Raw genomic sequence first — 144179 nt, 5'->3', positions numbered from 1 at the left:
CCTCTGGATGATCTATATGGAAGGTATTTGGAAATTAAGGAGATAAATGATGCAAATTATGTTTCGAATCAAGCACTAATACCAAGAGATCATAACAAAAATTTTACTAGCGGAACCGTTATTATCCCATCAAATGAAGATATGCAGAATCCAAATTGTGTACATTTGCCACTGAGTGCAGCAAAAAAAAAAGAATTGTTATCTCCTGGTTATTCTCAGTTTTCTTTACCAATGCAAGAAAAAGTTATGAGTACACCACTCTCTGAATCAAACACATTGAACTCATTTTCTAAGATAAGAAAGGAAATACTTCAGACACCAGATTCTAATAAGGGAAAAATAAATCTACAAAGATTCAAAGAAGCATTGAATTCAACTTTTGATTATTCAGAATTTTCTCTAGAAAAGTCTAAAAGCAGTGGTCAAATGTGTCTGCATAAATCCTGTCATTCTGTTGAAGGTAAGATTCCATCTTTATAAAGTCTATAACTCTTTCTAGAATAATTACTCTAGAAATACTTTGGTAATTTTTCCAAATGTAATTTTTTAATACATGCTATAATATAAATATTGAATTAGATAATTGTTGTGTTATATTTTTCTTAAGGTGATATTACTAATATTAGATTTATTTTGTTTACGTATACTTACGGCATGCATGGTATGGAAAAGGTTATTCTTGCTAGACATTATGAAATACACGAAGATGTGTAAGATCTGGCTGTGTCTTGGTTGTAAAACATAAATTATGTGACATATTTATATGTATTTGAAAAGATGCCAGTAAAATGTGGAAATAACTACCAAATGAATAATAAGATAGTGACTGTTTAGGAGGTTCAGAGGATGATGAAATTTTGAGTTTGATTAGATTGGAAATTTTTTTTTTTTTTTTTTTGAGATGGAGTTTTGCTCTTGTTGCCCAGGCTGGAGTGCATGGTGTGGTCTCGGCTTACTGCAACCTCCGCCTCCCGGGTTCAAGTGATTTTCCTGTCTCAGCCTCCCAAGTAGCTGGGATTATAGGCACCCACCATCATGCCCGGCTAAGTTTTGTATTTTTAATAGAGACGGGGTTTCACCATGTTGGACCAGCTGATCCGGAACTCCTGACCTCAGGTGATCTACCCGCCTCACCCTCCCAAAGTGCTGGGATTACAGGTGTGAGCCACTGCGCCTGGCCAAGGTTTTATATATAGTGTAGATTTTCATTTTGGTTCCTTGGGAGTATTTATGCTTTTGGTATGTTGAAGATACTAAAGACATAATTTAGGTATTATAAAATGATAAAAGCGAAGGGAAAGAAGGAAAGTATGATTTTGAGAGATAGTTTGAAGTAATAGTTTTATGTAGCAAAATATTTGAGAAATAAAAACTGTATTCAGATGATTAAGACCAGACCACAAAAAAAACAGAGAAATCTCTGGGTTTCTGTAATCTAACCATTACACTTACAGGAAAACTAGAAGATATAGTGATAGATGTTTGATATGAAGTCCTGCTGTATAATACAACTCTATAGGTTATTATATCAAGTCATTTATGAATTTTACTCCTTATGTTAAAAGCTGAATAAAAAGTAGCTGTAGGATAAAAGGAAAGTTTCCTCTGTAAATCTTTTCCTTACATTATTCTCGTTAGCATAGAGGACATGGTTCGTGAATGTTCTATTTAAGATGAAAGCATGTTGGACGTAAGTTCTGGAAATACGCTTAATTTTCAAAACCTGACTATTCTATATAGTCTGGGGTTGTGCCATGACATATATATTTTTACAAAGTATATGATGCCTCTGAGCCTTCAATATTTGCTTTAATACCTCTATTGAAGTCCATGTTAATGAGTGAGATAATTTTTCTGGTTTTGTGTCAGATTTGCACAAAAACATTTTTTCTGGGATTGTACTTAACTACAAATCGTGGGCAAAATAATTACAAATACAAATACAAATCAGGAAATTATTTATTAGAGAACATTTAGTTATTTTTTATTCTACTTATTTCAAAGAGAGAATTTAAGCTCATTTTTCTGTATTATATATGAAAAACATAGTTGATTAAAACATCATGAAAGCACTGAAAAGGAAAGCTTCCTAGAATGAGTTGATTACTGTAGCTGAGTCCTGCATTTAACTTTGGCTTTCTTAGAAGGTAATGAAAAAAGAAAAACTAGTTGATTTATATATTGCTCATCTGCAAAAAGGAAATCACTCAAGTTTGTCTGTCTGGGTAGATGTTTTAGTAGCAGAATATGAGGAGAAATTTACTGAGTAGTTTTGTATTTGTTATCTATTGCTGTTTAACAAAGTACCCCCAAAAAACTCAGTGGCCTGAAATAATCAGTAAAATAAAATAAGCTTCTTAGAAGGCCTGTTGTTTGAGAGGATCTGTGAGGAGCTTCTTTAAAATCCTTAATGGGCCTGGTGCAGTGACTCATGCCTGTAATCCCAGCACTTTGGAAGGCTGAGGCGGGTGAATCACCTGAGGTCAGGAGTTTGAGACCAGCCTGGCCAACATGATGACACTTCATCTCTACTAAAAAGACAAAAATTAGCCAGGCATTGTGGCGCATTCCTGTAGTCCCAGCTACTCAGGAGGCTGAGGCAGGAGGATCGCTTGAACCTGGGAGGCAGAGGTTTCAGTGAGCCGAGATCGCGCCACTGCACTCCAGCCTAGGCAACAAAGTAAGACTATCTATAAATAAATAAATAAATAAATAAATAAATAAATAAATAAATAAATCCTTACTCTCTGACTAAATGGTACTGTAAGGCACAATCTTTGATTTTTTTTTTTTTTTTTGAGACGTAGTCTCGCTCTGTCGCCCAGACTGGAGTGTGGTGGTGCCATCTCAGCTCACTGCAAGCTCTACCTCCCGGGTTCACGCCATTCTCCTGCCTCAGCCTCCTGAGTAGCTGGGACTACAGGCGCCTGCCACCGTGCCCGGCTAATTTTTTGTATTTTTAAATTAGAGATGGGATTTCACCATGTTAGCCAAGATGGTCTCGATCTCCTGACCTCACGATCCGCCCTCCTCGGCCTCCCAAAGTGCTGGGATTACAGGCATGAGCCACCATGCCCGGCAATCTTTGATTTTTAAGGAGGTCTTAACAAAGGATTTAAACTACACCCTCAGCTTCATAATATATTCCTGGCTGTCCTTTGGGTTTAATCTTTGCCTAGAAAATTTCTTTCTTCTTTTTTTTTCCTGGAGACAGAGTCTCACTCTGTCACCCAGGCTGGAGTGCAGTGGCCAGATCTCAGCTCACTGCAAGCTCCGCCTCCCAGGTTTATGCAATATTCTCCTGCCTCAGCCTCCCGAGTAGCTGGGACTACAGGTGCCTGCCACCTCACCTGGCTAGTTTTTTGTATTTTTTAGTAGAGACAGGGTTTCACCGTGTTAGCCAGGATGGTCTTGATCTCTTGACCTCGTGATCCGCCCGCCTCGGCTTCCCAAAGTGCTGGGATTACAGACTTGAGCCACCGCGCCCGGCCGAAAATTTCTTTATTTTAGCATTGTTTGCCATCAGGAGAGGCTGGGAGTTTTCACAATCAACAAATTCTAATTATGTTTGTCCTTATGTCTTTCTTTTTGCATTTTGGTCTTATAGCAAAAAGCAACATTTTATCTGGAAGTCTTAGCTAGATTACCTCTCATAGATTAGGTACATTTTTCCTTTTTTTTTTTTTTGAGACAGTCTCACTCTGTCGCCCAGGCTGGAGTGCAATGGCACGATCTCGGCTTACCTCAAACTCTGCCTCCCAGGTTCAAGCAATTCTCTTGCCTCAGCCTCTCAAGCAGCTGGGTCTACAGTTGCCTGCCACCACACCTGACTAATTTTTGTATTTTTAGTAGAGATGGGGTTTCACCATATTGGCCAAGCTGGTCTCGGACTCCTGACCATGTGATCTGCCTGCCTCGTCCTCCCAAAGTGCTGGGATTACAGATGTGAGCCACTGCACCTGGCCCATTTTTTCCTTTTCGTGCTAACTGCAATGATGCCAAATTTTCTGGTACTACATTAAAGGATTTAAGATTTTTCCTACTTTTCTTTAAGCCCTCACCCACCATTTCCTCAATGGCCAACTAACTTTCCTACAATTTCTTTGAGGCTCTTCACTAAAACTCTCAATGTCCTTTCAGCATCTACCCACTATCTAGTTCCAAAGCGACTTTCTCAGTTTAGGTTTTTGTTATGGCAACTCCCTATTTCCAGGTACCAAAATCTGTATTATTTATTTATTGCTGCATAGCAAGCTACCTGCAAAACTTAATGATATAAAATAACCCCTTGTTACCTCAAGGTTTCTATACAACAGGAGTTTAAGTGTGGTTTAGCTGAGTGGTTCTGGCTTAGGATATTTCATGAGGTAATAGGCAAGACATTGGCCGGGGCTGCAGTTATCTGAAAGCTTGAACAGCTTTGGAGGATCTGCTTTTAAGATGGCTCAGTCATACTGCTGTTAGTAGGAGACCTTGGTTTCTTGCCATGTGGACCTCCTCGTAGGGCAGTTTGATAAGTGGGTTTTTCCCCCCCCCCCAGACAGGGTCTTGCTCTGTCACTCAGGCTAGATTGTAGTGGTGCAATCACGACTCACTGCCACCTCCGTCTCTTGGGCTCAAGCAATCCTCCCTCAGCCACTGGGACTACAGGCACGTGCCACCACACCCAGCTAATTATTATATTTTTTGTATAGACCGGGTTCTATCATGTTGCTCAGGCTGGTCTCAAACTCCTGGGCTCAAGTGGGTGCTGGGATTACAAGCATGAGCCACCACTCCTGGCCTGGAATGGTCATAGAACATAGCATCTGACTTCTCCCAGTGCAAGTGATGCAAGAGAGAAAGCAAAAATGAAGCCACAGTACCTTTTATGACCTAAACTCATAAGTCATACACCTTCATTTTCATTATATCCTTTTTTTAGAAGCAAGTCACTAAGTCTGGCCCACACAGTTCTAGTTACAACATTTTGTATTGTATTGTATCTTACCAATTTTTATTTCCTACACACAAATACCTATGGAAAACACATATATAACAAAGAATCTTTTAATGTGTTGTTTTGTAGCTTGCGTTTTTATGCTTTAACTTTCAAGTAGAAAGAGAATAAGACACAAAGGGCAAAAAGACTGCAGTAGATTTTAGAGATAAATTCTATTAATAGAACCAGTGACTAATGAAATTACATTTTTGTGTTTTTCTGGCCTCATTTCAGTTAATTTATAAAATTGAACTTCATTCAAATATGTGTTTATTAGCAAAAGACATTGTCTTATTTTCTTCACTGGCATTTTAATTTTTTTGTCTCTTATTTAGATTTTTGTTCAAAGTTCTCAAAGACCATATTTTTTTGAAAGTGAGTAAATGTTGAGATTGCCTGAAATAATTCTTAATGTAGCCATCAATAAAATAGATTGTTATGATTGGGTGAATCTAAATCTATTAACCCTTCATTATTTTAAAAAATATATTATAGATGGACAATTATTAACAAGTAATGAAAGTGAAGATGATGAGATTTTCCGAAGAAAAGTTAAAAAAGCAAAAGGAAATGTTTTAAACTCTCCTGAGGTGAGTCATTCAGTAATCACAATAGTATAATCATATCAAAGGCTATTTTCCTTCTATACCTTGGGCTTCTGCTGAGACTTTTGTTACCTTGTACTTTATTTACTTACTTTAGGATCAGAAAAATAGTGAAGTTGATTCTCCACTTCATGCTGTCAAAAAGCGCAGATTTCCTGTAAACAGAGTAAGTAAATAACAGATAATGTTTAATAATCCAAATTCCTTTGGAATAAATATTTTATGAAAAATATATGTGTAGATAAATATAGGTATTTTAATCCTTAGTAGAAAAATTGACCTTCTATTATATGTGATTGGAATTTCTAGCTTCTGCTAATTTTCAAAGATGTATTCACTGTAAACTTTCCTAAGCACAATCAATAAAAATATTAAGTAATTTTAGACTCTTTAAAAACCATCCTAGTTTTGTCAGTACACTTGAGCAATTTGGCAAGCATTCATTAAATAACTACTATGTGTCTACTGTGTAAGATGCTGGAGATACTCTAAAGAATATATCCTAATACTGTCATAAGTTACCCAATAGGAGAGAGAGAGAAGTAAACATAATTTCAGTATAATTTTTAAAGTTGAGTGATAAGAATAGTTAAGTCCTTAACCTCGATCTTGGGAGTTCTGGCAAGCTTCTTGAACTAAGGTTTAACCTTAGTTAAACCTTAAACTGGATTTGGCAATGAGGACAAAGAAGGGAGAAGAGAAGGCATTGTTTACAGAATAACAGCTTAAAGGAAGACGCAAAGGTGAGAAATGACATCTCTATGTTATTAGATTGTAAAGACAAAAGAGTTTCAAGAAGTAAAATTGGAGAAAAATCAAGGTCAAGTGTTAGAAGTGCTTATTCTTTCATTTGATTACTGAATTAGTTTGAAAGAAGGAAAGGAAGGAGTCCAGGATGACTCTGGTTTTTGGCTTTTTGGCTTTTTGGCAAGTGTGTCACAGATTTAGGCTAAACAAGAAAGAGATGGTAAGTTAAGTGTTGAACAGGTGTGAGTTTGAAGTTCCTGTGGGGATAGTAAAGTCACAGTGTCTGGCAGGCATTGATGACTGAATCTGAAGTTTGAGTAGATGGACAGGTCTTCAGGTTAATAATACTCACCAGTTATAGCTGATAGCTAAATTTTGAGATTAGCTACTCATGTTTTAATTCTCAAATACAGTCTAGGATAATTTGTGTAAAATTACAGGTGCTCCTCAACTTACAGTAGAGTTGGATCCTTGATACACACATCATAAATTGAAAACATTGTATGTTGAAAATGCATTAATTTATTTATTTATTTATTTATTTTGAGACGGAGTCTCGCTCTGTCGCCCAAGCTGGAGTGCAGTGGCCAGATCTCAGCTCACTGCAAGCCCCGCCTCCCTGGGTTCATGCCATTCTCCTGCCTCAGCCTCCCGAGTAGCTGGGACTACAGGCGCCTGCCACCTCGCCCGGCTAGTTTTTTGTATTTTTTAGTAGAGACGGGGTTTCACCGTGTTAGCCAGGATGGTCTCAATCTCCTGACCTTGTGATCCGCCCGCCTCGGCCTCCCAAAGTGCTGGGATTACAGGCTTGAGCCACTGCGCCCGGCCAGAAAATGCATTTAATACACCTAATCTACTGAATATCATAGCTTAGACTAGCCTACCTTAAACGTGTTCAAAACACTTATGTTTGGTCAAAATCATCTAACACAAAGCATATTTTATAATAAAATGTTGAGTATCTCATGTAATTTATTAATACTGTACTGAAAGTGAAGAACAGAATGTTTGTATAGGCACTTGAAATTTGGTTTCTACTGCATGCATATCACTTTTGCACTATGGAGAGGTCGAAAAATCATAACTTGAACCATTGTAAGTTGGGGACCATATGTAATTAAAAATACAGCCAGTCTGTATTAACTTTGTGTACTCATATAAGACTTCACCAGAAAAACAACTTGCTACCTTAACTAGAATATCTGATTGACTTATCAGAAATGATTTAAAATATTGATAATGCTGATGATCAATTTATTTTAAACTAAATTTATTCCTGTTAATTGAATTGATTTTGATAAACTTTTGATTCTTTTGACTGGTTTTACATTATCCTATAAGAGAGATGGTGATAGACCTCATAGTCAAAACTTGTTATTTTATTGGTTTCTTGGTTTCAAAGGATTCCTATATTTGGACTGATTTTGATGGCCAAATGTATAGGCGTGTTCTTTGTGAAGCCCTTGAACATCTTCTGAAGGAAATACTGTTAAACTAAAAGTATCAGTTTTCTAAGTCACCATAGTGTTTGCAGAAAAAATTAAAATAAAAACTAAAAGTATGTTTTCATCAAATGTGTTTGATGTAATACTATACTGGATGAATACCTATACTAGTATTACTTATCACCTAATTTAGTATTTCATATTACCTAGGTTATTTACTTTTACATTCTTAAGTATTTATAACATAATTATTATGTATTTATAACATGGCTTTGAGTTGTGAGAGCGATTTTACTTGTCTAGGAAGAAATTTTTTTTTTCTTACGCAAGAATTTTGTTGAATTATTATAGTCAGAATTATCATCTAGTGATGAGAGTGAGAATTTTTCCAAACCATGTTGGAATGCCAGAAGAGGCATCAGAGTCCGAAAGAGACAGAGTCACTTAAAGGTAATCTTTTCTGTAGTTTCTTTAAATATGTATGTATTTTATCAGTAAAGATAATTGGTTTTGCCGGGCGTGGTGGCTCAAGCCTGTAATCCCAGCACTTTGGGAGGCCGAGACGGGCAGATCACGAGGTCAGGAGATCGAGACCATCCTGGCTAACACGGTGAAACCCCGTCTCTACTAAAAATACAAAACTAGCCGGGCGAGGTGGCGGGCGCCTGTAGTCCCAGCTACTCGGGAGGCTGAGGCAGGAGAATGGCGTAAACCCGGGAGGTGGAGCTTGCAGTGAGCTGAGATCTGGCCACTGCACTCCAGTCCCGGCTACTGAGCGAGACTCTGCCTCAAAAAAAAAAAAAAAAAAAGATAATTGGTTTTACATTAATGTGGATTTCTCTATACATTCTCTTTATAGAAAAAAAATTTAAGTATTTTGACACCCATTTAGTTTTTTTTACTGGAATTAAATTCAATGTACAGTTTTTTTTGTTTTTCATTGTGTCTTGATGCTTTATCTTTCAGTGTTGTGTTACTTTGAATGAATATCAAAAAACTCAAGTGTATTGAGAATTTATATTTCAAATTGAAGAAAATATAGAATTAGAAATTTGAGTTTTAAGATACTTGCTTTTATTATCAGTATATTGTTTTTCTTATTTCTATCCAGTTTTCAAATGCTTGGAAAATGTTCTCAGTACCTTTCCTTCCTGATTAAATTCTTTCGTGGTGCAGTAATTTTCTTGAAAGAGCTGGAAGACTCAAGAAATTTTATGCTTATTAGGAAACATCAAGCAGGCTGGGCAGGGTGGCTGATGCCTGTAATCACACCACTTTGGGAGGCTGAGGCAGGTGGATCACCTGAGAGGTCAGGAGTCTGAGACCAGCCTGGCCAACCTGGTGAAACCCTGTCTCTACTAAAAATACAAAAATTAGCTGGGCGTGATGGCATGTGCCTATCATCCGAGCTACTCGGGAGGCTGAGGCAGGAGAATCTCTTGAACCGGGAGGCAGAGGTTTCAGTGAGCCAACATTGTGCCACTACACTCCAGCCTGGGCAACAAAGTGAGACTGTCTCAAAAAAAAAAAAAAAAAAAAAAAAAAGATCAAGCAAATATGCCAACTTTTACTTTATTTTACTTATGACAGAATTATCATAATTTTTAAATAGATTTGTAACTTTATCACTTCTTCTTGGAATTTTCTTTTTTAGACAGAGCTTCTCTCTTATTGCCACAGTCTGGAGTGCAGTGGTACCATCTCAGCTCACTGCAACCTCCGCCTCCCAGGTTCAAGTGATTCTCCTGCCTCAGCCTCCCGAGTAGCTGGGATTATAGGCATGCACCACTACGCCTGGCCAATTTTTTTTTTGTATTTAGTAAAGATGGGGTTTCACCATGTTAGTCAGGCTGGCCTCGAACTCCTGACCTCAGGTGATCCACCTGCTTCGGCCTCCCATCGTGCTGGGATTACAGCCGTGCGCCACCACACTGGGCCTAGAAATTTTCTGTTTTTATTATTTTATTAATCTTAAAAGCATTGATAAGAAATCAGTTTTCCAGAATCATTTCCAATCATGAAAGAAAATTTTTTTCTCAATGATATCTTCATGTTTTCTAATTTGTCTTAGCATGTAGCTAGGAAGTTTTTAGATGATGAAGCAGAACTTTCTGAAGAAGATGCAGAATATGTTTCATCAGATGAAAATGATGAGTCAGAAAATGAAGAAGATTCCTCATTACTTGACTTCTTAAATGATGAAACTCAACTTTCACAGGCTATAAATGGTAAATGTTATAATGATCCTTCAGATTTTTTTCAGTGTTTGTATGTGCTTATATTTAAATATTTTAATCAGTTTTTAATGAAACTAGACCTTAAAGGTAATTAAATATGGTATGTGCAAAATATTTATTTGGTCATTTTCATTCAAATTCTGTAATACTTGGTTTATTTTAAACTGGTTGTTTATAGGCTTCTGCTAATTTGATTATTTCTCTTCAGATTGACCTGGGTTGCTGAAGTGTGAAATGTTCATTTCACACGTGTTTAGTGCCTGCTACATGCCTAGTACTACGTAAGGCGTTTAGGAAGCATATATGAATGAACAAAATAGACAAAAAATTTCTTCTTATGAAGCCTACATTCAAATGGAAAGAGACAATATATATGCTAACTAAATTATTTAGTTTATTGTAAGATAAAAAATTACAGAAAAATAAAAACGTTGGACAAGATGAGAAAAATTTGGAGTGACTGAGGTTGGGGGTATAAATAACAGACAAGTTGCCATTTTATTATTTTTTAATTTTATTTTTTTAGAGACAGAGTCTTACTCTGTTGCCCAGAATAGGGTGCAGTGGTGCAGTCATAGTTCACTGCAGCCTTGAACTCCTAGACTCAGGAGATTCTCCTGCTTTAGCCTCCTGTCGGACTACAGGCATGTGCCACCATGACCAGTTAATTTTTTTGGCCTTTTGTTGAGATGTAATCTCACTATGTTGCTCAGGTTGGTCTCCAACTTCAGGCCTCAAGCAGTCTTCTAACCTTGGCCTCCCAAAGTACTTGGTCAATATCTGTGAGCCACTGCACTCAGCCTAGCTGTGATTTTAAATAAAGCAATTAGGAATAGGCTTCATTGAGAAGGTGACATCATCAGAGACTAGAAGAAGAGAGATTTAGTGATGTGGATTGTTAAGACCAACTGAAATACAAAGCTAAATTTATTAAATTTGCCAAGTAAAGGCAGTTTACTTTCAGAAAACGGTGTGTTCATCCAATGCTTGAACAGATCTTACTACATACAATACATTTAGAGGAGATGGTTCAGATTGACTATAGCAGAAGTGAGAAATATTCTGATTATATCTCTTCAGTATTCTAATCTTTCACAGATCTCATCATTTATTCTGCTTTTGCAGTCTCTGATATTATTTAAAGTGACAGTTTCTCAAAGTTCGTGACTTTTAAGAAAAAAGTGTTTAAAGACAGTGTTCCCAGTGTTCTCAGTACTGTCCTTAATGCTGATATAATTTGCAGGATAAGGTTTTATGCCCTTGATGTTCATTAACAGAAGTGGCTTTTGCAGGTTTACAATATAAATCCAGTGGAAGAATGTTGATACAAAGACAACAGCCAGTGAGGCCCTGAGTCGGTAGTGTGCCTGGCCTGTTGAAGGAACAGTGTTTTGACTGGAATGAGGGAAAAGGGAAGATCAGATAAATAGCAGCCAGATCATAATCTGACATAATTTAGTAGAATCTCTGTAGCTTCTATGTTAAGAATGACCTATGGGGAACAGAGGTAGACTGAGACCAGTTAGGAGACTGTTGAGGTCCTCCAACCAAGGAATGGTAGTGGCTTCTACCAAGATAGTAGCACTGAGGAGAGTGAGAAAGATTGAATTCTGGATACATAAAGCTGACAGGATTTTCCGATGGATCAGAAAAAAAGGAGGAGTCAGTAAGCTTGAGCAACGAGGACATAGTTGCTGTTATATTATTGGGAAGGCTGCAGATGAAGCAGTTTAGATGGCGATTATAGAAATTTGAAATTCCATTGCAGACACAGTATGTTTGAACTATGTATAGTTTCAAAGCTTTTTTTTTTAAGTACCTCGAAATTCACATTGTCTTTTGTTTTTATGTGTCATGTCTCAAGTACCTTTCATTATATTAGAACTTTTAAAAATGCTAGGCATAAAAAAAAAAACCAAGGTGTTTCCCAGGTTTTCCTTAACTGAAAATTATGAAACATACTTTTTATTGGCTGTGGGTTTTAATGTTTTTAGTACATATTTGCTTTTCTGGCTAGATTTCTTATGTTTTTGTGAAACTTCTGTAAATCTGGTACATTTTTAAGGTCTTTGTATACCTTTGTTTTGAAAGAAAAGTCTCTGTTTCAATCCTCATTTTCAGAGAGAGAGCTAAAGCAGGGAACTTCAGTTGTCCATGATCGTTCAACTAGATGATCTGATTTCAAAGGTTGAACTCCTAACTTAATATTTTTGAATAATTGTTTATAGACATCTTTTAATATTTATTGTCTTTGTGTAAAATATTTGCACAAGGTTTGAATCAAGTAAATTTGAAATAGATTGAAGTTAAATACTTACTGGTTTTCATTTAAATAATTTTGCTACTTTATCTTAAATTCTTATCTTTACACAGATGCTGAAATGAGAGCTGTTTACATGAAATCTTTGCGTAGTCCAATGATGAACAATAAGTACAAAATGATTCATAAGACACATAAAAACATAAACATTTTCTCACAGGTATGAACTATAGAAATATAATGGAGAATTTCTGGATGGTGATGTTGAAATATGTTCCTGTTAATGAAGCCTCCATTTTGTTTCTAAAACTGGGCTGTCAGAGCTATTTGAGATAATTTCTGCCCAAAGTCAGGAAGCTCGACTAAATGAATTCTCAAGATCCCTTTTTGGCCGGGTAGGGTGACTCAACGCCTGTAATCCCAGCACTTTGGGAGGCCAGTGCTAGTAGATCACCTGAGGTCAGGAGTTCAAGACCAGCCTGGCCAACATGGTGAAATCCCATCTCTACTAATAAGACAAAAATTAGCCAGGATGGTGGCACATACCTGTAATCCCAGCTACTTGGGAGGCTAAGGCAGGAGAATAGCTTGAACCCGGGAGGCAGAGGTTACAATGAGCCAAGATTGCACCATTGCACTCCAGCCTGCACGACAAGAGCAAAACCCCATTTCAAAAAATAAAAAAGATCCCTTTTTTGTCCTTGGTTGATAAATTTTTTTTTTCATAAAAATGTTATATTCTGAAACTTATAGGTTATATCATTTATGGATAACATTTTCATATTAGTCGTGTTTGTTTATAAATTGCCATGTTCAGCTTGGTAATGTGTACTCTCTGTACTTCCATTGTGCTTATTATATAGCATTTATCATCTATTATTATTGTTTACTTTCTACCTGCTGTTACTAAACCTTAAATTTCTAGACGGTAAATCATTCTTTTCCTTTATTCTCAAACTCATTTTCCTCCACAAAGAATGTACTTGGTATATGTTAGTTGAGTAAGTGGCTGAATTAATAAAGTAAATTAAACAAATATTAATGCAGATTTCATGTGCTTCGAAGTATGTTTTAAATACCTGTTAATTGTCTGAAATAAATGTAAAATATTCTTGTGTTTTTATTGTAGATTCCTGAACAAGATGAAACCTATTTAGAGGATAGTTTTTGTGTTGATGAAGAGGAGTCTTGCAAAGGCCAATCAAGTGAAGAAGAAGTTTGTGTTGATTTTAACTTAATAACTGATGATTGCTTTGCAAGTAGCAGTAAAAAGTATAAAACCCGACGTGCAGTAATGCTAAAACAAATGATGGAACAAAACTGTGCACATTCAAAAAAGAAATTATCCAGAATTATTTTACCAGATGATTCAAGTGAGGAGGAGAACAATGTAAATGATAAAAGAGAATCTAATATTGCAGTTAACCCAAGCACTGTTAAGAAGAACAAACAACAGGACTGTTGTTTAAATTCAATGCCTTCTGGATCTTCTCTGCATTCCAAGGTACATTCTAATCCAGTAGTTAATCAATCACCAAAGCAGAGCAAACAGACATCACTTAATTTAAAGGATACAATTTCTGAAGTCTCAGACTTCAAACCTCAGAATCGTAATAAAGTCCAGTCTACCACACCACCCTTCACTACTGTTGATTCACAGAAAGACTGTAGAAAATTTCCAATTCCACAGAAGGTATGGATCAAAGAAAGGAAAAATGTCTTTAGATGGTTACCAGGAGTTTTTCTTTTTCTTTCTTATGTGTGTGTTTTGTATTAAATAACTAGGTCACAGAAAAATTAACAAAAAAATTTTGAAGAAAATGTCTTCAAACAAGAAAACAATACACAAAATTATATGGGCAATTCATAGGATGCTCAGGTTTTAATTTTTTAAATATGTTAATGTTTTGTTAACACTATGTAAGGAAACTTGATAATTTTATTAAAAGGATGTGGGAAAATAGGGCTTTCTGCAAGGCAAAGTTGATTGAAATTATGTGTTCAGAACTAGTTCCTTGGCCAGGTGCAGTGTCTCATGCCTGTAATCCCAGCACTCTGGGAGGCCGAGGCAGGTGGATCACTTGAAGTCAGGAGTTCAAGACTAGCCTGGCCAACATGGTGAAATGACGTCTCTACTAAAAACACAAAAATTAGCCAGGCATGGTCGTGCATCCCTGTAGTCCCACCTACTTAGGAGGTTGAGTTAGGAGAATTGCTGAAACTTGGGAAGGAGAGGTTGCAGTCAGCCGAGATCGTGCCATTTCACTCCAGCTTGGGTGACAGAGCAAGACTCCATCTCAAAAAGGAAAAAAAAAAAAAAGACCTAGAACTAGTTTCCAGATTAACTTCTCTTCTTCTCAGAAGGCTTCGGGTATGTAAGTCTCTTTTTATTGGGTAAAGGAATTTGGGAGTACCACGTGTCAAAAAAAAACAACTAGAACTAGTTCCCAGGTTAACTTTTCTCCTTCTCAGAAGGCTTTGGGTATGTAAGTCTCTTTTTATTGGGTAAAGGAATTTGGGACTACCAACTGGTTTCCTTCCTTAAAGTTTTCTTCCATTTCCTTCCAGAATGACTGCTAAGTAGTTCAGTTTTACCTTCTCCCTGTTGTGCTATTTCTAGAAGAATCACTGTAAAACTGTTTCCTGTTTTTAAGACTTTATAATTACAGTAATTTTGCTAAATAGGGGTTAAAGAAATAATAGGAGCCGTATATATTGATTCATTTGTTTGCCTAACTAAGAGTGAGACTGAAAATAGACTTATTAAAAATTAATAATTTTTTATAATTGACAAATAATTGTATATATCAAGTATAACATGTTTTGAAATATGTATACATTGTGGAATGGCTAGATCAAGCTAATTAACATATGTATTACCGCAAATACTTATCATTTTTTGGTTGAGAACACTTAAAATTTACTCTTCCAGTGATTTTCAAGATAAAATACCTTGTAATTGACTATAGTCTTCCTATCTGAAATTTTGTATCATTTGACCAACACCCTCCACCCCAACCTTAACCCCCCTTACTAACTACTATTCTACTCTCTGCTTCTACTTCTCTTTATACCCAAGAAGTTTCATCACACTCTGCCTTAGCCACATGCTTGACAGCGTCCACATAATGGTCCTCATATTTGTGTTTCCAGTTGCAAATTGTCCCCAGTTTTTTTTTTTTGCGGGGGGAGGCATAGTTATTTCTTGAAGGCATTGTTAGGAAAAGATTGACTACATTAAGTCTTTATAATAGACTGGAGAACAAGAAAGTACTTAATTTCTTTGAGTTTCAATATCCTCATCGATAGCATAGAGATTAAAATCCCAAGATGAGTTATCATTGTGTTGCCTAGGCTGGAGTACAGTGGCTATCCACGGGTGCGATCATAGCTCACTGCTGACTTGAACTCCTGGACTCACGTGATCCTCCTACCTCAGCCTTCTTAGTAGCTGGGACTATAGACATGCAACACCATGCCTGGCAAGATTACTATTTTTATATAATTCATTGTATTTGGGGTCTGTTATTTGAGAATTATTGTGTTCCTTTGGAAGTATCATGTCCTTGCTTTTTCATATATGACGTGTCTTTATGTTGATTTCTACACATCTAGTGGGATATTCACCTCATGAAGTTTTATGGAGTAATTTCCCAGGGAAAGACTTATTTGTATAAATGGGTCTTAGGGTGTCAGTTTGGTGGGGTGTGTTGGCCTTGGTTCTAGGTGGATACAGTAGTGTAGTTTCTGTGTAGTTTCTTCAGCTGTAATTCACACTAGTGACATTTGTGAGTGTCTCAGTATGCTGGGCTTTTCTCGACAAGGCAGAGTCCCTCCTGACCCTGGGCTAACTCTATCTGGGCAGTGGAGATGAGGCTACAGAGGTTGGGTGCCTCCACACTGCCCTTCTGGGCTTCAAATTACCATAGATGCCTATTCACCCCCACACCACACTCCAGTGCTCTTTACTTTGAAAAGAGAAATAAGCACTGGTAATCACTAACACTTTAAGCAGTATTTCTACTTTGGTATGTCCTAACTAAAAAATAGATATAGGCTAGTGATACTTTGAAGAGCACTATGAAAAAGGATCAGTAGATCTTAATGGAAAGATGTTTTAAGTTCTCTACTATTAGTGAATAAAATTACATATAGTATGATTCTTATTACTTGAAATTAGGAGGGGAAAGAATTTTTGAGGTAAATTTGAAAAGGCATAAAATAGATTACCCTGACAAAAATCTTCACAGATTAAAAATACTAATATTTGCATTATCATGAATATTACAAACAGTATTCCTTGTCTTCTGTTTGCTTTTTTTGTTTTGTGTTTAATGTTTCTTGCCTTATGAAATATAACTTCTTTATGCAGCCTAGATTTTTTTCTTTGTACTTCCTGACCTTGTCATGTTTAGAAAGCCATACTCTAAGATAACTAAGTACTTCCACTATTTTCTTCTAGTTCTTTAGTGGCCATTTCCTCCTTCATTACATTTATTATTCTTTTTTAAAAATTAAATATTAAATATATTTTAGTGATAATTTCTGAATAATTAGGATGTTGATCTTAGTTTATTATGTTAAAAGATAGAAAGTCTACCTTAAGTTACGATGTAGAAAGGTAGAGGGAGTATTGCTCCCATCGTTACTATAACAAAGAGCCAGTCATCAACAAAATCATGTTTTCTTGAAACCATTACAGAGCTAAGGTTGTAGGGCAAACAATTAGGCTGATATTTAAGGAAAAACAGGCCCCTCCAATGAAAAGCTTGCTAATTCATGGCAATCACTGGACACTATAAAATGTGGTAAAAATGATTCAGCTGACCGGGGCAGTGGCTTACGCCTATAATCCTACACTTTGAGAGGCCAAGGCAGGTGGATCACTTGAAGTCAGGAGTTTGAGACCAGCCTGGCCAACGCGGTGAAACTCCATCACTACTAAAAATATGAAAAATTAGCCAGACATGGTGGCAGATGCCTGTAGCCCCAGCTATTCAGGAGGCTGCGCCAGGAGAATTGCTTGAAGCAGGGAGGGAGAGGTTGCAGTGAGCTAAGATTGCGCTGCTGCACTCCAGCCTCTGTAACATAGCGAGACTCCATATCAAAAAAGAAGAAAAACGAAACAAAAACAACAAAAAAATTAGCCTGGCATGCTGGTGCGTACCTGTAGTCCTAGCTACTCAGCATGCTAAGGTGGAAGGATCACCTGACCCCGGGAGGTTGAGGCTGCAGTGAGCTGTGATCGTGCCACTGCACTCCAGCCTGGGCAACAAAGTGAGACTCTCTAAAAAAAAAATTAAAAAAAAAATTTCAGCTAAAACGTTAGTGAATTTCAAAAGGCAATGGACTAGCATGAAAGTTTAGAACCCCTGGGAGTTGTAGACACAAGGGAATTTACAGCCACTCATGGGCTCTTCACACACTCATCAGGGATTCACAAAAAAGACTGAGAATGAGAAAAACCCTTGTTCTTCGTACAGTCCTTGGGGGAGAGATAAGCAATTGCTGTGGAAAAGGAACCATGCCTCACCTTGTTCCTTTCCAACTTTCCCCTATGGAACAAAAAGCTTTAAGCTACTGGGGGAAGAGCAGCAAACTATATCGCCCTCAGAGCTTAGGTGAAGACTGCAGATCAGGAAGGAAACAAGAAAAATACCCTCTATAACTGGGAGAAGGGCAGGAAAACATCTTAAGCCTGGACAATTAGAGGTCTCTAAAAACTGGGAGGGAGAGTAAGATCACTGAGAAATTCCTACCTTCGAGACCTACGGAAACAAGTCAAACCAGGACAACAGAAAACACCAATTGCACACTCCTAGTGCTCCCTCCCACCAGTCTAGCAAACACCAAGTAACTAGAGCAATCTGCTAACACAAGTATGGGAAGAGAACATCTTGCCAAATCCAAAGTCATGAAGATTTTCCTTTATGTTTCCTTGTAAGAGTTTTATAGTTTTAATTCTTCAGTGTATGCCTTTGAATCATTTTGAGTTAACTTTTGTTAATGATGTAAAAGTCCAGCTTTTGTTGGTGGTGGTGCATGGCTATCTTACTTAAAATCAGTTGACCATATGTGTGAGGGTTTATTTCTAGACTGTCATTTCTTTGGCATATGTCTTTTTCTATGCCAGTACCACACTGTCTTGACTCCTGTAGCTTTATAGTAAGTTGGTAAGTCTGAGTTTTCTAACTTTTTTTTTTTTTTAAGATTGTTTTAAATATTCAGAGTCCCTTGAAATATATGAAATTTAGTATGGATTTTCCCATTTCTGCTATATATCCTTTTGGAATTTTGAAAGGGATTGTATTGAATCCATAGATCATTTTGGGTAGTATTGTCATTTTAATAATGTTAAATTTTTCAGTGCATGAAAATGGGATGTCTTTTTATTTATTTTGTTCATGGTCCCAAATTAAAATCTACAAAATAATTTATATTCAACAAATTCCAGGCCAGACACGGTGGCTCACGCCTGTAATCCCAGCACTTTGGGAGGCTGAGGTGGGTGGATCACCTGAGGTCAGGAGCTCAAGACCAGCTGGGCTAACATGGTTTGAAACCCTGTCTCTACTAAAAATATAAAAATTAGCCGGGTGTTGTAGCAGGCACCTGTAATCCCAGCTGCTTGGGAGGCTGAGGCAGGAGAATGACTTGAACCCAATAGGCAGAGGTTGCAGTGAGCTGAGACTGCACCGTTGCACTCCAGCCTGGACGACAAGAGCAAAACTCGATCTCAAAAAAAAAAAAAAAAAAATTCCAGTTTTGTTTTTGTGTCCTTCAGTGTTTCCTTCCTTGTACAAAGGTAATGATTAAAAATATCTATATACTTCGGTTTGTTTATACATTGTTTGAAATATATAATTAGATACTTCTATATTTTTAATCTTCCTTAGGTAAGTAGTAAAATATAGTACATTACTTTATCCCATCTTGATTTTTTTACTTAAAACTATATCCTCAGGTTCACTCAATAGTAATATATGGATATATATTCCTCATTACTTTGTGTAGCTGCATACACCATTGTATGATTATGTAATAATTTAGTCAACATTTCCATATTGATGCATATGTGGGTTGTTTCTAATCTTTTGTTCTTATAATAAATAGCCATGTTTGTATTCTCTTAAATGTTGCTGGTGTAACTTTGGGATTAATTTCTTGAAATTGCTGTAAAAAGTAAATGCATATGTAATATTGCCAGATATTGCTAACTTCTCTATAGGGTTTGTACCTTTTTTTTTTTTTTTTTTTTTTTGAGGCAGAGTCTTGCTCTGTCGTCCAGGCTGGAGTGCAGTGGCGTGATCTCAGCTCACTGCAAACTCCGCCTCCCACGCCCAGATAATTTTTGTATTTTTAGTCTAGATGGGGTTTCACCATGTTGGCCAGGCTGGTCTCGAACTCCCGACCTCAAGTGATCCACTTGCCTCAGCCACCCAAAGTGCTTACAGGCGTGAGCCACTGCACCTGGCCCTGTACCATATTATTACTACCAGCACTGTAAAAGAATTTCTGATTTCTCCAGAACCTTATTAACAGAGAATATTGTCAACCTAGTGAGAGATGGCACGTCATATAGTTTCAAATTTGTGTTTTTCTTTGCATAGCAAATTTGAAAGCATCTTTTTTCTTTCAGTTTCATACATTTATATAGCTCGTAAGAGCCATTTGCATTTCTTTTTTGAGAGCACATTTTATTACTTGCTTTTTGTGGATCACACAGGTATTGTGTATTCTGGCTACAAGCCTACATGAGGGCTGTGGGGCCAATATGTAGATACCAATTCTGAGATTTTTCCCTCTCTACCAGATATCAAGATTGACAACTACTTTTTCCTTTCTGCTTTTATGGAGTAGATTTATTTTTTATTTGCGCTTATAATAAATGTTTGTTTAACCGTTTTTGGGGACAGAGGTTCGGACATCTGACACTGTTTCCTGTGCCCTGTGCCTCTGCAAAAAGAGGAGCTCCTGGTTCACAGGATTTGGCAGATTACTTTGGAAAGGAAAGCTGGTTCTGGCTTAACTAACTTCCAAAATTCTCACTTCCATGTTGTTTTTGACCTCGGTGTATTCCTCCCTTTCTCGTCAGACCATTTATGTATTTCTAAGTATTTTTTACAAACATGTTAGTTTTTTAAAACTAACAGGTTTAGTTGTTTTCAACTGGAGATACTTTCTGGTTATCTAATGTTCCTATTATTTTTCAAAAATGTCTTGTCTGGTTTCCTTATTCTTCACAATGAACTCTAATCTGCTCTAAGGTTATTTCACCTTCTGTTCATTTATTTTTTTTCTCTAGGTTAAAAATTATAATTTTCTTTTTTAACACTTATTTCCTTTCCTGTTCATTTTTAGACTTTCTCCTATTTCTTTACATCCTACTGTTCTTAGCTTTTGTTGTTAATTATAGCTTTATAGTTTTTTGAAGTATAAGAATAGTGACTTATGTGTTCCTTCATTTATTGTCACTTTGGTCAAATTGAAGGAAGAAAACTGGACATTCTCAGTACGGAGAATCAACTTTGGACATGAGACATTTATGGCACATTTATGTATTTCACCTGATTGTGACCAGTGTTTTCCACTTTTTCAGGATGGTAGTGCTTTGGAGGATTCTAGCACTTCAGGGGCATCCTGTTCCAATTCAAGACCACATTTAGCTGGGACACATACTTCTCTTAGACTTCCACAGGAAGGAAAAGAAACCTGTATTCTTGTAGGCGGTCATGAAATAACTTCTGGATTAGAAGTAATTTCTTCCCTAAGAGCAATTCATGGGCTGCAAGTAGAAGTTTGTCCTCTTAATGGCTGTGATTACATCGTGAGTAACCGCATGGTGGTGGAAAGGAGGTCTCAGTCTGAGATGTTAAATAGTGTCAATAAGAACAAGCTCATTGAGCAGATCCAGCACCTGCAGAGTATGTTTGAAAGAATATGTGTGATTGTGGAAAAGGACAGAGAAAAAACAGGTTTGTATTTTTAAATATCTTTGTTTATAAGACTGTAAAGGAACTTTACTGTTAACTTAGTTTATTCTTCTATTATTAGGATATGGGAAACTCTTAAAATATAAACACTTGACTGGTGAATGTCATTCATATTTTCATGCAGCCATAATGGCTTTCATTAGTTATTGTATTTAAATGCAGCTTATGAGAACTGAAGGGTCGGAAATTGAAGGCAAGTCTGCCAAACATAAGACTCTTTCAGGAACCCACGAAGCATGAGGGCCTTAAATAAGGCAGCAGTGGGGAGGAGTAGTAGTATTTGGGAGATGTTTAAGGAGTCAGGATTAGCAAGAGTTGGTTGGAGGAGTTGAGAATTACTGAGTTGACCAACTTCTTGGTTATTGGGCAGTTAAATAGTGGTACTGTTTATTGCAATTATGAATATAATGGAAGCAACAGATAAGAGGGACCAGGAAAGTTCAATTTTGAACACGTTAAGATCGAGTTCTCAATGGGTCACTGAAGTGGGTGCCTAGGATGCATTTGGAAGTGCAGGATTGGAGCTTCAGGTAGATTTCTGCAGTAATTATTCAATTGTATGGCGAGCCCATAAGAACAGTGAAAAGATCATGAGATACGGAATCAGAAGACACACCGATTACTGGTTTCTCTATGTGACATTGCACTGACAAATCACTCCCTCTGAGGAACTAGTAATACACTTGTCCTATTCGTCTTGTAATATTATGAGAACTAAGTAAAATCATGTAGTTGTGAAAGCCACTGCAGAAGAATTGAAGATTTATACTTTTGGTAATAGTGTAATTTATGTAAACATAAATTACATAAGATAATATGAGGAAGATAATAGGGGAATTGGGCAGCTTTTTCATCCCCATTTTGTCATTGGTGAACCATGTAGCCTTAGATAAGTCATTTTATCTTTTGGTTTCCCAATTTTTTTTTCCTTTTTTTTTTTTGAGAGAGAGTCTCGCTCTGTCGCTCAGGCTGGAGTGCAGTGGCACGATCTCAGCTCACTGCAACCTCCACCTCCCAGGTTCAAGCAATTCTCTTGCCTCAGCCTCCCGAGTAGCTGGGATTAGAGGCATGTGCCACCACGCCCAGCTAATTTTTATATTTTTAGTAGAGACGGAGTTTCACCATGTTGGTCAAACTGGTCTCGAACTCCGGCCTCAGGTGATCTGCCAGCCTCAGCATTCCAAAGTGCTGGGATTCCAGGCATGAGCCACCGTGTCCAGCCTTTTTTTTTTTTTTGGAGGCAGAGTCTCGCTCTGTCACCCAGGCTGGAGTGCAGTGGCACAATCTCGGCTCACTGCAACCTCTGCTTCCTGGGTTCAGGTGATTCTCCTGCCTGAGCCTCCTGAGTAGCTGGGACTACAGACGCGTGCCACCACGCTCAACTAATTTTTTTTTGTATTTTTTGTAGAGATGAGAGTTCACCATGTTGTCCAGGATGGTCTCGATCTCTCGACCTCGTGATCTGCCTGCCTCGGCCTCCCAAAGTGCTGGGATTATATGTGTGAGCCACCGTGCCCCGCCCCAGCCTCTTTTTAATTTGAAAAGTCAGGGATAAAGGAAATAGATTTGGAATAGACAGGAAAGTAACATGGCAAACGTTATAGAAAAGTATCAGGGGCCATAATAGTGAATACCAATAAAAGGATTTAAGTAGAATATGGAATAGAAAATGAACAAGAAAGGGTAGGGAACTAATTGACAAGATGACATTAAAATGGGTGTACAGGGTATTTGTTGAGTGATTCTTTGGAATAAATACATAAGATAATTTTATGTCACTTAAACTAGTACTTAATGCGCCCTTCCTCAGAGCTAGCATGAAAAATTAGAGATGAGTAATACAATCTTGGCCTTCAGGAGTGAATTATGTAGGAATATAAGCTCTTCCTTACTTATTCACCTTTCTATATTGATTCCAGCTCAAGGCGCTCATAGTTATCCCTATTTTCTTTCTCAGATATTTGAGAAACATTAATTGTAGGGTTTCTCATTAGCAGAATGTGGCACTTGTTTGCCAATGGTGTAGATCTTGGGATTTTAATAAAATAAAGTATATTAATGATTCTACTTGGTATTAGTTACTAAAGTTTGCCTTTCCCTAAATGTAAATATTTAGGAGACACATCAAGGATGTTTAGGAGAACAAAAAGCTATGACAACCTGCTGACTACCTTAATTGGCGCTGGAATCCGAATTCTCTTCAGTTCCTGCCAAGAAGAAACTGCAGATTTGCTAAAGGAACTGTCTTTAGTGGAACAAAGAAAGAATGTTGGTATTCATGTTCCAACAGTGGTGAATAGTAGTAAAAGTGAGGCACTCCAGTTTTATTTAAGTATTCCCAATATAAGTTATATAACTGCATTAAATATGTGTCACCAGTTTTCATCTGTGAAAAGGATGGCTAACAGGTATGTCTGTTGTAATATTTTTAAATGATTACTTTTAAAAGATTCTTAAAAGCATTCCATAGAAGTTTAACATTAAAAAAATTTAAGAGGCATCGTACCTGTTAGATTATTTTATTCAGTAAACATTTTTTGCCTGCCAACATATATTAGTTACTATATGAAGCTGAGGGACATTAATCAAAGAAAAGAAAAAATAGGTGTAGGGATTTCCTTTGAGAACCTTAGAGCTCTGTAGAGAGACAATAAATAGCAGTTACATTTGACCTTGCAATCTAACATTTCTGGGCTGTTCAGTTCTGTAACAAGAAAAATGAGCATTTATATTGCTTGAAGAGGGAGATTTTAGAATGTAGTTCATTTTAATTAAAGGCCTACATCAGATACTGTCTTAGCTCATGCTGCAATGCTGAAATACCATAAACTAGGTAATTTATAAACAACAGAAGTTTATTTCTGCCAGTTCTGGATACTGGAAGTCTGAGATATGGCTGGATTCTGGAGAGAGCTTTTTACTGAGTCACAGACTACTGCCTTCTCATTATATCCTCACATGGCAGAAATAGAGCTAGCTAGCTCTTTGACCTCTTCTTATAAGTGCATGAGGATATCCACCTTTATCAACTAATTCTCGAAGTTGCCTCTTCCAAATACCATCACATTGGGATCAGGGCTTCAACATATGAATTTTGGGGAACACAAAAACATTCAGTTCATTGAAGATATTGGAATTGTTTTTCTAGATAATTTTAAGGAAAGGAACCAAGTAGCTGTTTTATCCAAACTAATTTTCAAGACGTATCAGCTGGATGGATAATTCTTGAGATGATTTCCTTAAAGGCTACTGTGTTTGGTGTTCTTTAGGTAATATTAAATTTTATAAAAGCCAAAAGTCCTAGTGTAATGATTTTGTCTCATTTATTTTTCAGCTCACCTCAAGAAATCTCCATGTATGCACAAGTAACTCATCAGAAGGCTGAGGAGATCTATAGATATGTTCACTATGTATTTGACATACAAATGTTACCAAATGATCTTAACCAAGATAGACAGAAATCTGATGCATAATCAAGCTGCTCAAGATGGAGTTTTCAAAGAACTCTCGCAATATTAAACGCACTTGAATAATCATTGCTGTTTTGTGATTATGTTTATTTGTAAATAAGAGAATATTTCCTTAAATATATTTTATATTGTATATTTTTATTTATATAGATTATATAAATTATTAAAAAAGAAAAATCTGATGTTCGGTGATCATTTTGACTAGATTATGAAACTAATTTTTTTTTATTAAATAAAACAAGGTTTATTAAAAGTGTTACTAAGGATAGTTTAAGAAAGTAAAAGCTAAGCTAGAGATACACTTTGGAATGTTTCCCAAGATTAAAGTTGTACTGTTGTGATAAATAGTAAAGTTGATATGTCTGACTACAGCCAACTTGTCGATTTTTCCCATGTATAGATAGTATACTTTAAGTGTACTGATTCTAAGTATGTGTACTTGGTAAGGTGTGGGTGATGGGTGGTTGTGAGATAAACGACCCACGTAACTAGGAAAGTAGAAAACTTAACTGAATGTTTATCTGACCAGAATTGCATCCCAGTTAAGTACTGTCAAATCTGTTAATATGAACTCTAATATGGTTTGGCTGTGTCCCCAACCAAAATCTCATCTTGACTTGTAATCTGAATTATAATCCCCATATGTTGGGGAGGGACCTCCTGGAAGGTGATTAGATCATGGGGGCGGTTCCCCCATGCTGTTCTAGTGATAGTTTTCAGAGGATCTGATGGTTTTTTATAAGGAGCTTTTCCTCTGTTCACTCTGCAGTTCTCTTGCCTAGTGCCATGTGGAAAAGGAAACGGCTTCCCCCACCGTGATTGTAAGTTTCCTGAGGCCTCCCCAGCCATGCAGGACTGTGAGTCAATTAAAATCTTTTCCTTATAAATTTCCCAGTCTTGGGTTATTTCTTCATAGCAGTGTGAGAATGGACTAATACAAACTCCCAGCTACCTTACTCTTTTTTATTGCCGAAATATATTCAAAGTGGTATATTGGTTTGGACTTAGAAAGTTTCTTTTCAATATAAATTACTGAATTCAGGCCCATTATGTTGACCACATTACATTTACTGTTTTGATCCATTCTGTTGTCTGTGATGACATTAAGAAGGCTTTGCTTGGGGCCGGGCACAGTGGCTCACATCTGTAATCCCGGGCAGATCACGAGGTCAGGAGGTCGAGACCATCCAGGCTGACACGGTGAAACCCCGTCTCTACTAAAAATACAAAAAAATTAGCCGGGCATGGTGGCGGACACCTGTAGTCCCAGCTACTCGGGAGGCTGAGGCAGGAGAATGGCGTGAAACTGGGAGGTGGAGCTTGCAGTGAGCCGAGATCGCGTCACTGCACTCCAGCCTGGGCGACAGAGTCAGACTATCTCAAAAACAAAAACAAAAAAAGAAGGCTTTGCTCATATCTGCAATATATATGACATCTTTCTTCTAGTCAGTCTAGCACTAAAGCAGCCTTTAATTATGTGAGTCCTTTATTCTCGGCCTCATTTTTACCCCTATTACATTGTTGGGTACTTGAACCAGCCTCACCAGAGAGCTTTCCTCACCTTATATCTGGCAGGGACTTCAGAGCTCATGTAATTCAAATCACTTCTCTTCCCTTTCTTACCAAATGATAAAAGTGATGCCCAGAAACAAGTGACTTATTCAAGTTTAGGCTGGCAAATCTAGAAGCAGAACCCAGAAACTAGATATGATTCTCTTTCACTCTACGGTGTTGATAAAAGGGGACAAAAAAGTTATCCTGCTTAGCTCCTTTGAGATAGTATCAACTCTCAACTTGTCTGAAAGCAGCTGACTTCTTATGTCTGCTGCTCAATAATTCTGTCAAAACCACAGAGAGGAAACATTGCCTAGTGTGCAGTTACCGATTTTCTGTAACTGCACTTTTTGAGTATTTCTCCTTTAGTAGTGAGCACAATGCTAAGCTTTGACAGGAGGAAAGGAGCCTTCCTCCTTCCACTGTGCTACATCTTCATGCATCATGCTGCTGCTACACTGTCAGCAGGGACTGCGGGTAGGGGCATCTGGTAGTGCTTTGCCCCAGCTCCAAGCCAGAATCATGCAGTCCCTCAACCTCAGATACCACATGCTCAGACTCAGCTGTGTGTGTACCCATCAGACCAAAAAAATTACATAAATTAACATGGTGTTTGACATAACCTAGAGGATTTCATTTATTTATGCTTTCTGTGTGGAGAGCTCTATCCATACTTAGGCTTGCAATAGCCGCCTCCTATACTTTCATTGGTAGCCATTAACCATTAATTATCCATCTTATTATTTAAGTCCTTAAGGTCTTTTTCTTTTCCACTTTTAAGTCTCCTTTGGAGGTTACTTACCTTAAACTTTATTATTAGTTCATCTTATGACCTGATAGAAATGGGACAAACCAGGTACCTGGCAGGTGAGATACCTTAGAATAGGGAAGGTGCTAAAGGAGTTCTGATAGGACAAGGGAATATATGGGCAGTAGGGGTGAGACTCTTGATTTGAGTCAAGTTTATGCCATTTCAATTACCTTTTTACTTTTTGTTAAGGGATTTAACCACCTTCTTAACTCCTAAAACACTATCCATTAACTCCAAGCAGTATAGCATTAGATCAAGTATTGGCAACTCAAGTAATACAACAGCATTTTTTTTGGCCACTCCAAAATAACCCTTTCTTTTGATCCATCCTATATCCACCAACGGTCTTTATGGCAGAAATAATCATGGTAGTTTAAAGAATTATCTTAGTCCAATTGCACTGTTCTTTTTAGTGTTTCCATGAGTCCTATAATTATACAACTGCTGATTATTACTATTTTATTTTATTTACTTATTTAAGAGGAGTCTTTTTCTGTTGCCCAGGCTAGAGTGCAGTGGCTAGTTGCAGGCATGATCATAGCACACTTCAGCCTTGAACTCCTAGGCTCAAGCAATCCTCCTTCCTCAGCCTCCCAGGTAGTTGAAACTACAGGTATATGATACCACGCCTGCTCTGACTAAAACACTTACTTAAGAAACAAGAAAATGTTACTGTTTTCTTTTTTTTGAGGAAACTTAAACAGGACCACTCGTGATTTATTTTTATTTCTATCACCCAGTAATTAGTAACAAACAAAAAACAAGAAACAAATACTATAAAAGCAAACTAACTTTATTTGAATAATCTAAATAGAGAACAAAGGTAGATGAATGTGTAGCCAGAGGGAAAATATCCTATGTCAAGTTTCAAAACATAATAAACGAAAATAAGTTTATTTCATTTCTAAACGAAATTTCAGTGAAAGAAAAATGATGTTTATTATGACATAATATATTGATTACTAATGGTGGATCTATTAACTGTCTAATCTAGTCAAAATATTTAAGCTGTATCTGCATATGTAAATAACACTTAAAAATTAGAGAACAAAATCTGTTCTCTAATTTTACCTAGTAAAATAATGGCAAAGCAATAAACTAAATTTACATAGGTTTCATAGATATGCCAATCACATAAAATGGATCAGGAGAGAAGCATGTCAACAATGTGTAATTTAATTTCAACAATGTGTAATTTAAACATTAGGCTTGGATAACAACTGGTAACAAATCCTACTCTGGCTTGGATAATAACTGGTAACAAATGCTAACTTAAAAGTTTTCATGAATTCAATAGCTACCAGTACAACCTCTGTCATCCTTCTCACCTTCCCTTACTTACTTAAATGGTAGCAAAATTTTCTTGAAATTAAAAAAAAATCTGTTTGGGAAATGATTTTCTTAAAGTAAACAGACTTGGATGCTTATTTAAAAAGTATCTATATATTTTAATATGCAAAAACAGAAATGTACAGATACCTACACAAGCAAAAACAATTTTCTTTACATTTTTAGTAAGCTGCAGCAATAAGGATATTTTAGTTTGAACACAAACACATGAAACCTTCAAAGAAGTCCACATTTTCATGGGAAGCTACTTTACAAAGAAAATACATGTACTCCAGTTGAAAATACAAACACACTGTCTGCTTATGGTAAAAATCCCAGGAATCATATTTTCTCATTTTACTATGTAGAATCAGAGTTTGAAAAATAATAATCTTTCTCTTCTTCATCTAAAGATTCCACAGCATTAGTGAAAAGTTTTCCAATACCAGAGTTTTCTCCTAAATCTGTGAAGAGAAGTTTAATAAAAAGATTAGTAAATTTCTAAAAGTACTTTCAATAAAACTGAAAACAACTATAAGGAATAAAATGCTAAGTCTGTCCACTTGAGAGCAATTAATTTTAATACCATTTAAATAAAGAATCTACCTTATAATAGAACTGAAAAGAAAGCTGTATAAGTGTATTACCTGTGTTAAGTGGGGTTCTTCTTCTTGGTGTTGGAGTTGAGAAATCAGTTTCAACCTATAAAAGAGTTACTATTAATAGCTAAATGGTACCTCCTGGTGAAGTCTACCTCAAATCTAGACAAAATTAAGCATGCTTATACCCAGCTTACTTTGAACATACACCTATAACAACATTTAATCACATTATAATTATCTGTGAAATGCCTAATTCTCTTTTGGGTTTATTCAGGGCAAGAACCATGACTTACTCAATGTTTCCCACTGCTGGCAAACAGTACTTATAAGACATTACTATAAACTAAGCTATAGCAGTTAAAGGATAGTCTATGGGCCTCCAAAAGTTGCCAAAATGTACTAAGTAATTAAGTAATGAATATACTGGTTTAGTAAACGTAAAACATAAACAAAATTTATCATGATTATATATAGTAATAATTACAATACTATACTGTACTATTACAGTATAGTAATTACTATACAGAATAGTAATTACTGTATTTTCCCTACAGTCTGTTAATTTACCGGTACAATGTTTTGTACTAGGAGAATTTTAATTCTCTGTACTTGAAATTCTTGGCTAAAATGGTAATGTAAATGGCAAGTTTGAAGTACATGCTCACACACATTACAATGCTTATCAAACTACTGACCATGGCTGGCAATCCTTAAATCTTTTAAAAATAAAAAGTAACAGAATAAAAAATATAATAGCCCCTATACTAAGAGTAAGTACTGTTTGAAGAAATTTTTGAGATACAAATTCATGCTCACAGACTGTGATATAAATATATTTTTTTCTGAGGTAAAACACTGTATTGTATCATTTAGCCCTCAAAATCATTTGGTAACATAAATCAATATAATCTTGATCCCCATTGTCATACCACACATGAATAAAATGATACTAGAAAGCTTAAGTAACTTGCTCAGTGTCATAAAGCAAGGGACTCAAAGGGGTTCCCATAAGTTACCATTCTCTAAGATTAGCTACTTACTTTGACGAAATTTGAGATGAAATACTTTTTCCAGAATCCTAGTACTTATATCTGATTGATAATCAGTTATTGCAATTAAAATCAGAAAATTAAAAATTTAAAAAGTAATTCAAGGGGATAAAGGATTGTCCTAATCTTTTCTCTGAGGGATATAGATCATTCTATTAAGCCATCTTTTAGTTAAAAATTTTTCTGTAGTTGGATTTTAAATGTTAGAATGTAAAAAAATAAAAAATAAAGGCCGGGCGCCGGGGCTCAAGCCTGTAATCCCAGCACTTTGGGAGGCTGAGACGGGCGGATCACGAAGTCAGGAGATCGAGACCATCCTGGCTAACACGGTGAAACCCCATCTCTACTAAAAAATATGAAAAACTAGCCGGGCGAGGTGGCGGGCGCCTGTAGTCCCAGCTCCTCTGGAGGCTGAGGCAGGAGAATGGTGTAAACCCGGGAGGCGGAGCTTGCAGTGAGCTGAGATCTGGCCACTGCACTCCAGCCTGGGCGACAGAGCGAGACTCCATCTCAAAAAAAAAATAATAATAAATAAATAAATAAATAAATAAATAAATAAATAAATAAATAAATAATTAAGTAGCTACATCTGAAAAACGCTTGAAACCATTTTAAAGTTACATAGGATTTGATGAAATGTCTTACTTTATGAGAATCATGACTCAGTCTGAATTATTCTTTAATCCTTGAACAGATAAGCTTTTGTGTTTTGCCTGAAATATCTTTCCCAGACCTGTGTATATTTTTCTCACCCTTCATTTCCCAAAAATCAAAGTTTTTACCCATTTTCCCCTTGCTCCAATGTTTCAGTCTATGTGATGCCATCTGTAATCCTACAGTACTTATGTACTTACCTCATTCATGGCTTCATTATTGTAACTTGTTACATTATAATCACCTTAGGGACAGGGACTGTTAACATCACTTATAACTACCAGTTTATCATATATTAAAGTTGTTTCATAGATATGTGTTGGATAAAAATACTTACTAATTTTTTCTTGATGTTGCCCCAGACAATACCACCATTACTTTTATGATATTTTTGCATACGAAAAACATATTTATCACAATCATTCCTGTTTGAATACAAAATAATTTTAAGTCAACAATATTTTTAAGTCAACTTAATAATTTTAAGTTAACTGTCATACTTTTAACCACAGGTTGAACAACAATTGCCTAATTAATTTCAAATGTATTTCTTTTTTTGAAACAGGGTCTCACTGTGTTGCCCAGGCTAGAGTGCAGTAACATGATAATGGCTCACTGTAGCCTCAGCCTCCTGGGCTCAAGTGATCCTTCCAACTCAACCTCCCACGTAGCTTGGACTACAGGCACGTGCCATCATGCCTGGCTAATCTTTGTATTTTTCTTAAGAGACAGGGTTTCGCCACATTTCCCAGGCTGCTCTCGAACTCCTGAGCTCATCAAGCAATCTGCCCTCCTGGGCCTCCCAAAGTGTTGGGATAACAGGCGTGAGCCACCATGCCTGACCTCAAACGTATTTCCATCTTTAAAAAGTACATTCTGTATTTTAAAGAGGACAATACAATGTGCCTATGGAGATGGGCAAAACCCTTAAACATTTTAAAGGAAATACTGAATAAGACTATTTTGGGAAATTATGCTTTGCTTACTGTTCATTGTACCATCTATGCTCTTTCCAGTATCTTGCTGCCTCTCTTCATTTTCCAAAACTCCCACTGAGACCTCTGGTCCTTGGACTCCCTTTTGCTATACCATTATCTCTGCTGTTCACTTCCTTCCCTATACGAATTGAATCTCAGTTTATTCACTTTAAAGATATGCCTGGTGATTGAAAACCCTCAATTTTTCCAACTGTGCTGGGTTTCCAATCCAGCTCATCAAGCCTTTTATTTCTACAAAACTGTATCTTTCTTGAATTCCCCATACCAACCACCAAATTTTTTTTTTGTTTGTTTTTTTCATTTCCTTTACCTTATCTCTTCCCTTACAAGTAAATAGGCTTGACTCATAACTGACAAGATTAAAAGCCAAGTAGAATGGTTGTTTTTAATTCCTTAAACCCACAATTCCTAATCGCACTTATGACAGTAAATACCAGCTGAACACCTATTTCCATACTCTCCCCTTACCTCCAAGATCTTACATACCTGAGTATCCTGTTCTTTATGACTATTTGGGAACAACCTTAAAGGCATGACATGTAGAAATGTGACTGTATGAAGATACTTATCTGAATCAAACACTGCTGTATAGCAATGAATAGACCTCATCAGTTATTAGCAAACTGCTTAACAAATGAGCAGGTGCGATCCCAGCACTTTGGGAGACTGAGGCTGGTGGATATTACCTGAGGTCAGGAGTTCAAGACCAGCCTGGGCAACATGGTGAAACCCCATCTCTACCAAAAACTACAAAAATTAGCCGGGCACGGTGGCATGCGCCTGTAATTCCAGCTACTTGGAAGGCTGAGGCATGAGAATTGCTTGAACCTGGTAGATGGAGGTGGTAGTGAGCCGAGATTGTGCCACTGCTCTCCAACCTGAGCAACTCCATCTCAAAAACAAACAAAAAACAAATGAACAGGCCTAGCCAGTTGTTCAGGATCAGCAACTGGTAAGTCTATTGTCAAAGAGATGTCTCTGAAGACAAAGAGTTTTTCACTTCTGAAGTGATACAACTGTTTGATTACTTAAAACTGTTATGAAAAGTTCATCAATTACTAGAGATAGTAAAGTCAAAGACAATGAAGAAGCCTAAGAAAATCTTTTTTTTAAGAAAAAGTTTTAGACAATATAGATTCATGATGTAAGTGAGTCTATCGGATTTCCTTAATTGTAAAAGTGATGTAAATGGACAGAAAATATCCCCCAAAACAAAAAACAAAAACCCACAACCCACACTGGTGTCATTCTACAACCTAGAAATAATGGCTGGTGATGTGTAAGTTAAGAAATTTCCTTCCTTATGAATTTGCTACATAAAATTGGGATCATACTGAATGTAGTTTTCCTAGCTTTAAAAAACTACTATCCAGTGGATATTTTTCTGTCATTAAACATTCTTGAAGACATGATTTGTTTCATATTCCATTATATGGATAAATCTTAATTTATAACTTTCCTTATTTTTGGATGTTTTGGTCATTCTCAAACTTTCAGTATTGTTTTATGATGAACATCTTTGTTCATATAAATACATGCCTGTCCAAATCTCATATTTCCTTAAAGTGTCTAATAAAATTCAATGGCCAAAAGGATGAAATTTTTTTTTTTTTTTTTGAGACGGAGTCTCGCACTATCACCCAGGTTGGAGTGCAATGGCGTGATCTCGGCTCACTGCAACCTCCACCTCCCGGGTTCACACGATTCTCCTGCCTCAGCCTCCTTGGTAGGTAGGATTACAGGCGCACATCACCACACCTGGCTAGTTTTTTGTATTTTTAGTAGAGACAGGGTTTCACTATGTTGGCCAGACTGGTCTCGAACTTCTGACCTCGTGATCCGTCGGCCTCAGCCTCCCAAAGTGCTGGGATTAAAGGTGTGAGCTACCGCACCAGCCAAGGATGAATATTTTAAAGCTTTTGATGATTTGGTCAAAGTGCTTATCAAAAAGTTTGTCCAAAATTGTATTTTCAATATGCTTTCACCTGTACTAAATACTAAAATAAAAAATAACTTTTAGATGCCTAGGAAAATTGTATTTTTATCCAATAAGTGCAAATTAAAATTTTAGCAAGCTTCCTGAGAGTACTGAATAGTTTTTTTCTCAGTCATTATTATCTTGCTTCTGCCTCTCATTCTGTGGAAATTGCTCTAAGATCAGCAATAGCCTCTTACTCGCCAAATGGAATAGCCTATTTTCAGGCCTCATTCTTACTACTTTCCATCTTTTTTTGGTGAAATTTTATTGTTAGTCACCCCTACTTTTTTCTTAATTTTATTTATGTATATGTTTCAAATTTTTCCTGTCTTCACATGGATCAAAATTCAAAAGCCCCCCTCTCCTTCCTCTAGCTACCTTAGTTCTCCCTAAAGATCACCAATGTTTTGGTTTCTAATGCATCCTTTTAGAAATACCTAATCTAATAAAAGCAATTATATATACACACACAAGTATATACATATATGCATACACACATATAGGTTCTATTTACACAAACAGTATATTATTCACTACATCTACCTTTTTTCCATTTAATGTATCTTAGGCATTTTATCATGACAGCAATAAAAAATATCATTAATTCCTTTTTTTTTTTTTTGAGACAGGATCTCACTCTGTTGTCCAGGCTAGAGTGCAACTGTTGCAATCACAGCTCACTGCAGCCTAGACCTCTGGGACTCAAGCAATCCTTCTACATCAGCCTCCCTAGTAGCTGGGACCACAGGCTTTCCTCACTGTATCCTGCTAACTTTTTTTTTTTTTTTTGGTAGAAATTGGGTCTTCCTATGTTGCCCATGCTGGTCTTGAACTCCTGGGCTCAAGTGATCCTCCCACCTCAGCCTCCCAAAGTGCTGGGATTACAGGCTTCAGCCACTGTGCCTGGCTCTTCATTAATTTCTATGACTACATAATGGACAAGGATTCATTTAATTAGTCCGTACTGATAGATTTTTGAGGTACTGCAATTTAAACAATGCTACCATGAATAAGCTGTACATTCACAATTCTATAAGTAAACTTCCTAAGTCAAAGGGTATGTGCATTTATAATTTTGATACTTACAAACTATTGCTGCAAAGATCGCACTAATTTACCTTCTCACTAGCAATGCATGAAAATTAACAATGAATTCCTTGTTAATTTGTAGGAATGCTGTATATATTACAGAAATTAGCCTTTTGCCTGTGACGAGCTGCATATATTCTTTTCTCAGGTTGTCTTTTCTTTGTAGTGGTTGGTACCAGGTAAAATTTGTTAAACATTTTTATACAGTTGACTTTATTCATCTTTTCATTAATGGCTTGTAGGTTTTATATTATAGTTAGAAAGACCATCACTAATCTGGTATTATAAAATAATTCTCCAAGGTCTCTTTAGTTTAGTTTTTTTTTTTTTTTTTTTTTTTAGTTTTTTACAAGTAAAACCTTGATCCATTTTGAATTGATCCAGAAGTAAATGTGGATTATATCACAATGCTATTTATTGAATAGAACCCTGACTTGATAAAATTGTCCATCCTTAACTTCTAGAAACTATACATTCTTGATTTTTTAAATAATGACTCTTCCCATTACTGGCATCTATGGTCCTCATGAAATGTTTAAATGTTCCTCACTGCTCTGATGCAGAGAATTAAAATATCATATGCATGAATATTTACCTATTTATAGAAGCTAGCATGCCAGGACTGACATGCTGACATTGAGGAGTTTTTACCAATGGAAAGATAACTGATGATGGAGTTGTTGGATTTTTGTCCATATTTGGCAGAATATCATCATCATCTTCACTGTCCTGGAAACTTGGCAACTAGAAAACAAGTATTTATTATCAGCAGGCACCCCATAAAATGTATTTTCTCATTATCACAAAATACTTTTTGGAGGACTGATAAGTTGGTTCTCCTTATAACTTTTCAAGTTAGATAATTAAAAACAGTAGTAGGTAGAGGAGTAGAGGCTAGAGGAACTCCATTTTAGATGCTAATTCACCATGCTGACCTCTGATTAAACCCAGTTCTGGAAATGCCTCTAAGATTTCTACTTCCATGTACTTACCAGAAATTTTGTCCTTAGGTCAAAACAACCTTGGTGTTATCTTAAACACATACTTACCATAAATCCGGCCCTTAGGCAAATTCCCTATGGTATATAAACCCTGGGTCTGGGGTGATTAACAGGGCATAAATCCACCATCTTGTGGCCACCCAAGAGATGGCTTCTGCTCAAAAGTCTCTATTAAATGTTTCTGAGAAACTGTATTTGTCACCCTCTTTATTCAGCCTGTAACCGAGTAGTGTGGCTTTCAAACCAGGTTTTAAAACTTTTTTCTTCCTTTCTCCCCAATTTTAAGATACAACTTTGAGATAAACTGCGTATGTGTTTCCATTCATCTTGAAATACAGCCTCAAAATGTGAACCTCCATTCCCTTTCTTTACCCATTCTATGCTGCCATGCCTTATGCACATGTATTTACCTAGACACTTTTTAAGTGCACACCATGCTCGTTTATCTGGTCATGTATTTCCTTAGAAGCTTCAGGGGCTGGATCCTGGCACAAACTGGATACTTCCATAATTCTCTCCCCAGTCAAGGCCAAAACTCACTCCCATCTAGAAATTTACTGCAAGATTTACTACAATTAATTTGTAACCTGGTTGGGCCCAGGATGGTGCTGGCCCCTTCACCAAATGGAATATTTCAAGATAAGCTGTTGAAGCACACTGAGCCACCTGACACCTCCTAACCCCTCCTCTCTTGCATTCCAAACCATTCTCTCTTTAAAAACTCCTATGTTCACTCCACAAATTGAAGACTGGAATTTTTGGAATTTCACCCATACTTCCCTTTGCTGGCACAGATAATAAAACTCTGTCACACCTTGCTCTTGTTATATTGTCTTCTTTTCATAAGCGGCGAGTAGTTGGACTACTATGCTGGTTACAATTTTTGGTGGCCCATACAGGGAGCCCTGTGTATGCACAGGAGGCTCCAGACCCACCTATCTGATACTCCGTTGGATGGGGCGATGGAGCCACCTGTGAGTGCCAGCTGCTCGTGGCTAGCTGACCCCGTAGAAAGAACATTAGGGGAGCTTCCAGCAGCTGCCAATGTGCCTTTGTCTTGCGGAACCTCCTTTTCTCTTTCTGTCACAGCATCTGCTGCTTCCAAAGCTTCACTGATACAAAGAGACTGTGACATTTTGAAGAAGTCAACAAACGTTGGAACCAGGCGAGCTGCTGATGTGCACCTAGCCTCCCTCTGACTCTTGCAGGGTGTTGCTGGGTCTCTGCTCTGTTTAGACTTAGCTGTTGGTGTCACCATTTGGCCATTTTTACGCATGTGTATTTGTGGCACCCTCAGACTTTGCTCACATTGGACTCAGTCCCGTGGTGGGGGCCGTTTGAAAGTGAGGCAAGGAGTTTGGAACTCTACCCAGTCCTCTTAACTGGGGATTTGTTTGGAGGCAGTGCACCATTTGTTTGCACATGTAGGTGTATAACCTTAATGTGTATATGGGCCCTAATCTCTCTCTCTTCCTCCATCTTTTCTATTCCTCCCAGCTCCATCCCACTGACTACGTTGGAAACAAGCCATCAAGCCTAACCTCCCCTGGGCTTGAAACAACTCTGGGTTGGAAACAAGTCTAACCTCCCCTGGGCCATAAACACCATTAGCTTCCTCCAGCTGGAAACAGCTAACCTTGACTGGTGACTTGTGGAAGTGGGAATGTTACAGCAGGCAGCTAGTCAGGGATAAGCAGGGAATGAGCGGGCCTCCCCATCCCCTACCAGGAATGTTGTTAGGCAACCATCCTATGATGGTCAGGTGGTTGTTAACTGTGTCTCTAAAATAATAATTAATCACAGCCAGCACCAGGGAAAGGCAATATCTCAATAAACAGAAACACCTAAAATTGGTGATGAGCAGCTTCCTGATAAGATCTCAGAAGTTGGGCGAGTGGGCTCGAGCATGTGCATTAAGAGGCAAAATGGAGGAGTTTAACTGGTATATGACCTCCTACAGACATTCGACTGGTAAGGGAAGAAAGCCTCAAGTGAGCCTGTGTGCAAATCCAGTAAATACACTGTAACTTGCTCCCCTCCCAAGTGCTAGCACACCACTCAGCATGCAGACAGCCTACCCCAAAGTCAGAATCAGGAGAGAAGGAACACAAGACCCCCAGAAGCATGCCAATATATAAAACCCGAAGTCACAAAGTTAAACCATGCTTCAAGACACCGGCTTGGCCCTCTTCTGAGAGTACTTTCCTTCCTTTGGTTCCTGCTTTAAAGTTTTTTAATAAACTTTCATTCCTGCACTAAAACTTGCCTTGGTTTTTCCTTCTGCCTTATGTTTCCTTGGTCAAATTCTCTGTTTAAAAAATTTTTATAATTATTATTTAAAAAAAAAAAAATGGAGACGGAGTCTCCCTATATTGTCCAGGCTGGTCTTAAGCTCCTGGGCTCAAGGGATCCTCCTACCTCGGCCTCCCAAAGTGCTGGGGCTATAGGCATATGCCACCACACCTGGCCAGAATTCTTTCTTCGGAGGAGGTAAAAACTGTGGTTTCTGCAGACCCGTATGGATTCGCTGCCAGTAACAGAAGGGATTCATCCTACACTATATAGGTCTAAGATCTCCCTGACAGAAGATAAACAAGAATGATGGTGGTCTGCTGGTTGCACAGGTTCAGGCTGTGTCTGCTAGAAATTTTAAGGTCAAGGAACAAGGACAAGGACAGAGCCTTAGCCTTTAAAAGACTTAATTTCTCTTGTGTAAAACAGAGATAATAACACCTATTTCTAAAGGTTATGTAGACCAGAGGTCACCAAATGTTTTCTGTAAAGAATCAGATAGTGAATATTTTAGGTTTTGTGGTCCAGTCTGTTCTAACTACTCAACTCTGCACTGTAACATGAAAGCAGCCATAGACAATATGCAAACAAATCTGACCTTTCGTATCAACAGAACAAAACTCTAATTCACTTAATATTATGCTTAGCCTTCAGTAGGAACTCAAGCAGTGTTAACTATGTCACAGAAAATGAGATAATTTGTTGCTGTCTATTTCTACTTTAGTTCTGTTCTTTACATTTCTATTTTTGTGAGATGGAGTTTCGTTCTTGTTGCCCAGGATGGAGTGCAATGGTGCCATCTCGGCTCACTGCAACCTCCCACTCCTGGGTTCAAGCAGTTATCTCGCCTCAGCATCCTGAGTAGTTGGGACTACAGATGCCCACCACCATACCAGCTAATTTTTGTATTTTTAGTAGAGATGGGGTTTCACCATGTTGGCCAGACTGGTCTTGAACTCCTGATCTCAGGTGATCTGCCCACCTTGGCCTCCCAAAGTGCTGGGATTACAGGCGTGAGCCACCATGCCCGGCAGTTCTGTTCTTTATGATGCTACTATTGCATTTAGGCTAAAATATACACATATAGAACCTGAAATGATGGTGGGATAACATAAAGGGTACAACCCCTAGTGGACCACACTGTTTTGAAGAAAACATTGTCAGGGCCTCTGGTGGCTCTCTTAAGACTTCCCTCTATAACCAGTGTAAGCAAAAAGGGGGCCCAGCTAATGCTACTAAACTTTGTAAAGCATTGTGTAGCCTTTTTAAATTGAAGATGATTTAATGACAAGAAATTGGTAGATGAAAAAATTACGCTTATGTCTAGCTCACCAACTGTTTGAATTCTTATACTCAATAGTCCAGTTGTCTATTATCCACACATTTCTGCATTACCTTAATCTTAATAATCTTTGTTTTTTTTCTTTTTTTGAGACGGAGTCCTGCTCTGTCGCCAGGCTGCAGTGCGTGGCTGCAACCTTTGTCTGGGGGTTCAAGCGATTCTCCTGCCTCAGCCTCCCAAGTAGCTGGGATTATAGGCACGCACCACCACACCCGTCTAATTTTTGTATTTTTAGTAGAGACAGGGTTTCACCATGTTGGCCAGAATGGTCTTGATCTCCTAACCTCATGATCCACTCGTCTCGGCCTCCCAAAGTGCTGGGATTACAGGCGTGAGCCACCACGCCCGGCTAATCTTAATATTCTTAACATTTATATTTAAATTCTAGAAAGTCTTAAATGTGCATTTAATATCTGTATTGTATTTCACTGTGTTTATGAAAAACATCTTTACTGGATATACAGATTGTTTCCAGTTTTTTGCTATAAAGATAAAACTGCAATAAATATCTTGATTTTGGGCTTTTGGATTTCTTAGGATAAACTCTCAAGAATAGAATAAATCTTTATGGCTTTTATAATATATTGCAATAATGCTTTCTTACTAAAAGGTACGATTCAATTTGTATGCCCACTGATGTATGACTGTATCGGTATCACCACTGCTTCTGTTAGCAGTGGATATTTTAACTTACTTTTTTTTAAGATTCTGTAATTTAGAAAGTATACAAATATAATTTACTTTACTTTCTTGAATTACTAACTAAAATGACCACTTCCCCAAGTGTTTATTCAGCCTTTTGAATTTCTTCTTTTTCACACTTTTCCTGTGATCTTGGTACTTTTTGTTATTCCAGTAACATTTGAATGACTTGTTCATATTACAGATACTAGCTTGGTTTTATTTGCTGTGAATATCTTACTCCAATCACTGAAATTTTTAGTTATTCTACTCTTCATATGACAAAAATTCTTTCATACATTCAAATCTTTTAATACTGTGCTACTATCATTTAATCTCTACTTTCAATTACTACACAGTATCTTTTATCACCTTTAAAAAAAAGTTTGCTTGGTAGTATATTAAACTTTATATATGTTTCGCCTAATTCTAAGTTTACTTTACTGTTTGGTTCTACAAACATTACCTTTGAACCAACTGAAGTGCAGACTCTAGAAACTAGTAAGAATGGCATATATCAGCACATTGTTTGCCATAAGACTACGATCATGTCTAGGGAGGCTACTGATCCTTCGCCTAAATATTAGTGATGAACACTACCATACATAAAAATGAAAGATACAAAAGTCAATACATATAAGGAAAACAATGATTTTGTGCCTCTTACCAGTATTCTTTGATGCTGTAAAGGTGTTGTACTGAAAAAATCATCATGGTCATCTTTTGGCAACTGTTCCAGAAATTCCCTCATCTGTTGCTTCCTTTTAAGAGTTCCCACTTTGGCAGTTATCTTAATAGTTTGTTTCTGATCAGCATCACCTCGCTTGCCTGAAGAGTCAGCAAACCATTTTGATAAGGATTTGGTTATTTATAGTAACTGCTCTATAAAGTTAACAGCCTTTGCAAAATCTAAATTGTGCATTCATGTTAAAAACAAAAAACAAAAAACAAAACTCAGCTTTGGCCAGGCTCAGTGGCTCATCCCTGTAACCCCAGTACTTTGGGAGGCCAAGGCAGGAGGAATGCTTGAGCCCAGGAGTTCAAGACCTGCCTGGGCAATACAGTGAGACCCCATCTCTCTAAAAAATGTAGATATAGATAAAGAAAGGAAAAAGAGAATGAAAACTTAGCTTTTTATTTTACAAGTCTCCTATAGAACAAATGATTATTTCTACACTGGGATCTGGGATTTGTGCAATATGATTAGCCCATAGGATACTCACGAAGACGCTAAGATTAGGCAGGGTGAGGTTAAAAAGATCTTTTTTTTTTTTCTAGAGATGGGGTTTTGCCATGTTGCCCAGGCTGGTCTTGAACTTGTAAGCTCAAGTAATCGGTCCACCTCGGCCTCCCAAAGTGCTGAGATTACACGCATGAGCCACCATGCCTGGCCAAAAAGATCTTTACATTGCAGAATGATTGCCTCTACATTGCCTCTTGCTGAATGCCTAATTTATTGATTTTGCTAAAATATATAAACCTTACTGAATTATGACGGGGTACTGGGTTCTCACTAATGCTTATTACAGAAATTCTCTGGCATAATCAACCTTTTACTAGTACTCATGAACAGGAGTATGTAATCATGGGACTATGAAAACTGAATATTTTCTGAGCTTTCTCATAAATTACTTGGGAATCTGACCCAAGTGCCTTTTAATTAAACCCTCAGAACAATAATTCAGATATTGAAATCTCTGGATCTAACTGCAGAATTCCTAAAACTCAAAGCACAAGGCTACTAAACTACTACTGATGGAAGTAGAGACCTAGGTAAGACTTAAAAATTAATCAGATGATTTCTGAAATTCTTTCTAGCTTTAATATTTTAAGAAAATACCTATTAATATTTATGGATAAATATAAAATATATCTGATTTCAGTGATCAGAAATCAACACTGAGTACTACGAAAAAAACTATTTACTACGAAGTTTACCATTTTGGCCTTTGGAATTGGCTGGCTTTTTCTTAGTGACATGTTTCTGGGATCCTTTTCCTCTGGGATTTTCCATGTATTTCCTCTGGCATTCTTCAGCAGATCGAGAACCTACAGCCGCAGCTACATCTGACCAGAAACCAGGTTTGTGCTTTGGAAGAGATGCAAAAGCACTATGGAAGATCAAAACCAATTAAAGAATAAGAAATTCAAACCAATGACAATAACCTCTTAAAAGCATACCACTGAACTGATGAGATTTACTGAGATGAAGGAATTGGTTTTATCGAAATCATTCTGGATAACAATTAAGAAAGATATTATTCCCTCCCCTCAATAACTAACTCTAGTGCTTAAAATATGAAGATGTAATTTTACCTATCTAGTAGATGTCTTCTAACTATTTTGATGTGTTTTATTAAGCCTGAAAAATGACCCTCAGCCTTTCAACATTTTTTTTTCTAAGTCCAACTAATTGATGATATGGTTTTTTAGGAGACTCTGGCATGACCAAATTTTCTACACTGTTACCTTAAATCTTACTGGTGCTAAGTATATTGGACATTAAGCTCTTAGTTCTCTTATATAGTCTAGGTTATAAGCTATTAAAAAGTGTTATGCTTGCTTTCATTCTACTATACTTTGTAGAACTCAGCATTTTAGATACATGCTCTCTTAATTAAGGAAAATGAAAACTGAAATAGAGAAAACTATAAGGAAGTCCCTAATTTAACATTTGAGTTACATTCTACACGTTCCTTTGTAAATGATTTAGAACCTGGTATACAAGTTACCACGCCCACTCTCCCCATAAAGATTTTATGCATTGTGGTGAGATTGACAATTTAGTCAGAAAACATCTATGTAACTCATCAATTAGCGTAAAAGTGATATTAACAATGTTATTTCTTTTTTTTTTTTTTTGAGACGGAGTCTTGCTCTGTCGCCCAGGCTGGAGTGCAGTGGCCAGATCTCAGCTCACTGCAAGCTCCGCCTCCCGGGTTTACGCCATTCTCCTGCCTCAGCCTCCGGAGTAGCTGGGACTACAGGCGCCCGCCACCTCGCCCGGCTAGTTTTTTATAGTTTTTAGTAGAGACGGGGTTTCACCATGTTAGCCAGGATGGTCTCGATCTCCTGACCTCGTGATCCGCCCGTCTCGGCCTCCCAAAGTGCTGGGATTACAGGCTTGAGCCACCGCGCCCGGCCAACAATGTTATTTCAACTATACCAAGTCTATTTTTAATCTGTTTCTTTGGCAAAATATTTTTATTTCTACCTGGATTCCAATTAATAGATATAGGTTTCATGCAGCAGTATGCGGGAAAATTTTTAATCAGCTCTCTGGGGTTAAACAGCCCTGATTTATAAAGTCTGATGATTTTCAAAGAGTAAATATTCCCACTGGGGTTGATGTCAAGCTACCAACATGTCACTGACTGTGGAGTTGATAAAACACGTGTGATAGCACACAATAATATAGTATTTCCACCATACAACAGAGGTGAAGAGTCTCAAGAGCATATATAATAAAATGTAAAATAATTAAGAAGTAATGAGTTTTGAGCATTATCTTGGTTTTAAATAATTATAAGTTTATATAATTTAATTTTTAAGGACTTTAACACTCAATTTTAAAATTCCCCAAAATTTAACAATCAGCTCTTGTAAAGAGCTACCAGTTGACCACAGCATACTATTCCATGCAGAAAAGAATAGTTATGAGCATGAAATACTTGTTAATGAATTATTTTACATAATTAATCATTCCATAGGTGTTCTAAAGTGAAAAACTAGAAGGACTTGGGAACTCAAGCTTCTCTATTTGTGTATGTGGCTAATTTCTACGTCTACGACTGTCTAAAAGAACTATTTTATATAACACAAATAATAATGTATTTAATAAGAAACTAGTACTTAACACATCTCCTTTAGATTATTCCAGATAATTTAAAAAGACACACTTAAACATATCACACCATGTTTAAAACTTGTTTCATTATTAGCATAAAACCCCAAATCCTTAGTGTAACGCTGTATTGTTCCTTGCCCAACTCTCTAGTCTCATCTTATACTGCTCTTTGGTCAACTTTCAGTATTCCAGTCATTCTGGCCTTTTTTATTTTTCTTTCTTTCTTTTTTTTTAAAAGAGACAGGGTCTCAATCTGTTGCCCACACAGAAGTGCCAGGCATTATAGCTCAATGTGGCCTCCAACTTCTGGGCTCAGGCGATCCCCCTGACTCCGCCTCCTTAGTGGTTGGCACTACAGGCACAAACCCCACACCCATTCTTTCAGTATTTCTAAATACGCCCTCTTTCTTTCTACGTTTGTGTATGCTATTCTAAGGTCCATTTGTCTTGAATCCTTGGCTTAAATAATTCTTATTTATTGATATAGTTTAAATACGTGCCCCTACCCAAGACTCATATTGAAATGTGTCCCCAGTATTGGAAGTGGGGGCTAGGGGGAGGTGACTGGTTAATGGAGGTAGATTCCTCATGAATGATTTAGCACCATCCCTCTTGGTACCATTCTTCTGATGAGTTCTTGTGAAATCTGGTCATTTAAAAGTGTGTAGCACACTTTTCCAGAATGTCATATAAATGGAATCATATAGTATATGAGCCTTTGAGTTGGTTTCCTTCACTCAATATGCCTTTGAAATTCAACCAGGTTGTTGTATGTATCAATAGTTCTTCCTTTTTACTGCTTAGTAGTCCACTGAAAGAATGCACCATAATTTGTTTATGTAGAAAGTATGACAGAAATCAGGGAGAGGGAGGAACTTGGCATAGCACCCTTTAAAGTTGTTTATGAACTCCTAGGCCCATCCTGCAAATTTTAATATCTTTTCATTTTTGTTCAGTTAAGAATATCTGGCCGGGCTGGTGGCTCACACCTGTAATCCTAGCATTTTGGGAGGCCAAGGTGGGTGAATCACTTGAGGTCAGGTGTTCAAGACCAGCGTGGCCAACATGGTGAAACCTCACCTCCACTAAAAATACAAAAATTAGCTGGATATAGTGGCGCACGCCTGTAATCCCAGCTACCTGGGAGGCTGAGGCAGGAGAGTTGCTTTAAACCCAGGAGGTGGAGGTTGCAGTGAGCTGAGATGCATCACTGCACTCCAGCCTGGGTGACAGAGTGAGACTCCGTCTCCGAAAATAAAAAATAAAAAAAGAGAATATTTTCTACTTTGAGTCTTCTTCTTTGACCCACAGATTATTTAAATATAAGTTATTTAATTTTAAACCACTTGGAAATTTTCCTTTTATTGATTTGTAGTTTAATTCAATTATCATCAGAGAACATGCTTTGTATGATTTCAGCGATTTTAAATCTGTTAAGATGTTTTGGACGGGTGCAGTGGCTCAAGCCTGTAATCCCAGCACTTTGGGAGGCCGAGACGGGCGGATCACGAGGTGAGGAGATCGAGACCATCCTGGCTAACACGGTGAAACCCCGTCTCTACTAAAAAATACAAAAAACTAGCCGGGCGAGGTGGCGGGCGCCTGTAGTCCCAGCTACTCCGGAGGCTGAGGCAGGAGAATGGCATGAACCCGGGAGATGGACCTTGCAGTGAGCTGAGATCCGGCCACTGCACTCCAGCCCGGGCGACAGAGTGAGACTCCGTCTCACAAAAAAAAAAAAAAAGATGTTTTATGATCTGGTGTATGTTCTATCTTGATGAATGATCAACCTATCCTTGGAAATAACCTATTCTTTTTCTTATTATTGGGTGGAATGTTCTGTAAATGTGAATCAGATACAAATGACTGATGATGTTATTCAGTTCTCTATACTTGCTAATTTTCTGTCAGTTATATCGAATACCAAGAGAAGAGCAGGGTAGTTTCCTATAATTGTGGATTTAACTATCCTTGCAGTTTAGTCTGCTATTGTCAGTTTTTAATTCATGTATTTTGAGGTTTTATTGTCAGGTGCATACACACTTAGGAATTTTATGCCTTCCTGTTGACTGACCCTTCTATCATTTGTAATGTCTTTCTTTATTCCTGGTTATTTTCTTCCTACTAAAGTCTATTTTGACAGATATTAATATAACCACTCAAGCTTTGGTTTGTGTTTAGATAGTATTTTTCTATCCTTTAAACTACCTATATCATTATATTTAAAGTGAGTTTCTTGTATACAGCATATAGTTAGATCATGTTTTAAAATTCATTCTGACAATCTGTCTTTTAATTGATATGTTTAGACCATGTAATTTAATTATGTTGGATTTAGGTCAATTCTTTTATTATTTGTTTTCTGCTTGTTCTATGTAAAAAAAATCCTCCATTTCTCTTCTTCCTTGCCTTCTTTTGGGCTATCTGATTTTCTGGTATTTTAATTTATGTTTGAATTTATTTCTTTGTATAGTTTTTTTTAGAAGTTGCTCTAGGGATGACATTAAATATACTTAACTTCAACAGTCTACTTAGAATCAATATTTTACTGCTTCAAGTGAAATGTTACTATTTTTATTTTAGCAGATCATCAACCTGGTTGTATCCCAAGCTATATGTTGAGTCTACTATCCTTGTTTCAATGTCAGTTTCCTTTTTCAAAGCTCTGCAGTGCTGCTAGGATCTATCCTAGTGTGTGGGACACTGAGTAGCTAGCCTAGAAACTGCGTGTGGTCTACTGCTTAGTTCAGTTCTCAGTCTTTTATATGCTCTTTAGGACCATGTCCACATATGTACAACTCCTGGGTGGCATAGAAGTTCATAAACAACTTTATGGGGTTGCTTTTCCTAGTTCCTTTCTTTCCGTGATTTCCAGTTCCCTGGAGTTTTCCTTGTCAGTTCTCTGGCCAGAAAGCTTGGGCTTCATTACTCTGCTCTGCTGTATGCTTCACACAACTGAATTTTTGTCCAATACCAAGCAACAGACAGCAGAAAGAGAACAGAAGCAACAGGTCCTTGCCCCGCTATTTTGAGACAACCATTCCTAATTGTAGAGGAGGTTCTCATCTCTCAGAGTTTTAGATATATCTCAGCCCCAGCTGATGCTGTGATTGTAGCAGGATTGCATGGAGTTAAGAGAATAAGTCAAAAAAAAAAAAAAAAAAAAAAAACTGGGGATTTCCTCCACTGTTTCTGAGTGTCAGAAGTCCCCCTTTCTGCTCCTCAACCCAGAACTGGAGAGCTCCTCTTTAAGCCCTCCTTGTTACGCTTCAATGCCCACTTCTAGGTTTCTAGTATCCTTGAGTCTCACTTATGGGGCACCAAACAAAATACTAGAAACTCACTGCTAATTTGGTGGTACTTAAAATTCCAATCTACAATTGACCTGCTATTATTTACCTTTCTAAGTCAACAAAAAGCTGCTCCATACATTCTGTCTAGGGTTTTGTTTTTTTTTTTTTTGAGACGGAGTTTCACTCTTGTTGCCCAGGCTGGAGTGCAATGGCACAATCTCGGCTCACTGCAACCTCTGCCTCCTGGGTTCAAGAGATTCTCCTGCCTCAGCCTCTGGAGTAGCTGGGATTACAGGCATGCACCCCATGCCCGGCTAATTTTTGTATTTTTAGTAGAGACAGCATTTCACCATGTGGGCCTAGCTGATCTTGAACTCCTGACCTCGGGTGATCCACCCACCTCAGCCTCCCAAAGTGCTGGGATCACAGGCGTGAGCTACTGCGCCAGCCTCTGTCTAGATTTTATAGCTGCAGAGAAGAAATAGAGGGGGAGTGTACTTATTCCACCTTACTGGGAACTGGAATCTCTACAGTTCAGGCATTGTAAAATCTCCTGAGATGATCTGAATATACAGTAAAGGTTGAGAAGCTTTATTATAAGGAAATGATAAGGGATATAGCTGGAAAGGATAATCAAGACTATAATACGGATTGCTCTCAATGAAAGGCAGAAGAATCTTTATACAATCTGAAGATTAGTAAGAATGCAATGCAAGTTTTTGATCAGAACCACAACAATGTATAAAGAATAACCTGGAGACGTATAAAAAAGGTTACAGAGACAAAAAGAAGAAACTAAAAATAAGACTACTTCCATAGTTCAGGCAAAAGGCATCAAAGATCTAAAAGAGTAGCGTCAAGAAAACAAGGTGCAGATAGAATGACTCTGTGGAATAGCTTTTTGGCAACTAATTGAATTTTTTTAAAAAATCAATAATGACAAAGAGTTTAAATGTAGTTGATAGAAAGAATTACATTTCCAGAAAAAGAAATGTTAGCAAAGTAGGCAAGCAGGGGAAAATAAATTTGCTTTTGACATATTACGTCAGACCCATAGGTGAGGTTTATATAGTAATGCCCAGCAGACAAAGGGAAATACAAATCTAAATATAAGAATTCAGGGCCAGAGATACAGACTGGGGACTCATTGCACAAAAAAGAAAGTTAGAGTTTTGTGAGGACAAAAGATCACTGAGGGGGATACTATAGCAAGAAAGCAGACAAGAAAAATAATTTTGGGGAGTAAGAAGGAAGATTGTCTTTTCTGCCTGAAATTAAGACAGAGAAGGAATACTTAGAAAATTTAAAAAGGAAGAGTACAGTTTCACAGAGATGCCCTAGGAAGAATGTTTCTAAAGGCAGATATGAAATGAATTATAATTGTTCTAAGTTTGGGGAGTACACAAGGCAGTAGAACACTAGATGTGGTCTAGTTCTGTGTTCTTCTTGCCTTTATCAATCACATCTTCCTTTCTTTTTACTAGATCACTTCCATCATCGTACCATCATACTCTGGCAACAGCCATCTTACAAACAAATAAGCAAGTAAGCAACCAAACATCTTCCTTTATCTTCACATTCTCTTCTATTATCTCTGTGGTTTCTTATTCCCCATCATTGCCAAATTTCTTGTGTTGTCTACACCTAGGCTGTCTCTTTACCCTTCCATTCACTTTTAACCACTCAACTATGATTTGATTTCCAATACTACTAGACCACTGAAACTTAAATCTATGTAGCCATATCCAATTCTTAACATACCTGATTTATCAGCAGCAATAGGCACAACAAATCACTCCCACACTTTTGAAAGACTCTCACTATTGGTCTCTGCAATATGACTTAGTCCTGGGTTCTTCCCCCTTACTGGCCTACTCCTCTTCCTCCTTTAAATACTTTTCTCAGAGCTCAGGACTATGCCCTTATTCTCTTCACACCATCTCCTTATGTTTTCTCATCATTTCAATCTACTGGATTCAAATACCATCTCTATGCTTACTGAAGTTATACTGTAGCCTAGATCTCACTGAAACCTGCCTCTTAACAGACAATCCACATAGAACTGTCTAAAAAGAAACTCAATTCCCAATCTCAACTTATTCTTTCCTCAAATATTTCCCACACCGCCATCTACCAAGTTATTTAGGTCAGGTGCCACATAACTGATAGGATTTGTATTTGATATTGTACAAATATTGCCAGATTTAATCCGATTTTCTCCATTTTTTCAGTTCCCATATCAGTGCAGACCACAATGGACTACTCCAACAACCCCACAATTAATGCCTTGTCTACTTCCCAAAAGGCATCTTCTCAAACTATATCATGCCACCCTGAAATGTCTTTTTATTACACCTAAAAACAAAACTCCTAATCATGACCCAGAAGGTTATGCCCGATATAGTCACAGCCTCTCTCTGCTCACACCTCAAGCCATTCCCCTACAACTCATTATGCTCTAATAACAGTAGTCTTATTTTAGTTCCTCCCATATCAACATATTCCTAGCATGAGGACTTGTGTTTAGGTTGTCTCTGTTCCTGGAATGCTGTTTCTCTAGTTCTTTATATGGCTGACATCATTTCATCCTTTGATCTCCATTTAAGTGGCATCAACCAAAAGGGAGCTTTCCTGATCATTTTCGTTTGTTTCCTTCACAGAATGTATCACAATTAATTATTTTTATTTACTGGCTTTTGTATTATCTGTCTTTCTTACTAAATTGCTCCTTGAGGAAAATAACCTTGTCTATTTTATTTCTGTATCTCCAAACATTCCAAACTAACTAGCATATAGGAGGCACCCAAATAAGTAAATGTTTAATGAAGGAATGAAAGAGCAGGTTCTTAACTGAGCTTTTCTTGAATTTCTGTTCTAAGTATAAAACCTTGGAAAAAAATTATCAATTTGAAACTCTATTTTATTCCCTAGAAAGGAAAAAGACTACATCAAGTAACCTACAAATTTGAATTCAGCTTTAAGGTTTTATAACAATAAAGTTAATTATAAAACATTTGTTAGGCTGGGTATGGTGGCTTATGCCTATAATCCCAGCACTTTGGGAAGCCAAGGTGGATGGATCATTAAGTCAGGAGTTCAAGACCAGCCTGACCAACATGGTGAAACCTTGTCTCTACTAAAAATGTAAAAATTAGCCAGGCGTGGTGGCGTGCGCCTGTAGTCCCAGCTACTCAGAAGGCTGAGGCAGGAGAATCGCTTGAACCCGGGAGGAAGAGGTTGTAGTAACCGAGATTGCACCACTGCACTCCAGACTGGGCGACAGAGCAAGATTCAAAACAAAACAAAACAAAACAACAAATTTCTTAAAATACGAAGCTACGTGAGAGAGTACCATTTGGCTATCTTGAAATATTACATGGGAATGAAAAGAAGGTCACTTTTACTTTCCTCATACTTAGGCTTTCCTCATAATTTCCTCATATTAGAGATGACCACAAAATACCATTAGAAGTTATCTGTATTCTATCTCCATTCCCTGTACAAATTGTAATTTCTCCCAATTTTTTTGATGACATCTTCCATGTTAACCCCTTATTGCTGTTTTTATGTCTTTAACTGTCTTGTGGCTGCTCTGTAGATATTTCAGAATGAAATCTAACTACTTACCAATGAAGTTTCTGTAACTCCTTCTCATTCCATTCCTTATCCTGAATTAAAACAGGTAAACATTCTAAGGAATGCCTATTTGTCTTATCAGATCCTACTGCCTCAGTAATTGGAAACTCTTTCCTAACACCAGACTTCTGAAGAGTTTTTTTGACGGAAGGTCTAGCTTTCTTTTGTTTGACATAAAATTCATATTCACTTTCTTCAGTTTCAGGTTCCAAAATCACTGGAATATTACTTGTGCTTCTTGTGCTCTTTTTCAGGTGAACTACTGTTTCTTTGGTGTTTCCTGCTTTGGTTTTCTTAACTTCAGCTTTCCTTTTAATTTCCTTTTCTGTTTCACTTTCTTCACTTGACAAATCTGGTGAGGACTGATGCTTATAAAATGACATAGCTACCTGATTTTCTATTTTCTTCAATTTTGGTAATAGTCTGGTATTTTTCTTAAAGTCAGAGGTGAGCATTTGTTCCTTTTCAAGGTTACATATTTTTATTTTCTGGTTGACAGTAAGTAAGTCACGTTCATTGCAATCTTCCTTGTTTTCACTTTTATGACCTACAAATGTATTTTCTAAAGTCCCCGTGGACTTGCTGATGGGACTTTCTTTTTGACACTCTGGTATTACAAAATCTGTTACTGCTTTAATGGTGCCAGAGGACAGATTATACCTCATGCATCTTTGCTCTATCACTTTTCTAGATTTAAGTGGTGTTACTAAAATATAAGCTTTCTTCTGATTGATGGCCATGTATTTTCTTTCTTCATCTGAGAAAAACTGTTCCCTTGAGGTTAGAATATCAATGGATACATCCAATTCTTCAGTTGTCTCTTTAATTTCATAAGACAAAACCAAAGACCAAAATCTCAAATTAGTTATAAACAAATATAAGCATAGAAAATATATTTTCACAGAGAAAAGACACTATTTTTATATACAAGCTACACTGTATAACCTCCTGTCATTTTGATCTTTCTGAAGCCCAGGTCTATTCAGACCACTGCCCCTTCAACTGTAAACATATACTATTGTTTATACAAACCTGACAGTGACTTCTCACAGTCTTTTAGTAGACATACAAATAAGTTCCTTTGCCTGGCCTTCCACATAGTCCCAATCTCTCACTGTTGTCAAAATCTCCACTATATTCCATGTTCAGAACCACAAAAATTGCAATTTCTCAGATTTTCTTGGTTCTCTACTTTCATTAATGTTGTCCACTCTGCTTTGAAAATGTTCTTCATTCATCTATAAACAAAATCACTACCTGCTTTGATTTTATTCTCTAACCCACCTAGTGTACAAACTTGTACACATTCCCTATACTGAATGAAAGCTCTTCTTCAAGTTTCCAGAATACTTTAAAATAATGCCATGTTTGACAGTGAAGACATGTATTATAACTGCACACTTGTCTTTCAATCAGACTGGAAAAAATAATTAATAGTTAGAACTTTATCTGTATGGTTTGATTTTTTTTTTTTGCCGGAGTTAGTACAGAGAGCCTTTCACATATACAGTAGGCAATAAGTAAATACTTGTTAAATCAAAGCCCTGGAGGTAAAATATTCAGAAGATATAAGAAAACCGGTAGAGTCACTGAAACCTTACTAAGTATACATTATATGAGCTCTGCTAGTTAGGAGGACTTGGAACTTCCTCTGCATGGTTCCACTTTTATCGCCAATGGTGGTCATAGAAACACACTCAAAATGAATCCCCCCAAACACCATGAAGTACAAAACAAGCAAAACAGAACAACCTGAGAATCTTATATTATACCTTGTCATTAAAGAAAGCAAATTAAAATGAGAACAATTCACCAATTCAAAACCTAAGTAATGAGAAGTCAAATTAACTGAAACTATCGAACTGTAATTAGAAATACATACAAACTGCAAATCATCCCACTGTCATAGAAACATGTTACAACAACCTCCACATATTATTGTTTACAAGATGACTGACAAAATGAGACTGACAGATAATACTGAATGCTGCTGGGGAGAAAAGAAACCTCTAAATTACAATCCATGGAAAAAGGTACTAATCAAAATAATTTAGAAAGTGTCTACAAGATTTTTCAGTGGCATCATATATCTTCAAATTACGAGAAAAGTATTTTCTTCTAACTTCTCATATAAATCCAATTCAAATATACAATTGGGAATTTGAAAATTTTCAACATTCTAATTTTGAACAATATTTCCATTCAGAGTATTTGTTAATTTTAATAAATTATTTAATAAAGATCCAGCTATCTTGGATACTTTAACCAAGTATGAACTCGGAAGTATAAAGCAGCACTGCTTTCCTATCTTCTTCAAACAAATAAATGTTCTTCACTTTCACTTCTTTTCACTTATAAGAGGAAATAAAACAGAAAAAATGCTATAAAACGAATGGATTTAGCTCAACATGAAACTGTAAACTTGCTAATGTTTACAGGAAAGGCTGTAAATTATGGCATGCAGGATTCCAATTAAATCACTCTGAAAATCCACACTTAAAACTAAATTATTGTAGTAAATTCATAAAAGGATTCACTCTTTACACATTCCTGTAAGCGTATTTTAAATGATACATAATTTTGTGATCTAAACAAATATTTTAGTACCCAGATTAAAGAAGGTAAACCTGTAAGTATAGGTGGTTTTTAAAAGGGCTGTTTTATTATGAGAATCATCTTATGTAAAAATAACAAAACCAAACATTTAAAACCATTAAATAATTTGCCATTTTACATGAGGAAATTTACAAGATCACTTTTATCATATTAAAAACATTTCAAATAGTAGCTTTCTGCTTATCATTAAAAAAATCATTAAAGATATATTACCTTGCTTCTGACGTTTTATTATCCTTTCATTTGTTCTTTCACCAATTTGTAGTTTCTTTGAAGACATTTTATATTCTTTTTTTCCAATTAATTCCTTCAAAACAAAAAGATACCTAGGTTTTATTTTAAAACTACTACCTAAACATGATCTGAAGCATTTTCATAGTATGCATCAAGCATACAAATTTCTAGGTACTTACAGTTCCATAAATTTCATTAGTGGACCCAGTCAGAAACCCACTTGCTAGACCTTGAGCGCTACAAGCAACATCTGGGTATCCATTATCTTACATATTTTCTATATTAATTTAATACTTTGTGGTTTTTCAAGTGCTTTTAAAAATATGCTTTATTTAAGCTTTACTCTAAAAGCTAAAACTTTTATTGTTGCCTACATTTTTTCATTGAGAGACAGGGAAAATAAATATCAAGACATTCAGTCCCCAAGTTAATGAAAAGCTGATACTTGAAAAACAGAATTCATGGCCTGGCGTGGTGGCTCATGCCTATAATCCCAGCACTTTGGGAGGCTGAGGTGGGTGAATCACAAGGTCAGGAGTTTGAGACCACCCTGGCCAATATGGTAAAATCCCATTTCTACTAAAAATACAAAAATTACCCAGGCGTGGTGGCGCACGCCTGTAGTCCCAGCTACTTGGGAAGCTGAGGTAGGAGAATCACTCGAACCCAGGAGGTGGAGGTTGAGGCAGGAGAATCACTTGAACCCAGGAGGCGGAGGGTGCGGTAAGCCAAGATCACGCCACTGCACTCCAGCCTGGGCAACAGAGGGAGACTCCATCTCAAAAGAAAAAAAAAACAACCAGAATTCATGTCCCTGATATGGTCACAAACCTTTTCAGTAGTAAATCACCCCTCTAAATATCAGCTTGTACTATACAGTGTACAATAAAGCCTTACCTGATTAGATAAGTCATCTCCTCCTCCATTTTGAATAGTATTATTTATTTGGTCATCTGGGAACCTTAATGTTGGTTTATTTTGGCAATTACTGTGGCACATGTTTAATTCTGTAGCTCCTGGCGACTCACTGTGCTTATTACTCTTCAGTTCTATAAGTACAAAGATGGAGATTTCAATAAATGGTTATATAAAAGGTAAGCTGCTTTTCTACATGAAGAATTAACTTTGAGGCTAGGTGTGGTGGCTCACGCCTGTAATCCCAGCACTCTGGGAGGCCAAGGGAGGAGGACTGCTTGAGCCCAGGAGTTCAAGACTAGCCTAGACAAAATAGTGATATACTGATTCTACAAAAAATAAAAGGTTGGTGCATGCCTATGATCCCAGATACTTGGGAGCCTGAGGTGGGAGGATCGCTTGGGCCAGGGAGGCCGAAGCTGCAGTGAGCCGTGATTGTGCCACTGTACTCCAGCCTGGGTGACAGAGCAACACCCTGTCTCAGAAATAATAATGATAATCTGTCTAATCCCTCTGTCATAAATATTTGTTATAATTTGACTAGGATATAAAGCAATTTTATTTGGACAGAATCACTCTGTATAGGGCTATATTTTGTTCAAATCACTTTTTTTCCTTCAAAAAAAATTTTAAAAAGCCTAGACAGCCATATTATTCATGACCATCTGTTTTGGATCTTCTTAGTCACATCTAAAGACAAAATAGTAAGGTTAATCCATTTTGTAAATAAAAATTCCTGTTCATCCTAACTGCACATCAACTACATAGAAAGCTAATAACTGTTCCTCTTCTATTTCTTCATGTATGTAGTTAATGTAAGTTAATGTATCAACTAGCTTGTGTACTCCAATGTATAACTAAATTTCTGTAATTAAAATTTTGAGCAAAACTAAATTATACAGTATATAATATATGCTCAACAGTTACTAAGCTGGAATTCTAGGTAAGTTAAAACAGATTCATAAAAAGTATAAAAACATTTTTGTTATTCTTCTAGAAGCTATACTTTAAAGGTGTACTGATTAGTCCTTGCTCCTGAAAATATTACCATATAATGAAGGAGGCTTCTATTATGATAGGTCATTTATCATATACTCTGGTAAGTGTAATAACAGAGATAGAGTGCTTTAAGAGTAATAATATGATATAGAAGTACTTTTTAGGCAAATCATTAAAACACATACATAAAATTACATTATCTTAAATTAACACAGGTTGGTACCTTTACATAATCTTAGCTATATAATGTTAGTTGTGGTTTTGTTTTCTTCATGCAAAGTGCAATAATAACAAAATTAATAACAGCTCCAACCAACTACCACACAAAATAACTTATGTGATATGAAGATAGTGTCTAACAGTTTCATTAAACAAAGATTTAATGAATCACACTAGAAAAATGATATAATCCTAACAGAATACATTAATATTTGCCCCTAAACTAAGATCGCTGGGGGTGGGAGGGGCAGGAATCATGCCTTATTCATCTCTAAGTTCCTAAAACTTAACAGACCAAGGTTCACGGAAAGCACTTTTAAAATGTTGACACCAGGTGCTATGTTCATGTCTATAATCTCAGCACTTTGAGAGGCCAAGGTGGGAGGACTGCTTGAGGCCAGGAGTAGGAGACCAGCCTGGGCAACATAGTAGAACCCCATCTCTACAAGAAATAAAAAAGAAACCAAGTGCAGTACTATATGCCGAGAGTCCCAGCTACTCTGGAGGCTGAGGTGGGAGGATTACTTGAACCCAAGAGGTCAAGGCTGCAGTGAGCCATGATTGCACCACTGTATTTCAGCCTGGGAGACAGAGCAAGACACTGTCTCCAAAAAAAAAAAAAAAAAGCTGAGTGATTTTCCTATGGACACAGCTGGTAAGCTGGTATGTAAAACAGTTATCAAACTTTAGTCTTTTAAATTTTTATTCATTTCTCTTGCCAATAGCTTTCTTAAATACTTTACTGATAATATTCGCAATTAAAAACAAATCCCTAATAAGTGCTGGCTCTAAGTGAAATGGGGCACAGGAAGAGATAAGAACCAAGACTAAAGACTAACAAATGATTAAAAGTGAGATACACTGTTAAGGATTCTCTTGTTTTAGGAGTAAAAAAGTAGAGAGCAGGTGCTGAAGCCCCAAGGTTCCAGCATACTCAAGATGCTCAAGCAATATGCCTAATTTAGGGAAAATAGGATGACTTTTGATAAAAAGAGGAAGGGTTCAGAAGGAACTAGGGCAATGGTAAGTGACTTTTTGCTAGCTCTGGGGAAGCAGCCATCTGCATATTTAATTTATTCCTTTCTCTGCATTAGAAAGGATAAGCAAAGTTTCAAGGGTGGAAGTTCAAATGGGGGTTGAGGAGTGGTTAGAATAGGATACAGGTACATTTATATCCAGTATGGTGCTATGTTTTTGGCAGGATTCCTGAACTCTTTTTCAAGTTTTGGAAGTTCTGTAAAGCTCTTAGTTACAAGGTTAAGGCAAAATCAGCAGAAATGTTTACAACTTATTTTAGTAACTTTTACTCATCTATATTGTTTAGAAACAGCTGTAAGTTAATGTGCATACATTTTTACACAGGTGAAGCAGATTATAGTGATGGCAAACAGCTGACACAAAACAGTTCTGCTCTGGCAAGTTGGTTTCCTTATTAAAAAAGAGAAAAAAAAAAAACAGTTCTGCAATCTATCCTTATAGCAACAGTCATTCAAGAAAACCATTTTCTTGAATTCCATTTCCTCCATGAAAGGAAACAGATTTTGCCTATTTGGAGCAATGAAATTTAGTACAAAAATAATATATGTCTTTACAACAGGTTTGCAGTAGGTTGGCAGCTTAAATACTTTGGGTCAAGGAAATTAAAAGAACAATCATCTTTCATTAATATGTTTACCAGTGTTCTTTGGTATTCTGATTAATAAAAAGGTAATTATTATTATTATTATTTTTTGAGACAGCGTCTCACTCTGATGCCCAAACTGGAGTCTTGTAGCACAAACATGGTTCATTGCAGCCTCAACCATCTGAGCTCAAGCAATCCTCCCACTTTAGCCTCTCAAGAAGATGGGAACACAGGCATGTGCTACCATGTGTGGCTAATTTTTTTGACTTTTAGTAGAGACAGGGTCTTGTCATGTTATCCAGGGTGACCTTGAACTCCTGAGCTCAAGCGATCCTTGCACTTCAGTCTCCCAAAATGCTGGGATTACAGGCATAAGTTATTGGGCCCAGCCAAAGGTGAACTTTGATGAAGCAAGCTGAATACTGACCACGATTAATTGGTATTATAGTTACTTCTCACTTAGTAGTGAAGAAGCATGAATGTGGGGGCAGTATAAGTCAAAGAACACAATACTATACACATTATAAACCATAAATAATTTAGACCATGTAAGAACTTACCACTGTACCAACAGAGAAGTAAAGACAAAACATACCCAAGTCATCACCATCAAAATTATGAGTGGTGGTGGCTCTTTGAACGGTACCTGTTTGGTTTTCTCGTGCATCATTTTCATGTTTCATTGATTTTCTTATGTCATGAACAGATCTTCCAATTTTCTGTTTTCGTTTCGTCTTCTCCCTGTTCTTTTCACCAGCCCTAAAAACAATTATATTATTTTTCCTTAATACTGATTCTCAAAAAAACAAAACAAAATCTTCATAAACAAATAAAAACCCCTCCCATAAAGCTCTTTCCACCCAGGCAGGGTATCTTTAATCTTACATTATTAATCCTTCATGGCTTCCACTCCCTTCCTTCACAAACAACTGAGGTGTAACATCTTAAGTCAAAGGACTCAAATATGATCTGCAAACTGCTTCCCACTATATGCTCTTAAAATTCCTACTTAAACTGATATTACAGGACAACTGCCAGTTGCCTGTTTTTGTAAATGAAGTTTATTAAAACACTGCCATGCTAATTCATGTATATACTATCTATGGTTGCTCTTCTGCTACAATGGCAGAGTTGAATAGCTGCAATAGAGGCAACATGCCCGCAAGAATATTATCTTTACAGAATATGCCCTTTAAAGAAAAAAAAATGCCAGCCTCTGTTATCAATTATTATATTTGTGCTGTGATTAAGTTTAAAGTCTGTATCCCTTATGAGTTCCACAGGGCAAGAATAAATCAAATTCTTTTTTCACCAGCATCAACTAGATAGAGTGTCTATAAAGTAGCAGACACTCCATAACTACTGAGAAAATGAATGAAAAAAAGAAGGAAGAACTGCACATTAGTATTTAATAACTGCATGCCTTTTGAAGGGTAAATGATTAAGAATTACTCTTTGACATATGTCAAAAATTTTATTTTCCTTTGAGATTTACTAAATTTGACATAAGTTCTAGTAAAATGTTATTGCTTCTGAAATGCTTCACAGACCAAAGCAAACTTCAAAGCTGGCATTTCGGCCAGGTGCAGTGGCTCAGTCCTGTGATCCCAGCACTTTGGGAGGCTGAGGCAGGTGGATCACGAGGTCAGGAGATCGAGACCGCCCTGGCTAACATGGTGAAACCTCGTCTCTACTAAAAATACAAAAAAAATTAGCCAGGCGTGGTGGTGGGCGCCTGTAGTCCCAGCTACTCGGGAGGCTGAGGCAGGAGAATGGCATGAATCTGGGAGGTGGAGCTCACAGTGAGCTGAGATCCTGCCACTGCACTCCAGCCTGGGCGACAGAGTGAGACTCCATCTCAGATAAAAACAAAACAAAACAAAAAAAATGGCATTTCAAACAAATATCTAAAATAGGTGCATTTAACTAAATGTAAATTGTACCTCAGGCCAGGCACAGTGGCGCATGCCTGTAATCCCAACACTTTGGGAGGCTGAGGCAGGTGGATCGCTTGCAGCCAGGAGTTCGAGACCAGCCTGGCCGTCATGGTGAAACCCTATCTCTATTAAAAATACAAAAATTAGCTGGACATGGTGGCACACACATAATTAAATGTAAATTATGCACACACATAATAAAATGTAAAGGTATCTCAATAAAGTTGACTTCTAAAAACATAAAACAACATTTTACCTTAACTGTTCCAGAAAATTATCAATGTGTTCTTTCCAATTTTCTGGAAATCCAAACATAAATTTCCTTATGAGATAATTTGGATACCCTATTTAAGGATAAACAACAACAAAAAAAGTATTTAAAAGCCTAGAATTTTAAAGAGATATAATTAATTCATTAAATAATTCAAGAAATATGCACTTATTGCTTAATATGCACCAGGTACTATTATAGATATTCAGAATTCAGCAGTAAACAAAGCAGACAAAAACTCCTATTCTCATGCAACTTGCCTTCTAATGTGTAAAAAAAAGCTAACCAATAAGTACAATATCTTGTTTGTTAGATGGTCATGCAGGGACGGGTGGATAGGTGTATTGATATGTTCATGGGGGAGTAGAGGGGTGAACAGCAATTTATAAAAGGATAATCAGGGAAGTCTTCAATGAAATAGCATCATTTGAACAAACTGATTGAGCTATGTAGTAATATGGGGTTAGAATACTGGAAACAAAACATAAAGTGCAGGGCAAGAGTATACCTGGCCTGTTTGAAACAATTGAAGTGGCATAAGGAGGGGTTAGAACTTGGGAGGCCACTCACATGGGCAACAGAGACAGTAAGCAGCATGAGAGATTATAATATAAGGCCTTAGAGTCATTTTATAGAACTGGCCATTTACCTTGGCCAAGATGAGAAGCTATGGAAAGATTCCAAGCAGAGGGGCTACAGGATCTAATTTATTTAACAGGACTGCTAAAGCAAACTGCTATTTTGAGAAGAGCCTGTGGAAGAGCGAGGGGAGAAAGAATGAGACCAGTTAGGAGGCCACTGTAATGATCCAGAGAAATTATGAGGAAAGTCTGGACTATAGTGATGCTACAGAGGTCTCAGTTTGGGATATATTTTGGAGATATATTAATAGGATGTACTGACCCACACACTGATGTGGGTATGACAGAAATGGAGAATTTAAGGATGCCTCCAAGAATTCTGGCTACTGACACATGGAAAGATGGGGAAGACTATCAGTTTAGCAAATATAAGGGAAAAGATCAGGTTTTAGATATACTAAGTTTGAAATGCCTACAGACATCCTAGTGAAGATGTCAAATAAACAGAGGGAAAATGAATTGGGTACTAACGGGAGAGGTCTTGCTTTGAGATATAAAATTCACATTCATCATCACATAAATTATATTTACAGACTAAAAGGAATCAGCACACCACAGAGTGTATTAAGAGCCCCAAGCTACCCCATTATTAGAAAAAATGGAGAAATACACAAAGAAACTAAGAAGGAACAGTTAGTGAGGCAGCATAGAAATTGGAATATGGTATTAGAGAAGCTAAGTATTTCAAAAAGGTAAGTATGATTAACTCTGTTAAGTGTATACTGAATGTAGCAATATGGAGGCCACTGGTGACTTTGATACGGGTTGTTCTGGTGCAGAACCGGAGGTTAAAGAGAGTTCAAGAAAAAAAAATGGAAGAAAATTCAAGAGAAATTAGATTTACAGAAAAACAAACTATATGAGTTGTTTTGCTATAAATGAGAGCAATACTGGCTAAAAGGAGAAATGTGGTTAAAAGAGAAATTAAAAAAAAAAAAAAGGAGAAGGGAGTGTTACTGGAATAACGTCCTTGAGTAAAAGAGAAAATGAGAGCTAGTGTACAAATGGAGAGGCTGACAGGCAGTAATGTGCTAGTTCATCCATAATAAAAGCGGGTGCTGATCCAAGCAGGTGAGTAGATGTGGTAAAGAAATATCCTTCTGATTGTTCCTCTTGCTCAGGTGCTCTGCCCACTCCCCTACTTTGCCCACCTGAGAGAGGGTAAAAAGGAGGTGGTATTGGAGATTTCTCAAAATATGAAGGAGTCATCAGGAAGGATGGGAGAGTGAATGAATTAGGGAAATATGGTAGGATACCAAGCAGCACCAAGAAACCACTAAGGGACTGTAACTTGTTGCTAGTAAACATAAATTTAGACTACTTGGATGTGTTTTTCTCCAGTTATATTCAGCTGTGTGTAAGGCATAGGTAGAAAATCAGGTTATACCAGGACTGGGGTTGTACCAGGTAGGTTCAACAAAGAGAGGAATCAGGGAGTTAAATTATATTCTTATAACATAATTCCTTGTAAATAAGGAGTATTTCATTTGATATTTTAAAACTCACACAAATTAGGCTGGGCGCAGAGGCTCACACCAGTAATCCCAGCACTTTGGGAGGCTGAGGTGGGCGGATCACCTGAGGTCACAAATTCAAGACCAGCCTGGCCAACATGGTGACACTGTCTCAAAAATCAGCTGGGCGTGGTGGCACACGCCTGTGGTCCCAGCTACTCAGGAGGCTGAGGCACAAGTAATCGCTTGAACTCAGGAGGTAGAGGTTGCAGTGAGCTGAGATCACACCACTACACTCCAGCCTGGGCAATGGAGCAAGACTCCAAAAAAAAAAAAAAAATTTCCCAAACCTCTTAACACTTCTGTGTCCATTCCCTGGGGGTGTATGTGGATCCTGTGCATGAAAAGGACTGGCCACAGGAAACCACGGGTGTTGTTGCAGGCTTATTTATCCACAGCTACTTGCAGTTGCTATTGCATCATTTTTTTGTGCCATGTTGGAAGTGGTCATGCACAGAACCAGGCTGGTGAAACCCTGTCTCTACTAAAAATACAAAAATTAGTTGGGCACGGTGGCAGGACCCGTAGTCGTAGTCCCAGCTACTCAGGAGGCTGAGGCAGGACAATCACACTTGAATCCCAGAGGTGGAGGTTGCAGTGAGCCGAGATTGTGCCACTGCACTCCAGCCTGGGAGATAGAGCAAGACTCCATCTCCCCCCAAAAAAAAAAATCACATAACTTACTAGAAATTGTCAGTAAGAGTGATAAAAATCAGAGAAAATTACCAATTTTATACAAGTTTTACATAATATTAGTTTTAATTTTTAGTTTTGATTTATTCGTAATTATAAAATACATAATTAAAAAGTTAAAAAATGTGTATTACTGTGAGAAACATGATTAACTACTTTACTTCTTAAAATAACTTATCAATAATGACAGTCATTTACCTGCTTCTTTCATGGAAATTTGGTCTATCATGCCTTTTAATATATAAATGTTGCCTGATATAGTCCTAAGTTTGTTGTGCTCAATCCGCTCTATAATCACATTACTGTGCCAATATATGTTAGTGATGTCTCTAGGAAAAAAAATAGTTTTGGTAGGGTCAAATATTCATATAGAAATTTCTAACAGAAAATAATTTTACACTCTAGCTACAGCAACACTAACAATGTTGTTAGTCTAATTACAAATATTTGACGGCCAAACATTAAAGCAAAACTCAACTGCTTGGCTATTGTAATCCCAATATTGTACCAAAAAAAAACTATACTGTGGCCAAACCATGTCCCTTCTATAAAATATTATTAGTAAGGGAGCAGAGGCCTTGTCTCAGTATCTGATGCTGGCAATAAATACTTGCAGCTTCAGCTTAACTGATGCTAAGCTTCCAAAGGATGATCTCCCTGTCCCTCTCCTTCAGGGTCTATACTGTGTTAGCTTTTATGCAGAAAAGCAGATTGGATCCAGCTAATCTAGTGTTTTTTCACCCTCGCTATACAGCCAAATGTTTTTACCTTTCACTTTGGAAGGTACCAAAAGAGGTTTAAGTGGGGAAAAAAGAAATTACCATATAAAATCACTGACCCATAAATCTATTCTTCATATTTCTTTAAAGAATAAATATGAAATAGAAAAAAATATGAAGATGTATTAGATAAATGATGAATACTGTCCCATTCATCAGGTAACTGATAATAATAAACATACTAATGATAAGCATGACGAATAAGGATATCAAGTTACTTTTCTTTGGTCAACTAGGATTAAACTCATACATTATAACTTAATACAGTATTACTTCAATTCTTTTTTGCTTTAATTACTTATTTAAGAAACATTTAAATAACATTCTAAAAGCACTGTTCTCTAGCCTTTCATTTAATCCTCAGCACAGCTAACAAGGTAAGTAATACAATTATCCACATTGCACAGATGAAGAAACTGAGACTGACGGGATAAATAACTTGCCCAGGTAATACAGATAGTAGGCAGCAGCAATGGAATTCCAACAAAGGCAATCTACACTGCATCTTTAATAGTAAGGAAATGTGCACAAAGCAGACAGATAAAGAATGGACAACACAGATTTTACACATTCAACTTATAAACTTACATAAGTACCTTAAACAGTTATAACTTTTTTTTTTTTTTTTTTTGAGACAGAGTCTCGCTCTGTCACCCAGGCTGGAGAACAGTTATAATATTTCATTACAAATATTTGTAGCACTAAGAAACTGGCCTTGAAGAATAGGAAATGGTGCTAATAGAGAGCAGAATTAGGTAAAGCCCACTTACCTGGTGATGCTCTCACTTTAGGGAGAACCAGAAAGTGCCAGTGATTACTTAATATGTAGCTGTATGGCAAAGTTTTAAGTAATTTTGATTCCTTTTCTGGATCAGTAATTTATATCTGGTTGTCCCAATTTAGATGTAAGAATCTGGACTGAAATGCATGTAGTAAATATTAACTGATCATATATAATTAAGCAGATAATACCAGTCCACTTATTAGCACCTCAGAAAAAAAAAAAAGCACTATACAAATAAACACTGTCACTATTTTAAAAATAACTTGAGTAAACATGCAAAAACAAAAAAGCTGGTAGTAATCAACAGGGCTAGGACCTGCATAGTAATTTTACTTTTTTGCCTTCAGTTCATAACCTTGATAGGTCATTGTTTTGTGGAGGATGCTATTTCTCATGCATCACCTCTTAAGTGCTTACACATAAAGTTTTATTGAAAGAATAATGAAATAGTATACTTACATCAATTTTCCTTCTACACATACAGCAGTATTATTATTGATGCTTTTAATCATCCATTCCTGTAGCTGAACTACCTAATCAGGTACAAAACAAAGAACATATTTCCTGTATTACTTGCAGTACGAGCATTACAAAATTAACTTACAGTAAAAGAAAAAACTTGTCTAAGTAATCCAAATATTCCTTAGTGCCATCGATGTAAGATTCACATTCTATTCTAAATAGCAATAGGTAAAATTCTTGTACACAATGAAACAGAAAAGAATGAATTCAGGTTGTACTGCATTTGTTTTACAATCAAGAAGCAATTATACTTCAAATATTCTATTATCAAATCTCAACTGGTGGCCGGGCGCGGTGGCTCAAGACTGTAATCCCAGCACTTTGGGAGGCCGAGACGGGCGGATCACGAGGTCAGGAGATCGAGACCATCCTGGCTAACACTGTGAAACCCCGTCTCTACTAAAAAATACAAAAAACTAGCCGGGCGAGGTGGCGGGCGCCTGTAGTCCCAGCTACTCGGGAGACTGAGGCAGGAGAATGGCGTGAACCCGGGAGGCGGAGCTTGCAGTGAGCTGAGATCCAGCCACTGCACTCCAGCCCGGGCAACAGAGTGAGACTCCGTCTCAAAAAAAAAAAAAAAAAAAAAAAAATCTCAACTGGTGGGGAAAAAAAACCCCAATGTAAAATCCCAAGGTACAGATTAAAACACCAAGTCCTGCAAAAAGCCCAATAACTTGGAGTGAAAAGGAGTCAGCTATGTTTTATCCTTAAAAAATTAGGTTTTTTTTTTTTTTGTAAAGTTTAGACTTGTATTCCAATTTTCTACAAACTAAAAAGGTGACTGCTGGTAATCTAGATTTAACAGCATTTTATTCCAAAGTAAACATCTGAATAGCTCAGAGAACTCCTTATCATCTTACTACAAGTAAAATATCATTCTAATGGAACACATTTTATGACAATCTATGCAAAGAAATTCTTATATATACAATTCATAAAATTTAAAATTGAACTACTTTTGATAAGAATAAAGTCAAAATGTATGGAATAATTTGAGTAGCAATTTATTATATATAAAGTTACACATTTACAAATAAAAACAAATTCTCTAGCTGTAGTTTTATACTGAATCAGGAAAAAACATTAAAATGGGACAGTCTTTGTTATGGCACACGTCAATTACGTTCATTTAAAAAATTATAAATGACGGCTGGGGACAGTTGCTTAAACCTGTAATCTCGGAACTTTGGCAGGCCAAGTCGGAAGGAACGTTTGAGCCTCGCATTTCAAGACCAGCCTGGGCAACATAGTAAGATTCCACAAAAAATTTAAAAAATTAGCTGGGTGTGGTGATACACGTCTATAGTCCCAGCTACTGGAGAGGCAGAGGTGGGAAGATCACTTGAGCCTCGGCTACAGTGAGCCTCAACAGATGACGGAACAAGACCCTCAAGAAGCAAATACATCAAAATAAAAAATTATAAGTAGGATGGTTTGTAAGCCGTGGGTCTCAGTAGTAATGGCGAGGGGATCCACCATCTTGTCTTACCCTCACCCAAGACACAGATATGGCTTCTGTTTTTAAGCCCCTTTTAAATGTTTCTTTCTGAAAAAAGTAAAAAATTATAGGTAGGACTTGGAGAAGCAGCAGTAAATACTACTCTCTTTTTACCTTCTCCCACATTTGGAACTACCTGAGATATATCAACGCACCAGTCAGATGGAGATAATAATCCTGTACCATACTATTATACTGTTTATATAAGATATCAAAATGTTCATTCATTATTCATTCAACAAGTATTTGTTGAGTTCTACACAATGTTTTAGATAATGGAGATTCAGTGAGAAACTAAACAGCTGCCTCTCTTAGGTTCAACATTCTTGTGTGTGTGTTGGGGTGGGAGGTGGAGGCAAGCAGGATAATGGCATCTAAACAAATATGAAAATGTCAGGTGGTGATAATTACTATGAAAAATAAATATAAGGTATTAGACAAATGAGGTGCTTTTTAAGACAACAGTCAGAAAACGTCTACGAAGAGAGAACTGAATAAAGTGAGGAATGAGTCACATGGGTATCAGCAAGAAGATTCTTCTAAGCACAGAGAGTTAGCGCAAAGACCCAGGTAGGCAGCATGGAAGGCATAATATGAAAGGAGTAAGTGAGAGGGAATAAGTGGTGAGGCTGGAGATCTCCAGGATTAACTAAGTACAGCTCCATAAACCATGGTAAAGGCTTAGTGTTTTCTATTGAGATGACAAGTTACTGGAGGATTCTGAACAGAATGACAACATTTGATATTTTAAGGGACTGTTGGGTAGAGACAAGACTATATCAAGATTTTAGCTTCTGTCTGGAAAAAGGAGAAAAAGGAGAAAAGCAATACTGGAAGCAGTGAGACCACTAGGCTATGACAGTCATCCCTGGACTAGGAGGTAGTGGTTGAACAGCGAGAAGAGGCCACATTCAGGAGAGTAGAGTCAATGGGATTTCCTCATGGTTTGGATGTGGAGCATCAGAGAAAAACAAGAGTCCAAGATGAATCTAAAATTTTGCCTAAATACTGGGGCCAATGGTATTACAATTGGTACTAATACAGGATAATGGAGAAGGTACGGTAAAGAAATCAAGAATGAGAATCTCATGTTTTCTCACATTTCAAATTTGAGATGCCTATCTGATATCAATAGAAAAGTCATATAGACAACCGCACATGAGTGTAGAGTTGAGAAGAATATTCTGTGCTGGAAACATATTGGAGAGCTATCAGCATAGAGATGGAATTTAAGACTATGACACTGGAAATACAGCCTAGAGAGTGTGTGTAGGTAGAGAAACATTTCTAGGGCTGATTTGCAGTAATTCCAACATTTTTAGGACTGATTCTGGGGAAAGGAAGAGGAAATGGCACAGGGGACTGAGAAGGGATGGCCAGCAATACAGTAGAAAATCAGGAAAGATCCTGGAATACAAAATATAAAGCATAACACTTCTTTAGAAAGACATTTTGGGGCCAGGCGTGGTGGCTCATGCCTGTAATCCCAACACTTTGGGAGGCCGAGGCAGGTGGATTACCTGAGGTCAGGAGTTTGAGACCAGCCTGGCCAACATGGTGAAACCCCCTCTCTACCCAAAATACAAAAAGTAGCTGGGCTTGGTGGCAGGCACCTGTAATCCCAGCTACTTGGGAGGCTGAGGCAGGAGAATCACTTGAACCCGGGAGGTGGAGGCTGCAGTCAACTGAGATTGCACCAATGCACTCCAGTCTGGGCAACAGAGCAAGACTCCATTTCCAAAAACAAAAACAAAAAAAGACATTTTGGGAGCCAAGGTGGGCAGATCACGAGGTCAGGAAATCGAGATCATCCTGACCAACATGGTGAAACCCCGTCTCTACTAAACATACAAGAAATTAGCTGGGTGTGGTGGCGCATGCCTGTAGTCCCAGCTACTCGGGAGGCAGAGGCAGGAGAATCACTTGAACCCTGGAGACAGAGGTTGCAGTGAGCCAACATCATGCCACCGCACTCCAGCCTGACAACAGAGCAAGACTCCATCTCAAAAAAAAAAAAGACATAATAAGATGCCTGTAATCATTAACACTTTGGGAAACTGATGCAGGTGGATCACGTGAGGTCAGGAGTCCGAGACCAGCCTGGCCAACATGGTGAAAACCCGTCTCTACTAAAAAGAGAAATTAGCAGGATGTGGTGTGGCGAGTGCCTCTAATCCCAGCTACTCCAGCTACTCCAGAGGCTGAGGCAGAATCGCTTGAACCCAGCAGGCAGAAGTTATAGTGAGCCAAGATCGCACCACTGCACTCCAGCCTGGATGACAAGAGCAAGACTCTGTCTCAAAAAAAAAAGAAATAAGAATCTGTCACTGGATTTGGTGTTATGGAGATGACTGCTGAACTTGGAAAGGGCAATATTCATAAAATAGTGGATATTTTATGAATAGTCTAAGGTGAAACCTGTTCAAGAGGGAATGGAGAACTTAAAACCATAGACCTCTTTCAAAATGTCTTGCCATATAAAGGGAAACAAAAAATAGTGTAGCAGTTGGAGTTGGACAGGGGATAAAGGAAAGATGGGTCTTTGCATGTTTTTAAAAAATGCAGGCCATGTTTCAACATGTTTATATGTTAATGAGAATAATCCAGGAAAAAAAAAATTGAGGGGGCAATTGAAAGGCCAATGTCCTTACCACCTAAGGTAAAAGGAAATGAATGGGCCCTGAAAAGGAGCATAAATTATTCATCCATTTTAATAGGAGGGAAAAAGCAGAGTATGTGAAAACAGCAGCAGGTAGATTTTCTAATGGGATTATTATGAAGTTCTCAATGAAATGGGAGTGAGAAGATCTGGAGGTTTTAGGAGAGAAAAGGTGAGTTACTCTTCCAGGGAAGTCAGAGAGTAGATTGACAAGTGAAATGTACCAGGACTAATGGGGCAATACTGACAGCCCATTTAAGGTTTGTTGTCAAATTTAAAATGAGATAAGCCAATATGATTGTGTGTTTTGCTCCAGCCACTTTCAGCTGTGAGGTACAGGAATGTACAGTTAAACTTAACCAGGGCTAGCATTTAGCCAGAGGAGGATAAACGGGGAAAAAAGAGAGTTGAGACTTAAAACCTCTAATGGTTATAGTGATGTACTAGCGAAATGAGGACGTGGGAGTTGATGGATGAACGCTGTCTTAGAGGGGTCAGAGTATTGACAGTGAAGGGTAGGGGAACCGTACTAGAGGGGAATGATCTCAACTACAGGAGTTGGCAGTGAGAGAGTGGCATGTTTGAAAAATTCAGTGCATGTTTATTTGGTAATGAGAAGCCACGGGGATGTATACGGTAGAGAGTAAAGGTAGGAGAAAGGTCACTATCAAAAAAAGATGGTTGGATGGATCATCTAAATGACTGTAGATGTAACCAGAGATTATGACAGAAGTAGTAGAGGGAAAACTAACAGGTGTCAAATACTTAGAAATGCAAGGTCATGACTAGGAGGTTGTGTTACAGATGAATACAACTGGTAAAGTCTTACGGCATGTGCTTCAAAGAAGCTTTAGAGAGAAGGAAGAAAAAACTGCCTGAAGTAGCAATGAGGAGCAAGAGAGATACACCTTATGTCATCTCTAGGTCCAATGGAACGTGGGATATGAGAGAAAAAGGAGCCACCACTTGAGTGGGTTGTTTGTAGAAGCCACATTTTAGTTAGAGCAGGGTAAGGAATCTTCATAGAAGACTGGCAGTAAAACATTTTGCTGATGACATAACTGGAGTTCAAAAGGACACAACGTAAGGTATGGAGAGTTAGGTATGAGTGAGAAATTGAGATAGAATTAGTGGATGTACAGAATTAAATAGGGATAAGAGTTTTGGGAAGCTTGGACTTCTTGTGGTAACTGAGATAAACAGCACTATAGAGATGATTAAATTAGTACTGTGGGGCCTCTTAGAACAGTTTGTCTTCAAACTTTTTTGCTTAACCCATCTCACATATTTTTAACTCAACATCTAAAACTTCTCATTAAAAGTTTTAAATATTTTCAGACCAGGCATGGTGATTCACACCTGTAATCCTAGCACTTTGGGAGGCTAAGGCAGGCAGATTGCCTGAGTTCAGCCTGGGCAACATGGTGAAACCCCGTCTCTACTAAAATACAAAAAAAAAAAAAACCATTTAGCCGGGCATGGAAGCATGCGCCTGTAGTCCCAGCTACTCAGGAGGCTGAGGCAGGAGATTTGCACGAACCTGGAAGGCGGAGGTTGCAGTGAGCTGAGATTGCGCCACTGCACTCCAGCCTGGGAGACAGAGTGAGACTCCAAAATAAATAAACAAATAAAATAAATAAATAGATAGATAGATAGATAAAGTTTACATATTTTCAAATAATGGGATTTCTAGTGAATATATTGAGATATAAAACCATAACCGGTATGTCACTCTTTAAAATTTAGATGGCTACAAGGGAGGCTTAAGTGGGAGGATTGCTTGAACCCAAGAGGCCAGCCTGGGCAACAGAGTAAGGCCTCATCTAAAAAATTATTAATTAAAATTTAGATGGAATTTATACACCATCTCAATTTGATAACCACCATCATATATTTAAGAATTAATGGCTGGATGCCGTGGCTCATGCTTTTAATCCTGGCACTTTGGGAGGCCAAGGCGGGAGGACCACTTGAGGTGAGGAGTTAGAGATCAGCTTGGCCAGCACGGTGAAACTCCGCCTCTATGAAAACACAAAAATTAGCTGGGCATGATGGCAGGTGCCTGTAATCCCAGCTACTCAGGAGGGTGAGGTAGGAGAATCGCTTGAACCCAGAAGTGGAGGTTGCAGTCAGCCAAGATCGTGCCATTGTGCTCCAGCCTGGGTGACAGAAGAAGACTCTTGCTCAAAAATAAATAAATAATTAATGGGCAAACCTTTAACAATTGGAAATTTTACACTGCATCTTCCTCCTTAAGCTTGTATTTCCATTCTACTTCCTTCAGAGAATTTGTCCTAATGTAACAGTTCAATGCTCTGAAGTCTTTTATTGATTACTCTATTTAGGAAAAATTCTCAAATCTTCAGATGCTACAGTTCCTTTCTATCTTAATTGATCTAACTATTTTAATAGTACCGTATCAGAAAAAAAGAGTAGGAATGAATTCAATGTTCATCACCAAAGGGAACAGGTAAATTATTGAAGACTACACAATTAGTAATAGAGCAAGATAAGACTTAACACGTGGCTCTTCTTACATTCAACTCACTGTTCTTTTCACTATGTCACACTGTCACTGCAGTAAATAATAAAACATGATAATGAAGACACTGTTAATAATGAAGCATACAGGTTCAAATCCTAGCTAGAAACAAAAAAAATAATGAGAGAACATTAAAAGCTCAAGCTCTTGAAGAATGGGGTAAAAATAGAAATAAATATCTGTCTTAGAAGTTTTCCCACCTGATTTTTCTTAACTTCATTTGTAACAGTTTGAAATATTCTTGGAGAAAGTTTTGAAACATTTCTTTTTGACCTCCGAGGTATTGTTATATGAAGTCTTGGTGTTGCGAGTACAATTTTACATGTATCTTTCGTGGAACCTGGAAGACCTGTCTCCCCAGGCACTGTTTTGTCATTTCCTTCCTTAACTTCCTGTTGTGAAGTCCCTTCTGTTGTCCTCTCACTATCAGAAACCATTAACAGACTGCCATTTTTAATAGGAACACAATTAGTACTGAGAGTCTCAGCATTAGTATTTTGAAATTGTTCATCAGCAGAATCAATGCCTTCTAAAACAAACATGTCCTTTTTGGACCCAGTGGTTGCAACTACATTCTCCTTTGAGTGAAGAATTTCTTTAGCCAACTGAGCTCTAGTTAATATCTTCCTTGGGGCTTCTGTAGCCAAAAAATTTTCCTGTTCTTGGTTCCGAGTTGGAAGTTCTGCAAAAAATACAAAACAAAACAAAACAAAAAAATTATATAAGGATCATAGGAAACTAAGAGATAAATTTAGGTTAGGAATGTTCCACCCTCCTGCCCAGTCTTTCTCTGAGTGTCTCTTTTACGATTCAAGCTTTTGTCTACAGCCAAAGTTTAATGCCCACACAAGGAAAATAATTACCTAGAACATTTAACTATATATTTAAGTAACAAACTAAAAACAAACCAAAAATAGTTTACCGTAAGTTAAATTGTGCAGTGGTGCTTTCTTTTCCTGCTGGCACTGAATCTTTTGTTTGACTGGGAGGAAAATATCATTATTTGATGATCCTAGAGGAACTCCTTGGACCGAGGCTAAGGTTTTATTTTTTAAAGAAAGAAGAAGTTGAATTGTATTAGTCACTAAGAAAAAAACATATTTTAAAATTCTTGAAATAAAGACACTTAGATTTAGTAATGATCAGATCAATATAGTACTTTCGCAATATATGACAGTTACATATATTTTTATATTTTTGGCTGTATTATCTTCTAATACCTTTACCCCATTCTCTATACCAACATTACGGTGAGGAATAATTTTTTAAAACCTTCTCCAAGACACAACCCGCCAGCTCTAGACAAAAGTATTAGACTTAGAAACCTAGAGATCTGGAATTCTGGTGCTGCCACAAATTGGATATGTATATGTTAAGATTACAATATAAAGTTTCACCCAGTCTTGAAAATTCCGATTCTGTTTCTGGTTGCTGTGAATTTCTAAAGCATGAAACACAGTCAAAGAGTTGTAACTTACTCCTTAAAAATTAAAATGTTGAGACGCAACAGCAGACTCAGCCATAATTTATATCCTTTAGACAATTTTTAGTAGGTCTTCAAATGCTCACAAGTTGTAGGTTTCTCAACTAGACAAATAAGAACTAATAGCACTGCTTACATTTTATTCTGCTTTACCTCCTAGATCTTTAAAGTTTAATGTTTCTGGAATGTAGTTTCTTTCACACAAAAAGGGGATGATAATAGACTTAAAATTTGTGCCTGAGAAGAATTATCTTATATGTTTAATTTTAAATCTTATACTTGAAAAGACTGGTAGTGACTATGTTTTAATAAGTATGGCACTTTGGTCTCAGAAATCTTTTTTTTTTTTTTTTTTTGAGACGGAGTCTTGCTCTGTGGCCCAGGCTGGAGTGCGGTGGCCGGATCTCAGCTCACTGCAAGCTCCGCCTCCCGGGTTTATGCCATTCTCCTGCCTCAGCCTCCCGAGTAGCTGGGACTACAGGCGCCCGCCAACTCACCTGGCTAGTTTTTTGTATTTTTTAGTAGAGACGGGGTTTCACCGTGTTAGCCAGGATGGTCTCGATCTCCTGACCTCGTGATCCGCCCGTCTCGGCCTCCCAAAGTGCTGGGATTACAGGCTTGAGCCACCGCGCCCGGCCAGAAATCTTAACATAAAGATTTCATTATAACAACGTGTCACAAAAAGAAACAGTAAGTTTCTATATCTTTAACTCATTCTACTGGAAATGGCAAGGCAATTCAGTAGTAAGTCAATCAAATGCAACAAGTTATATTTATCCACTTATGTGGGAGTCCGAGGTTCATGCAGACGCTCTAAAAGGTTTCTAAAACTATATACAAAATTTGTATTTGTATTTGTGTTTATATTATCTGGGGGAAAGGGTCACCAGATTCTCAAAATACTCAGGTATTTCTTACTCTCAAATGCTACCTTATTACATTTGAACACTTTAATATACATTATTTCATTTGCTTCTTCCTTTTCTCCCAGGCTATATGAGAAATAGATGACTGTGAGTCTCCCTACTTCTACCCCCAACTTCCCTTAGAAAACTCTGTGTTAGAATATGTCACTGTCTTGGAAATGCAACAGTATACCCACAACCTACTGTGTAGTGGTTTAGAGTACGGGCTTGCTAAGAGATACCTATATTCAATTATCAACTTATCACTTGTTACCTATGAGACATACAGCAAGCAGACTTACTCTCTTTATAATCCCCATTTATAGACCACTAATGGGTATCTACCCATAGTGTTTGTTGAAAGGATTAAAAGAGATAATACAAGTAAAATGTCTTTCATTATCAATGACTGGAACTCATTAAAATCTCAATTTCAATTGTTGTAGTGTCATCTTTCCGGATCATTCTCTCAAATCCAGTGATTATCCAAACAAAATGTACACTTCACAATCCCTCATCTCCTTCAGATCCTTTGCCCTCATTAATCAGCTTAAATTTCATCGTGACTCCTTCACACACACCCTCCTTTGTCCTTCTGTCACTTCATTCTATTTGGCAAAATTACAACCCAGTTAAATCCAGCTCCTTCCCTATTCTACACCAGCACCTTAGCACCTAAACAGGGCTAAGGAAAACTCACAACCATATTTACTGGTTCCATTTTCAATTCATGTCCACAAATCTTAAACAGATCTTTTGCGTTACCCAGGAAATCAAATTTAGGCCTCTCTCAAACTATTCAAACCTCTACCTCCTCAAACTTCAATACCTGTTTTCCATACTTGCTCAGCTGATGACTTTACTTCTTATTTCAGATTATTTGTTAAGTCATACACAATAAAAACCCACCAACATCTGTGTAAGTCTTTCTTTTCTGTTAACAATTGGTCTGTTTGTGTTCTGATCAAACCTCTCATGATGCATTGGATTATATTTCCTCTCAACTACTGAAGGGCATCATACTAGCAATTTTAATTTTTTTTCTTCCTACTTCATTATTCCCAACAGCATATAAAAATGCTGCATTTCACCAAGTATTAAAAATTATAAAACCTTCAACTACACTTGCCATTATTTCTTTGCAACCCTCAAAAAAAGGGCTGTTTATGTTCACTATTGCCAATTCCTCTTGTCACATTCTCTCTTGAACCCTTTCACGCAATGTTTTCATTGCTATCATTCCACCAAAGCCGCCCTCCATCAAAGTCACCAATGACCTTCACATTGCTAAATCGAGCAGCAGAATCTCAGCCTACTTGACCATTTAGGAGCATCAGACAGCTGTCAACTCCCACCTTAAAGTACTTCATTCTCTTGGCTTTCACAGTATCACTCTCCTGGTTTTCCTTCTTCCTCACCATCTTCTCAGTGGCCTTTCTACTCTTTTCTTTTTACCTTTTTTTTTTTTTTTTGAGTTGCAGTTTTGCTCTTGTTGCCCAGGCTGGAGTGCAATGGCATGATCTCAGCTCACCACACCTCCGCTTCCCGGGTTCAAGCGATTCTCCTGCCTCGGCCTCCCGAGTAGCTGGGATTACAGGCATGCGCCACCATGCCTGGCTAATTTTGTATTTTTAGTAGAGATGGGGTTTCTCCGTCTTGGTCTGGCTGGTCTTGAACCCCCGACCTCAGGTGATTCTCCTGCCTCAGCCTCCCAAAGTGATGGGATTATGGGCGTGAGCCACCGTGCCCGGCCGGCCTTTCTACTCTTTCTTCTACCTTCCAAATGCTGGAGTACCCCAGGACCCAGATCTTGAATGTTTTCTCTTTCTACACTTACTCCTTGATGACCTCATCTAATCTCATTGCTTTTAAAACACCATTTAAGTGCTAATGATGCCCCAATGTACTTTTCTCACCTTGATCAATTCCCTAAATTCCAACTAGTTTTTTCCAACACCCTAATACCTAAATTTAGATTTTTAATAGAGATTATAAAAATTAACATAACAAAATATTAGTTAATGAGCCCACACTCCATTCCTCCTTCAGTTAAATCATCCTCCTGGTTGCTTAGGCCACAACCAAAAACATAAAACAAAAAAACACCCTGGAGCTATCCTTTATATCTTTTTATTTTACATTCTACACCCAATCTATAAGCTAATCCTATCGGCTCTACCTTCAAAACACAGCCAGAGTCCAGCCATTTACTATCTGTACATTTACTATCTGCACTACTAACACCTGAACCAAGCCAACACTGGCTGTCATCTGACTTACTGCAGTAACTCTATTTCAGAACAGCCAGAATGATATTTTAAAAACATAAGTCATTGTACACAATGGTTAATTAAACAACAACAACAACAACAAAAACCTCATAAGTCAGATCTTGTCATTCACATGCTCAAAACCCTCCAATGGCTTATTCTGCTCACAGTAAAAGCCAAAACTCTTACATTTACCTATAAAGCCCTTATATTATCTGACCCACTCTTATTTATCCCTTCCTCCTGAGCTCTATCTACTCACTCCATGACACACTAACTTTATAGCTAGTCCTTCAACATGTCAGGAATGCGATTTCAAGGCATTTGTAACAGGTGCCTAGATCATCTTTCCCCATTCCTCAAGATACACGTATCTATCATCACATTCAATTTTGTGGGCTCAAATTCCCAAATTCAAATTATTGAAGCTTACTCTGACCACCCCACTGAAAATTACATACCCCTCCAACTCTTCCCATTATCCTAATTCTGCTTTTTCTCTTTCCACTTTTCCTCTTCTACTATGCCATAAAAATTACTTATTTAAAATGTTAATTATGTCTTCCCACAACGTGAATGTGAGCTACACAAGGGCAAGGATTTTTGTTCATTTTGTTCACTGCTATATTCTGAGTACCAAAAACAGTGTCTGAAACATTAAAAACTTAAGACATTACAGCTTTTTAGCTAACACATAAAACTAACCTCTTAGTGAACTGTTATCTGACTGGAATGATTTGTTGTTTTCCTTTTCTTCACATAGGTAGGTATGCTGCAATTTTTTTTTTTCAACTCTGTTAGGAGTGAAGGTTTCATTATTTCCACTTTTCTGTGGTTCCAACGAACTACTGTTTCTTGGTGGCTGTTCTTGCTTGTCACGCAGTACTTTTTCTTTCATTCTTTGAAATATTTTTCCCGGTGATTCATAGTTTGCTTTATTTTTTAATCCATCCTTGTTGGGCTTTATAGCACTGATATCAAGAGAACTGTTAGAGGTAGTAGCCTCTGTTAGCATAGTTGATTGAAATATATTTTTATTGTTAAAAGTGGTCATTTTTAGGAACTGATTCTTTTTATGGTCATTCGATTTTAAAGAGGAGTTCTGATATTTCACCAAATCTTTTACAGGAGTAAGTGTGCCTGAAGGAATGCTGTCAAAAAATATTGCATCCATGGGCAGATTTCTCCTTTGAGAAGATGTCTCTGGAGGTAAGTAAATTCTTGAATGTTTCAAAGGTGTTGCAATCATCTTGACAAGGCAGTAGCAACCAAGTTCTTCTAACAGAAAATTCACTTAAGCACAATTTTCATATAGAACTTCAGAAGCGATCCACAGAAACCTGTAGTTCAATGTAAAATCAGCCTTTATCACGCTTTGGTGCAGAAAATGTTTAAAGTTTATTTGCTTTCCACAACATTATACTAATTAAAATGTTTAACTGGTTCATAACAATACTAGATAATCTATAGCTCACAAATCAGACTAAGATTTTATTTTTATTAAAGTCTCCTTAACAAAAGAGCTGGGTGTGATGGTGCACACACTTGTAGTCCTAGCTACTTGGGAGGCTGAGCAGGGAGGATCACTTGAGCCTGGGAGGTCATGGCTGCAGGGAGTCATGATTGTGCCACTGCACTGCAGCCCGGGTGACAGAGCAAGATCTCGTCTCAAAATAAAATAAAATAAAACAAAACAAAATGAAATAAAAGATACATGCAAATGGCAATACATTAGGTTACAAAAGATAAAGTTCCACAAATATAATTTTTCCCTTTAGGCAGTTATATTTTAAGGCAGCAACTACAATGATCTAGTCTAATAAAAGCTAAAAAAAACTATTCAATTATTTAATAATACCCAATCCTGATTTTTTATGCTCTAGAGCATTTACATTTTAAGGTCTTAGCTGAAAAATCCTCAAATAAATGGTAAATTATTTTCACTCTGATTTCTTTTAATGTAGTGCTATTTAGAATTTTTAGCAGAAATACTGTACTTGAGCTTACATAGTTTTAGCCTTGTTTCTTTTTCTTTCTTTCTTTTTTTTTTTGAGACGGAGTTTCCCTCTTGTTGCCCAGGCTGGAGTGCAATGGCGGGATCTCAGCTCACCACAACCTCTGCCTCCCAGGTTCCAGAAATTCTCCTGCCTCAGCCGCCCGAGTAGCTGGAATTATACGTATGCACCACCACGCTTGGCTAATTTCGTATTTTTAGTAGAGACGGGGTTTCTCCATGTTGGTCTCCAGAAACCAAACTGGTTTCTCCAGTTTGGTCTCAAACTCCTGAGTTCAGGTGATCCGCCCATTTCGGCCTGCCAGAGTGCTGGGATTATAGGCGTGAGCCACTGAGCCCGGCTGCAACTTGTTTCTTATGTATAAATTTTATTATTCACACCTAGAAATTAAGGTTCTAGGTAAGGAACCATATAGTTGCATTAACTAATATTTGGTAAATAAATAAAATATTTCAATCCAAGGACCCTGGAACTTACTAGTCTAGATTTACAGCATCTCTTATAGCTGAATTTATAACTATTCCAATTAGTTAACATCATATAAACATAAAAAAACCTATCACAGAAAATTCTAACATAGCCAGACCAAAAAATATCAAGTATCTTTATCTACAGCTACTTCTGTGAGAAACAAGCAATTAATATACAAAGTATTATTTAATCCAATAATTTATGATAACAGAAAAAAAGAAGGAAAATATCCCTAAATTACAACAGTCAACAAAGAAGGCTATCTTGGGAGTCTGGAGCTCCTAAAAACCACTGTAATTCTTCCACAGAATATGAATCCTGCAAATACATATTAATGCATGCATGTATATGTTTATGATGTGCTAGTTCCAGGAGTTCTGTACTGGGAAGTTATAATATTAGCCGTTCACTTCATTTCTGTTTTATTTTTGGGACAGTGTCTCTGTCACCCAGGCTGGAGTACAGTGGTGTGATCAGGGCTCCCAGCAACCTCGAAATCTGGGCTCAAGCAATCCTCCTACCTTCGCCTCCAGAGTAGCTGGGACCACAAGTGTGTGCCACTGCACCTTTGCTATGTTTTCTTTTTTCTTTTTTTGCTAATTTGTTTTGTTTTTGAGGGCGAGTCTCGCTCTGTCGCCCAGGCTGGAGTGCGGTGATGTGATCTTGGCTCACTGCAATCTCCACCACGTGGGTTCAAGCAATTCTCCTGTCTCAGCTTCCCAAGTAGCTGGGATCACAGGCGCATGCCACCACACCCGGCTGATTTTTGTATTTTCAGTAGGACGAGGTTTCACCATATTAGTCAGGCTGGTCTCTAACTCCTGACCTCAGGTGATTCACTTGCCTCAGCCCCCCAAAGTGCTGGGATTACAAGCATGAACCACCTGAGCTATGTTTTTTTACATTCTGTTATAGAGACAGGGTTTCCCTATGTTGCCCAGGCTGGTCTTGAACTCCTGGGCTCAAGTGATCCTCCTGATTCAGCCTCCCACAAGTGTTGGGAGTACAGGTGTGAGCCACCATGTCTGGCTTAGCTGTTCATTTCAAAGAAAGGCAATAAAGCTATACAATCTCTCAAAATAAAAAATGAATAAACTCGGCTGAGCACGGTGGCTCATGCCTTTAATCCCAGCACTTTGGGAGGCCAAGGCAGGAGGATCACTTGAGGTCAGGAGTTCAAGAACAGCCTGGCCAACACAGTGAAACCCCGTCTTTACTAACAATGCAAAAATTAGCTGGATGTGGTGGCACATGCCTGTAGTCCCAGCTACTCAGGAGGCTGAGGCAGGAGAATCACTTGAACCCAGGAGATGGAGGTTGCAGTTAGCTGAGATCGTACTACCACTGCACTCCAGCCTGGGTGACAGAGTGAGACTCTGTATCAAAATAATAATAATAATAATAATAATAATAATAATAATAATAATAATAATAATAATAAACTGGAAAACTGCAAAGCAAAACGACAAAGAATGTTCAGGTTTACACAATCTAAATTCCTCAGAGCCTAATGAGACGCTAAACAGAAAGTAAAAACTGCAAATAAGTGAGCAGCACTGAAAACAGAACCAGTCTGTAATGGACATGCAGAATTGTCTTCATTTAAAGTCAGATAATTGTGGTCACACTGGAAGGTTACAAGAACCAAACAGAGCTTACTGTTTCCTAATGTCCCTGCCCCCAATTCAGGCAAGTAGTAGGATAAAGGTGAGTAGCCAAGATTCTGAAAAATCCTCAAATTCCACTTCCCCTCCCAAAGACACAGAAAGTTGCTCTAGGAGACCTTTCTCCCACCGTGTGATAAACAGCAACTCAATATAAGCCAAAAAAAAGCAGACAGTATTTGCCAGTGGTTTGTTAAAGACAGAATGCAGAGAAAAAAAATCATCGTTCAGTTCCCACCTATGAGTGAGAACATGCAGTGTTTGGTTTTCTGTACTTGTGATAGTTTGCTAAGAATGATGGTTTCCAGCTGCATCCATGTCCCTACAAAGGACACAAACTCATCCTTTTTTATGGCTGCATAGTATTCCATGGTATATATGTGCCACATTTTCTTAATCCAGTCTGTCACTGATTGACATTTGGGTTGATTCCAAGTCTTTGCTATTGTGAATAGTGCCGCAATAAACATACGTGTGCAGAACAATGAGATCACTTGGACTCGGGAAGGGGAACATCACACACCGGGGCCTATCATGGGGAGGGGGGAGGGGGGAGGGATTGCATTGGGAGTTATACCTGATGTAAATGACGAGTTGATGGGTGCTGACGAGTTGATGGGTGCAGCACACCAACATGGCACAAGTATACATATGTAACAAACCTGCACGTAATGCACATGTACCCTAGAACGTAAAGTATAATAATAATAATGATAAAAAAAAAGGAGACATGACAACTAAAAAAAAAAAAAAAGAAATCTCACAAATAAAATATGAGACATAATAAAATCAGATGATATAATGTATATGAAAAAATGGGACAAGAGGACTATAAATAGAAAATATATACAGTCTTGTAAAACTAAAAAAAAAAATCATCTACAATTTCCTCTGACCACAGAGGCTTTGCAGAATACATAAACAAGAACACCACTGGGTCTAGATAATCCATCCAGGACAGACCTGAAGCTCCCTTTCCTTCCTAGTCAAAAGAGCAAAACAAAGAAATCAGCCTCTGATAAAACACAGACATTAGTGGAGATTTAACAACTGGCATCCCTCAAGTGGAGGAAAGAACAGCCTGTCCTGAAGCCAAGCACATTTGTTGACCTAACAGATGGAGGTCAGCAACAAGAAATGGTTAGTTCCTCTCAGACTGGAGAAAGTATGTTTCCATTTTCATTAACTGCTTAAAGTTGTTTGGAAAATCTAATCCTTAAAACTCATTCTAAAAACTGACAAATACTGATGTACTGGGGGAAAAAAGTTGTTTTCAACATAAAGACACGGGAATGGGAAAACCATTGGATGAAAGGGCTGGCCAGGTCGGGCGTGGGGGCTCACGCCTGTAATCCCAACACTTTGGGAGGCCGAGGGGGGCGGACCACGAGGTCAGGAGATCGAGATCATCCTGGCTAACATGGTGAAACCCCATCTCTACTAAAAATACAAAAAGTTAGCCAGGCATGGTGGCACACGCCTGTAGTACCAGCTACTCGGGAGGCTGAGGCAGGAGAATGGCGTGAACCCGGGAGGCGAAGCTTGCAGTGAGCGGAGATCGCACCACTGCACTCCAGCAAGACTGTCTCAAAAAAAAAAAAAATCTGGCCATAAGCATTTATAGTACAGTGATGCACTACATAATCAAACCACATATACAGTGGTCCCATAAGATTATTTTGGTGTACCCTTTTTTTTTAACTTATTTTTACTGTACCTTTTGTATATTTTGGTATGTTTAGATACACAAATACTTATCATCATGTTACAACTGCCAACAGTATTCAGTAAAGTAACATGCTGTACAGGTTTGAAGCCTAGAAGCAATAGGTTATAACATATAGCCTGGGTTTTTATAAGTACACTCTATAATACTGGCACAATGAAAAAATTTCCTGAGAATGTACTTCTCAGAACATATGACAGTCAGTTACAAGTCACACATATAAACACAGAACTGAAGCTAAACAATTATGTATATGATCCTGAATATAACTACTCCTCCTCCTCCTTCCAAAAAGACATGGAGAGTTCTTGTAAGAATTTACTGTAGTGGTAGCAGTAATAACTATTACTATGGAATGGGTCAAAAATCCCAGAGCACACTAACCAAAACTGGGACACAGAATTAGGGGAAAAATAGAATTTTAACAGTCAAATGATACACTTGAAAAAAATACTCAGCACATATGACAAAGGGCTAATTTACATAACATTCAAAGAGACCTAATAAATCAACTTTAAAAAATGTACAAAACAGAAAACCGTCACGGGACATAAAGGCAATTAATAGAATACAAAAAGGCCAACAAACGAGTCAAATGACATCTAATTTTACTCATAAATGGAAATGCAAACTAAAACAGTGATTTTTTTTCATATCACATTGGTAAAGATTAATTTCAAAATGCAAGTCTGCATACTATTGACAAGGGAACTCCACTTCTAACTTGTTTTTTCCTATAGAAACATCTGCATAAGAATGCAAATATATATGTATCACAATAGTCGGTATTTACTGAATATTTACATGCCAGTCACTATATAATCTAACAGCTTAACTCGAAAGAGTTAAGTACTGTTATTACTCCCAATTTGAAAAAAGAGGAATTAAGGTGTAAGGTGGTTAAGTAACCTGACCAAGGTCACTTGACAGTAAGTGAGAAATAGGATCTGATTCTACCCGACTCCATAGCTTAAGTTCTTTACCAAAAGGCAGCATAGTCTACACAGCCACCAAACAGGGAAGTTCATGCTGCAGTACCTGCAGCATAAAATGAAATTAAACAACCCAGATGTCTACCAATAAAGGACAAAATAAATTCCACCACATCCATACAATTTACTCTATGTATTCAATAAATATATATATATATGTGCTTACACGGAAAGGGGTCCAAGAAATATTAAATTGAAAAAGAAAGTAATAACATATAATTGCATTTGTGTAAAAAAAATTTTTAAATAAATAAATAAAACACAAACAAGCATAGAGAAAAACTCTGGAAGCAGTGAACCAAATTGTAAACAGTGATTATCTTCGAAGGGCAGGGTGAAGCGGCCTACCATTTTCTTGAACTCCTGAGCTCAAACACCACCCGCCTCGACCTCCCAAAGTGCTGGGATCACAGGCGTGAGTTACTGCGCCCGACCATTTTCCAAATAATTTTATTAACATCTAAAGCTGTTTGCAACAAGCATGCAGGCAATTTAACCAGAAGAAAACATAAGCTGAATGATCAATTGCTTCTATAGCCCTGTGGGTCCTGGGGTCCCAAGGGGAAGACTTGGGTACTGAGGCATATAATTTTCCCACTTGGTATTCTAAAAAAAAAAAAAAAAAAAAAGTTATTTTAGAACAAAGACCTAGAACGCTCACCATCGAAATAAATCTGAGCAATCGTGTTCTACTCTCTTAAGTACAGTAGACACGCAAAAAGTGAACATCAAGTGCGAAGCTGTAAAATCAGTACCAAAGCCAGAAATCTATAAATAAATAAATAAATAAATAAATAAATAAATAAATAAATAAATAAAAACTGCGTGAGCCGACATGCTTAAAGGGCAGGACGCCCACCGCGGCAGGAGGCTAGCGGAGGGCGCGGGAGGACGTACCTTGGGTGAAGGGCCTGGCAGGGACAGACTGCCGCAGTCCCGGCTCGGCTCCGCGCGGAGGGAGGGCCGGACGCCTCCCGGCTCGCGCCCCAGGCCCACGGTGGCCCCTGCCCGCGGCGGCCGGGCACCAAGCGACGCTTACCCCCTCCGCGAGATACTCTCACACAACACTTCCGCAATTCAAATTTGAAGAGCCCGCCCTCCAGTCAGCCCGGGATTGGCACTCTCGGGAATTGCGCCACCGTGCGTCTCACAGGGACGCTAGAAAACTGCAGGCGGCCTCCGCACTCCGTGGACGGTAGTGTGTCCACAAAAAGTAGGCGACCCTAAGCTGTCACGGGCAGGGGGCGAGATCCTCTAGTTTTCCTCAAAGTTCGTTTCGTCTTCGCAGGGCACCCGCCCACCCTGAATCCCGCCTTTCCTCCCGTGAAGCTCTGCCGGGGCAAGGCTGACGTCGCACGCGGTGGGCGGCGAGCGCGCTCCGGCGCTGCTGCGGCCAAGTTTGGCCCTTCCTAGCTGCCGTCCTCCCTCACTAGGCTGTGCGCAGTAGCGGCTGTTATCCGTCTCTTCCGTCTCAGGAAAACAGCGTGCTCGGTGGGTTTGAGAGAACGTTTGTTTTTCTGCCCTCCATATTTGAGGGGGAGAAAGAACATTTTGTTCTTGAGGGGATGATGGATTGAATGTAAAGTTACGCACCAAGTGGAATGTTTAGTTTGAACCATTCCCTCAAGAAGTGTGATATTTTGGGGCATGGGGGATAGGTTCTCGCTCTGTTGCCCAGGCCTGAGTGCAGTGGCGCAATAACGGCTCACTGCAGCCTGGAACTCCAAGGGATCTTCCCACCTCAGCCTCCCAGTAGCTGGAACTACAGGCGTGCGCGACCATGCTTGGCTAATTTTTATTTTGTAGAGAGGAGGTCTCGCCATGTTGCCTGGGCTCGTCTCCAACTCCTGGATTCTAAGCGATCCTCCCATCTTGGCCTCCCAAAGTGTTAGGATTACAGGCAAGCAACCGCGCTGGGCCAGGAAGTGATTAATTTTTTTAATTTTTAATCACCTCACATTCTAGAAACATTAATTTCAACAACTGTAGGTTGCTGCGTGCAGCTTGTGACGGTGGCCCCCAGACTGCGTCCCACCTTAGGCTGCACCCAGTGAATCTCCGCTATAATCACTGGGGAGTAACCGGGTGTATCCTTCGCCTTGTATAGGGCACATTGGTTCAGTCTTGAAAGTAGAGAAGGGGAAGCGAGGGTAGTAAGGTATGTTTTCATCCCTGAACCCTGTTCAACTCCAGTCCTGCATGAAGTCTGTCCTGTTCCCCCATCCACATTTGTGATGAGAGCTTCTTTTTATTTTATACTTTCATCTAAGAAAATTGCTCAACTTCCTAGTCACATATCACATTTCCCCATTAAGAGGCTTTACTGAAAAGGTTGTAATGGATTGATTTTTTTTAAGTGACTTTTGCAATCCCTTCTAAATCCTGCATCTGTTGTACCCGAGTGAGTTAGAGAAATGCCACACTTTGAGACAAATTTAAGAGTCCTTTATTAGCCGGCGACCGAGAGATGGCTAACGCTCGAAATTGAGATGGCTAACGCTCGAAATTCTTGGCCAGAGGAAGGGGGTGGGTAAGGAGTCCTTGAAGCCTTGCAAATGATGGAGCCAAATGGAGTTCATCCAGCCGCCTTAGCTAAGGGAGAGCTTATCATGTGGAAACAAGGCTAGGTGATTGTAAAAACAAAGTAAAAAAACAAGGTTAGGTATTACACATCTGAATTTTGTACACACTGAATAATCAAAATCCAAAATATAAATTTAAAACATCCACATGAATGCAAGTAAGGAAAAACAACAGTTGGAGGTAGGGGGAAAGGAAGCAAACTTACCTGGATAAAATGAAGTTTCTTTCTTGTACACCATAATGAGAAAATGATTGGACATGGATTTGCACTAGTTTTGTGGGAACCCAGCTTAAAACAGGTTAAATGGCATGTGTGAAATATACTTTGATAGGGGAAGTTTGAAGGGATGGTCATTCAGATTTCAAAGCACCTGAAATTGAGGTGTAAGAGGTTTCTGTGCCTGATGAAGATGGCCATGGCTCACAAGTTTAGGCAAAATAGGAACCCTGAAGTATTAACGGCAGGCACTCAGAAATGCACACTTTTTTTTAATTGACCACTTCTCATGTAAGAAGGAAGTAGTTTATAGTATGTAGCATGCCCCAATGTGAATGGCCGCAGGAATTTACATAAGATGACTAGTAATTTTCCGAACAAAACTGGATTAAACAGTTTGTGGATAACAAAGTGTGATGAGAAGGCCTAGAGGCCAAACTACAGTTCATCTGTCCCTTAATGGCAACATGCTGTAACTGCCCAAGGGGTTCCCCTTGCCTGCTCCCTGGACAGAGCAGATTCAAGACAAGGGAATTGCAATGGAGAAAGAGTAATTGATGTGGAGCTGGCTGTGCAGGAGACTAGTGTTTTATTATTACTCAAATCAGTCTCCCCTGAGCTTTTGGGGATCAGAGTTTTTGAGGATAATTTGGTGGGGGGAACCCAGTGAACTGGAGTGCTGATTGGTCAGGGATGAAATCATAGTGAGTAGAAATTGTTTTCTTGCGCTGAGTCAGTTCCTGGTTTGGGGGGTCACAAAATCAGATGAGCTAGTTTATTGATCTGGGTGGTGCCAGCTGATCCCCTGTGTGCTGGGTCTGAAAAATATCTCAAGCACTGATCTTAGGAGCAGTTTAAGGAGGGTCAGAATCTTGTAGCCTCTAGCTGCATGACTCCTAAACCATAGTTTCTAATATTGTGGCTAATGTTAGTTCTACAAAGGCAATCTAGTCTCCAGGCAAGAAGGAGGTCTGCTTTGGGAAAGGGCTATTACTGTCTTTGTTTATAGACTACAAACTAAGTTTCTTCCAAAGTTAGTTCAACCTACACTCAGGAATGAATAAGGACGGCTTGGAGGTTAGAAGCAAGAAGGAGTCAGTTAAGTTATATTTCTTTCACTGTTTCAGCCATAATTTTGCAAAGGCAGTTTCAATGCTGCCCTGGATTGGCCCTACTTTAAGTTTCTGTCTGCTTGGAGGGGAGACCATAATGAGAAAATGGTTGGAAATGGATTTGCAGTTCACAGCAACCTGGGATAATCTGTCCCATCCTAGGCCTATACTTCGTGGGAACACATGCAGACACCCATGTAGGGTCCAAAAAAAAGGGATATAAAAGGAAGAGACAGAAAGCTTCACGCTGTGTGCGAGTTGCTACCAAGGCATCTGGGGCTGCTTAGCCTGGAGGAGTATTCCCAGGACCATGGAAAGTTGTAGCAGGACTACTAACTGACCATATGACACTTTTGGAGAAAGTAGAAAAATGCTGTTTCATCAAGCCCAAGGGTTCTTAAGCAGGAAAAGTTTTGCCCCCCTTGGGACAATTGGCAATGTCTGGAGACATGTATGAATGTCACAGTTAGGGAGGGTACCAGTGTCATCTTGTGGGTAGAGGACAGATATACTACTAAACGTCATAGTGTAATGGTGTGGGGGGACAGCCCCCCCCAACATTACAAAGGATTAACTATTTTAAAATGTCAGTAGTGCCACGGTTAAGAAATTCTACTCTTGGCAGATATAGCCCTGAAACAGGATTTCAGCCCCCTTTCATGCTCTTAGCTGGGTGCCCTTATGTAGGGCACAAAGTAAAACCACTACTCCCCTGTATAGGCTACAAGGAGGGAGTCAATGAGGAAGTTATCCAGGTTTTATGAGAGGAGGACCCTTCAGTGAAAAAGGCTGCCAAAGAAATTGCTATGTCATGGAGACAATATACAAACACACAATCATATTACAAATTGTGATAAGTGTTGAGGATATATCAGTTCAGATCACCCAGGAAGCTGATGCCAAATTGGAATGAGGATTATTAGGAAATAGGTCCTGTGAAAGACCAAGGGGGGGAAGAAGAATTGGAACTGGGAAATCTTCAGATCTTCATACAGATCTGACATTTGTAAAAGGAAAGATTGATGAAAGTGGAATTGGGTAGGTGCAGTCTAAGATTACAGTGGAGATTTGACAAGGTCTTGGCTAACCCAGTAGGAAGGTTTGGGGTTGTCTATCAGAGAAGTCCTGCAGTGGGCAGACATGGCCAGGCCCTGGTATCCACCAGACTGGAGGCTGCCTGGGAAGAACATGGCCTTGGCACAAAGATTTTAACAGATCTCAAAGGCTTTGCAGCCAGAGGCTGTCAGCTAACTGCACTCCTCACAGCTCAGTGACTACCTTTTTTTTTTTTTTTAAACAAAAGATCAGAATTGCATGTTTCCATGCCTGCCACAGAAGAATAATTAAAAGAGTGTAGCAGCAGGATTTTATTTTCAGGGCTTTCTATTTTTTTTTTTTTTTTTGCAACCCACAGTAAGAAATATTGTACATTGTAACCTAATAAATATACAAAACTACAATTAACTAAAACAAAAAGCTTTAAAAGTATTACTGAACATTACTTTGTGCAGTGCATGCTGTTATTTTCTGTTTCCTCTTTTTAAAAAAAAGCTGCCTATGGTGTATGATTGTAATACAATATGAACATTTTCGTGTTTCTGCATGGTCAGGACTTTTAATTAAAAAAAAACCTAAGGTAAAATTCACTTAAAATAACCATTTTAAAGTGCACAATTCAATGACATTTAATGCATTCACAGTGTTCTGCAACCACCACCTATAAAACATTTTTTATCATCCTAAAAGGAAATCTCATACCCTTTAAGCGATCACTCTCTCGTCCCCTCCCCACAGTCCTAGGCAAACACCAGTCTTCTTCCTGTCTCTATGAATTTACATATTTGGATATTTCATATAAATGGAATCATACAATATTACAATATAGACCTTTTATGTATAACTTCCTTCACAGTTTTTTTCTGAGCTTTATATACCTCAAAAATTGTACATTGTAGATCAGTACTTGATTCCTTTTTATGGCTGACAGTATTCAATATTTTGTGTGTGTGTGTGGGTGTACCACATTTTATTTATCTGTTCCTCCATTGACATTTGGGTTATTTCCACCTAAATCTATAATACCCTAGTTTGAATTGATACCAGCTTAGTTTCAATAGCATACAAAAACTCTGCTTCTAAACAGCTGAGTCCTCTCCTGTATGTTTCTATCATTACCAATTACATCTATATACATCATGTGTTCATTAACATAGATTTGTAATTATTTTATGTACTTGTCTTTTAAATCATATAAAAAAAGGGGAACCACACACCAAAAATATAGCCATCTTGGCTTTTGTATTTACTGATGTAGTTACATTTATCTAACTTTTTGATTTCTTCTTAGAGCTTTTAGTTACTGTCTAGTTTTCTTTCATTTAAGCCTGAAGAACTCCCTTTAGTATTTCTTATAGTATAGGTCTACTTGTGACAAACTCCTTCAGCTTTTATTTACATGCTAATGTCTTAATTTCTCCATCATTTTTGAAGGACACTTTGCTGAATATAGAATTCTTGGTAGATAGTCTTTTTCTTTCAGCACTTTGACTATGTTATCCCACTGCCTCCTTGCCTACATAGTTTCTGATGAGAAATCAGATGCTCTTATTGTAGAGAATCACTTGTATGTGACAAATCTCTCCTCTTACTGCTTTTAAGATTTTATTTTTTGTCTTTGTCTTTTGACAATTTGATTATAATGTGTCTCTGTGGAACTGTTTATATTTATTCTTCTTGGAGTTTGTTGAGATTCTTGGGTGCATAGGTTCCTGTCTTTTACCAAATCTGGGCAGTTTTTGATTATTTCTTCAACATTTTTTTTCGCACTGTTTTATTTTTTTTCTCCTTCTGGGACTCCTGTAATGTGTATAGTGGTACTCTTGATTATTCCCATAGATTTTTTAAGACTCCAATAATTATTCTTCAGTTTTTTTCATTTTTTTAAAAATTTTTGAGACAGAGTCTGTTTCTGTCACCCAGGCTGACAAGCAGGATTATGGTTCACTGCCTCATGAACTCCTGTGCTCAAGAGGTCTTTCCACCTCAGCCTCCCAAGTAGCTCAAACTACAGACACATACCACGATACCCAGCTAACATTTAAAAAAAAAATTTTTGTAAAGACAGAGTCTTACTATGGTCTCGAACTCCTGGGCTCAAGCGATTCTCCTGTCTCAGCCTCCCACAGTGCTGAGATTACACGTGTGAGCCACCATGCCTGGTCATTCTTTTTTCTTTATACTCCTCAGTCTGGATAATTTTGATTTTAGTTGACAGTTGTAAGTTCACTCTTTCTTTATTCTGCCTTCTCAAATCTGCTATTGTAACCCTGTAGTGAATTTTCATTTCAGTTATTGTATTTTTCAGCTTCACAGTTTCTACTTGGTTTCTTTTCATAATTTCTATCTTTGTTGATATTTTCTATTGTTAAGACATCATTCTTCTGGTTTCCTTTAACTCTTTGTCTATGGTTTCCTTTACCTCTCTGAGCATATTTAAGACAGCTGATTTTAAATTTTTGTCTAATATGTTCAGGGTGTGTGCTTCCTTAGGGAGAGCTTATATTAATTTCTTCTGTAAATAAACTGTACTTTCTAGTTTCTTTGCATGCTTCATAACGTTTTTGCTGGAAACTGGACATTTGAATATTAAAATATGCTAACTCTGGATATCACATTCTTCTCCCTTCTCAGGATTTGTTGTTGTTGTTGTTGTTGCTTCCTGTGAAATATAGTTGTTTGCTTGTTTAGTGTCTTTTCTTTATGATCTTTGTAAAGTCTGTATTCTTTGTCATGTGTGGTCTCTGAAATCTCTGTTCCTTTAGCTTGTGTTCAGCTGGTGCCTTGATAGATATTTTCCTGAACACCAGGAGCTATACTAGCATAGAATAAAATAATAAAAGAAAAGAAAGAAATAACAACAACAAAAAACCGTCTTCCAACCTTTGAATACTGACTGTGTGTTATAGCATGTTTTCAGTACTTAGTGAGGTCATTTATAACCCTGCCTAAACCTTCACTCCCTACTTGTGCTGAGCCCAAAGATAAGCAAGAATTAAAAGCTTACAGTCTTTATAGATTGTTTTTGAATATGCATCCTGCCCTAGGCATGTGCATAGCTTCTAAATTCCTCAGCATATGGAGACTTTTGAATAATTTCCCGAAGAAACTCTACCCAGCTTTCCCTTGCAGGCTTTCACTGCATCTATTATTTGCCTCAATTGTAATTCTTTGCCCTAGGTGGCAGCATGTTGTCCATTTGTCTTATAATGTTTTTGAGGAATGTCTTCTGTGTAGCTGGTTTTTTTTCATGCTGAATAGGTTTCAAGTTATGTAAAACAAAGTCAGGTGCCTTGTATCATTCTTTCAAATAGTGCTCTGTGATGGTAAATTTTGTGTGTCAATATGACTGTATCATGGATTGCCAGATGTTTGGTTAAACATTTTGTTCTTAGTTTGTCTGTGAGGGTGTTTCTGAATAAGATTAATTTTTGGATTGGACAGAGTAAAACAGATTGCTCTTCTCAACATGGATGAGCCTCATCCAATCTGTTGAAGGCCTTAATAGAATAAAAGGCTGAGTAAGACAGAATTCTTTCTTTTGGCCAGAATATATTTGAGCTAGGACATTAGTCTTCTGCCTTTGGACTCATTCTTGGACTAGAACTTACACCATTGGCTCTCCTGTTTCTCAGGCCTTCGTACTGGGTGATATGGTTTGGCTGTGTCCCCATCAAAATCTGATCTGGAATTGTAGTTCCCATAATCCCCACGTGTCATGGGAGGGACCTGGTGGGAGGTAATTGAATCATGGGAGTGGTTGCGCCATGCTTGTTCTTGTGATAGTGAGTTCTCATGATAGCCAATGGTTTTATAAGGGGCTCTTCTCCTTTTTGCTCAGCACTTCTCCTTGCCACTGCCATGTGAAGAAGGATGTGTTTGCTTCCCATTCCACCAAGATTGTAAGTTTCCTGAGGTCTCTCCAGCCATGCTGACCTGTGAGTCAATTAAGCCCCTTTCCTTTATAAATTGCCCAGTTTGGCGTATATCTTTATTGGCATTGTGAGAACAGACTAATACACTTGGACTGGAACTATACCATTGACTCTCCTGGGTCACTAGTTTAGTGATGCAGATCTTGGATTTCTTAGCCTTCCATACTTCAATGAGCCAATTCCTTAGAGTAAATCAATCTCTCTCTTTTTTTCTCCTATCTTTCTCTTTTTTTCTTCTCTCTTTCTCTCTCTCTCATTCCCTCTCTTTCCTGTTGGCTGTGTTTCTCTGGAGAATCCAGACTAATACACTGTCAAATAAGTTAGAACAGACAAACAAACACAATTCTCTAAGCACAAGGTCTGTGCTTCCTCCACAACCAGGGACCAAGGTCCCACACTGGAACCTTGAAGACAGGGTGCTGTCTTCAAGACTGCTGCCAAAGGTGCTGAGATGCTGAAGAAAGCAAGCTGAAAAATCCAGTTCTTCAGAAAGAAACATTTAATAGGACTTATGAACAGAAGCAGTGTGTTGGGTGGGCATAAGATGGTGGATCCGTCTACCTGCCCTCCAGAAAATATCCTTTGTAAAGCAAGCTTTTAGGGTGAAGATTTGTGTAGCTCATCATGCTTCAGACTTTCTTGTGAAACATGACCACTGGGGAGATTAGATAAGCATCTTTATTTATGCTACAGGGATTGTTTGTTTATAAGAAGTTGTCTATGTTACAGGCATTCTTAAAGACCTTGCTGCAGAAGTCATCATGGTCATGATGGCAGTTTCACTTCAAGGTGGCATCACTCTCATCATGCAACAGGCTGTTTTCCCATGGGGTGGGAGGTCAATAAGGGCAATCAAAAATGCTGCAAAGCTTTTGTACAAGAACATTTTGTCTCTAATGTCAAATGCTGCCCAAAAGGCAAATGTAATAAAGGTTAAAGTATACTCTTTGGGTTTAGCGATCATGGGGCCTTGGGGACAACAGGTTTGTAGGGCAGAAGCTTGGTTATGGTATCAGAGTATAATCAAGAGGTGAGTGCCTGGAGACAAACACAAAGGCATTTGTTCCCCAAGAAATATGTAAAAGGAAGGAGAGAGAAAGAGGTTAGACCAGCTAGGACTAAGGAAATATTTGCAGAGTTGGAAAGACTTGCCTTTGACTTAGCTGAGATTTTTTTTTTTCTTTGAGCAAAGATGAATGAATTGTTAGCTTTTTTTTTGGAGACAGAGTCTCTCTCTGTTGCCCAGACTGGAGTGCAGTGGCACGGTCTCAGCTCACTGCAACCTCTGCCCCCTGGGTTCAAGTGATTCTTCTGCTTTAGCCTCCTGCGTAGCTGGGATTATAGGTGCCTGCCACCACACTGGGCTAATTTTTTGTATTTTTAGTAGAGATGGGGTTTCACCATGTTGGCCAGACTCGTCTCAAACACCTGACCTAGTGATCTGTCTGCCTCAGCCTCCCAAAGTGCTGGGATTATGGGCGTGAGCCACCGTGCCCGGCCAGCCTTTTACAAATGGAGGGACATTTCTTTTAGAATGAATAGCTGGGAGGAACTATTGGTAGAGATGCACGTGAGTTTTTGTTTGTTTGTTTGTTTGTTTGTTTGTTTGTTTGAGATGGAGTCTCACTTTGTCATCAGGGCTGGAGTGCAGTGCCACGATCTCGGCTCACTGCAACCTCCACCTCCCAGGTTCAAGCGATTCTCCTTCCTCAGTCTCCTGAGTAGGTGGGATTACAGGCGCCCGCCACTGTGCCTGGCTGATTTTTGGTATTTTTAGTACAGACAGGGTTTCATCATTTTGGCCAGGCTATTCTCGAATGCCTGACCTCGTGATTCGCCCTCCTTGGCCTCCCAAAGTGCTGGGATTACAGGGTTGAGGCACTGCGCCTGGCCTACACATCAGTTTTTTAGGTAGGGAATAGTCTTCATGTTAAACTTTTCTCCATGGCCTATATTTTTGTCACTGATGTAAGGAGGAGAGATCATTGGCTAAAATCAAGTTAGCAGGTATTGAAGTATTTAATCTTCACAATGATTGCGTGGTGAAAAGAGTAAATTTTGGAACACCTGTTGTTAGAAAATGGGAGAGAACTATCTTGAGAGAAACGGAAAGATTGCTATAGTATGTTGAGAATCAAGCTAAAGTTGGGGTTGGGATTTGTAGTTGCACCAATTTATAGGATTGACTATTTTTATTTCTAATAAATTTTGTAAGGGAAAATATTAATCCAGGCCTAGAGTTATTTTGGAATGGATATAGCAGAATGAAAAGAATACAGAGGAGTTATAAAGATGTAGTTACATGAGTGGTTCAAACGATAGACTATTTTTTTTAATTTTTGGATGAATGGTAATAAAAATAAAGGCAAGAGAAGGCTATTAGGAATATTATTATAGAAGGATCAAGAGACAAGAGGTCTTGAGGAGCTTGAAGACAGTAAGAATTAAGCAAATAGAACTGGAAGGTTTGGAGGTAGCCATGTGACATATTAGAGTATGAATGATTCAGAGATATGGCCCATTTCTAGGCAACTTGAAAGTTGATGAAATAGTTATTGATAGTTCAGTTGCATGTAGGCTGAGGTTGGGGTGATATGGGAGGCCTGGTGGTATTAATAGTAACTATGTCTGTAATGCCTATTATACCTGTATTTCGGTTACAAGTAAAAGTGAAGTGGGTTGGGGAGGTGGGGACATCAATGATTTATATGATGTGACTTTATAAAGTTTGTTGTGTTTTCCCATATAAGTTCATACTAATAGGTACAAAAGGCATACTGCAGGTAGCTTGAATTCAAAGAAATGGAATTCTTTTATTAAAGAGTCTCAAATTATTAGGAAATACATAGGAGATGGCTTGATTTTCCCAGTTCCTGCTTTTGAGTGTGGTATGTCAAATCTCTCTCTCTCTAAGTAGTGGTTGCTTTGGAAATATATTGACCTACTCTGCCCCTGCAGATTCCTGCCTCTCAAAGAAATCTCAATATTATATCCCCCTCCCAATCTTGGGGGAAATGCTATAAGTCTCACTCTACCCCTGCTGGTTCTATCTCCTCTCCATGCTGAGATGACGACTAGGACATATAATTTTGGGGAAGAAGGAATGAGATGCTAGCACTGACATGTTTTTTTTCTTGCTAACTCATCTAGCTCCACAGTGAGTGACTGAACTGAACTGCAGTGTTTGCGGGGGTATTTATTAAAGGCCAAGAGTGCAGAATGCCCAGGTCTAATCTAATATTTGACCTGAGGATATCTGGACCTCTTCAACAACTACCTGGGGTGAGGCCTGAGGTCATGCCTGGTGATACATAAACCTGCTAGTGTTTTTGTTCTTGTTTCTGATTGTTATGCCAATTGACCTAACTTCTGGATCACCTTTCATACTTTGTGGTTTAATTTTTATTTATTTTTATTTATTTTTATTTTTGAGATGGAGTCTCACTCTTGTGCAGGCTGGAGTGCAGTGGCACGATCTTGGCTCATTAGAACGTTTGCCTCCTGGGTTCAAGCGATGAGCCTCCCGAGTAGCTGGGATTACAGGTGCCCTCCACCACACCTGGCTAATTTTTTAATTTTTATTTTTTGTATTTAGTAGAGACGGGGTGTCACCATGTTGGCCAGGCTGGTCTCAAACTCCCATCTCAAGTGATCCGCCTGCCTCGGCTTCCCAAAGTGCTGGGGTTACAGGTGTGAGCCACCGCACCAGGACAACCTTGTGGTTTATATTGAAGTTTTCTGCTTATGTGACACCTGCTATCCCACAGGCTTGATGTCCAATTTAAACAGGCTCCTGCTTGACTCTAGTAGGGCTCATCACCTGCCATATTCCCAGCTCCTAGAGCATACTGTATAGTCTGTATAATTTGTTTTAGAATATTCCAAATGTCTCTTTTCAGTCATGGTCTTTTTTTTTTTGGCCAGTGAATAGCCCTTCCTTGCTAACAAACAAAAACTATTAAGCGATGGCTTTGCTGCACTGAGGTAGGTTCTGACTAGGGCTCTCCTGCATCACAAGCTCTGATGCCATCTTGTGGTCGAATGGGTATCTACACAGGGAGCCTTTATTCTGGTCTTGACAGTTGCCTACTACCATGCTAAAATCAAAGGCAGATTTGCTCTGTTTTTGTTCGTTTGCTTGTTTGTTTGTTTACATTTTTCTTTTGCTGTGGATTTGGATTTGCTTTCCCTCATTGAGGGAGGGGAAAACTCATAGTTCATTGCCCTCTACACTGACCAGTTGGTTGAAGGGAAGCTCTTTCCTTGTACCTCAGGGACAGTTTCCCCCACATTTCCCACAGCTATTTCCAGCTTAACATGTTCAGAACAGAACTCTTTATCATTGTTCCCGCCTCACCTCTTTCCTTCCCACAGTGAATCTCATTCTTAAATTCTGTCATCTTCTACACTTTATCTCAGTGAAAGGCTGTTTATCCATTATTAAGTAAGAGGCTCAAGAGCCAGTCGGGACTGTTTCCCCCCATTCCCTCATTCACCTATTCTGCCTCCCAGTAGCAGCTAATTTTTTGTCCATTTCCTCCATTCCATCACCACAGTCTGAATCATGGCCTTCAATATTTCTCATTGAAACCATTGCAGTTGTTTGTCTCTGTCATGTCTTCATGTCTTCCATCTTCTAGCCTTGCCTACATTTTCCTTCATTTTTATTCCAGCATTGATTGAAACTCAAACTTCAAATTCTTCAGTGCTTCTGCAGAGCCTATAGTGTAAACTCCAAGATCCTTGATGTGAGTTACAAAATACTCTTTGAGTTGGCATTTGTCTCTTTCTGGGCCTACTCTTCATTCACTCCCCACCCCACATGTAACACCTAGTAGCACTTAGTTCCTGGAACACAATTAACTCCTTCATGCTTATGGGCATTTGTTCATGCTTTTCCCTTTTGATTAGAAATAAACCTCTGTAGGCCTTTCTCTTGGGCTTGTTCAGGTGGTCCAGTAGAAGCATCCTGCAAAATTGCCAGAGGGTGTGTGACTGTCTGGGCCTATAGGAAACAGATCGATCTGGCCGGGCACAGTGGCTCATGCCTGTAATCCCAGCACTTTGGGAGACCGAGGCGTGCAGATCACCTGAGATCAGGAATTCAAGATCAGCCTGGACAACACAGTGAAACCCCGTCTCTACTAACATACAAAATTAGCCAGGCGTGGTGGCACATGCCTGTAATCCCAGCTACTTGGGAGGCTGAGGCAGGAGAATCGCTTGAACCTGGGAGGCATAGGATGCGGTGAGCTGAGATCGTGCCATTGCACTCCAGCCTGGGCAACAAGAGTAAATCTCTGTCTCACCAAAAAAAAAAAAAAAAAAAAAAAAAAAAACTGATGGATCACTCAAAGGGGAAATTGCAAAGAGCAATGAAAGGATTCCTTGAAGAGAGTTTAATGAGGGAAACATTACAAACCTTCACAAACAGGAACAATCAAGAGATGGTAAACACTGCAGGACTAAAAACAGCTGAAAGCCGTTACCTCTTTTAGGCCTAGCCGTATACTGGAACCTGGAGTAATCTGTAGTGGTGTGTGAGAGGGCGTCCAACAGTTGCTGTATCTGAAAGGAGAGAACTGCAGTCACTGCCAAAAATTGTAGGGGAAGGGGAGAAAGAGAATAAAAGCTAAACTCATCTCTCCTTTTACCCTGCGATCTTATGCTGGTGGCTGTCATTGGCTGAGTCCAAATGCAAGCCAGAGACTAAGGGAACCTGGTTGATACAGTCCACAAAAGTCAGTTTCTCAGAGCCAGGGAGAGAATGGCAGAGAAAGGACCAGGAGAGGCAAACAGAGTATAAAACTGGTGTTCTGTGAGACAAACTGGGGAAGAGGGTTAGGGTTGTCACCTCTTAGCATAAAGACTTTCAATTAATCACCAGTTCTCAGATAATAACTAATCCCTCAGCTGCAAAAGGTATCCCCAAATTTTGGGCTAAGGAAAGAGGACTGAGAAATGATTTTTTTTTAAAAAAATACAGACTTTCAACCATTTCTTCTGTTTTAAGCTCAACTCTACACTTTGCCTTCAGATGTATCTGGAGCCTCCAATTCCTGAAACTTTCTGGGATTTGCAAAAAAAAAAAAAAAAAAATCAGCTTATTTATTAGCTTCCTTGCTCCTAAAAGTGAGGTCTATGATATCTCTTTTCTGTTAGGTCAGTTTTCATGAAAATATTTCATTAGAGACACATTTACTGTCGTGGTCAGGAAACATATTTATGCTCTGCTTTAGAGGGAGACTCAACTTTTTATCTTCTGAGATTGCCATACAAACATCCTTGAAAAGATAGTCTGGAACAAAAGCTGTCAGTGCCTCTTCATGAGACATACAGAAACCAAGAGACCATTGCAGAATTGTCTCCCAACATTATGGAGGAGAGACACAGTCAACTCATGGATTGGCCCTTTTTAAAAAGAATAGCATTCTAAATTTCTGGTTGGTGGAGATACCATATCCCTGACTTCAGAAACAGATAGCAGTGAAGTATGCATTATTTTCTAACTCCTTGTCAGGCAATCTCTGTTTCATGAAGCAGAGTGTAAGTGCTTTTCACAGAAAAATTCCGTCTGTCTTATACTAAGTATTGTTTATCCCAGATCCAGCATTGAAATATCTGTTATGGTAGTCTTAGTTTTTGGTCTTGATGTGAGTTTTCACCTTTTTTAGTGGCTTCAAGGGTGTTTAATGCAATCTTGGGAAAAGGTTCAGAGAAAGAATGTGTAAAGGTTAGCAAAACCCTTTCTTTTTCTGTGTGGACAAAATTTACCTTGGATTAGCTTTCTAATTATATTTCCCTAGAAACCTGTAAATGGCAGAATGTCAACTATGTAACTAGCAATGTTGTTTATAGTAAAAATAACCCTGATTGATAAATTTACCTTGACTGGTTGTGAAGAACTACAAATTCCTGTGTAAAGCCAAAACTTTGGATTTTCCTGAATAACTCGATGTCATTTGTGGGGACCAGGAAGTTATGCCCATGAATGTTGGTTCTTATCTGGGGCATGGAGCATCTTATCCAAGATGATGATTGCTCATGTCCATAGGATCTCATTCTCTTCCACTCGAGCTATTATATGGGAGTGGTCAATGAAGACAAGCCTCTGGACTTGTGGATAGCTTTGAGAACCTATGTAGTGATACCTATTCACCTATTCTAGTCTTGTGATTCCAAATGTCTAGATAGGCTCAGGGATGAGCAACAGGAGCAATGCTGAACATTAAAAAAATATATATATTTTTAAAGCAGTTTTAAGTTCACAGCAAAATTGAGAGGAAAGTACAGAGATTACCCACATGCCTCCTGTCCCCACACATGCATAGTCTCTCCCATTATCAGCATCCCCCACCGGGGGGTGCTGATAGGCTAAAGTCTATCAGCAGGCGATGACATGCTAAAGTCGGCTGTTAGAGTACATGGTCCAAGCTATTTGGAGGTGTTGAAGTATCCCCACATTATGGCTTCTTCTTCTTCTTCTTCTTTCTTCTTTCTTCTTTCTTTTCTTTCTTCTTCTTCTTCTTTTTTTAAATCCCAAGTCTCTTATACTTCTGTATTCATTCCATGGGGCATTTTGAAAAGGACTGGCCATAGGGAAGAGGTGTGTTCCAGGGGTCTTGTTCCAGGCTTATTTATCCATAGCCACCTGAAGTTGCTATTGCATCTTTTTTTTTTTTTTTTTTTTTTTTTGAGACGGAGTCTTGCTCTGTCGCCTAGGCTGGAGTACAGTAGCACGATTTTGGCTCACTGCAAGCTCCGTTTCCCAGGTTCACGCCGTTCTCCTGCCTCAGCCTCCCGCATAGCTGGGGCTACAGGTGCCCACCACCATGGCTGGCTAATTTTTTTTTGTATTTTTAGTAGAGACGGGGTTTCACCGTGTTAGCCAGGATGGTCTTGATCTCCTGACCTTGTGATCCGCCCACCTCAGCCTCCCAAAGTGCTGGGATTACAGGCGTGAGCCACCATGCCTGGCCAGGATCCATGTTTTTATCATACCTCCAAAGGTGGTCCATGGCACGCACACACAAAATGTGAGAATTCTTGTTTTCAGCCTTCTTCTAATATATGTTAGTCTCAATATTCTTGAGTTTCTCATACCTATCTGGATGTTTCTAAACTCACTCAAGGTTTGAGCAGAAGTACAGGGGCATAGGGAGAGAGAGATATGAGAATCCAAGTAACTGACTTTTTGGCTGTATCTTTTTCTTCTTTTTTTTTTCTTTTATAACACTTTAACCTGGAAGGGATAGACTTTCTGCTTCTATGTTAGCAATTCTCAACCCACTTGGTTTCATGACTCCTTTATACTTGTAGAAATTTTCGAGGACCCTAAATAAATTTGATTTGTTTGGGTTATAGTTATCAATATTTGCCATATAAGAAATTAAAGCAGAAATGTTAATAATATTCATTATAATACATACCATATCTTATGAAATATATTTTTCAAAATAAAACACCATTGATGAAAAAAGTGGCATTATTTTATGTTTTTGCAATTCCCTTTAATGTTTGGCTAAGTAGAAGATAGCTTAAATAGTAACTCATATTTGCTTCTGTATTCAGTTAGTTGGAATTTCATATATAATGTAGCCCCTGGAAAACTCCACTCTCTACTCATGACAGTGTGAGAATGAAAAAAGCACAAAACGTTTTAGCATATTATGAAAATAGTTTTGACCTTACAGATCTCCTGAAAAGGTCTTGAGGATCCTCAGGGGGTCTCTAGGCCACACTTTGAGAACTGCTATTTTGTGCCTTATATAGCAAGCCTCAGGGCCTACCCATCTTAGTCAAAAGGAGTGCATCCTGCATGCCCTCTCTGCCCTGTGGCCTAAGCCCTTTAGACTTTTTCCTGACATGTTCTTGGAAGTAAATCAATTTAGAAAATACTAAGCCTAGCTTTCAAGACTTGCTTTAAGATCCTATTTTGACTCCCAGAAGGTGAATATGAACTTTTCCTTTCATTTGTATAAGTGCTATAATAAATGTTCTCAAGACACATGGATATCCCTGGCAGAATATGGGGTGATTTATCACAAAGAAATGCAAAAAGTGGAAAGTAGAAAAATGAAAGTTCCTGTTATTTTGTTATAGTAAAGCAATCTAGCTTGTTTTGCTTGCGTTGTTTGAAATTTGCTTTTCTGGGCTCACCTGGACTTCCTACTCCTTTTTAATTTTTAAAATTAAGTTACTAATTAATAATTTTTTATTTTATTATTTATTTATTTATTTATTTTGAGATGGAGTCTTGCTCTGTTGCCCAGGCTGGAGTGCAGTGGTAGGATCTCAGCTCACTGCAACCTCTGCCTCCTGGGTTTAAGCGATTCTCCTGCCTCAGCCTCCCAAGTAACTAGGATTACAGGTGCATGCCACCATGCCCAGCTAATATTTGTATTTTCACCAGAGACAGGGTTTCACCATGTTGGCCGGGCTGGTCTCCAACTCCAGACATCAGGTGATCCACCTGCCTTGGCCTCCCAGAGTGCTGGGATTATAGGTGTGAGCCACCGTGCCAGACCCCTTTTAAATTTTAAAATAATTTCAAGCTTATAGAAAAGTTGCAAGTATAGGACAAGACCCTTAAAAAAAAAAAAAAAACAACTATTTGAATGGGTCATTCCTTAAATACTGTACTGTATATTTCCTACAAATTAGGACATTCTCCTATTACTGCAAAATAACCATGAAAATCAGGAAATTTACACTGATGCATTAACTGTCTCCAGTCTCCAGATCCAAATCAAATTTTGCCAATTGTCTCAATAATACCATTTATAACAAAAAATCGGGTTCAAAATCCTGTGGTGTATGGAGCTGTCATATCTCTTTTTCAGTTTTTTCTTGACTTTCATGGCCTTGACACTTTTTTAAAAAAAGTATGAAATACTTCACGAATTTATGTGTCATCCGTGTTCAGGGGCCACGCTAACCTTCTCTGTATTGTTCCAGTTTTAGTATATGTGCTGCCATTTGTGCTGCCAAGGTGAGTGCCCTTGTCATTCTTGAAAATTTATAGACTAGTTATTAAGTACTATATCCCTCAGTTTGGATTTGTTTCCTCATGATTAGATTCAAGCTATGCAACTTTGGCATAAATATCACAGAAGTAATTCTGTGTTTTCTCATTGTATCCTATCAGTTGTCACATGATATTTCTATACTCCCTTACTGATGCTTACTTTGGTCACTTGATTAAGATGGTAGCCACTAGGATTCAACAATGTAATGTTATTCTTTTCCTCTTTGTAATAAGTATTTTGTGGGGAGATAGTTTGAAACTATGTAATATCCCATTGTTCATCAAACTGGGGTCACTGCCCCCAGGCTCTTTCGTGCACATACACACACTTATACACAATATATATGCATTCATATCTATATTTATTTTTGTATCTCTTTGAAATCCATAAGTTTACCTCAAAGCCTTCATTCTTATTCAGTACCACAGGGTTCATTCTAGTTTTCTTCCTCTTCATATTTGTAACCCTCCTTCCCATCAGTGACAAAAATGGATTCTCTCTTTAATATATTTGTTTATATGATCCACATCCCTGCTATTGCCTAACCATCCTGCTATTGCCGCCCCCACCCCCTTTTCTTGCACAGATGTCCTACTTGCCACACTTAGGCTCTATCACTTACTATTCTCTCTGTCTGTGTACCACAGAGGAAAGGCCATCAGGGGATGTGGCAAGAATGTGGACCTCAGCAAGCCAGGCAGAGAGCCTTTAACAGGGACTGAATTGGCCGGCACCTCTATCTGGGACATTTAGCTTCTAGAATTGTGAGAAAATAGATTTCTATTGTTTAAGCCACCCAGTCTATGGTATTTTGTTATGGCAACCAAGCAGACTAATACAGAAGGAGAGAGAAGAAAAGAGAAGAGGAGGAAGAAAAAAAGAAAGATTAAAAAGGGGCATGAGAAAACTTTTGGGGGTGATGGATGTATTTATTATCTTGATCCCATTCAATCTGTAGATCAATGTGGGGAGAACTGACATATTAACAGTATTGTGTATAATCAGTAGACATCATATATTCCTGTATTTATTTAGGTCTCTTTAATTCTGGTTTTTTGGTGGTGGGGAGCAGATGGAGTTTTGCTCTGTTGTCCAGGTTGGAGTGCAGTGGCATGATCGTGGCTCACTGCAATCTCTGCCCCCTGGGTTCAAGCGATTCTCCTGCCTCAGCCTTTTAAATAGCTGGGACTACCAGCATGCACAAGCATGCCTGGCTAACTTCTTTGTATTTTTAGTAGAGACGGGGTTTCACCATGTTGGTCAGGCTGGTCTCAAATTCTTGACCTCAAATGATCTTCCCGACTTAGCCTCCCAAAGTGTTGGGATTACAGGTGTGAGCCACGACGCCTGGCCCAATCCTTAACTTTTTTTTTCTTTTTGAGACAGGTTCCCACTCTATCACCCTGACTGGAGTGCAGTGGCATTATCATGACTCACCACAGCCTTGACCTTCTGGGCTCAAATGATCCTTCCATCTCAGCCTCCCAAGTAGCTGGGACTACAGGTGCATGCCACCACGCTTGGCTTATTTTTGTATTTTTTGAGGAGACAAGGTTTCTCCATATTGCTCAGGCTCGTCTCAAGAATCCGCCTGCCTCAGCCTCCCAAAGTGTTGAGATTACAGGTGTGAGCCACCACACCTAGCCTCTTAAATTCTTAATTAGGGCTCTAGATCAAAGTATCTGTGTTCTTCACCTCCACTAATGGTAACCTGAAGACAAGGTAGACAATTTAGTCTTCTTTTGATAAAGATAATTGGAGGTCATGGCCTTATTTCCTTTGTGAAAAAGACATCAGGGTTTTGACTGGTAGTTCATTTGGTCAATAATAATTGTGAATATATAATAGTAATTTGATGATTGCCTCCCTAGCATTCTTTCACCCTCTTTTTGGCTACACTATTTGATTTTGTGTTTCTGGAATACAGTCTTTTACTACCCTCAGTCCTAGAATGTTCTAGATGGTGCTTCACCTCTGGCCCTAAGGATGGAATAGGTGCCCAGGTTTTAATCAATCAGCGTTTCATACTGCCTGGTCTCAGTGTTTGGTTAAAGATGGGCAAATAATCTGGGCCTTTCCATTCACAGTGAATCTTATTTGTTACCAGAAAAGCAGGATTACTTTTTTCTCATGGACTTGAACTAGAGAGAATACGAGAAGTTTCTATAGTCATCTTTCCACCACATGTGAAAAGTGAGAAAACAGTCAACACAGAATAAGCAGAGTCAAAGATATGAAGAGACCAGGTCCTGGGTCAATATGCAACTGAACCTAGTAATAGCCCTTGACTTCTTAGTTATGTAAACTAATGTTCCCTTCATGCTTGAGCCAGTTTGGGTTGAGTTTTGTCACTTGTTATCGAAAAAGTCTCAAGTGTTTTTGTTTGTTTGTTTGTTTGAGACGGAGTCTCGCTGTGTTGCCCAGGCTAGAGTGCAGTGGTGTGATCTCTGCTCACTGTAATCTTCGCCTCCCAGTTCAAGTGATTCTCCTGCCTCAGCCTCTGGAGTAGTTGGAAATACAGGCTCACACCACCACACCTGGCTAATTTTTGTATTCTTAGTAGACATAGGGTTTCACCATGTTGGCCAGGCTGGTCTCAAAACCACTGACCTCAAGTGATCTGCCCACCTTGGCCTTCCGAAGTGCTGGGATTACAGGCGTGAGCCACTGCACCGAGCCTCAAGTGTTAGGCCATTCAAAAAACTCATATAGTGTTTTGCAGCATTACCAAAAGTATTCAGAATAAATGAGGTAATTGATATCTCTGCTCTGTTCTGGGTCTGATATATGAATCCTAAAGCATGATGTTTGTTGTAGGATGTCATTCTCTAAAAAGGAGGAGGAAGAAATATAGGAGGAAGAAGAGGAGAAAAGAAATAAATACAAATGATCAATCAAAGTAAAAGAATGTTCAGTCTTTCTAATGACTAAAGAAGTGAAAATAAAACCACGAGTGAGACAGCATATTTGACTACCATAATGGCAAAGATTAAACTGTGAGAATGCCTGGTACTGGTGAGAGTATAAAGTAGCAGACCCTCTTCCATGCAGTTTCTATGAATGTAAATGTTTGAAACTTTTCTAGAGGGAAATGTGATAATAACTATCAAAATTTAAATGTGTATCTTATTTGATTAAACAATTATACTTTTAGAGATTTATTCTAAATAATTGCTCAAATATACAATAATATATGTACAAGTATAAATGCAGTATTGTTTATACCAATGAAATGAAACATTAAATGTTTATCAGTAAGTCATTGGTTAAATAAAAAATGGTACCTTATTCAAATGAGTGCTTTGGTAGGCATTAAAGCTGATCAGAGAGATGCAGAAGCATTGCCACAGAAAGTGCCACAGAAATAAGCCCATGATTATTTTAAAGAAGCAAAATACATTAAAGAACAGTAATTATACTATAATTCCCCTTATCCAAATTTATTTTTGATACATTTTAAACGTATGAAAGTTTACAGCCAAGAACTAACTGCCCTAGGTGGTGAATCTAACTCCGATTAGTTTATGTAGAAAAGGAGATTTGTTGAAAGGACTGAGATAGGTCACACTATAAAATAAATTGCTTAAAGAACCAGAGACATGCCAGGCTCAGTGGCTCACGCCTGTAATCCCAGCACTTTGGGAGTCCAAGGCGGGTGGATCACAAGGTCAGGAGATCAAGACCATCCTGGCTAACATGGTGAAACCCCGTCTCTACTAAAAATACAAAAAAATTAGCCGGGCGTGATGGCCGGTGCCTGTAGTCCCAGCTACTATAGAGGCTGAGGCAGGAGAATGGCGTGAACCCAGGAGGTGGAGCTTGCAGTGAGCCAAGATCCCAGCACTGCACTCTGGCCTGGGCGACAGAGTGAGACTCCGTCTCAAAAAAAAAAAAAGAACCAGAGACATTTTAGGGAATTCAGAGACTATCGTATCGGACCTGAACATTGTCATCTTCTTCTTTTATTCTGTCTTCTATGTCTTTCTCTCTTTCTCCCTATCTTGTTTCAGCTTCATTCTCCCTTATTGCATACAAGATTTCTCCATATTGTGAGGAACATGGCTGCTAGCCACTTCTACACATGCACTCTATGACTGTCCATAGCGAAAAAAAGATGCTTCTCTCTTAGTTTCCCAGTGTGAAAAATCTCAGGGCAGGATTTTGATTAGCCTTGTATCCTATGCCCACACTTTTGACCAATCACTGTTACCAGGAGGTCAGAAATTTCTAAGGTTAGAGTACATTACCATAAGAAGTATTACGTTCTCACATAGGGTTAAATACAGACCAGGTGATCACTTAGAGAAAGTAATATCATGGGTATAAAATACCAAAAAGGCTGTGTGAATCAAGTAACCTTGAGTCCCTTTTCAACTGTAATTCTGTAATTTTCTAAAGGGTAAATGTGTTTTTTAGGTTCATTTTGTTCATGGATTGTCAAAAAGAGAGTTTTGACTTTTTCAGGCCAGAAAATCTTCTTTGCCTAAAATATGCATGAGATTAAGATAAAAATGTTCTTGTTTTTAACTCTGTATTTTACTCTACCTTTTCACCTTTGTTATATGTCCAAACACCAAATAAGCAAATTGAATGCTAGGTAGCATTACTGTAGTCAACTCTTAATTATCTAGAGTTACCATATATATACATATATATTTTTTCCTTTGTTTTTTTTGAGACAGAGTCTCATTTTGTCACCGAGGCTGGAGTGCAGTGGTGTGATCTCAGCTCACTGCAACCTCTGCCTCTAGGGTTCGAGCGATTCTTCTACCTCAGCCTCCAGAGTAGCCGGACTTATGGGCTTGTGCTACCACACCCAGCTAATTTTTGTATTTTTAGTAGAGATGGGGTTTGCCATGTTGGCTGGGCTGGTGTCGAACTCCTGACCTCAGGTGATCTGCCTGCATTGGCCTCCTTTTCAAAGAGCTGGGATTACAGGCTTGAGCCACCACGCCCGGCCCATTAATATATTATTGAGAGTTATTTTTTGCTATCCACTTTTCTTTATGATTATAGAGACTAGGTTTCACACTCTTAGTTATTGCAGCAAGGAAATAGAACTCCAGTAGTTTTGAGAGCAGCAACACACCCAGCTAAAAAAATTACATTTTTCAATTTTATTTGCAGAGAGATGTGATCAACTAAGTTCAATGCAAGTATTGTGTGGGACTTCTAGGAAGGTTCTTAATGGGAGCAGGTTTGATTGAGAGAGGACTTATTTGCCTTTTCTGCCATCTGGAATATGATAGCTAGAGCTCAGCAGTCTTCCTGGTTCATGAGATGGCTTTGAGAATGAAAGCCACTTACTGTGGATGATGGAGAAGACAGAATGAGCTAGGGTCACTGATGGTTTTGTGGAGCCACCATTCTGTCTCTGTATCCTTGCAGGAGAGAATAATGCCTTGTGAGTTTAAAGTTTTTTTTTTTTTTTTTTAAAGTCTGTTTATGCAGTTCCCGATACAATGTTTTTCTGTGCTGTTATTTATGATCTCCTTTGAAATCAATGATTGTATTGAGAGAGTAAGGGTAATTTGTAGGGTGAAAGAATGAAAGTATGGCACAGGAGATCCTGTCTCCTCAAAATCACTTAATTTGCTTCCAGGGAGTAATCTTAGGCATGAGAGATAGGTTCACCGTAACAGTGGCTACTATGTGTTCTGTGTTTATTCAAGACACTGCTGAAAGCATTTTATTTGAATTGACTTATTTAATCCAGACAACTTCTTATGAGATAACCATTCATCCATTTTACAGATGAAGAAACTGAGTCATAGGAAAGTTAAGTATGCTTGAAAAAAATCACACAGCTGATACAGCTGGGCATGTAGCTGTAAGGCTCATGCTCTTAAACATTATGCTACACTTTCTACAATAGAGCTCTCATATGGAGCATTCCAAAAGTAAATAATTCTATCACATCCCTTCCCTAGAACCCTAAGTCCATGAGATACTTTGTACTTGAAAAATTAGAGATAACTTGAGTTGTTAATGTGTCAATAAAAGTATGATACAGAATGTACAATTTCAGTGATTGTTATATGCAGAGTAAAATAATCCAAATGTGTCATGGAACTTAAATGGCAATGACTTTAATTTTTGGTCATCTTTTATATATAGAAAGAAAAACTTATTTTTGCATACTGTGTGTACCTTAAAGTATATTTAGATTATTTTCCTATCAAATAACTCTTTTCATTTTCCTTTGTTTGCTCTTTTAAGTGATATGAGATATTTATATTTGGTCAAAGTGATTTTTAGAAACTGTTTTTTTAAAATTTTTATTATTATTTTTTTTTGAGATGGATTCTTGCTTTGTCACCCAGACTGGAATGCAGGGGTGCTCTCTTGGCTCACTGCAACCTGCGGCTCCTAGGTTCAAGTCCTGAGTAGCTGGATTACAGGTGTGTGCCACCATGCCTGGCTAATTTTTGTATTTTTACTGGAGATGGGGTTTCACCATGTTGGACAGGCTGGTCTCGAACTCCTGACTTCAGGTGAAATACCTGCCTTGGCCTCCCAAAGTGCTGGGATTACAGGTGTGAGTCACTGTGTTCTGCCAAAACTGTTTATATTTTTAATTCATACTACAGTTTTTGTAGCACCCATATACATTTATCTCTGGTTAATATGATGTCACATATGTGAGTTGGATTTAGTCATCATCCTAAAATATTTAAGTAGTTTTCCAAAAAACTGATATAACTACTTTGCCATAAAATACTATGACTTGCAACAAAGTATCTAGTTAAAACTTAATATTCAGCCGGGCATGGTGGCTTATGCCTGCAATCCCAGCACTTTGGGAGGCTGAGGTAGGCGGATCATCTGAGGTCAGGGGTTCAAGACCAGCCTGGCCAACATGGTGAAACCCCATCTCTACTAAAAATACAAAAATTAGCCGGGTGTGGTGGTGCGTGCCTGTAATCCCATCTACTTGGGAGGCCGAGGCAGGAGAATCGCTGGAACTTGAGCAGCAGAGGCTGCAGTGAGTCGAGATTGCACCACTGTACTCCAGCCTGGGCAACAGAGCGAGACTCCATCTCAAAACAAAAACAAAAACAGAAAACAAACAAAAAACCACAAAACTTAATTTTCAAAGTAATGTAGACATTCAGAGAAAAGTTGTGACTTATTGCTTTAATGAAGCAGAGTAGGAGGACAATTCTGAAAATTGACTAAAATAATATAAGGATATATCAGAGTGCTCTGTTAGAAATTTAACTTGTTTCTGCTCTGGTGAGCGGTAGCAATTCAGTGTGGAGACATGTACATCATGTCTGGCCAACACAATTGAACCTGGGAATGACACTCCCCAGGGACATCTCTTAGAAGGTTCTTAGAAAAATGGGACATAGGTTGTTTTACTGGTTATTAATGGGTAAGGTACTTGAATGGTGGGCTGATAATTCTGCTTCCCCACCTCTTCTTCTCCAGATTTATTTCCCACCATTCCCTGCTCTCCTTTTTCTCCTGGTGATGGACCCCAATAAACTGTGTTACGTAGACTTTCTTGTACTGCATTGTGCTTTCTTGTACTCTTACTCTTCTAGTTGAGTTCCTGTTGGTTCAGGCAGTAAGAAACACCAGTGAGGGGATGGAGGAAGTGGGGAGGTAGAGAGGAGAGATCAGAGCATTTCTTTCTTTTTTCCATCCCTGCCTTGGAGCTGTGTTCTGGCTGTGGCTGCAGCTCTACAACTACTGGCTTCCACTCCCCTAACTTCTCCATCACTCCATGATATGGTTTGGCTCTGTGTCCCCACTGAAATCTCATCTCCAATTGTAATCTGTATGTGTGGAGGGAGGGACCTGTAATCCCCATATGTCGAGGGAGGGAAGTGATTGGATTATGGGGGCGGTTTCCTCCATGCTGGTCTCGTGATAGTGAGTGAATTCTCATGAGATGTGATGGTTTTGTAAATGGTGGTTTATTCCTGTGCTCTCACTTCTCTCTCACCTGATGCCCTGTAAGATGTGCCTGCTTCCCCTTCTGCCGTGATTATAAGTTTCCTGAGGCCTCCTCAGTCATGCAGAACTATGAGTCAATTAAACTCCTCCCTCCCTCCCTCCCTGCCTCCCTCCCTTCCTTCCTTCCTTCCTTGTTGCAGGAAGTCAGAGACCCCGAACAGAGGGACCTGCTGAAGCTACAGCAGAAGAACATTAATTGTGAAGATTTCATGGACATTTATTAGTTCCCCAAATTAATACTTTTATCATTTCCTATGCCTGTCTTTAATCTCCTAATCCCGTCATCTTCATAAGCTGAGGATGTATGTCACCTCAGGACCCTGTGATGATTGTGTTGTCCATACAAATTGTTTGTAAAACATGTGTGTTTGAACAATATGAAATCTAGACATCCTAAAAGAACAGGATAACAGCAATTTTCAGGGAGATAACCATAAGGCCTGACTGCCTGTGGGCCTGGGCAGAACAGAGTCATATTTCTCTTCTTGCAAAAGCAAATAGGAGAAATATTGCTGAATTATTTTTCTCAGCGAGGAACAGCCCTGGGAAAAGAATGCATTCCCGGGGGAGGTCTCTAAAATGGCCACTTTGGGAGTGTCTATCGTATGCAGTTGTAGATAAGGGATAAAGTATGCCCTGGTCTCCTGCAGCGCCCATAGGCTTGCTAGGATTGGGAAATTCTAGCCTGGCAAAATTAATTCTAGTCAGACTGGGTGTCTGCTCTCAAACTCTGTTTCCTGTTAAGATGTTTATCAGTGAAAATGTGTGCACAGCAGGACATGGACCTTCATCAGTAATTCTAGTTTCGTCCTGGCCTTGTGATCTCGCTCTGCCTCTCTGCCCTTTTGATATTTTATTGCCTTTGAAGCATGTGATCTCTGTGACCCACACCCTATTCGTACACTCCCTCCCCTTTGAAAATCGCTAATAAAAACTTGCTGGTTTTGTGGCTCAGGTGGGCATCACGGAAGCTGCCCATATGTGATGTCTCCCCTGGTGACCCAGCTGTAAAATTTCTCTCTTGTACTCTTTCTCTTTATTTCTCAGACCGGCCTACACTTAGGGAAAATATAAAAGAATCTACATTGAAATATTGGGGGCTGGTTCCTCCAATACTTCCTTCCTCCCTCTCTCCCTCCCTCTTTCTTTTTCTTTCTTTCTCTCTTTCTTTCTTTCTTTCTTTCTTTCTTTCTTTCTTTCTTTCTTTCTTTCTTTCTTTCTTTCTTTCTTTCTTTCTTTCTTAAAATATAAAAGAACCTACATTGAAATATTGGGGGCTGCTTCCTCTGATACTTCCTTCCTCCCTCTCTCCCTCCCTCTCTTTCTTTCTCTTTCTTTCTTTCTTTCTTTCTTTCTCTCTCTCTTTCTTTCTCTCTTTCTCTCCTTCCTTCCTTCCTTCTTTCTTTCTTTCTTTCTTTCTTTCTTTCTTTCTTTCTTTCTTTCTTTCTTTCTTTCTTCCTTTCTTCCTTTCTTCCTTTCTTCCTTTCTTCCTTCCTTCCTTCCTTCCTTCCTTCCTTCCTTCCTTCCTTCCTTCCTTTCTTTCTTTCTTTTCTTTCTTTTCTTTCTTTCTTTCTTCAGAATCTCCCTCTGTCACCCAGGCTGGAAGGCAGTGGCAGGATCTTGGCTCACTGCAACCTCTGCCTCCTGGGTTCAAATAGTTCTCCTGCCTCAGCCTCCCAAGTAGCTGGATTACAGGCACGTGTTACCAAACCCAACTAATTTTTTTTGTTCTTGTATTTTTGGTAGAGATGGTATTTCACCATGTTGGCCAGACTGGTCTTGAACTCCTGGCCACAAGTGATCCACCTGCCTTGGCCTCCCAAAGTTCTGGGATTACAAACATGAGCTGCTGTGTCCTAAACCTCCTTTCTTTATAAATTACCCAGTCTTGGGCATTTTTTAATAGAGTATAAGAATGGACTAATGCACTCCAGCTCCAGCTTGTTGCTTCAGGCCAAGGTGTGGTAACAGTTCCAAAGTGCTCAGCATCCCTGTAGTGTCTCTTAACCGTATTCACACATATGTGGATAGTTTATTTATTAAGTTATCTCCAAACCTCAGCTGAGTCTCCTGTTTCCTGCTGAGACCCATACTCTGGGAATGAACTAAGGCAGGTTAGTATACTCTTTCCTAATGATATAAAAGTGGATGCTCTTATTAAAAAAGAGGGCTCTTAACAGATAGAAAATAAATACAGATTTTTTTTTTTCTTTGAAAGTCTTTAAAAATAAGAGTAATAGGCCGGGCGCGGTGGCTCATGCCTGTGATCCCAGTACTTTGGGAGGCCGAGGCAGGTGGATCACGAGGTCAGGACTTCAAGATCAGCCTGGCCAACATGGTGAAATCCTGTCTTTACTGAAAAAAAAAAAAAGGTATAAAAATTAGCCAGGCATGGTGGCAGGCGCCTGTGGTTCCAGCTACTTGGGAGGCTGAGACAGAAGAATCACTTGAACTCTGGGAGTTGGAAGTTGAAGTGAGCCGTGATTGTGTCATTGCACTCCAGCCTGGGTGACAGGGCAAGACTCTGTCTCAAAAAAAAAAAAAAAAAAAAAAAAAAAAGAGAGAGAAATGTCTTTTTTTGGGAATGGTTTCTGTCTAATAGATAAGGTTAGAATATTAATGACTGTCATATCTATGTGTGACCAAACAATTGTTCAGCACAGTCCTACTCAGCCATTTCAGTGCTTTTGTGCAGGCTTTTTTTTTTTTTTTTTTGAGACAGAGTCTTGCTCTGTCGCCCAGGCTGGAGTGCAGTGGCGCCATCTTGGCTTACCACAGCCTCTGCTTCCTTGGGTTCAAGCAATCTTCCTGTGTCAGCCTGCCGAGTAGCTGGGACTACAGGCACCTGCCACCATGCCCGGCTAATTTTTATACCTTTTTTTTTTTTCAGTAAAGACAGGATTTCACCATGTTGGCCAGGCTGATCTTGAAGTCCTGACCTCGTGATCCACCTGCCTCGGCCTCCCAAAGTACTGGGATCACAGACATGAGCAACCATGCCTGGCTGGTTTTTCTTTAAAATTTAAATACAATGTATCTTTTGCCTTTTTTTTTTTAAATAAAAAACATCTCTTTTTTAAATAAAAAAATATTCGACCTGGTGCGGTGGCTCACGCCTGTAATCCCAGCACTTTGGGAGGCTGAGGAGGGTGGATCACCAGGTCAGGAGATTGAGACCATCCTGACTAATGTGGTGAAACCCCGTTTCTACTAAAAATACAAAAAATTAGCCGGGCTTGGTGGCAGGTGCCTGTAGTCCCAGCTACTTGGTAGGCTGAGGCAGGAGAATGACATGAACCCGTGAGGTGGAGCTTGCCGTGAGCTGAGATCATGCCACTGCACTCCAGCGTAGGCGACAGAGCGAACTCTGTCTCAAACAAACAAACAAGAAAAAACAAACAAAAAAAATAGGGCCGGCCATGGTGGCTCACGCTTGTAATCCCCGCACTTTGGGAGGCCTGGGCGGGTGGATTACCTGAAGTTGGGAGTTTGGGACCAGCCTGACCAGCATGGAGAGACCCCGTCTCTACTAAAAATACAAAAAATTGGCTGGAAGTGGTGACAGATGCCTGTAATCCCAGCTACTCGGGAGACTGAGGCAGGAGAATTGCTTGATCCTGGGAGGCGGAGGTTGCGGTGAGCCGAGATTGTGCCATTGCACTCCAGCCTGGGTGACGAGCTAAAACTCCATCTCAAAAAAAAAATAAAAATAAAAAATAAATAAATGAAAAATATTCTGTCATAATATAGTGTTTTATTTTTTAAATAAAAACTAAAACATTCCTCTACCTTACCCCATTTATTATTTTTTTTTACCTGAGTCATCTTAAAGAGGAGTTTTTATAGAAGTACTTTCTTGGGTTTTGTTTATGATCATCTAAACCTGAGAGTTGATAATAGAATTAGAAAAATGTAAACTTTATTCCAGCTATACTTTGGAATTTTTTTTTCCTGCAGATGTTTTTCTTCCTTTGGAAAATGGAAGCCAAGGCCATACTAATGTCCAGGGTTTCATAGTGGTTGTGTTTTGGTTGAAAGCATAAATATAAAGATTAATTTTATTCTTATCCACATAATCTAGAGATGAATGTGTCAGTTTTTTAAACTGGTAGTTGAACCAATAGTAATTTCTCATATTTTTGCTTCTCTTTTTGGAGAGAGGCAGTGAGAGAGAAACTCTCTGCCTGTGATGAAACAATTTTGAATTTTTTTCCCTCTGTAGAAATGAGTTTATTGATAAGCAGTAAAAAGCCCAAAACTCTTCTAGGAGTTTGGGGTTCCTATAGTTAGCCTTATATCCATTTTGTTAGGATGACTTCCTCAGAGCCAGAACTATTTTTCTGAGGCTCTTAAAGGTGGGAAAGATGGGAAATAGTGGAATAAGCTAAGGTCCTCCATATGTCACATCCATTCAAAAGGAGCACGTGGCAGGAACATGAGCTTTTGTTACCTTGGAAGCAGGACTTTTTGGGTTCTCGTCTCATTCTGCATTTGCCAGCTTTTAACTGTGATGCTAGTTCATCTCAACCAACCAAGGTTTCATTAAACTTGGTTACTGACATCCAATATCTGTGATTCTTGGTTGAGTTTTACCTTTTGGACCAACATACCCTAAATATATAGGGCATAGTAGAATACGAACCTTGAGGAGCTCCATTGATGAACTTTTACTATTGTAGTCTTGTAGAATACTCAATTCCCATGATTATAGAAGTCTTTGACAGCAGTTTTTCCTGATTTGGTGTTCCATGAAGCATAAGGTAAAGGATCTTTAGATGATCTCATCAGTAGGTGATATTTCTGGATGTCAACCAATCTTTCATTTCCCTATAGTCTCTTAGAATCTAAGGTTTAAGCTGGTTTCATTTGGAGTTCCTTACATTTAAGTCTGGCTACCACTGCCCAAGACCAATATTGTCTCTATCTCCAGATGCTCACTAGTGCCCCCTACTAATGAATGAAAGAAAAACTGATCCCTTATGATTTACACAATGTATTAAATGTTTAATCTCACGAAATCCTGGTTCCTGCCAGCTTCCTTTTCTTTCTTCCAATGAAATGGCTTCTTTATACAAGTGTTGTAGTGGAGTTTATATATCTCCTATGAGACCCAAGACTGTGACTTCATGGCTTAACATTGTGTAGTAGGCAGGGACATACATCAACTAGATTTCTAGCTGTAACAATTTCCTATGGCTCCTATAACAAATTACCACAAGCATCACATTTTAAAACCTCACAAATCTGTTTTCTTGCAGTTCTGGAAGATAGAAATCCAAAATCAGTCTCACTAGGCTAAGGATAAGGTCAGAAAATGTGTTCTTTTCCAATTAGATAAGAGAATAAGAAACAGTTTATATTCATATGGAATGGACAATAATATTTGTTTATAGGTTTGTCCCAGGGCTGTTTTTAATCCTCTTGTCTTCTGTCATAATACAGTTTGAAGAGATCTGGACCCACTTGACATTTGGCATTACACTGATCAATTTCTTTGATGACATTATTTTGATTGAGTTGGATTTGCAGGAGAGGGCTAGCACAGTGGAGGCAATGGCAAGATATGCTCTATGTGTGAGAGACAAACTCTATGAAGATATAAGTGCTTGCTGCATCTGTAGATACTTTAGGGTTTTATTGATCAGGGCTGTGCCTGTATATATCCTCTAATATAAAAAACAAATTATTGCATGTTGTACCTCCTACATTAAAAAAGCAGCACAATACCTGGTGGACCTCTGAGTTCTGGAGGCAGCACAATTCTACACCTAGGGATACTTCTCCAGCCAATACACTGGATGACATAAAATGGTGCCAACTTTAAATCAGATCCAGAGTAGGAAATAGCAACAGGTCCAGGCTGGGTTGCAAGCAGCCCTGTCACTTGGGTCATACAATTTAGCAGAGTTTATGATTATAAAGGTGTAAGTGGTAAGACAAGATTCTGTGTGGAGTTTGTTGCAAGTCCCAGTGGGCAAATTATAATGTTAGTCCCTTGGTTTCTAACAATACCATTTTTGGTAGAGAATTATATACCTTTCGATGTGCTCCCCAACCCTGGTGGAGATAGGATGCCTGACCATGGAGTATCAAGTAACCATGTATATATTACAGAAATTCCCATCATGAGCTGGGTCCTATCAGACTTACCAAATAGAAAGATCAGCTTGGCCAAGCAACAGTACATTGCAAGATGGAGTTGGTACATTTAGGAGCAAGTCTAATCATAACTAGATGGCTCAAACAAGCTTCACGGGTAAGTATTATAGACCCCCAGACACCTATCACTGTTTTAACAGTGCCCTTTCACTCATCTCATGCCTGTGGTTCTATGGAGGATTCTACCTGAAGTACAAAGAAAAAAACTCAAGCTTGGTTTATGGATGGATCAGCTCAGTATGTAGATGAAAGTCAAAAATAGCCCCACTCAAAGGTTGCTTTGAAAAGACAGAAGGTTCTTGGAACCATTGTCTACTACATGCTTTGCCCAGATGTGTTTCTCTCCCTGGTCTCGCTGATACATTTTTTTCCCTCCTAACCATAGCTCTTGCCTCATTATATTTTAAAACCATTAACCTTTCAAATAATTTAATAGAATCCACGTACTTACTTCTTTTAAGAATCATCACCCATAACTTTGTCAAGTTTCCACCTTTTTAGAGAGAGGACCTTACTCAACATGTAGATTGGTTACCTTTTTGACCCAAGAATTGTACATCATTGCCACAGCTCATGACCCTGCCATTGTAATTTGTTTCTTGAGATATGGGCTAGTTTCATAAGACTTGGCTACTTCAGGTACTTTTGTCCTCCTTTAGGAGGACAAAATAGGTTGGAAGTTTCTGATCAGGCTTTTATCTAAAAAAAGATAAATGCAGGGAGAAGAAAAGGAAGTTACTCCATGGAAACAAAGAAATCAGGCCTTAAAATCAGAAAGAGACCTGGGAGCATGAGGCCATTTATATTCATGGTCTTTCTTTTTTTTTTTGAGACAGAGCCTCATCTATTGCCAGGCTGGACTGCAGTGGTGTGATCTTGGCTCACTGCAACCTCCACCTCTTGGGTTCAAGTGATTCTCCTGCCTCAGCCTCCTGAGTAGGTGGGACTACAGGCGCGCACCACCATGCTCAGCTAATTTTTGTATTTTCAGTAGGGAAGGGGTTTCCTGACCATATTGGCCAGGATGGTCTCAATCTCTTGACCTTGTAATCTGCTCGCCTCAGCCTCCCAAAGTGTTGGGATTACAGGCGTGAGCCACCGCGCCCGGCCATTCATGGCCTTTCTACATGAGCACCGTGGAAGAAATTCTGACATCTCTTAAACAAGTATGTCTTTTCTATTGCTAATTAATTTCTGGAATTTTCTTTCAAGTCTGACTTGAGAATGCTATAAAATATATGTTATCTTGCAAAGCCAATCCCATTCGATCAGAGGACAGTTCAAGTTGATTATTATTACTGTTATTGTTATTATTATTATTATTATTTTGTTCTACCACAGAGCATTTCCCTCCTATAAATGTGCACAAACAAGGTATATAAAGGAAGTTTCTCTAGAACATATTAAAATGAACAATTTACCTTAATCTGTGAATTTGCCAGACTCAGAAGAGGCATTGGAATTTAACAGGTTTCCACTAGATGGCAAGCCGCCTCTTTGAATTTCTCAGTGGCATCAAGCAAAAAAATTGCTGCTGTTTAAAACGTACATCTTTGCATGAGACAGCTGCACTTGTATCAAAAAATGATAAAGGCACTGATTCACAAATTTAGCCAAATTTAGAATCAAGCTATTCAAACTGAAACTGAAAATATATTGTAATGTTTAAAATTTTTATTTGGAGAATATGTATTCATTTATTCATTTAACAAATATGAAGTGCCGCCTATGTGTTTTTCATACTTTGTTTCATTTGCTCCCCCAACAATGACATTGGGTGTTCTTATTAGTCCCAATTTAGAGACTGGGAAACTGAGGCTTAGAGAGATTAAATGATTTAACAATCCAAGATATACAGGTTTAAACCTACACAGTTTGTCCCAGAGGCTGCTCTCCTGACCACTATGTCTTAGTGCCCACCATAAATAAATTACACTAAATCAGTGTAATATGTGTAGCACTGTGTTGTGTTTAAAAGGGTTATTTTTAATTTTCTTCTTACAGACATTAGCAGGGTTAAATCTTCTGGCATGACCTTTATGAAAGACTGTGTATAAACAAGTGAAAATGATTGCAAAACGCACTATATTAGAGCAAATAATGTCTGTACAGTGTTGCCTATATAAACATATGCAAGATGAAAGGAAATGGCATAAAACTCTGCAAAAGTACTACAGAAAAAGACAAATATAAAGAGACAGAGTCAGAGAGAGACTGAGAGAAACATACATGTGAAAGAGAAATGATGAAACCATCTGTAAGAAATTATAATTTCTGGCTGGGTACAGTGGCTTATGCCTGTAATCTCAGCACATTGGGAGGTGGAGGTGGGAGGATACCTTGAGCTCAGGGGTTCAAGATCAGTCTGGACAACATTGCAAAACCCCATCTGTACCAAAAAGTACAAAAATGAGCTGGAAGTGGTGGTGCATGCCTGTAGTTCCAGCTACTTGGGAGGCTAAGGTAGGAGGATCACTTGAACCCAGGAGTTGGCAGCTACAGTGAGCTGTGATCATGCCACTACACTGTAGCCTGGGTGACATAGTGGGACCCTGCCTAAAAAAAAAAGAAGAAAAAGAAAAGAAAAGAAAATAAATGCTGGGTATGGCGGCTCATGCCTGTAATCCCAGAATTCCAGCACTTTGGGAGGCTGAGGCGGGTGGATTACCTGAGGTCAGGAGTTTGAGACCAGCCTGGCCAATGTGATGAAACCCTGTCTCTACTAAAAATAAAAAAAATTCCCCGGGCATAGTGGTGGGTGCCTGTAATCCCAGCTACTTGGGAGGCTGAGGCAGGAGAATCCCTTGAACCCAGGAGGCAGAGGTTGCAGTGAGCTGAGATCCCACCACTGTACTCCAGCCTTGGCAACAAGAGTGAAACTCTGTTGCAAAAAAAAAAAAAAAAAAAAAGAAATAATAATTTCTGTAACAGAAACTGTTTCCTTGTGAGTGTCTCTTGCTGTAGAAGAATTTTTCACAAATAGAAATTCAGTGAAATGAAAGTTTAAAAGAATATAAAACAACAGAATGAATTTAAAAGGTAAGTGCAAGGTCAAGGAAACTCAGATGTAAAGCAGAATTTTAAATCTAATAAACATATTAAAAGAATAAAAAGCAGAAGAGACATAGTTAAAATTTAAATTAATGTGATGGAAAAAAGGCATAAGTTAAAGTGAATGAGACATAAGATGGAGGTGAAGGCAATTAGGAAGAGGCTGTAGACGTGGATGACTGACAAAATAATAGGCATCTCTGAAGTAGACAACATGGTGAGAAAAAGTATTCAGAGATATAATAATGGAAAATCTCTTTCATAAAGCACACACATCTAATAAGAAAAACTGACACCGAATTAACAACATTGAGAAGTACCCTGTGTGTTACTGAGCATTAAGATTTTAACAACAAAAAAGAATTCTTCAGACATCAAGTAGAAAAAGCAAGTTACTTAACAAGGGGAAATTCAAGCTTGTGTCAGACTTTTTACAGAAACATTTAGCACTGGAAGAAATAGAGGTGTCCACCACATTCTTAGACAAAATATTATATTCATCTATATTATAATTCAAATATAAAGTATTCAGGGGATAAACATTTAAGAATTTTTTTTTTAAACTTTAGTCAAATGATAATTTCTGTAACAGAAACTGTTTTCCTTGTGAATGTCTCTTGCTGTAGAAGAATTTTTCACAAATAGAAATTCAGTGAAATGAAAGTTTAAAAGACAAGAATATAAAACAACAGGATGAAATTAAAAGGTAAGTGCAAGGTCAAGGAAACTCAGATGTAAAGCAGAATTTTAAATTTTAAATCTAATAAAATTTTAAATTTTAAATCTAATAAATATATTAAAAGAATAAAAAGCAGAAGAGGCATAGTTAATCCAGGAGGTGGAGGTAACCTCAGCTAATCCAGAAACTAATACAAAAATAGAGAACCCAGGAATAGAAACACGCATCTAGTGAGAGTAAATCTCAGGCACAGTGGCTCATGCCTGTAATCCCAGAACTTTGGGAGGCTGAGGCAGGAGGATTGCTTGAGTTTAGGAGTTTGAGACCAGCCTAGAGAGAACCAACACTAAACATAGAGAGACCCAGTCACTAAAAAGTGAAAGCAAAACCAAAACCAAAACCTAGCTGGGCATGGTGGCACATGCCTGTTGTCTCAGCTACTTGGGAGGCTAAAGTAGGAGGGTCGCTTGGGCTTGGGTGATTGAGGCTGCAGTGAGCCATGATCGTGACACTACACTTCAGCCTGGGTGACAGAATAAGGCTCTGTCTCCAAGAGAAAAACAGAGTGATGATAAGTGCTTGGCAGCAGTGTACCAAGTAATGGGGTTAAAAAGACGACTAAGGGTGTAATCGAGCTGAAGATTCAGGGATGTTAATCAATTACAGTACAATGTATTAAGTGCTACTACATTGATAGGACAGAGGAAAGAGTAATTCTATATACAGTAACTGATGTCTACAGCCATACAAACCTGAACATGCCCAATCTCGTCTATGTGGGGTAAGTGAAACCTGAGACTTGGAGGATGAGCATCCAGAAGCTAAAAGGGACAGAGCGGACTATTCTAGGAAGGGGAAAGGAAGTCCAAAGTCTTAGCAGTATGAGTTGGCAGTGTGGAATGGCTATATGGTAGGTCATGTGGAAGTGGAGAGATATAAGCCTGGAAAGTCATAAGCAGCTTATGAAGGGATCTGTGTACAAATGGTTCCCAATTTACAATAGTTTGACTGAACAATTGTTTTTGGCTTTATGATGGTGCAAAAGCAATATGCATTCAGTAGAAACCAAACTGAAAGTACCCATACAAGTTTTTCACTTTCGGTACAATATTCAATATATTACATGAGATATTCAACACTTTATTTTAAAATAAATAGGGTTTGTGTTAGATGATTTTGCCTAAATGTAGACTAATGTAAGTGTTCTGAACATGTTTACAGCAGGCTAGGCTGAGCTATGATGTTCAGTAGGTTAGGTATATTAAATGCATTTTCATTTTCAACAATATTTTCAGCTTACAATGTGTTTATGGACACCTATCTCTATTGTAAGTTGTTGCTGTTGTAGAGACAGGGTCTAGATACGTTGCCTAGACTAGTCCCAAACTCCTGGGCTCAAGCGATCCTCCTGTCTTGGACTCCCATAGTGTTGGGATTACAGGCGTGAGCCACTTTGGCTGACCCAACATGGTTTCTTTAGTTAACAATGCAGTATTGTGTATTTAAAAATGGGTTAAGAGGGTGATCTCTTGCCAGGTGTTCTTACTATAAAATGAAACAAAATAAACCATGCAAAGAGACACAAGGAAACTTTAGGAGATGATGGATATGTTTACTACTTTGTGGTGATGGTATCATGGGTATATGCATATGTCTAAACTCATCAAATTGTATACATATGTGCTTTTTTTTTTTTTTTGGTATATCAATGATACCTCAATAAAGCTGTAAAAATCACTCTGGCAATAGCCTACCAACTGAAAAAAACCCAAGACCAGACAGATTTATAGCTAAATTCTACCAGATGTACAAAGAAAAGCTGGTACCATTCCTACTGAAACTATTCCAAAAAATTGAGGAGGGACTCCTCCCTAACTCATTATATGAGGCCAGCATCATCCTGATACCAAAACCTGGCAAAGATATAACAACAACAACAAAGAACTTCAGGCCAATATCCTTTTTTTCTTTTTTTTCTTTTTTCTTTTTTGAGATGGGGTCTCACTCTTGTCACCCACACTGGAGTGCAATCTTGGCTCACTGCAACCTCTGACTCCTGAGCTCAAGTGATCCTCCCACCTCAGTCTCCCAAGTAGCTGGGACCACAGGCATGCATCACCACACTCAGCTAATTTTTTGTATTTTTGGTAGAGACAAGGTCTTGCCATGTTGCCCAGGCTGGTCTTGAACTCCTGAGCTTAAGTGAACCACCTGCCTTGGCCTCCCAAAGTGCTGGGATTACAGGTATTAGCCACTGGACCTGGCCCAATATCCTTGATGAAAATTGATGCAAAATCCTCTACAAAATACTGGCAAATCAAATCCAGCAGCACATCAAAAAGCTTGTAAACCACAATCAAGTAGGCTTTATTCCTGGGATGCAAGGTTGGTTCAACATACACAAATCAATAAATGTGTCATCACATAAACAGAACTAAAGATAAAAACCACAAGATTATCTCAATAGATGCAGAAAAGGCTTTTGATAAAATTTGACATCCATTCACTTTAAAAACTCAATAAACTAGGTATTGAAGGAATATACCTCTAAATAATAAGAGCCATCCATGACAAACCCATAGCCAACATCACACTGAATGGGAAAGAACTGGAAGCATTCCTCTTGAAAACTGGCACAAGACAAGAATGCCCTCTCTCACCACTCCTATTCAATATAGTATTAGAAACCCTGGCAAGTGCAATCAGACAAGAGGAAGAAATCAAAGGCATCCAAATAGGAAGAGAGGAAGTCAAACTATCCTTGTTTGCAAATAACATGATTCTATATCTAGAAAACCCCAAAGTCTCAGCCCCAAAGCTCCTTCAGCTCATAAATTACTTTGGTAAAGTTTCAGGATACAAAATCAATGTGCAATAATCACTAGCATTCCTATACACCAACAACAGTCAAACTGAGAGCCAAATCAGGAACGAACTCCCATTCACAATTGCCAGAAAAATAATAAAATACCTAGGAATACAGCTAACTAGGGAGGCAAAAGGTATCTACAAGGAGAACTACAAAGTACTGCTCAAAGAAATCAGATATGACACAAAGAAATGAAAAAAACATTCCATGCTTATGGGTAGGAAGAATCAATATCGTTAAAATCACCATACTGCCCAAAGCAATTTACAGATTCATGCTATTCCTGTTAAACTACTGTTGACATTCTTCACAGAACTAGAGAAAACTATTTTAAAATTGATATGGAATAAAAAAGAGCTTGAATAGCCAAGGCAATCCTAAGCAAAAAGAACAAAGCTAGAGGCATCACACTACCCAACTTCAAACTATACTGCAAGGCTACAGTAACCAAAACACCAATGGTACAAAAATAGACACATAGACCAACAGGATAGAATACAAAACCCAGAAATAAGGCCATACACCTACAACTATCTGATCTTCAACAAACCTGACATAAGCAAGCAATGGGGAAAAGATTCCCTATTCAATAAATGGTGCTAGGATAACTGGCTAGCCATATGTAGAAGATTGAAACTGGACCCCTTCCTTACATGATATACAAAAATTAACTCAAGATGGAATAAATACTTAAATATAAAACCCAAAACTAAAAACTCTAGAAGAAAACCTAGGCAACACCATTCAGGACATAGACACAGGCAAAGATTTCATGATGAAGACTCCAAAAGCAAGTGCCACAGAAGCAAAAATTGAAAAATGGGATCTAATTGAATCCATTCAAACGAAACTATGAACAGAGTAAACAACTTTAGGAAGGGGAGAAAATGTTTGCAAAACTATGCATCTGACAAAGGTCTAATATCCAGCATCCGTAAAAAAACTTAAACAAATTTACAAGAAAAGATACAAACCCCATTAAAAGTGGGCAACGGACTTTGAGCACTAAACTCTGATTTTTTTAATCTTGCCCAAATTCCTATCTAAGGAGTATGGGGAGTCATGTGCTACAAATAATAAATTATCATCAGATGGGTTTTATTTAACCCTATATCTTGTGACTTACTTTCCAACCTGACTTTGGCATAACCTTACGAGACAAAGAAGAAAATCAAAATATTTTACTCCAAAACATGTTTCTTTGCCATATCTTTAAATGGGCCTGCAAAGCTGTCCTTTGTTGGGATAAATTTGCATCTGTAAAAAATCTCTGTTAACATAGCTAGATCTTTTTCTCCAGGCCCTCCCAATCCTAAAGAGATTAACTAAAAGTCTAGCACCTTTTAAAGATCTGAATAGGAAACATTTGTCATCTATTGTCTCTAAAGGCAGCCACTATAAGACTTCTAAAGAACCTTGGTTTCCACAATCTTTTATCTTAACCTGAACATTTCCTTTCTATGATCCCAGGTCTTTAGATAAACTCAACCAACTGTCAATCAGAAAATGTTTAAATTTACCTATAGCCTGAAAGCCCTCTCCACTTTGAGTTGTAAATGTATTTGACTGATGTCTCATGCCTCCCTAAAATGTATAAAAGTAAGCTGTACCCTGACCACTTTGGGCACATGTTCTCAGACCCTCCTGAGGGCTGTGTCATGGGCCAGGGTCACTCATATTTGACTCAGAGTAAATCTCTCCAAATATTTTACAGAGCTTGACTTTTTGTCAACAACTTGAACAGGCATGTTTCAAAAGAAGACATACTTGTGGCCAAAAAGACATATGAAAAAAAGTTCAACATCACTGATTATTGCAGAAATGCAGATCAAAACCACAGTGAGATACCATCTCACACCAGTCAGAATGGCTATTATAAAAAGTCAGAAAATAACAGCAGATGTGAGGTTGTGGAGAAAAAGGAATGCTTATATACTGTTGGTGTGAGTATAAATTAGTTCAATCATTATGGAAGACAGTGTGGCAATTCCTCAAAGACATAAAGACAAATACTATTTGATCCAGCAATCCCATTACTCATAACGTAAATCATTCTGTTAGAAAGACACACGTACGTGTATGTTCATTGCAGCACTATTTACAATTCCATGGCAAAGACATGGAATCAATCTAAATTCCCATCAGTGTTAGACTGGATTAAAATAATGTGGTACATATACACGATGGAATACTATGCAGCCATAAAAAGGGACAAGATTGTGTCTTTTTCAGGGACATGGATGGAGCTGGAGGCCATTATCCTTGGCAAACTAATGTAGGAACAGAAAAATCAAATACTTCATGTTCTCACTTACAAGTGTTAGCTAAATGATGAGACCACATGTACACATGGAGGGGAACAACATACATTGGGGTCTATCAGAGGGTGGAGGTTAGGAGGAAGGAAAGGATCAGGAAAAAAAATTAATGAGTACTAGGCTTAGTATCTGGGTGATGAAATAATTTGTACAACAAACCCCCATGACACAAGTTTAGCTATGTAACAAACCTGAAGATATACCCCTGAACTTAAAATAAAAGTTAAAAAAAAATAAAGCCAGAAGAAAAAAAAAAAGCAACAAAATGTTGAAGTGGTTAATTGTTTAAGGTTGTTTGGGAGTAGTTTTGGACATAGGGCTTCTCCCCACAACATACAGGAAGGGTGACAGACAAAAGACAAGGACTTGCCTCATGATTCTCTATTACACTGTCATGTCCATACACTCTTCTGCACAACAAGTCTATTGTGTTTCCTATTTCAAATGAAATTTTGCATTTGGCATTACAGTTTTCTTTGTGCCTTTGTCTTAGATGTGCTTCTTTGATTTCTGTATAGCTGTGTCATTTTGTCTTATTTAGTAGCATCATTTGCAATTTTATGAGCAGTTAGCATACTGAAAGAATGAATGATGTTACTTGTTTTCCCTGGCCAAAGACAATTTTTATGTAACCCTCATTCTTGCCACCATAGTCAGTTATTTGTTCATTATTTGACAAGTTCATGCAATTTTTTATTCCAGTTAATTTAAAAGGAACACAGGATTCAATAAAACATCTATTATTAATGTGTTTTAGTTATTTAAATGGGAGTGCAGGATTCTGGCTGTGGAGGATCAGAGCTAGAAGATAGTTTAAAAGTGTACTATGATAATGTTTTTCAAACTTTAATGTGCATATGAATGAACCAGGGTTGTGTTTAAAATGCAGATTCTGACTCAGGAGTTGGCATGGGGCCTGAGTACTGCATTTTTAACAAGCTTCTAAGTGAGGTCAATGGGACTGATCTACAAACCACACTTTGATAGCAAGGTACAATGACACAAGTGAAAATACCCCAAAATATCCTATTTCTACAATTATATAATAAATAGAACTTTAAAATTCTGTTTGACTATATCTTACACTTGGGCCATGAATCCATCAGGAAGCTCAGCAAATGCCATTGCTATAGTGTGACATTTAAATTAAAAATGGATCATTCATTGGGCTGTGCATGGAGGCTCATGCTTGTAATCCCAAGATTTTGTGAGGTTGAGACTGAAGGATGGCTTGAGCCCAGGAGTTTGAAACCAGCCCTGGCAACATAACAAGACCCTGTTTCTACAAAAAAAAAAAAAAAAAAAAAAAAAAAAAAAATTAGCTGAACACCTATAGTCCTAGCTACTTGGGAGACTGAGGCAGGAAGATCCTTTGAGCCCAGGAGTTTGAGGTTGCTGTGAGCTATGATTGTGCCACTGCATCCCAGCCTGGGTGACAGCTAAACTCTGTCTCTAAACAAACAAACCCAATTAATTTCAAAATGTTGTGTTTGTTTTATATGAGTTACACTGAAATTGCTTCTACAGAGTGATATTTTTTATCCTATGATGTCCTGAGGTGGTGTTACTCTCTGGTGGCAGTTGCCATTGCTGTGGTCAATCCCCGTCACAAATTAGGCTATGTACTCACTCCAAAGATAAAGAAGAAAACAGTATTTTTTACTGAACTATAGTTACCTTGGCATACTTACAGAAAAACACTCAGTGTATTATAAAAATAAGGCCTGGCCAGGTACAGTGGCTCATGCCTGTAATCCCAGCACTTTGGGAGGCTGAGGCAGGAGAATCACTTGAGGTCAAGAGTTTGAGATCAGCTTGGGCAACAGAGTGAGGCCCTGTCTCCACAAAAATTCAAAAAAAAAAAAAAAAATTAGTTGGGCATAGCATGTGCCTGTTGTCCTACTACAGGACTATCTATTCTGAAGGCTGATATGGGAGGACTGTTTGAATCCAGGAGTTCAAAGTTGCAGTGAGCTATGATCCTGCCAACCTACTGCAGCCTGGATGACGGAGTGAGACCCTGTCTCTTAAATAAATACATAAATAAATAAATAAATAATAAGGCCTAATGTTATGTGATTTCATTAAATTAAAATTCATGTGGAGGAAAAGAAACACTTGAATGGTATAATATTCTAAGTTCAGATTTAGTTTGTATTCTTATAGCAGTCTAGGTTAAATATAAAACTTTCTAAAGCAAATAGAAAGCAGGAAAACTAGAATTAATTATATTGGCAAACATTTTATTATCCAAATGAGTAGCTACCACTTTGCTTAAAAACAGCTTTAGAGTGGTGTTTGGAACCCATTTTTTTTACATGCTTGTAATTCACCATAATTTTAGCAGACTTTTCTGATAAAAAGGGCTTCTTTTGGCTGGAAAGGCACCACCCCTGTTTTCCATTTTCCTCATGCATTCCATACACAGCCTGCGTGTAAAAGTAATAAAGTTGTGCGGTAGACGCCTAACCTGGCTCATCAATGTGGTATTCCTCCTTTGCCAGTTGTGCTTTTTCTCTGAAACCAAAAAAGGCGCCAGAAAAGTACAGAGAGAGTACACAGTTTCTCCTGAAAGTGTTATGGCTGCCCCGTCTCTGTTGACATCTATTAAGATTCAGGCAACAGGAGATCCTCACTTTAAGGTGCAAGGGAGTGTTATTTTGGCTTTACATGAGGTGGTGGTGGTGGTTTTTGTCTCTGAACATCTGCAACTCTCTCAGGACTGTGCTGTGTACTAAAAATAAAACAACTATAGCTTGTGATTCACTTTGTTTTCACTGAGTCAGGGCTATAGATTCCAGGGAAGATTCAATGACATAGGAGAGTTGTAAAAATGGAAATAAAATTGCTGAATTTGAAATGAAGATGATCATAGTAACTTGTGCATGCTAAAAATCAAGCCAAATATCTGGAAGCTCTGACTTCTTCTAGATTTTACATGAGGATATCATTTTAATATTGTATTGTTATAGTGCTCATGATTACCTGGAACCCTTCAGCTTCTTTATATGGAGCTGTTCACCACGGATATTTGCATGAGAAATGATGTATATTAGAGTTTATATTTAAAAGAAATCAGCAGATCATATCTCTCCAAATCAATTTCACTCAAGGCAATCCTTTTAATAAATTTTCAGCACAATTCAATCACCATTGTGGAAAGAAGGAATTAAAAACCTAGGTAAGGATGTGGTTAACCAGTATAGGCTTATGAACAGACAGACACCTACAATAGAAGAACTCTCCTGGAAGGAATTAAAAACCTAGGTAAGGATGTGGTTAACCAGTATAGGCTTATGAACAGACAGACACCTACAATAGAAGAACTCTCCTGGCAGAACACTTTCTCTCACAACTCAAAAAATTTCCTCTTTAGAAATTAATATCTATTGGCCTTGCAGGCTTTTGATCTTTTAAAGCTTTCACACTAAAATATAAACATGCTTTCAAGGCATTGTACATTAAAAATGCAGGAACTGGATTTGTAACTGGTTTGAAGGCAGTGTTCAAATAGTGCCTAAGGTATATCTCTAGTAATGTGTCTTTGAAAAGTTGGGTTCAACATTTTAAAATTATTTTGTTAAAATGACATACTCATTAAATTGGCAAATGATGAAGCTGGGAGACATAGCTAATATGTCAGATGACAGAATTAAAATCTAAGTGATCCTGATTAGCTGGAACAGGAGATAGAAGGTTACATTTAAGAGAATGAAATTTTTTGACACTAGAGTTAAAGTGCTGCTTTTTTCTTTTTCTTTTCTTTTCTTTTCTTTTTTCTTAGGTGACTAAACAACAACCATCAACAAACCTGTGCATAATGTATAAGGTAGCACATGTGGTAACATCTTAGGGGTACTGCTGACTGTAAACTTAAAATAGGTGACAGTGTGATATAGTTGCAAAAACAAACAAAACACCCCCTGACAAAAAACCCTTAAACTCATAATGCAAATATTGATCATATCACAAAGGAAGTGATATCCTCTCTTCCCTGTAAAACATATCTGATGGATTGTATTTAATTCCGGTTGTCACATTTTGCAAATGACTGATCTACTGGAGTATATTCAGAGAAGAGTGAATTGAAGCCATATCACATGAGGTGTAGTTGAGAATAGAAAATGTATAAAATGGAGGAGAGAAACTTGGATGGACTTTATTTTATCTTTAAATAGCTAAAAGATTTCATGTAGAAGAATTATATTTATTCCAGGACACCCCAGCGGCTGATTTAGAAGCATGAGCATGTTAGAGAGACAGAAAGGTATATTTTGTTTAAAAAGTTACCTGTAAATGGATATTTTTTCTTTAAAGGAATTTTGCCATAACTAGAAGCTCAAGTATTTGAGCGGAGACTTGTCAACTATTTGTCAGGGATCTTGTGGAAGATATTTTATGTTTAATACTTTCTGCTATTCTTAGTGAGCATCTTAAATGTCATCAAGGTGCAGTCAATAGTGGGATACAAATTAGGTGCTGGGAGTTAGGGAGAAATAGTACAAGAAGGAGAAGTAATCTTAATATGAGAGAATACCAAGTCAGACTTTTTTTTTTTTTCAAACATTTAGCTTAAAAAAACTAAATGTTTTTTACATTTACACGTGCAGGTTTGTTACATGGATATATTGCATGATGCTGAGGTTTGAGCTTCAATTGAACCACGTAAATAGTGAGCATAGTATCCAATAGGTAGTTTTCAACCATTCCCCATGTCCCCTTCCCACTTTTTAGAGTCCCCAGGGCCTATTGTTCTCATTTTTATGTCCACGGTAGTGTTTAGGTCTCACTTATAAGCGAGAACATGTGGTATTTGGTTTTCTGTTTCTGTGTTAATTCGCTTAAGATACTGGTCTGTAGCTGCCTCCATGTTGCTGCAAAGTGCATAATTTTGTTCTTTTTTATGGCTGTGTGGTATTCCAAGGTATACATGCACCACATTTTCTTTATATAATCCACTATTGATAGGCACCTGTATTGATTCCATGTCTTTGCTCTTGTTGCCCAGGCTAGAATGCAATGGTGTGACTTTGGCTCGCTGTAACCTCCGCCTCCTGGGTTCAAGTGATTCCCCTGCCTCAGCCTCCTGAGTAGTTGAGATTGCAGGCACTGCCACCATGCCTAGCCAATTTGTTGTATCTTTAGTAGAGATGGGGTTTCACCGTGTTGGCAAGGCTGGTCTCGAACTCCTGACCTTGGGTGATCCACCCATCTCAGCCTCCCAAAGTGCTGGGATTATAGGTGTGAGCCACCGTGCCTGGCCAATGCTTTCAACTTTTGACCATTCAGTATAATATTGGTCATAAGTTTGTCATAGATGGCAATTTTTATTTTGAGGTGTATTCCTTTGATGCCTAGATTGTTGATGGCTAGATTGTTTTTTTTATTTTAACATTAAGGATGTTGGATTTTATTGAGTGCTTTTTCTACATCTATTGAGATAATCATGTGGTTTTTGTTTTTCATTCTGTTTATGTGATGACACCTTTGTTGATTTGTATATGTTGAACCATCCTTGCATCTCAGGAATAATGCCCATTTGATCATGGTAGATTATCTTTTTGATATGCTGCTGGATTTGGTTTGCTAGGGTTTTGTTGATTTCGTATCTATATGTATCAAGGATACTGGCCCATAGTTTTCAGTTTTCATTAGTGCATTCTTGTTTTTCTAGTTCCTTTAGGTGAGACATTAGGCTGTTAATTTGAGATGTCTCCTATCTTCTTGATATAGGTGTTTAGCATTATACTTTCCTCTTAAAGTGGCTGTTGCTACATCCCAGAGGTTCTGGTATATTGTGTCTCTATTTTCATTTGTTTCAAATAATTTTTTGATTTCTGCCTTTATTGTTTACCCAAAAGTCATTCAGGAGCAAGTTGTTCAGTTTCTATGTATTTGTGTGGTTTTGAGAGTTCCTCTTTGTAATGATTTATATTTGTACTCCACCGTGGTCCAAGAAAATGCTTACTATGCTTTTAGTATTTTTGAATTTATTAGAGTTGCTTTATGACTGAGTATGTGGTCAATCTTAGAGTATGTTCTGTGTGCAGATGAGAAGAATGCATATTCTGTGGTTGTTGGGTGGAGAATTCTGTAGGTACCTATTAGGTTCAATCAATCGAGTGTTGAATTTAAGTATTAAATTTGTTAGTTTCTGCCTCAGTGAAGTGTCTAATGTTCTCAGTGGGGTGTTGAAGTTCCCCCATTAATATCGTGTAGTTGTCTAAGTCTGTTTTGTAGCTCTAGTAGTAATTGTTTTATAAATCTGGGTGCTCTATGTTGGGTGCATATATATATATTTAAAATAGTTAAATCTTCTTGTTGAATTGAATCATTTATCATTATGCAATGCCCTTCTTTGTCCTTTTTTACTGTTGTTGGTTTAAAGTCTGTTTTATCTGATACAATAATAGCAATCTCTGCCCTTTTTTGTTTTTCATTTTCATGACAGATCTTTCTCTATTTCTTTATCGGATACCGTAGGTGTCATTACATGTGATATGGGTCTTGAGGACAGCAGAAAGCTGGGCCTTGTTTTTTAATCCAATTTGCCACTGTATGTATTTTAAGTGGAATTCTTAGGCTATTAACATTCAAGGTTAATATTTACATGTGAGGTTTTATTCCTGTCCTGGTGTTTCTAGCTACTTGTTTTGTATTCTTGACTGTGTAGTTGCTTATAGGCCTTCCAGGCTATATAGTTACATGTGCTTTTGTGGTAGCAAGTATTGTTCTTTCATTTCCATGTTTAGAACTCCCTTAAGCCTCTCTTGTAAGGCCATCCTGGTGGTGACAAATTCCCTTAGTGATTACTTGTCTGGGAAAGACTTTATTTCTCCTTTGTTAATAAAGCTTAGCTTGGAAGGATGTGAAATTTTTTGTTGGAATTTCTTTTCCTTAAGATTGCTAAAATAGGCCCTCAATGTCTTCTGGTTTCTGCTGAGAAGCCCACTGTTAGAAGCCCGCTGTTAGTCTGACTGAATTCACTTTATATCTAATATGGCCCTTTTCTCTACCTTCCTTTGAGATGTTTTCCTTTTTGTTGAGCTTGGAAAGTCTGATGACTGTGTGCCTTGGTGATGGTCATCTTCTATAGTATCTTGCAGGAGTTTCCTGGATTTCTTGTATCTGCATATTAATGTCTTTGGTGAGACTGGGGAAACTTTCCTGGATTATATCCTCAAATATGTTTTCCGAATTCCTTACTTTCTCCTCTTCTCTGTCAGGAAGGCTAATGAGTCATAGGTTTGGTTACTTTACATAATCCCATAGTTTTTGGAGGCTTTGTTCATTTAAAAAAAATTCTTATTTTTTTTTTTCTGATTGGATTGATTTTTTTTTCTGACTGGAAAGCAGAAAGCAGTCTTCATGCTTTGAAGTTCTTTCTTCTGCTTTTGTCTAGGCTGTTGTTAAGGCTTTCAATTGTATTTTGTAATTCTTGCAGTGAATTTTTCAATTTCAAAAGTTCCGTTTGGTTCTTTCTTTATATAGCCATCTCATTTGTTAAACCTTGGATTGTTATTCTGGCTTCATTGGATTGGATTTCAACTTTCTCTTGGATCTTATTGAGCTTCCTTGCCATCCAGATTCTGAATTCTATGTCTGTCATTTCAGACATTTCAATCTGATTAAGATCTATTGCTAGGGAGCTAGCAATAGATTCACCTTTGGAGGTGAATAAGCACTCTTGCTTTTTGTGTTTTTGGAGTTCTTGCACTTATTCCTCCTCATTTGAGGGACTGATGCTTCTTTTTCTTTTTGAATTTGCTGTGATTTGGATGAGGCTTTCTTGAGATTTTGTTATGTTTCCCTTGTGGATATGATTGTGGTCTATGTTGGGTATAATTGATTGACTTTGTTTCCGGATGCTTCAGAAAGCCAAGGCTCTGTATGGGTTCCTTGGTTTCAGATAGACTTCTGTGGTAGGTTTTACAGGCATTGCTTGTTGTAGCAGTATATTTTTGTTTGGTGGTATAATTCAGGCTGCAGTCTAGTAGATGATGCTTAAATGATGGAGTTGGCATATAAGCTCTTATTCAGCTCCAGTTGTCTTCAGTGGGGGCAGAGGTGCCAGATAAACTTGAAAAGTGTGCCCCCTACTTGCACTCATCCCTTTTGTATTTCAGTATGTCTGCAACAGTGCACTGGGGAGAGGATGTGGGTCAGGAGGAAGAGAGGACTACCTCTCCAAGTCTGTTCCTGGGCCTTGGTGGTGCCCTCTTCAGCTGTGTGTGCTGTGTCCATGTTTCCTTTTTCTCAAAAGGGGCTTTGGTGGGCTGTAATCCCCACTTCCTCAGGGGTGGTTCATGCTGAGAGCAAGATCCCCAGGTGACCGCAATTATCTGGGAACCTGCTGGTCCTCTGTGCTTGCCAAAGTCAGAGTGGGTTGTGGGGTTCGGATGGCCTGGTGGTGCAGTAGATCAAGGGTAGAGGATTCCCAGGCAGGGTAGTGGCACTGCTGATATACCACTGGTATGGTGCCTGTGGCCTGGGGTTTTCAGACTATCAGGTGGCTGTGGGTCTTGCCCAGCTCATGTGCCCCTGACCCAGCTGGTTGCTGGCATTCACCCTGGCGGGAGGCCCAAATGGCTAGGGCCTTCTGTCAGGGTGAATGCCAGAGACACCTCTTCAACCACGGTGTCTGTGTTGACACCTCTCTCTTGACTTTTAGTATTTTCCCTCAAATAATCTGACTGAAGTGTGAAGCCATCTGTGCCAAGATTGCTGAGCTGTTCCAGGCATTCCAGGCTGTGAGACTCCCTGGGGAAGAAGCCATGGCTATCAGGCCATGCATGCCCTTCCTGGTCCAGTTTTACTAAAGGAGGTTCACCCAACTTCTGTGCTGGCATGTGAACCTGTGCCACACTCTTCTCTGTGTTCTGATCATGGGAGCTTCTCCCCCCCTTAAGATCAGGCCACAGATCTCAGCTCAGTACCCCAGGACAGTGTGCTCGAGTCCTGAGGAGTTGGGATCAGGTCCACAGATTTTTCTGTTGGTCCCTTAGGGTCAAGCACCCGCTGTGATGGGGATGCGGAACTGGCCCCCAGGCTGCCAATACAACTCTCAGGTGGGGCAGTGAAGGCTGTGTTGTGGGTACCCTCCTGCAGAAATGGCCAGGTAGGTGGCCTTGATAGGGACAGCAGGCAACAAGGCACATGGATCAGATAGATGCATCTGAATCCTGCGGCAATGGGAACAGGGCCTGTCTTGAGCATGTGAATATACCCAGACCCTGCTTCCCCCCAGCTGAGCAGACAGCAGGTGCTGCAACCTCTCACTTCAAGAAGGATAACCTTGGCAGATGGGATCCTATGACTATATTTTGCTGCAACTGTACAGCACAGTGAATTTTTGAAGCCTTTTGGGCTCTGCTTGGGCTCAAGCTGTGCCTCTATTTGTTCTCTGTGCAGCTTCCTCTGCCAGTCCAGAGGTCTGTGAGGGTCATGGGAACTCCTGTAGCTAGGATCTCAGAGGACTGTCATGGGAATGCAGTGGTCCAGGGTTCCTTCACTCACCCCTTCCTTAGGTCTTGTCCAGGTCCTTGGGCTGGTCTTGGTACTCAGGGACTACTGCGTTGCTTCCTCCTTCTTCAACCACAGTGTCTGCATCACCTCTCTATTGACTTTTAATATTTTCCCTCAAAAAATCTGATTGAGGTGTGGAGGTTTACTCAATATTTTGGTTCCTCTCCATGGAAGAGGTGCTTCCGGCTGTGTCTAGTCAGCCATCTTGCCCCTTTCTCCCAAGTCATACTTTTTTTCTTTTTCTTCTTTTAAGAGATGGGGTCTCGCTACGTTGATGAGGTAGGTCTTGAATGCCTAGCCTGAAGTGATCCTCTCATCTCGGCCTCCCAAAGACCTGGGATTACAAGCCTGAGCCACTGCACCCAGCCTCTAAGTCATACTTTTACCTATCCAATTGTTGCTAGGAGTCAACCTGAGTGGCTGTGGGAGGTGAAGTGAAAGGAGGAATGAAAGGAGGATGATGATGCAGAATGCTTCCATTTATTCACTTATTCAAAAAAATGCCATGTATGAGAACCTATGCTAGGCACTGGAGATAAAAATCAAACAAAAAGTAATTCTTGCCCTCTGGAGCTCACAGTCTGGTAGAGGAGACAGACATCTAGACATGTAGAAATAATTCACAATGAAACGTGGTAAGTGGGTTGTCAGTAGGTGGTAGGACTACATTGGATGGATCCCAGTGTCAAATGGAGACCTGAAAAGACAGTTTGTCTGGAAAAGCAGCACAAGAAGATTCTTTGAGACAGGAAACGTGCACATTAGGTTTGTTTAAGCAATCGTTTTGTTGACATATGTCCAAGAAGTTGGATTATCATTTGAAAATTAAAAGTAGTTCAACTGCATTGCAAATCTAGTAGGGGAAATAAAACTTTCCCCTATGTCTTTCTGGGAAGTGTGTGTGTGTGTGTTAAAGTTGGAATGTGAAGGAGAGAATACAGCTTAATAATTTAATCCAAAACATACAATTTTTCCTTCTCTGGGATTTTTCACATGCTGAGAGTGTTACATACTTCTGAAAGTTCTTATTCTCATCCTTCACACAACAGAATGAGCAGAGCAAACCTAAACCAAAAGAGAGAGAACTTTCATTATAGTTCCTTTCTGTAGGGAGAACACTCACAACCTGGAAATGAGTGATTTAATTGGGGATAAAGCAAAGTTTGAATATTTTCTTCCTATTTTCATTAATTTAGTGGTTGCATCTGTTTTTCTTCAAAAATGTTATTATTTCATTATCAGCGATTTGATTCTTTGCCCCAGCATGTACTCTCATTTCTTCCATTATCGTGGCCAAAGGAAATAAGTGCTAAGAGCTGACAGTTCCAATTTCAGTGTCACTTAATTGGTTGTTCACCATGTTGTCCTATAGCGACAAAAATAGTCGCTTGTGGTAATTTTTAACTCATTTCTGTTATGCAGTTTTATTCAATGGACAGTTAAGTCTCTCTGACAATTTTCTACTACTCTTCTAATCTGTCACTACTTTCCCACCTAGCCAAAGTTTTGAAGTGTGTAAGGTTTATTTGAAACTTAATTTGTTCCTTTTCAAGTATCCCAGTGGCTCCACACCACCATATAAAAATCCACTGGAGAAAAAAATCTGCTATGAATAATTTAAATCTTAATGTAAAGATAAATCCATATTTTTATTCTCATAGAGGTATTAGAATTTTCAAATGTTTCTGTTAGGCAGGGATCTAGACCCGACATGGCGGCGCCACGCGGCGTAGCAGGCCCTTTGTTCCAGACTTCCCTTCCTCTTTGAATACACCCGCAGACTTGCATACGTCAGAGGTTCCGGCTAGGCAACCACACTCCCCCATGACCTGCAGCTCACCTGCATTCCACAAGCTCGTAAACAGCAGTTTCAGTTAACAGTTTCCAAAGACCCCTTCTTCATGACCCTTACTCGACTCCTGCCCTAGTAGTTTCAAGACCCCCCAGGCCCTATTTGTACAACCAGCTTCCCTACCTCTGGGGCTATAAAAAGCCCCTGCCATCCTCCCTCAGCGCAACTTCCTGGGCCCGCACCTTTGGACTGAAGAACCTCACCCGCGAGTCCTAATAAAGGCTATTCTCACTGCCATTTGCCTTGTGTCCTTGTTCCCGGTTTGGCTCCAGCCTCAGTTTACCTTTACAGTTTCTAATTGCTAAATCAAAGATTTTTGCCCTATTAAAGTAATTTTAGAAATCAGTGAGTATGTAGATTAAAGGAGATAAAACTAGATAATCGATAAGGAAGCACTTTGAAATTGAAAAGCCTTTAGAAATATAAGGAGCTAGATAAGGAAACCCTCCCCTGCAAACTTGTTCTAATGTCCCTGTAACCAGGAAATGGATTACCACAAACAGGGCATTACACTAGAGTTCTTCAGACATTGACCTGATTCACCTGTTAGGACTACTCAACATTATCCATATTGGGTAGGAGGTTGGAGCTGATGATCTCAAATTGCCCTTCCAACTCTAAGTTTATAAGATTACATAAACCACCTCTGATGGAAGTACAGTAAGTCCAAGTCCATTCTTTAATGCAGGAAGTCCTAATAAAGCTGTATTACAGGACCAAAATGTATCATTAAGGCAATTGACTAGGAACTAGCATTTGGGATGACTGATCAATTCATTTATAAAATAGCAACAAAAAACATGGCAAAGTCATACTGATTCATTGTGAACTAAAGTCTATACTCAGGAAGGTGTGTTATTGGGTCGTTCTATGAGAAATTATAATCAGAGGAGTTTACTTCACTAACACTTCATGCAAAACACTTGGGCCTTTTATCTGCAAGCTCAGTGTGAGTTTACAATGTGATAGGAAAGCAAAAAAGCCTATACTATTTTTTAAATGCTATAATAGATGTACAGTACCCAGAATAATGTAGGTAACATTGGACCTCATCTGACATGTATAAAGTACCATGATTTAAGGGAAACATTGACAGTAAAAGCAAGATCATTTCTCAAGTTATATGAAGTACAACAGAAGGGGTTGATTTTTCTTTTATCTTGCAGAGGATAGGATTTATGAGGAACCTAACTAAATATGTTAATGGCACTTAATGTCATACAGAAGAATGATTAGACTTACACAGTCACGGCTCCAGAGAATTAACTAGAAGAAACCACAGAAGTTTAAGAGAGGGATGGTTTGGCTTAGCCCCAAGCATATCTGTCTAATAATTGTAAAGGACTGCCTTTTGATCTAGTCCACGCTCTGTGTATGATGGCATTGATGACATAACTCTTTTACCACTCCCTGCATCCATGTCCTTTTCCATGTAACTTTGTAGTGCTTCCTGCTGAGGGCAGGGTGGTCTGTCCTGCCCCTTAACTCTGGGCTGAACTATGTGAATTGCTTGGCCAATGGGATATTAGCAGATGTGACACAAGCAGAGGATTGAAGTAGGCTTGCACATTGGTGTTTGTTTTCTCTTGCACCTTTGCCAGCACCACGTGAATATTCTTGGTCAATATGATTGAATGATGAGATGTACATAGGGCAGAATGTCACCCTCATCATCCCAGTTGAAGCCTTCTTAAATCATCTAAGGGCCCGCTGTCCTCTGGACATTTGAGTTGAGTACAACTAAGCCCAGAACTGCCCAAGGCAAGCCCAGTTTAAATTGCTGACCCATTTATTTATTATAAGCTAAATAAATGCTTATGGTTTGAAGTTACTGTGTTTTGAGGTGTTTTTATGCAATATTACTGTGCCAATAGGTAACTGATACATTCCCTGTCGTTTGGTCATGTTCAAGAGAGAAATGGATAGCCATTAGTTAAGACTGTTTTAGAAATGGACACTTGAATTAGGTGGACATAGACTAGATGAGTTCCAAAGATGGTTCCTGCTTCAGGGACTAACATGGTAATATTCATATAATTCACACTTAATGAGCAGTTACTATCTGCCAGGCATTGTTTTAAGGGCTTTAGACATAAATATTAGTATTTACTCCAAAGAGGTAGTTATTCTTATTATTCTCATGATATTTATTGTTAAGGAAACAAGCACAGATCACACAACTAGTAAGTGGTAGATCTAGGATTAAATCTAGGCACCTGGCTCCAGAAATCGCACTCTATCAGCGCACCGTGCTCACATTGGCCCTTGAGCTATGTTCAGTATTTCTTTTCTTTTTTCTTTTTTTGTTGGAAGAAGGGGAACAGGATTTCACTCTGTTGCACAAACTGGAGTGTAGTGGTGTGATCACAGCTCACTGCAGCCTTAACTTCCTGTGCTCAAGCAATCCTCCTGTCTAAGCCTCTCAAGTAGTTAGGACTACAGGTGTGCACCACCACACCCAGCTAATTTTTTATTTTTTGTAGACAAGGTCTTACTATATTGATCAGGCTGGACTCAAACTCTTGGCCTCAAGCAATCCTCCTACCTTGGCTTCCCAAAGTGCTGACATTACAGGCATGAGCCACTGTGCCTGGCCTATTCAGTATTCCTAAAGCCCACTGGAAAATGGGCATTTATGTATGCATATATTGAATGGAAAAATTAATCATTAGTTTTCTAAATGTATTTTTTCATATAGCAAAGATTTTTAATAATTTATTTATAATATATATAAATATGTATTTATATTTATATAAAATATATTATATATTTATATGCATAAACTAAAATATAAGAATATATATAAAATTCTACATATTTATAGGCTACAGTGATATTTTGATACATGTATGCAATATACAAGGATCAAATCAGGGCAGTTAACATATCCATTACCTTAAACATTTATCATTTATTTGTGTTGTAAACATTCAAAATCCTCTCTTTTAGCTTTTTGAAAATATACACTAACCTGTTGTTAACAGTATTCCCTCTTCAGTGCTACATAACACTGGAACTTATTCTACCTAGCTGTAATTTTATTTTATTTTTTTGAGACAGAGTCTTGCTCTGTTGCCCAGGCTGGAGTGCAGTGGTGCCATCTTGGCTCACCACAGCCTCTGCTTCCCTGGGTTCGAGCAATCTTCCTGCCTCAGCCTGCCGAGTAGCTGGGACTACAGTCGCATGCCACCATGCCCGGCTAATTTTTGTATTTTTTTTTTAGTACAGTCGGGGTCTTACCATGTTGGCCAGGCTGGTGTTGAACTCCTGACCTCAAGTGGTTCACGTGCCTTGGCCTCCCAAAGTGCTGGGATTACAGGCCTGAGCCACCACACCTGGCCTATCTAGCTGTAATTTTGTATCATTAACCAGCCTCACCCTGTCCTCCTCTCCCCACTCTCCTACTTAAACCCTAAAAGTCTCTATTCTACTCTTTACTTCTGTGAGCTCCTTTTTTTTCTTTTGAGCTCCCACATATGAGTGAGAATTTGTTGTATTTATCTTTCCGTGTCTGACTTATTTCATGTAACATAATGTTCTCTAGGCTCATCTATGTTGTTGCAAATGACAAGAGTTCCCTCTTTTTCGTTAATGACTGAATAGTATGCCATTGTGTATACATATCACGTTTTCTTTATCCACTCATCTGTTGATGGACATTTGGGTTGATTCCATATCTTGGTTATTGTGATTAGAGCTGCAATAAACATAGGGGTGCAGGTATCTCTTCAATAAACTGATTTCCTTTTCTTTGGATAAATACTCACTAGTGGGATTGCTGGGTTGTATCGTAGTTCTATTTTTAGATTTTTGAGACATCTCCATAATGTTTTTCCCAATGGATGTACTAATTTACATTCCCATTCCCACCAACAGTGCATGAGTTTTTTTTTTCTCCACTCAATATAGGAAAGCGTAAGTCATTTTAGATAAAAATTAAAAAGAGGTCCTTACTGGTTAAAACCTTGGTAGCTACTGTTTTAAGCAGTCTTCAGTCTTTAACATTCTATGATTTTTAGAGACACCTTATTATTTTTTTTTGAGACAGAGTCTCACTTTGTTGCCCAGGCTGGAGTGCAGTGGCAGGACCTTGGCTCACTGCCACCTCCGTCTCCTGGGTTCAAACGATTCTCATGCCTCAGCCTCCTGAGTAACTGTGATTACAGGCCCCCACTACCACGCCCGGCTAATTTTTGTATTTTTCAGTAGAGGCGGGGTTTCACCATGTTGACCAGTCTGGTCTCGAACTCCTGACCTCAGGTGATCTGCCGGCCTCAGTCTCCCAAAGTGTTGGGATTACAGGCGTGAGCCACCACGCCCAGCCTAGATACACCCTATTCTAATACTGAAATACGAAGGTTTCTTTTTTCTTTAAAATACTAATCTAGTGAAATGCATTGCATACAAGTTGCATTAGAGCACTTGTTTTACACTAAATTCTTCATAGGGCCATTCCTGAAGGAAATATAAATTTATAGGTAATCGTGGAATATTCTGCTTATCTATCAAGGAAGATGTGTTATAGCATAAAGATAATTAAATAGAAAATGCGTATTAGCCAAACTATGGGCAGTAGCATTGTGTTGCAATAAAAGCCCTGTAATTACATTACATGTGGCAACAGAATTAGGAATAACTTTAAGTTTGTAAATTAAACATCTTGGCTATATTAACATTTTGGGAAACATGACTTAATTTTTCATGTCTTAGTGGATGCTGTAATTAACTATGCTACTTTAGAGGTAGCAAATCCAAACTTCGATACATTCTCTGTAGCAGAGGATAAATATTGAATAAGACTCAGTTTGAATTGTTGAAAACATCTTTTATAAATCTACTAAATTTATGTAATATGAATTTAGCAGATGAGCTGTTTTAAAATTATTTAAAAAATTATATTCTCTTCTGCATTGCTTGCTTTTTCTAAAATCATACCTATTTTTAAACTAGGGAAGTTGACAGCAATGTAGTAGGATGTAGAGCTTGTGACTGATCTCTTTTGAATGTTTCGTTTCTTTAAAAAAATCACTGCTTTTCAAAAACTGTCTTAATGCATGTGATCTCCAGCATTCCTCATATACTGCAAAAAGGAACCTACATGTTTTTCAATATGCAAAAATATTAGACCTAATGTTTCTACATAATGTATTTATTTTAAAATGTAAACATTTATTGTGATGATCCATCAGTCAGTTGAACCTTCTTGGCAGTATTGCATTGGCAGTTTAAATTAGGGTATCCTGGATCAAAACTGATTTATTAACTTTCTGTAGCTTTGCTCACACAGTTGCCCTTTCACATCTATGAGTGGATTTTCCTGTTCACACAAAGGCTAAACTAAGTGGAAAACAAACAATTTCTTTACACAGAAAATATTACCTAATGTGACAACAATTACATACCTATACCAGGGATGGAAAACATGTTATTACACTATTTCGTGCCCACAGTAAGGAATAGTAATTAATAACTCTTTTCCCCTGAGCTCAGATTCAAATTTGGAAAATCTTACTGATTTTGAAATTTTGTAAGAAGTTGTTCTGATATATTAAAAAATACATCTCCACTTTTATTGAGCAAATATAATATTTTCTTGGTTTCAAATGATACTTCATTGGTTATTCTTAATTGATTGCTCTAGGCAGCTGCTGCCAATTGATTGGAGCTATAGATATGTTCGAACCTGTTTATTATCCTGGAGTTTCACTGAACATAGAAATGCCCAAATGATTGATCAGAATTTTAATGTAAGAAAAAGTAAACATCTAATGATCACTCTCTAGGTACCAGGCACTGAGTTCAATGTTATACGTGTATTAACTCATAATTCTCATAGCATCCCTATGAAATAGGTATTATCATTATTTTTATTTTATAAACAAGGAAACTGAGGCTTAAAAGAGTTAAGTAAACTTGCCCCAAATCATAGAGTTTGTAAATTAATGGTACTAATATTACCTTCTTTTGATTTAGATTTACCTTAGATTTGATTTGATTCAGATTACCTCCTTTTGACTTTATAGCCCAGGTTACTTCTTTTCATTGAATTCCTTAGTGGTGGTCAACATTCTATTTCAGGCTTCCTCCATTCTGTGTCGATAGCACAATTGTGCAGAGCTGCCTTCTTCCCTGGAAGAAGGGTGGAGGACCTGTTTTTTTGAGTGTGTAAAGGAAAGAAATGAGCCAAAAAGCACATCTTGAAAAAAATGTATTATAGCATAGCATTGGGAATTTGGAACATCCTATTGATTTTAAAATCATGTAAGATGTTGTCCTGATATATTAAAAATAATCATCCTTTTAAATTAAAAAAATATAATATTTTCTTGGTTTGAAATTATGCTTTATTGGTTATTATATGAAAAGTAGCTTAATTGGAATTAAACATTACCTTTTAACATGAGTTGAGAATGAAACCAAAACCTTAAATTGCACCCTAAAGTGCAGTTATGGAACTGACAGTGTGTACAGTCCTGGAAAATACTACTTCATAAAGAATAATAGACGTTAATGCTCTGCTTAGCATTTCAATGTCACAATTAAAAATTCTACAGGATAGTTAATTGAATATTTTATGCTTCAAGAAAGGGCCTTGATCCTCAGAATTGCATACTAGTTCTCAAATTCCTTTTATATAATGCTGAATTCCTTTAAGGAATTAAAAATTCATTTATATTTCACATGAGTGCATATATAGTTTTACCAACTTTTTAAATGAGAGAAATGTCTAGAATTAATGTGTTAACTTTACATTTTTTGGCTGAGTTAGACTTCTGGAACATAAAATAACCATGCAGATATCATGATTCCCCCATGTAATCCTGCACTCTTTATATGAGCAATTATAATTACTTTTCTAACTGTAAGGTTACTGAGTTGTCAGATGAGGTTGGAAAACATTTCATGCCCTGATTTTCCCAATTTTCATGTATTAATAATCTTATTTGGCCTTTTCCCTTTTCTGTTTTGTAAGTTTTGAGCTTTTCAGCCTAGCCTTTATTTTTCTCTTGATGCTAATTTATGAAATTCAGGTACTAGCAGTAAAACTGTAGGGACTTCTAACTGCTGATGAAAATCTCAGCATGATAAGAAAGAGAAAATATTCCCTCTTCCTCTATATCTGTAGAAACATGGGCACGATTTTATTTTTGTCATAAAACCACTCTTGGAAAGTTTATTTTTAGCAAAGGAATCTTGTAAGATGCCTATATTTTACGCATCGTTGCCATGTTCTGGGAAAGTAACCTGTAACCTCTAAAAAATCTGCAATCTTTTGCTCATCTTACATAATAATTTTTTGTTCTGAAAATAATATTTAAATCAACATTCTTTTTTTCTGAAGATAAAAATACTTGGAAGTTGAAAAGTTTAACAGACATTAAGTGAGAAGGGAATTATTGGTAGTTCCTTACTTATAACATGCAGAGAGGAAAAACACCTGTTGAATTTCTTATTTGAATTAAAAGTTTAGGAGCCTAATCTATTTGATAAGAACTCTTTGTTACATTTATGATTATGTCTTACTGAAAAAAAAAAAAAAAACGTTGAAAGGCTCTCATGAAATTATTGTGGTGTATGCTACACCTGCAGGGCAGAGAGAAAAGATGTCTGTCATTTATCTGGTGTCTGTGATTTAGGCATCAATGCCAGATTTTTCTCATTTGAATAACCAAGCTGTTACTTAATAAAACATGTCAGCCCAGGTCCAGGTGAATGGGAGGCACATAGTTGTGGCCACTGAGGCAAGGGGGGGCACAAGTCAGGACTGCAGTAGGGCTGTTGCTTCATCGCTGGCCCAGTGGACTTTGCATTTGCCACAAGCTTAAGTGGAGTTGGACAATTGGGCAATTGGAGGAGTACAGATATTCTCCTTTGGAGTTGTTTTCCTCCTTTTCTTTTTTTATTTTTTTCTCCAGCACTACCTCTCCTTCCTTTCCAATGTAAAATAACTTTGTATGATCTG

The 144179-nt window shown here is 38.3% G+C and overlaps 2 protein-coding genes and 1 non-coding gene across 7 annotated transcripts in view; 1 reads left to right on the top strand and 2 right to left on the bottom strand.

Moving 5' to 3' along the window:
- FANCM (FA complementation group M) overlaps positions 1–25627 on the top strand; it is a 75599-nt gene extending 49972 nt beyond the window's left edge. For 4 of the 5 annotated variants that reach the window (XM_023222666.2, XM_023222665.2, XM_023222669.2 and 1 more), the window contains 10 exons: positions 1–460; positions 5477–5571; positions 5684–5752; positions 8130–8228; positions 9850–10006; positions 12389–12495; positions 13405–13968; positions 20875–21250; positions 23385–23676; positions 24603–25627. The exon at positions 1–460 is cut by the window's left edge and continues 1440 nt beyond it. In XM_023222666.2, the coding sequence (XP_023078434.2) occupies positions 1–460; positions 5477–5571; positions 5684–5752; positions 8130–8228; positions 9850–10006; positions 12389–12495; positions 13405–13968; positions 20875–21250; positions 23385–23676; positions 24603–24741 (2358 nt within the window). In that variant the 3' untranslated portion in view covers positions 24742–25627. The remainder of the gene's footprint in view (positions 461–5476; positions 5572–5683; positions 5753–8129; positions 8229–9849; positions 10007–12388; positions 12496–13404; positions 13969–20874; positions 21251–23384; positions 23677–24602) is intronic. The other variant, XM_023222667.2, reaches the window with a different exon arrangement.
- Positions 25628–27875: 2248 nt separating this feature from the next.
- Positions 27876–84147, bottom strand: MIS18BP1 (MIS18 binding protein 1). Its single transcript, XM_023222632.2, has 17 exons — positions 83765–84147; positions 76705–77339; positions 72264–72377; positions 71542–72023; positions 64580–64653; positions 62756–62886; positions 59695–59782; positions 58148–58260; positions 54642–54793; positions 53724–53817; positions 50886–51714; positions 42057–42229; positions 40786–40946; positions 35398–35546; positions 31075–31162; positions 29080–29134; positions 27876–28896 (listed from the first exon to the last, which is right to left on the bottom strand). The coding sequence occupies exons 2-17, from the start codon at positions 77246–77248 to the stop codon at positions 28793–28795; spliced, it is 3351 nt and encodes a 1116-aa protein (XP_023078400.2). The 5' UTR covers positions 77249–77339; positions 83765–84147; the 3' UTR covers positions 27876–28792.
- Positions 84148–101650: 17503 nt separating this feature from the next.
- On the bottom strand, positions 101651–101754 carry LOC111549543. The gene has a single exon (XR_002733772.1). It is a non-coding gene; the product is annotated as a U6 spliceosomal RNA (small nuclear RNA).
- Between the last annotated feature and the right edge of the window lie 42425 nt (positions 101755–144179).

Source organism: Piliocolobus tephrosceles, chromosome 6 (assembly GCF_002776525.5).
Source record: "Piliocolobus tephrosceles isolate RC106 chromosome 6, ASM277652v3, whole genome shotgun sequence".
NCBI lineage: Eukaryota > Metazoa > Chordata > Mammalia > Primates > Cercopithecidae > Piliocolobus > Piliocolobus tephrosceles.
Note: the sequence above shows the minus strand (reverse complement) of the source record. Positions and strands in the feature narration are given on the sequence as shown.

Bases quoted from the DNA above. Each gene is read 5' to 3' on its own strand.
- MIS18BP1 (XM_023222632.2), bottom strand. From the start codon at position 77,248: ATGATTGCAACACCTTTGAAACATTCAAGAATTTACTTACCTCCAGAG. The intron at 53,818-54,641 runs GTAAGGCTTTAT...TTTGTTTTGAAG, and splicing joins GAGATGACTTATCTAATCAG to GAATTAATTGGAAAAAAAGA. The intron at 51,715-53,723 runs GTAATATATCTT...ATGAAATTAAAG, and splicing joins AATAAAACGTCAGAAGCAAG to AGACAACTGAAGAATTGGAT.